This window comes from Colias eurytheme, chromosome 14 (genome assembly GCF_061535395.1).
Source record: "Colias eurytheme isolate Ceu_HAF_F1 chromosome 14, ilColEury1 Martin Lab GWU primary, whole genome shotgun sequence".
NCBI classification, from domain to species: domain Eukaryota; kingdom Metazoa; phylum Arthropoda; class Insecta; order Lepidoptera; family Pieridae; genus Colias; species Colias eurytheme.
The window spans coordinates 6,909,404-7,031,299 of NC_142993.1; the positions used below are offsets into that span (position 1 = coordinate 6,909,404).

Here is a 121,896-nt window from a genome sequence, read left to right on the forward strand (position 1 = left end):
TATTGAAATATACGTATAAAATAAAAATAGCAAAATTGTTGAACTAATATTTCATTTATGTCCATCGCGTTTTATTCATCGATATAAATAAATTGTAATATAAAAAGATGATTTATTACTTTATAACCATACCAAATAAAGAATCTATTTTTAGTAAACCAATAGATTTATAAGTGAAGGCAGAATCTAAATATTGTACAATCGACGCGCCGGACGCCAAAATTAGTATCTAATATTTAATTAATCTCTTTGTATTTAGCAAATAATAGTTACCAAATAGCAATATTAATTTGATAATTCCTTTACCAATCTATTTATCAAGTCTATTTTTTACAGAGCACATCAATACTTAGGAATAAATGGATACACAATATGGATACTTTTCATAAAGATCTATGAATGAAAAATCTAATCATAAATTTAAAATTCAAAGTAATAAAGTATAGGAAATGGAGTATTAGTTACCAGGTAATAAATTAAACATTTATGGCAATATTAAACAACAATAAAAACGCAATAAACGAGTGATCTTCAAATGCCATAAAATGTTTAGAAATCTCTCTAATGTTTTCTACTGAATTTATTACAGGTGAAGGCAAGGAAAGGCATATCCCATACTTACGCATCCTATTATGTACTCCAGTGGCTAATTAAATCGAGGAAAAATCAGACGCAGAAGCTAAAATTATATCCAGAATTTGACTAAACATAAAAGCATTATTTTGTAAGTGATCGCAATCGTACTGAATTATGATATAAAAAAAACCGTTAAGTAAAAAATATAATATAAACTTTCAAAGTACGTATTTTTTAAAGAAACAAAAGCAAATCAAAACGAACATTTTACCACATAGATTATCCGTTACAATTGCATCATCTCCCATGGTGTTAATATAGAAAGCACCTCACCAATAAAACAATATAAAATCGTATTGTCAATAATTTATTCAGAACAAGCTCCGAACGAATATCGTCTACGGAGAAAGGTATTTATTGAATTACAGGGAAACTGGCAATAAAGCAACAAAATTAATGAATTCAATATTTTCGTGTCTAATCAATAATATCACACCTCTACATAGTTTTAAATTGCTTTATTCAAAGCTAATCAGTATAACTTTCGAATAAATCCCGTAGCTCGGTAATGGCTTAACATTTATACGATTAGAATTACAGCTTTTTATTCAATTTGGTTCTACGTGAGAATTTAGGAAGTATGGTGCATAAATCGCGAAGCCGAATATTAATAAATCATAGAATTATTTTTATATATATGTCTCAAAGCCAGTGCTTTTGTAAACATACAAATTCATCAAAAATACAGAATACATTTAAACTATTATCTTCATAGTAATATATTAAAATTTGTATTAACTCTATAAGTTAAAATTTGCTCTTTTATAAAGTTGTAATGCACAGTATTTATTATATATGAACATAGCTGTATCCCTCCAGCTATTACATATTATTAAGAACTTAACAACAGGCATCGTTGTCTTCGGCTATAAAAATTGTACAGCAACGGAAATATGTAAAAATCAATAGTAGAAAAATACATGTGATTTCATATATTCATGTTGATTCCGAGCTGGTATAACCTCTATGGGAAGCCAGGTGGGCGTCGATAATCTCGTGATTACTACGTATTATCATCCCAACGTAACATATTTTTATAAAATACAATTCATACATAACTTTGTTCACACATTTGTTAGCTATTCAATGGTTATCTTGTGAATTATTCGTATAGATTTCAGACTAATCTCGTACTTATCCCGCCTGAGTTTATCTCCCATATTAATATAAAACTTGTGAAATTAACAATAATCCGTCGTAACATCAATCTTATCCAAATAAATATAAAATGAAAATTTGACGTATAAAAGTGTAATTTTATAGCAAGTATTAACTTCGAAGATATTACTTGAATGTTAAACTATTAATGTAAAAGTGGCGATAAAATCGTTCTATAAATTACGAATGATCGATGCCTCTACAAATGTTTAAAGTCTAATTTATCACCTATAAAAATTTACCATTCAATTTACATAACCATATTTTCAGTAAATAAACATGTGTTATTGAAGACATTTGTAGGTGTGTGACTTGCTTTCTATTGATATGATTTTAGTGCTACGAATGATTTTTTAACATTAACATTAACCATTTAAATTGTTTCGTTTGATTACTCTAAAACTGCGAATAAAATTTCAAAGATAGGTCTCAAATATGTGTTTCTTTCATTCCATTCGTACTAAAAAAAAGTCTCAATTAAGACATAGGTATAAGAAACTGAGTCAAGTCAAATACCAAGCAATCATTTATATGGAAAGAATTTCTCACCAAACATTATGAAATAAAGTTTTCGGATCCAGTTGTATCATGTTATAGTGTGTAAAATTATCTTTATATTATGTAATAAAAGTCACTACAATTTTTCAATATTTAACTGGGTTTTGTGTATACAAACACTCGTTATCATAACATTTATTTTTAATGTTTTTACATCATTGCAATGTTTGTAGAACATGATACCACACTTGTTACATACTCAACTGATCTTGTCAAATACTTGCTTGCTTTACAATAATTATATTTATGGGTCTATTTATCTTCCACAATAGAGATTTTCAAAATGTCGAACTTCTTTAAGGTTAATAACAAAAAGACGAAGGTTTCAAGGCGAGTGGATGCGCCGGCGCACCGAGTCATCGCTCCTTCAAGTGTTGACACTCGATTGTTTATTCTCCTCGACCAAGCCACATAACAGTTGCACAGACTAATTACATACAAATAAAACGTCTTTCAACCTGCCATCTCGAATACTGTAGTGTATATTTAACCTTATCAGGTATGAAGTGACCATGGCCTTCGATTCGCTTTATTTACTGTCTTCAATGAAAAAACAGCATAGAATTGACAGGTGCGTACTGTTATGATTTTTTCAATTAAAATTATAGTACATATTTTTACTGGTAGAGCTATACAATGATTGCGTTCATTATAAAAAGCAAAACATAACTGCCCTTTCTCAGATTTATCATCATAATAGGCACAGGCAGTCTAAGTGGTAGACTATTCCCTAATAATAATTTAATCTACGTATAAACTCTTTCTCTTTTAGAAGATAATATAACAAAGCATATCTATACCTAGTACATAAATAGGTATATTCAGTGAAGATTTACAATTAAACACAAACCTTTACTTCGTAGCAATCCTATCACAGCTTAACCGACATACCAGTAACACCGTATTCAAAGCACATACAATAACAATTCTATCAGAAGCTCAAAACTAAAAACAAATGTAACTAAATTTACGATTACGACATAGCTCATAGTCCGAGATGAAGTCTGTTTATCTAACTCTCGAGATATTATATTCATACATGCGCGAACAGCTTTAAAAGTAGCAAACACTCAAGCCCCAATTTGCGTCGTAGATTATTCGTTTAATAGAGTTATGGATAATAATTAGGTAAATAATAATGCAGCCATCCGTGTGTATGAGGGCTCATCAAACTTCTCTCTAGTCGTATTAAATTTCAGTCCTATAGATTGAGAGGATACATAATGCTAATATGCACTTGTGCTTTTTACGTACCTACTTCAGGTTCAGTACCTAGTACAGGTACAGTTGGTAAAGGTTACTAAAGATAGGTAACTAAAGTCAAAGAATGCGTGTGAGTCTAAGGCGCGGGTCAAACACAAGCGGCGCGGGCGCGGGCGTGCCATAAGCGCACCTCTTGAATCTGTTTTGCACCACGTCCTTCTTATACATTTTGTATGAAAGAATTTTGGAAAGGCGACGAAGCGGCACGCCACGGTTGCGCCGCGGGCGTACCGCAGGCGCGCTTCCCCCATCGCATCCAAATAGAGGTCAATTCACGGTCATACACAATCAAAAACAAATCGGGTGGTAGGAGACGGTAGCCTGTCAGTCAAAAATGTGTTCTCTCTGTGTGGAATTATATAGAGCTGCTATTACATACCCTTCTTCGTTTTGTTTTTAAAGGTGAATTGAATTAATCGATGAAATGATTTACACAGGTGATGGCAGTAGGGAAAGTGGAAATGAAGAAGAGCATAATGAAAGTTCCCATGTATTTACAATGTCAGAAATAAAGATAATCCTGATTTTGATTGTGTTTTTTATTTATTTGTAATTGTAATAATATTGTGGAATGATCAGTACTGTAAATACTTTTGAACTGAGATTTTAATGATAAGATTTATATGGTTTAAATGTAAACCTGTGTTTGAAAACCATATTTTATCTATACTAATATTATAAAGAGGAAAGGTTTGTATGTATGTATGTATGTATGTATGTATGGTTTTCACGCATAAACTAGGTACTGGACCGATTTTGATGAAATTTGGCACAGATAATCTTTAGACCCTGAGAAAGAACATAGGCTACCTTTTATTGCGAAATATGTACCACGGGCGAAGCCGGGGTGGACCGCTAGTACAATATAAATTTTGTGTTATTTTAACCTTCTTTTCTTCCATCATTACACCAGTACTACTTTAAAATTACTTTAAAAGTACTATAAAATTTTCCAAGTAAATTCCAACATTTCCAACAAAGATATATTTGCAATCGTGGGGTTATCCTCGCTATTTACTTAAAAGGAATTATCAAAACAAAATCGTTACTTTCAAATTAATGTTAATCTCTTTTAGCACAAAAAACATAATTTTACTAAATTATGCATGAAGAAAATGCATTTAAGTAACCACTCTATAAGTATAAATATCATTTTCGGACGCCAACAGCGCGCCCGATCCGCGCCGGCAGCGCGCCCGAGGCGCGCCGGCAGCGCGCCCGCGGCGCGCCGGCAGTGCGCCCGCGGTGCGCCCGATGCGCGCCGCGCCGCTTGTATATGTCCCGCGCCTAAACCTGACACCAAGTGTGTATTTCCTTAGGTGGAGCAAAGTATAACAACACAACTATGCATACGAATGGAGCCTTTATCTGAAACAGTGATTAAATACGCTGACAAGCATTAAGACATCCTAACATAAAGAGCCGTATTACCGTCATGCAACATTCGCAAGCGCCACACATTTTATCAGCAAATAATTATAACACACGCCGTAATCCCCCATAACGTCGCAATATTGCGCCGCCCACGAATCAACTCGATTTCTATGTCGGCAAATAACATAATGTTTACTGCATCCAACACATTTCCTTACAAATTGTTATCGGAAATAAGCGTTCAGAGTGAAGCTGTTTCACTAGAAACCCTTATCTCACGAGGAATGTCGAGTACGGTCGCTGGTTTAGATCTAGCGCTAATGCTGTGGACTTCGGAACATTCGCAGTTTTCCTGTTAGCGCTGTGGACAAGTACGTTTTGCATAGACAACACGGATTTCTAAACACGAATAATCTCCCACCCATAAATATAAAGAATTACCAATATAAGATTATTTAGTAGACAAATTTATATGATTCGAAGAAAATTACTTAAATAGGGACGAATACACTTACAAAAGGGGTGCCCTATGTATGAAAATGAAATTATAATTAATAATCGTAGTATAATTCTACAAATTAATTCTCGAACTATTCCAAAACATTTTAATAGCATTTTAAAATAACAATTTACCACTATTTTCTACTTCAATTCTAACAAGTAAACTAAAATAAATATTTTATGATTTATTAATATTCTGCTTAGTCGAAACTTTTCGTAGTCTCACAGCGGTACGATTGTTATAAGCAAATAGTGCTGTATTTAAAAACAAGTTAGTCCGCCCAAGAGCGCTTCTGATTCGCGAGTCATGCACTTACTGTCCAGGATGTGCTAAATGTGTTGTGTTTCATTCATAATTATGTACGTACTTGATTTTATCACATGAAGAAAAAACATTTTCAAGGTTACACACCTCTTCATTGTCATAATATTTCAGTGATGACGAGGCGACATAACTACCAAAGAATATTAAAGTACCTTTTCCGAATATACGTAATTAAAAAGCAGGAAATTAAATTGGTCAGTGAACAAAACATTTGCCAAACATTAATATATACTGAAATTTCCATACAGGACTTTCATTTTATAAGTACATATTGCATGGAGTTAAATTGTTTACAATAATAATTAAAACATTTCCGATACTTTTCACACATTCACTCCGGAAAGAGGAAGTTAAAATATCAACCAATTTTCCTTTAGTTATAATAATTTTTAATCATTTCAGTACTCTTAAGACAACCTTAAAGAGACTTTCATATATTATAGTTAATTAAATTCCCGTGTTAAAACATTGATAAAACAGACGCAAGTGAAAACGACGGTAAAAATAAAGCTTACATGTCTTCTGTAGAGATACGTTTAACCAGATTAGAGTGAAATTACAAGCCGATGTTCGTGTCAATGCCAAAATTGGTCACAGTGTAATTTACCTCTTTAAATTAATGTATTAAAACAAAGCTTGCTATTAAGCTTCGAGTTTCGACAATTTACAGTTTTAAAACGAAAGTTTGTGGCGAAGGCACACATTATTTTTAATAAATAACTGGCGGTCCGCCCCGGCTTCGCCCGTGGTAACTACATGTTTAAACTATCCTATCTCTTAAGTTGGATCGAACTGCACATGGTGTGCGAATTTTATTATAATCGGTTAAGTGGTTTAGGAATCCATTGAGGACAAACATTGTGACACGAGATTTATATATATTATTAAGATTATTGTCAGGATAAGAAAATACGTCAATGAAAAGCTATAAACATAAAACAGAATTTGGAATATCTCGAGCTTAAATACATAACAGCTTTTGGTGTTATAATAACCACAGCAGTGTAAACATAAAATTAGTTAAATGGCTCTGATAATAATAACAAATGTACAGATATTTACTTTACAGAAAACTTCATACTCCTGAGGTCGCAGATTACTTTGGCAGAAGTTAAATGGCCTCAAGTGACAAGTTTACAGAAATTTGGTGCAAAGTTCATAACCTAAGGTTAATCGTGTGTTAACCTTCCTAGTACGTTTACCTCTGTCCTCGGAGTAAAGGCCGCTGAGTCGAAAGGCTATAGAAATTAGTTTATCAAAAGGATACCATTTCAAACAATTTTCTATTCTTGTATGTTATTGCTCCTTGAGTAAACGAAATCTAATAACTTTGCAAATATGTATATAATAAATGGTGGAATAAGAATTGATACAATTTGATATTATTTTACTACGAAATTAGTGCTTCTCTAACCTGAAAAATAACTAAATACAATAGAAAATTTAATATTTTTGGTTTTACGGCATTTTCTATTCTTTATAAATTTATATTTACATTAGAAAAGTACTTCATTTCTATCTAATATCTAGATATAAAGTTTCCAGCTTCACGAACATCGATTATTACTTGTAATTCATTATTAAATCGGTAAACTTATTTTCTTTCTTGAGCCGAAGTTGAAAAAATTTAAAATTATAGGTGTTTTATAAATAAAGCATTATTAAAATAAGTCTAGTTGAATAAATAAATGTTCGAGATTTGATCTTGTAGGTTATGACTTTCTTAATATAACGTACTAGCGGTCCGCCCCGGTTTCGCCCGTGGTACATGTTTACGTTTTCTCTACATAAGAACCATCCTCGTACTTCAAGGAATATAATAAAAAAAGAATTATCGAAATCGGTTCAGCCGTTCTCGAGTTATGCGCTTACCAACACATTTTGCGATTCATTTTTATATATAAGATTATTTTCGTATTAACGTACAAAGTCACAGGACTAACTGATTGATTGATGTATGTTCCCCTTGACAGACATTGCATTTCACGTGTTCTTATCAGTACTTATGATTAAGAAAGAAGTTATGCGCCATCAAGACTATGTGGAGAGGCTCGCAAGTGCAATAAAATATCTTAGATACAGATTACAGCTGATAACGATCACGTGAGCAATTATTTTGCTTACGCCGAAGGATTATGATACTGAAATCTTTTCAAAGGATATATGGTTGATAATTAATCGAACATTTCGTTGATTTAATTACGTATTATTTTCCAAAATATTGTTAAGATTGTAAACACAAGCACGGTTGTGCTAGACCTTCTTCGTAGTATCGTTCTACTAAAGAACCTACGGTTTAGTAATCTTTTGATACTTAACTCATTCATCATCGTAAGATTTTTGTTGCTAATAATAAAAAAAAATAAAAAACATCAGATTAAAAACTCACATATTGAATCATACAACCTAGATATTAGAAAATAATTAATGAATATTGTATTTTATTACTTACCCAAAGTATACACAAGCTTGAAGTATCCAAATCTAAAAATCAAATCAAAAGTAGCAAGTAATAAACATCCATAATGACATCTACCATTGATTCCCAACAATCAATAAAGCTTGGATTATAAAATCAATAGCCAATAAAATGAAACACACAAAGAATATATTTTATGACAACGATAGAACAAATATCATCTAAGGTGAATGTAAGGCGCCAATACAGTAACATGAGACTTTGTAGGTCCAAGCATACGACTGGACAGTTATTGCCTTAAACACATTCAATTACTTTTAATAAAGGATCTTTAAAGTATTGTTCGATATTATTAAATAAGAAGAAAACCAATCTTTTCAATAAAAACGATAGACCTATTTCCAAACCTGAGAAATCAGAAGGAAACAGATCATTTATAGGAATACTAGATTTCCGCCCGCGGCTTCGCCCGCGTTTTCAAAGGAAAACCCGCATAGTTCCCGTTCCCGTGGGATTTCCGGGATAAAACCTATCCTATGTGTTAATCCAAGTTACCCTCTATATGTGTGCTAAATTTCATTGTAATCGGTTCAGTAGTTTTTACGTGAAAGAGTAACAAACATCCATACATCCATACAAACTTTCACATTTATAATATTAATAGGATTACTACTTATTTTATTCAACACAAATTAAATTAACTCAATGTGAATCTAATTTGTCTTCTAATCGTCTACATATTATTTCATTCACTATTCTTGTGAGAACTCGTATTTTGACAGATTTATTGCTAATTCCATTTAAGTATAGGGAATCAACTAAACCACAATTATTATGGTTTAGTTAATTAGAGTATCACAAAATTCCTAAACACATTCGTTTCAATTCAATTCTATCGTTCATAGTCCATCGATATTCATCACGCCCCATAAAGTGTCAAAAGTGCAGAATGACCAAACGTTCTCCCCTAAATAAATAGGAAACGAATAAATTCACAGTGAAATTGCTCGATTTCCGCACAAAGCAGACGACTCAATTCGTCACAGAATCGATAAATCCTTCCCTGATTGTACATTAATAGTCCGATTCGGACACGAAGTCGTAATGACCCGTAATGGACTACAATAAGAACTAAAATGCCACGTACTTTATCGAAAAGCGCATCCAAGTAATGCTATTGTAATAAATATAATAAGTTAAACACCTAAATACGAGAAAGGGACGTGTTGTGGTCGAATAATCTTATAAAAGAGATTCAGCAATAATGGCGTATAATTGTCACCGCCAGATTCCAGCATCTGCTTCTATTTGGTTCAAAAGGAATATTTTTGACACGTGTCCGCAAGTACAATAGCAATAAATTGTATTAGTCTCGATTATTGATACAATAGGTGTCAAATGGACTATAATTCACATATTATATTGCCGTGATACGAAACGAATCACCAAATACCGTACCGATATCTTTTTCGAACATTTATCGATAAGTTTTCATCGATAATGCAATAGTGACGTCCTAAATTCCCATCTTCATTGCGTAGATATGTTGACGTAAGACAAGATTTTGTTGATAAACGCAAATACGTGATCATTAACATAAATTAAACAAACATTCAAGTTAAGTGTTCAACATTTACACAAAACAACCGTGTGTTTGTGATATTTATTGATGGAATCAAGTGAACGCCCACGCTAGTAAAACACAATTATAAAATTAGGCATTCCATTAATATGGCTGGTCAAAGCACCTACTTATGACCTTCTTCTTGACACCTTGTTTACTATAAAAATATACCGTGGAATGTCACTTTAAAAGCTCTATTCGCTTAAAAATAAGTAAATAGTCATTTACCGATATCCTTTAAGCTACGATACGAAATATACTTTAATAAAATGCACAATATTCAAGGACCAAAACAGATAGATACTGTAGTTAGACTAGCGACACGTCTAGTAATCTTATTCGTAATATATCAGTATATAAAAACATTAAAACACATCACATGTATGTCACACCTGTGAGCCAAAAATAGGCAGACTCAGATAGGCTGCAAAGAATGGACGGAAGTACAACAGTTATCATCAATAATGCATTTTGTAACAATCCTAAGAAATTCTAGCCTACCTTATTACCTGTAGTAGGTACAAGTAACAATAACCTACTTTACATACCGTTTAATTTCTTCCTTAATAAAGATATAGAATAAACCTTTATCTAAATTCTTGTAAATAGGTATATCTCTTAATAAATTCCCTTCTAATATGGTGTCATGATAAAATCTGATTACGATATAATGGTAAGTGTTCTACAGTTAGGTAGTTTACTTTACAAAGCTTGACTACTTAATTCCTTTCCTAGTATATGGTAGTTAAATATCTTTATAACCATATTATTTTAATATAAAAGTATTTATCGCAAGTGCCGGGGAGAGTTGGGATTTTAGTATTGATTTACATGTGCATTTTAAAGAACGTTAATCACAGGGACTTCACCTATAAATAAAAATCATACCCATAAACAATAAGGAAAAGTTAAACAGTCATTACATATCTTATTTTGTAACGTTTTGTATTGTGAGCGAATAGCCATTACAACAACAATCGACCATCTAAACAGTAAAATAAATTTATTTGCACAGCGATTATAACTTCCATAAAATAGTTTAAACATTTGACACACACAATGCTAAGGTTATTTATTACTTGTATTCTAAGAAGTGTAATTCAAGGTGATTTTTCAACGGATTGTATATGATCTAATGAATTATTAGCGTCTTTGTTTGTAGGAATGGTACCTAATTGTGGCAAAAAATACGACACATTGTAATTGGGAACGAAAATAAATATGTTCCCAGACAGCGTGCCGCTCGTTGTAGGTAATGTTTTATTTAGCGAGCCTTGGAGCTACGAAACGTTGTTTATAATAATTATTGATAGACTTTCTGAATGTGCTCTAGTTTGTTTTTTTTTTAATGCGATATAAGTGACCATTAAAAAAATACTAGCTCTTTTATTGGATTGTGATAAAACATGATGAGATTTTAAATCCTTTTGAAAATTTAAAAATGTTAAGACAAAAAAGATTGAAATAAATGTACCTACAGCTTAATACAATTTATAGACTACATAGATTCCCATATCATAATTTAAACCATAATATCGTGTCCTTTCATTTACACATAACATCGATAATATGACATACATTCAAAGAAAGATACGAAATATAAACTCATAAATTCTATGCACACACATTACAGAAATACACATAAACAACTACATCTACAAACATCATTGAGATCTATTTTGCACTTATATTATCATAACCACTATGTACAGATACAACCAGTAGGGAAACTTCATACCACACGTTCGAAATGGCTCACGCACGCTAGCCAAGCGAGCGTGTTTACGAGAATCGTAAAGGTATTCTTATATCTGTCAATTGTGATAATAGTGGGCTTTTGTGCGTGAACCATTTCGAAAGTGTTCTATGAAGTTTTCCTATTGGTTGTTTCTGTATATTGTGTCATAACCTTGAATATCTTTGTCCTTGCATTCATTGCAAATCATATTCGTAGCTCATCCATAAGTCGCAGCTCCGTGGTTCTTTAAATCAAGGTTAGAAATTGATAAAGGAAACCAGATCACAAGCAAAAAATATAATATGCTATCATTATATGTATTGCCGGCTCAAAGCAAAGCCGTATTTAAATGTAGAGCAAAAAGTGTATGATTGTACTAGATCAGTTATTTCCTTCTTCCTAAAACTGTGATTGCTAATTTGTAACCATTAGTGCTTGTTAGTTAAGAATATAATAGAAAATCATAGAACATTGTATTATAGGATGATATATAATATTTTGGGATCAACAAATAATATGATATACCTACAACGATATGTTATTTTTATACACGGTTTAAAGCGGGATATTATAAATACTGTCACTACCATTAATAGGGATATTCACTTTGGCACATTCATAGATAACTAGCAGTCCGCCCCGGCTTCGCCCGTGGTACATGTTTACGTTTTCTCTACATAAGAACCATCCTCGTACTTCAAGGAATATTATAAAAAAATAATTAATGATATCGGTTCAGCCGTTCTCGAGTTTTGCGCTTACCAACACAATTGGCGATTCATTTTGTATATAATAATTGATAAATCACTAAGATATAGGCACATTTTTACATCGTGATTTTTAAATTGAACCTTGGTCTTGCAATTTATAGATAAACTTGACTTTAGAATTGATACAGATGAAATAAACAAAATGTTAAATGGTTGAAAGTTTGAAGTATTTTATCAAATTACGCCTATTAGTGAAAAGGCTATAAATATATCACCTAAAAGATATAAAGTGAAAATGTATAGTTGATATTATGTGACATCGCCCACCCAACTGAGATATAAGTGTCTTATAGATAATATTATCTTTATACAAATCTGTACTAATCACGACAGTTTACTTTAGACGTGTATTTGTATGGGACAATTAATTTTGAGTTACTACCTGCATTTATTAGAAATTTTTACGAAAAATATTTTAGACAAAACGATTTTATATATATTATATTTTATTTTCAACGTGTTATTATTTTTACGAATGTAGCGAGAATATAGTACGATATAGTTGACTACATAGATGGTTTGGACAGAGGCAGTGAATAGTATTTGCATTAAATTATGAGTTAGCTACATTGCAACTATTGCTGGTGAAATATACTATTTGCATTTGTCGTGTACCGCGCGCTCTACATAAACAAAATAATTTTCAGTCTACGAATCAATATAACGCTTTTTATGTACAATGTATCCTTCACATTACGTCTAATTTTGCGTACTTGTAATTTCAAACTAGGTTCGTAGGTATTCTACAAATCATTTGAATTATAGTTGAGCCAATTTAATAGGCAACATTTGACGTCTATCAATTTTATCTTCATAGGGTGGTAACCTGCTTAAAAACATCGATTAAAGCGAATTAATCGATACGGACTTGAAACATTTGTCAATCGTCATCGAACTTGAAACACATGTCAATAATTAATGATGCTTTTTATTTCCAAGTAATCTATGCATTCGATTCTAGATGTCAGATTTCGATTTTTAGAGTAACGTCTCTGGTATTTAAAAAGAAAAAAGGTTTATTGACACAAAATTGTAGCGACGTCAGTTCTTTAAATAAGAAAATGTTTATTATGTTTAGAATGGTTTATCAGTAAAATCAAATCCTAAAATTAGTTGCATCGGTCATTATTATTATAAATATGTAATCGTAATTGAAAAAAGTTAAGCAAATGTGCAGTTACAACAAAACGAAATATCATGTTATTCTATGTCGTCGTTACTAGGTTACGTTGTTGAATTTTGTTGAACTGTCAAATGTTGCCTATTAAAATGGCTCTACTATAAATGTTGAACTTCATTGCCATGTAATACTACCTACTTCTCACTAGTACCTCAAACTTTCCAGTAAAAAATGTTGAACTTCATGGCCATGTAACACCAGTAACTACCTCAAAGTACACATAAACACGAAGTATAATTCGTTAGCTTCGTGGTTCTTCTACCATATTCAACTTCAAATATATAAAAATATTTATGGTACACGACGAGTTTCAGGTCTACCCTGGCTTTTACATAGTTTTAATTAGAATAAGTACATACAACAAGTCATGTACAGATAGAAATAAAATTGATTGATTGGTGACATCAAAATTTAACGCCGCGTCGACTTGAGATCCATCACACGAAACTGGTATTTTGAAAGTATTTCATCAGATCTATCTACAGAAGCTTAATAGAATAAACATCTATATTAAGAAATACTTTTCGGACGTCACAAAATAAATATAAAAAATAAATCAACAAGTTGCATAACTAAAAGAGAAAAACAAACCAAATTTATATATGTAGGTACTTTAACTACATATTTTGAACTATTGTAAAAGATAATTATTTAAAAGATATTCGAGGCATGCAGTTGGTTTCTTAATAAAATTATCATTAATCTATTAATGATCACGAGATAGTGTTTCAAATCAATGAATACGTAATAAGTTTCGATAAAAATATTTAATCGTTACTTTTTAATCACCGCACGTAAGCAAGCAATTAGCTTTCTCTGTAAAATTTCGTTGGGAACATTTTTCCAATGTGATATTAATAATGTAATTTATTAGTTGATAAAACATATTTCGAAGGCAGAACAAACAATTTTTATTCATCTATACATCTATACAAATATTATAAAGAGGAAAGGTTTGATTTTTTGTTTGTTTGTTTATTTGTATGAATTGAATAGGCTCCGAAACTACTTGGCAGATTTGAAAAATTCTTTCACTGTTGGAAAGCTACATCATTTCTGAGTGACATAGGCTAGGTTTTATCCCGGAAATCCCACGGGAACGGGAACTATGCGGGTTTTTTTTTTGAAAACGCGGGCGAAGCCGCAGGCGGAAAGCTAGTTAAAGATAAAGAAAGAGATTCAGATTTTATTAAAAAAAATACCAATTGACATTTAAGTATTCCGTTTACGGTTACAAACAGTCCATAAGGCGTTTTACTTTTTTGTTCTCAAGCAATTCATCATCGATCACTTCCAACCGATAATTACTTACCATTTTATCATTAATAGCTACAATAAATAATCCATTGGATTATCCAGGATTAAACGATAAGAAATGAAATGGAAATCTCAGATAATCCTCTCCAAGATATATCATTAGCGCATTGCATATAAGTGTGGAGAATTAATAAAAATAATTGATTGTAAACCACTGCATTTATATTTGAAATTCCCAAGCACCTGTCCAACGCAGCAACGAATGAAATTAATTACCGCTCGTCGATTTTATTACGAACAGAATTCCTTCTACAGCGTCTCGTTTAGTCCGGAACAAAAACAATTTGCACGTAGCCATGATACTTATGTCCAGGTTCGGAATACTGTAAGAAAATTATTAGAAGCCCTAAATGTCACGGACAAAAATCGCTACTATTTAGCTGATAGACAGCAATTTTTTCAGCATTCAATGACACGTACGAGGTACGTAGAGTCCAGATTTTTTCTACCAGATTGTTTGTTCCAGACCGGACTTGTACAATTATATGAGAAGTAACATATGAAATCACAAACTTATTCATTGCCAATAAAACATTTTATTTTATTTTTACGTTGACGATTTTATCATTCTGAAACTTTCGCTCTGAACAATATATTTTATGTTAAGCATTCGTTTCATAACGAACAGTTTTATTAAGCAAGGATTTTCCTGAACTGGGCCCTCATCATAACCAACTCGTTTTTAAATTCCCAAGTATCGCAATCTCAAAGAATACAGGATCAAAAGCCGGGCCTCACTTCACCAAAGCCGCCCCTGCGCCCAGGTGTCGAGACACCTCGCTCAATTAATGGGGCGCATGATTCGATTTTGACGATTTTTATCACTCTGTTTTCATCCGTTCCCGCTCAGGTTGAAATGTTTTGTACGGAAGTGAACCGAGACGTAAACATCCAGATTCTAGACTGTGTTTACGCGTCTGCAATGTTGTTATTGCAGGATACCGAACTTTAGACATAACTTTTAACTTTATACGCTATCTGAATGTTTTTATTTTTCATAGTAAAGCAATTTTCGGTTAGTGCTATTGGATATATTTTATTGCACAAATGCGGAATATTTTGTTCGCTAGTTGCATCACTGTGAAACTTGTTGGAAGATCTAAGATAAAAGCTCGTTTAGTTTAGATAGCATAATATTATGTATAAGATTGTAGATTTTCTTAGAAAACCTTATAAAAGAAAAAAAATTTTTTTTCATTTAAAGTAATGAAGCTTGCTACCTCATGCAGAAACTCATTACTTCCAGGAATGACTAAATAGTTTTCCTTCACAACGAGATTAAATTTGCATGCACAATTTATTGAAGATAAGTTAATTGATCAACACAAAATGGGTTACGTGAATTTTATGTGGTATAAATTAATTTGCTCAATGTATTGAAATTGTTTATACCTTAACGGCACTAATAAATGTTAAAATATAACAATATAACAAAAATTCCGAACTTTAAATTTATAAATATAATATCTATACATTTTTACTTTCAGGGCGATGCGGTTATGCTCCGTAAACCGTAATTAATATGTTCATTCGAAGAAATAACACATATTAAAAAAAAAGAATAGAGCTTTTATCAAGTCTGCCTGAAGCAAGACAGACTGCGGTAAATACTGAAAAAAAATGTGAATATATTAGCGGGAAATCGGTTTCACGTGCACCTATTAATAGATGTTTCACATCAAAAATAATATATTTGATTCAGATCGAAAGTGAACTTATGAATGAAAACACTCCAATTACGTCACAAGTTGGCCAGTCGCCATATTATCTGAAAGACGTGGGCAGAATGTTCCCGTAAGGTCAGAGGTCAAGCAAATACGAAAAATATTTAAAATACGAGAAAACTCTATTCTACAAATCGAGGTTGCAACGCTGTCTACGATCTGTAAGCCAGTTCAAACCTTTGAAAGAGCAATATAAAGTCTCTGCTGTAGTCGCCTGTGTTTCATCCCAGTCTTCCAAAGTTACAAAAACATTACTCACCATATAGACAATAACTATACAAAAAAAAACATACAACAATAAATCATACACCGTTGACTGCTCCTTTTCAATCGGAACTAAAATTAGAGAAGCCACGGCAAGAGCCTAGTTTCCTCGACGTAAATAAGTAACTACGTAAAGACATGAATGGAGGCTGGCTGCGAGCCAAAATCTATCAAGATGGAGCGGGGTTTGTCTCCACAAAGTAAAGCTTGCGGTGACTCATCTATTGTGCAATTCTGGAATTTTCTAAATGTGTGAAGATAAAAACTTTTAAGACGGTTGCTTTCCAATGGATAGATATCGTGTGCAATTAAGAATCTTGTATTTTCTGTAAATACAAGCACTTAGCAACTTAGACAATAATATTTTATTACATAATTTAAATTTTAAATACTGTGCATGTTTTTAAAGAACGGATTAAAATGCCTTCACCTAACTGGAAAATCTGCAGTCATTTTACTCCGCTATTAAAATAGTTGGCGATCAGTTATCTGAAAAACAAATTATGAAATATGCAGTTGTTATAATATTAAAAGTAGTAATACGGATCGTATTGTTTTATTAATTAATTTAATACAATTATATACTTATATCCATTACAAACTGTTGCATATATGTATTTTTTCTGCACATGTACATACAATGCCGGCGCCAGACTCGTACAAGTCTAGTTCAAATCTAATTAACAAAGTTCATTGCGCATATTACTAGTATACTGAACATGTTATGGCTATAACTGCACATAATTCACATATACACGCATAAAATGTAAAAATTATAATGATTGAAAATGCAAATGTGCATTAATTACTTAATTAAATACACGATGGCCTTTGAACCGATGCAATTGAAGAGATACGGCCTACATTTGTTGTTTTGTAATATAATACTTTGACTTTTTAATTTGCGGTTCTTTATGTATAACGTTTTGAGATAAGTTTCATAACATTTACACACTAGGCACGTTCATGGTATACTAAGTAAATAGGTGATATTTTTTTAAATTTACTCTTGGTTGAAAAAGGCATTAAAAATCTAAGCATCCAAAAACAAACTTATCATCAACAAAATCTAGAGAAAATTTGTCAAAATTCTATCAAATAGGTATCTAAAAATCGATGAAGAATTTTGTGTGTAAATGGAAGAACATGGTTCTTATTGATTGCATGATAATAATATTATTATACATACTATAATAAACAAAAATGATTCCTCACAATTTTCCTTAGACAATTTTACGTAGATATTTTATTACTGCAGATAAATGACAAATACTGCAATTATAAAACAGTAAACACTTTATTACACGATAAAATGCATTCCGTGTAATAACGCAAGTAACACATGTTACGAGTAAGTAATATTTATAATTTATTGAAAAACATGACTTGTAGTTTTGATTCTTAGATCCTGTATAAATATTGTAAAATTATTACACAATGATAATTTAGAAACTTTGCTAAGTGATAACGTCATATATAGATAATAGAAAATTAATCCACTAATAAACAATATTTAATGATTTATATGTCAGAAGTGAAACGTACAACATAAAATAAGCTATGTTTAGATGGTATGGGATGTCGACGGGAGTTTAAAAACATAATTAAGAAAATATTTTACGTGTAACGCGTGCCATTCTATCGTAATCTATTTTATGCAATTTCTTCAGCGTAATTTTTCTCAAATCACATTTTTTATACATATATCATTTAAAAATATACATGCATAATTTTGATAATAACAACTATGTACTTAAAATAGTTAACAAAAAATAGGCTGTGAGAAATGAGTGTATAGTATGACGTCAATTAATTATATTGATAGGCAAATAGGCACACAAAACAATCTTATCACACCCTTAAGCTCTGAAATAAACACATGTATATTATCCCAAATGACCCCATAACCGCGTAAAAGATATTAGGAAGGAATCGCGGCGCCTGTACGCCCCCGCTCGAGATTTCAGTAGTTAAAGGAAATATTCATCGCCCACGCAGAACGTGGGTTTTATGAAGCTTTTAGGAATTTTTTGGCAATGATATACCGTCAAATCGGTCGTAATCTATCATAATTGTATCAAGTGTCAGCAAAATTAGTTTGGTTTCGTCAGTAGGATCCAGATTCCACCAGCGTCATGTATAAAACATTAGTTATATCCTAACTAATAATATACATGCGAAAGTGTATTTTTCTTTCACATCGCAATGCCAATTTTGTGGTATGATTTTTAAGTTTGGAGATATATAAGGAATGTTACCGCGGTGAAACATCTGATTCTCGTGGGAAATTCCTTTGACCACGCCGGTGAAGCTTTGGATAACAGTAAGTCGTTTATTTTATAAATGAATATGGTACAAAACAATGTACACTAACTGCATTACAAAATTGTCCGATATTATAAACCACAATTCAAACTTTTAGTACTATTTTTGCATTTAATTTGGGTTAAGCGATAATTTGATAATTCACCAACCATGTGTTTACAAAACCACACACAACAATTGCTAATACAATAACACGTTTATCTAAAACTGTCCTGTTTAGTAATCCACAAATAATCCAGACTTGTAACACGGAAAACTATTTTTAGATCCGCCCACAGCCCTAAAATATAGCTCAGGAGGGATGGCCGTCAATGGAGTCTGGAGACCAGCCATGTCGACGCCTTGCTATTTGCGTCACTAATGTATTATTCAGGCTTATTAGCACACGTTTCGTCCATTCAGTATTTAGATTCGTTACGAGAGAATGCGTTTAGATTTTATTCAATTACTCTATCTATTTTTGTAGAGTACCTATCGCAGATAAATACAAAGGAATTTGAATTTATTTATTAAAGTGAAACTTCTTTAGGCGCGTTGAGAGTAAAATTTCATGGCAATACCGTCACGTCATGGAGGACGATTTTGGTAACTTTAAATCAGCTTTGGGGTCAAACCTGTTAATTACTTGTTATGGAATAAATAAATCAAATCTTGCCAAAGAAGTTTCATTTCTGAAACATGTGCTCTGCTCACAGGCTTTTTTATTTGAATACGTATTGTTTCTTCGACTTAATTCAGTTTCTTTTTTCAATCACATTTACAGCAAAAGCTTTCGTCATACCTTACTCACCTAAATTACCTTATACATTCGTCTGAAACCTGTGTTCTAGTAATACAAACAAATGTAAGAACTAAATCAAACGCTAATATATCATAGAAACTATCTACATATCTAAACCACTACCAGGAAGAGCAATTTATTAGCCTGTAAATGGGGCAGATAAACAAAACACTCATTTGTATATTCATTTCTTGCTTTCTTAAAGATATTTATTACAAAGGACCACGAAGGCTTTATTATGTTTCTTGGGGAAAACAGTATGTATTCTAATCGTATACCAAATAAATTAATATAAATTTTGCTTGTTATGTAAGTAAAACTACTACTATTTACTAGCTAACTAATTACTAGCTGCAACCCATACCTTTTCTTGTGTGAGACTTAGAGAAGTGCTACGCGAATAAAATCCATATGTATAATGTATATCGAGACTGTACTCTAATATTGTGCAAAATTTAATACAAAACTTGTCAGCTGCTTTTTTTTATTTTTGTTTAGTGAATAACAATTTATCAACATGAAATTAGTAAACAACAAATTATATAATATTATGTCCTTCTGAAATGGAAGAAGTAAACAATTTTAATCTGTACTGAAGGCTGAACTTTAAAAGTAACCTTAGATGTAATTTATATCAATGTTAAACTCATAATTCTGTTATGATAAGTGTCAAATTAAAATAATTTATTAAATTATTTTTGTAAGTTTACAATATGTAGGTATTTTTTTTTTTCACTAAACATTAATAACTTCATATTTCAAATACGATCGTCATTTAAGGTAGATACAGTACCTATACACACCAAAAGTATGACGTTAAATACCTACATTTTACAAAAAATCGTTCACATTATTAAAAATAGTGTAAATATAACGGTACAACACAATATAAACATGTCCTTCCAAAGTGGTATTTGAAAGCACAGCTTCAATGAATAGATTTGGGACAAATATAATCCTTTAGGCAAGAGATTTTGCACGCAAATTTTAACAAGGGCCAATATGAATACAATAATTGGATGAGAAGAAGTTTTTGAAAGGGAGGTAATCTTGTTTTCTTTCAAATGTCAGTAACACGTGCGCTCTTTGTTGACTGAAAAAATAATATTTCGTTTAAAAGCTTTTCAATAATGATACTTTAATATCATTAAACATAATAGAAAACTGGAAATTGTTACATGTATAAAAATATTATTATTTTATTGTTATCTTAATATATATAAATCTCGTGCCACAATGTTTGTCCTCAATGGACTCCTAAACCACTTAACCGATTATAATAAAATTCGCACACCATGTGTAGTTCGGTCCAACTTGAGAGATAGGATAGTTTAAACATGTAGGTACCACGGGCGAAGCCGGGGCGGACCGCTAATATTATAGTATAAATATAGTAATTCGATACTTCTTTCATGAATGTAATGGTCTTCTAAATTCTCATTCTCAGAACACTATGCAGGTAACCCTTTTTTCGGTAACTATAAAGTATTTGACAAGGTGCGAAAAGTTGTAAATTTTTTTTTCTGCAAACATCATAGATTTAAATTGCAGGTAAATCGTGTGCCACTCTACGGTAGTTTCTATATTAATTTGAAAAAATAAGCAACATTCTATAATTGTAACATATACGTATATATAAGGAATATAGTTATTTAAATAAAATAAAGTGTATTTACTCTTTCAATTTAGGAAACAAGGGTAACATTGATACCTACTAAAATTTTCTTCTATTCTACTATTTTCTGCAATAAATGCGCAGCCACAGCTATCACAGAAAATGTGCGCAGCTAAGAGTGGTGTCAATTCACTCATGTTATATAATTGTTGTTGAAACATTTTGTACATGCTAATTAACATATTATAATACGATAGTGCAATTAACAAGTAGGTAATATAACGCAGATCAAAGTTGCATATTAAATATATTATAGAAAGAACTTCTATAAAGTACAGTAATAATTGTTCAGAAATTTGTAAATTAATTATTTATGTATTTTAGTAAGCTAGAGCAGGCTCCAAGGAGATGTTCGTTTGCAAAAATAGCGGACCTAAATCTGACTTCTGATATATATTGTATAGATCCCAGACATCCTATAGACAGATGTTGCCAACCAGTTTTGTGGTCCCCCTCCCCCCATCCCGGTAATTAAATATGGCATACAAAGAAAAGAATAAAAATTTCCAAAACATGCCGTGTGGGGTATCAAATGAAAGAGCTTATTGAGTAGATCACGAATATATAGCATTCTATAACATTTCTTACACTTTCTCTAAGATTTTTTAGAAAATTTACGAAAATGCTTCATTTTTGAGTTAACTTTAAACCACTATAGATTGAAAACTCATGAATATATTTTTTAAATTATTATTTTAAATAATTAACAATAGTCCATTGTTGACGATTCAATAGTTCGTACAGTGAAATAGTTGCATGGGGGAGTGGGGGGAGCATTCAAAGATGGCGAGTATATTTTCAAGTTTATGCCAGAAATAAAGGCCTAATACAAAAATATCGGTGTCAGGGCTTAGAATAATTATCTCTGCACTGTCGTTGTGTTTGACAGAATGAAAAATATGGCAGAACATTCTTGAATCAGCCTCTGTGTGATTTCAAATCGGTAACTTCAGTGAAAGTTGCGCCTTGCAATTTAAAACATTTTGTGGGGTCATCAAATCCACCACATATATTACGAACTATTGAATCATAAACAATGGACTATTGTTAATTATTTAAAATAATAATTTAAAAAATATATTCATGAGTTTTCAATCTATAGTGGTTTAAAGTTAACTCAAAAATGAAGCATTTTCGTAAATTTTCTAAAAAATCTTAGAGAAAGTGTAAGAAATGTTATAGTATGCTATATATTCGTGATCTACTCAATAAGTTCTTTCATTTGATACCCCACACGGCATGTTTTGGAAAGTTTTATTTTTTTCTTTGTATGCCATATTTAATTACCGTTGTGGGGAGAGGGGGACCACAAAACTGGTTGGCAACATCTGTCTATAGGATGTCTGGGATCTATACAATATATATCAGAAGTCAGATTTAGGTCCGCTATTTTTGCAAACGAAACTCCACTGAGAGTCCGGTCTAAGCTGTTCGCCCCAGCGCGTAGACGATGTTTTTGTGACATTTTAAAATTATAAGATGTTGATATGAAAATGGAGACAAATTAAACGAACCTAAAATTAATTAAAATTTAGCCGACAACACAAACCACCTCGACTTTACCTATAAATTTAAAAAAATTAAAGTAAAACATATATAACAGGGCGACACATTCCAACAGCATCTCAATTATTCAGTGAAATCACTTTTTAAAAAGCAATCATTGTAGTTAGTAGTGTTTAAATGCTCAATATTTGATGCTAAACCAGTCTTATTTACCGGGCATTGAACCCACTTTCTTCTGATTACAACCGTCAAATAAAAGTAGGAATTGTTCACTTATCATACAAAAATATTTTTATAAAACCCAGGATGATTTTATTTTGTCACTAGCGGTCCGCCCCGGCTTCGCCCGTGGTACATGTTTACGTTTTCTCTACATAAGAACCATCCTCGTACTTCAAGGAATATAATAAAAAAAGAATTATCGAAATCGGTTCAGCCGTTCCGAAGTTATGCGCTTACCAACACATTTTGCGATTCATTTTTATATATAAAAGAAGATTATGAAATGATTGATAACTTTGTTGAACGATATCTGTCAACGGCTCGGCTATCGATACAGAATCAGTCTCGTCAATTTTATTATTATGATTTATTCCCCTTACATAAAATACCTATCATTGTTTATTCCTAAAATAATTGATACATTTATGCTCAAAATATGCTTGCGAAAAAGATCATAATATAATTTTATTGTTATTGGTGTGTGTGAAAATTAATAAAATTTTATGTTACGAGTAAAATGTCATCGCTTAGCTTCTGTTAAATGTCTTGTGCTTTAAGAATGAATTATGGATATTATATGGATATTCTTTTTGTGAATGTTAAATGAACGTAAAAATCTTACTTTAATATCGTCACATATTGTATTACATATATTTTTATATACTGTAAGTATTTTCAACATCCAATATCATAAACTGAACCCAAAACTTATGTAGAAAATAAAGCGTGTCTCTTACACGAAGAAAACTGCGAGCACATTTTGTACAAACTGGAAAACAAAAATGTCGAATACTTTAAAAACATTCAATTCAATTCGTATACCAAGGAAATAGTTCAAGTATAAATTTAGATATAATCTTGTTTTCAAACAGTAATATAAAGTGCATCCACCGAAATACAGTAACAGTTCGAGTCGACAAAACTTATAGAACAAAACACATTAAATTCTCAGATGCTTTATAGTTTAGCTGCGTAATCTATACTAATATTATAAAGCTGAAGTGTTTGTTTGTTTGTTTGAACGCGCTAATCTCGGGAACTACTGGTCCGATTTGAAAAATTCTTTCGGTGTTAGATAGCTCATTTATCGAGGAAGTCTATAGGCTATATACCATCACGCTACGACCAACAGGAGAGGAGCCACGGGGGTGAAACCGCGCGGAGCGGCTAGTAACGTAATAAATAGATTAGCTTTATGGATGATTCAAAAATCTAATCACGTTAAGAAAAAATCTGTAGATACTTATATTATGTAAGTATTTCCTGAATTTAAAATAGCCTATCTAAGAAGTATCAATCTTTGAAACTCCATACTGAACCGATTATTATTATAGTGCAAATTGCAATAGAAACAATATTCAGTTTTATAACGTTATTCTAAAGATTCATATTATGGTGTTTATAATATTTATTTGAAAAATACATTGGTGTGGATAGGATAGTGATACAGGAGCAAACATATAAATTCGTATTGATGCAAAAGTTGATGCAACTGCCAACTGCCAACATTTAAGGCAATCCTGTGTAGTAAATTATTTTCACTTCTTACAAAAATTACTGAATTTTTGCGTGAGATACGAAGTAAAGCTAATAAAATATCAAGTTATACAATGTCATAACTGCAGCTAAACCTACAGCGTTGTTCTTCGTAGTATGAGAATTGTAAATTATACAAAACAATAAAATATCACATTCTTGAACATGTATTTTAAGAAACATGTTGCTAATCGTATTTTGTATGCACAATCACGGAGTTATGACTCGTGGCGGTACTATGACGCTTTAAGGCGCTACGAAAAGAAAATAATTTGTTACTTACCTACATTTTTAACATGTAAAAGATACAACATCAAACTTGTTAGTAAGAAGTTGAAAGGAGTGGTATTGTAATTATACCTAACTGATTATGTAGATGGCATAGAATAACATAATTTTCCTTTGCTCCTGATGTGAGATGTCCTGTATTCGAGCCCTTTCGGTTGATCATGGTGTAGTAAAGCACAGGATCGTCTATTTTCTTGTAAAGTTAATCGACTATTGAAGGAATGTGACATACATCTATCTCATATCATAAAAAGCACCCCTAGTAGCATGTTACACAATTTAAGAAATTTACAACAGCAAAGCTACATTTTAGCGGCTCTCACTTCTGTAGCTTTCGGAGTAGGTCGAGATGGGCCTGGAGTGAATCCCTCTATGTCATTTACATGCATTATTCCATCGACGTCGTTAAATATTACCGCGTTCACTCAAAATAGCGAAACGCTGTAAAATTCGCATTTGTAAGTGCGCACGTTTCAGCTTTGGCGGTAAGCTGCCGACACGGGGCGTAATATGTATGCACATTCCATACAATGTTCTTGGGTATAACTTTTTTCTTAGTTAGGTTAAAGATTAAAATTTTTATTACACAAATAATACAAATCGTCTAGTTAATTTTTACTTTATTATAATATGGAGCTGAAAAGCTATAATTATGGGGTCTACCTATAATAATGAATTTATATCTTATCAATCATATACATAGCATAAAAATTGCATCAAGCAATCTGCACTTGAAAAATTAAATGTACTAAACTAACCTGACTAAAATTACTATCGAAAGAATAAAGGAATAAGAAACAACAATTAATAGATACGAATTTAAATTATGGTTCCATTTATCTTGTGCAATATTAATCCAATACAAAATTTGGCAAATACAAAACCGCTTAAATAGCATATAGACATGAGTCATCAGGGTAAGTAAATTCATAACCACAAAACAAAGTTGATATGGGCAATAAAGCCTGCGAATACGTATACGAGTAACATATGAAATACAATGAGCAATGAATTGCTTCGTATCAAATAAAACACCACATTTTGACTCTTAAATCTTGCAGGATTATATGCTTTTTGTTTTGTATATTAAATTAACACGACCGAATTACGGAGGATCGTATATCATGATAAATGAGAAAATGATTTGTACCACCCCGTATAACATTAAATTAATAATATTTTTATCAATTTAAATAGTTGACATTTCAAAATTCGGAAAGAAACAAAATATTGAATTACATGAATAATGCCAAGTATTTAAGTACCTATACCTACTTAGATATATATAATTAGTTTCTTTTTAACATAATGGAAAATAATTCAATTTGAATAATGTGCAATTTAAATCAATTGGCAATATTATGTAATTTATAATAATTAAAAGATACCTAATAAATAATATTTTATGCAGTAAATGAAATACACAATTATGGACATTTGAATCGTAGTGTAAATTATAAATGTGTCAAGAAAATAAATGAATTAAGAAATAAAAATCAATTAATAAACTTTTCACTATACATTTATGAAAATTAATGATGTTTTGTAGTGACAAGATCGTTAGTAGAGTTATTTTTATAAATAAAAAGAAAACAATTGTATGCAATCTATAAGAGACTTGTTCAAACTGAAGTGTTAATATTATAATGTCAGATTTAAAGAAACCTACTTTAATTATTTACTACAACCATATGACAATACTAAAAACACAACTAAAAATCTGACTAAAAGTTTACATGTAATCCAGACAAATTCAAAATGTACCAGTCGAAAACTGTCTGCGACACGCGATATTCGCGAAATGTGCGAATGGCATATGAAATATGATTGTCGGGCGTCTCGGTAAGCAATTTGGGGTTCCGTACCCTGCGAACGCAATTGGAAACGTTGCCAGAATTGTCATCTTTACGCTCGCTGGCCCGCCAATATCAACCATGTATTGCGTTCAACTTTTTAATTACAATATGTTCTACTGTCTGGCTTGATGAGTTGTGGGTATTCATTTCTGAATCATTTAACGCTCAAGCCTTTTTTTGGTAATCATTTTCTATTGCTTATGCTGGTAACTTTTAATGCATTAGCTAATTTTTAAATAGTAATAATAAAATAATAATAAAAACACTTTATTGTACACACAGATGAAGTTGACAGAAGGACAATAAAAATCAGCACAGAGGTTAAGGTACAGTAGGCGGTCTTATCGCTCATGAGCGATTTCTACCAGACAACCAAAAAGCAAAGGAGAGCTGCGAAGTAGGAGAGTAGGCGTGGTACAATAGTGAAAGTTACAGTAAGACGTAACATGTACAAATATTGCACAAAGATAAAATAAAATTGTAAAAATACTTAAAAAACGGAAAATATTAGGATAATATAATACACATATATGGTGAATAGATAAATATATATACATATAAATATACAATATAAATACAATACATATAATATATACACATATACTTACATATTATATAATGTTACATACTGACCAATAGTATGTCCTTGTTGAAGTTTTTAGATATTATACTTGCATCTGATTTGGTTAAAATAGATATGTTGAAACTTTTGAAAATATTTATTATAAAGTGGTAAAGTAGTTTATAGTTTATGTCCATAAAAGTTACAACGATCCTTTTCTTATAGATAATTCCACTATCATATAAAATTGCAAGAAATTTCATTTAAATAAAAACAAAAAAACTAAAAAAAGATAAAACATTTATTTCCTCAATCTCCATCCACAAAAAGCCAATACTCCAACATTAGTGTAGACTGTAGTCCATCAAAATAATGTTCGTGCACCGACTGCTGCCGCTGCCTTTCATCGCGAAGCTAAGCATTGTAACGTCGTACATATTCCATGGCTAGTATCCAAATGCATTGCAATAAGAACATTGAGATTGCCCTAAACAGTCGTTGCCACTATTGTGTCCAATATATTCGAATGGTCGATTTAATTTCAACAGCTTCGCAACAAATCGGAAAATATTGCCTGATTCCACTCTAATATAAACGCTTGAAAGCAATGTGGATTTGGGCCAAATATTGAAGTATATTAGGGCTCCCAAGATTTAGTTTGGACTTAGGATTACATTCTTGTGTGTTGTAAGTATTATTTTTAAATAATAGGTATCTAGATATAGAGCAATTAGTGCTCTAGGTATATGAATTTTAATCTCTTAATATTATATATTATAACTTCTCTAAAAGCAATCGTTGTACATGCTACCTCTGAACATCCTAGGACTTAGACTATTATAGATAGATTCTACGTAACATTTCACAGTACCTAGGTACGAGTTTCAGAATCAACACGTCGAGAGGTGCATCAACAGTTCAATCTACCTGAGTCGTTCAGCGTGAGAGCATCATGATAAACGACAGGATAGCTCAAATTTACGCGCGTCTGATGTTCCGCCATCCAATTCTGAATACGGCTCGTAAACTTGCGGTCATGTGCACGTAACCGATCGACTTTGATTTGAAAACACCGCAAACCATATAGCTATAGAGTTTCACTAACACAGCTCAAGCGAAACCCAGCCCTATCATCCAGGCAATAGAATTGGTTTTGCATTACAGCACATAGGTCCTTAATTATATTGGAGCTGCCGTGAGAACCGTGAAAAACACTTTAGCTTCTAACAAACAGCACAAACAATATGAAATTAATTAATTACTGACACTAAGTGACTTTCATGGCCTGAAAAGAAAATAAGATGCAGTAGCTACGTTAGAAATTATTCATTCTATGGAAACAAAGTACGGTAGCAATATAAGCTATAAGCTATATAAGCCTATAAAGTGAAGTCCCATGTCCCCTAATAGTGGGGTAAGGGGCAGATGCATTATACATCTGTTTCACTGATCGATTTTCTTTAGGGACAAGTAGGTGATCGGCCTTCTGTGTCCTGCCAGACCAAGACTTTTTTTTTCTTCGTCTTCACCGGGAATCGAACCCGGGACCTTCAAGCGGTCGGTCTCAACTGCTTGAAGCGGTCCGTGTACGGCCGCCCTTAATTATACATTTTGAGCTTTGAAATTTTCTATATTCTAGGGCAGAATAAGTTATAGTCGATAGTATTTAGTGTTCACACTTAATTTCCGTTTTGGATTTCTCTACTTTACACAAGTAACAGATTTACGTATAAAAGTTATCCATAACAGCTTTTTTTTTTTAAATATGAACAAATATTTAAAATTTATCAAACAAACCATAAAACAAACGTACACTGATCTCCAATAAACAAGTTATTACAGCCAAGAATGTAAATTGAAGCTTTGTATAGAAAGCGAGAACTTTCCCAATGCCTATAAAATCAGTACAATATTTTTATTTGTGTCAATAACACCTTAATATGAAAATTCCGTAAAGCAAGAATAACGACCCATTAATGAATCAAAGAATATACGTCGATCGACGATATATTACCACTTAATTACCAATAGATTATACTTATCATAGAAAAGAAAATGCTTTATTTCACTCGTCGGAATTTGTATTTACAAGTATATTAAGAAGATTAAGAGGATCGTTTCGATTCCACTATCAATAGTATCGCCTCGTGTTTACAAACTTGTGTTGCTTTGAGATTTAAATTAGGAATTCGTGGTTTATCGAAACAAAAACACGCTTCAAATGGTCATGGCATTTGTAAATATACAGAGGATGGGTGATATTAATTTTATGTCGGAGAAATAACTTAGATATCTAGAAGGAGTTTTGAAAGTGGCTGAAAATATAAGTTTTCATACTCCAGATAAGTATCCTGATTAGATAGGTAAGTTTTTTACACTAACGATGAAAAAATAAAATATTTTAACAAATAAATTGCTTTCGTAATTCCTTAATTGATAGGTATAAATAATTTTATAACATTTATATACTCGTAACAAGATAAAATAAAAAAGAACCTAAATTAAGGATCATACGTAGTTAACAAAGGCATGTCATTTTTTACCCACACACCTTATGATCAAACGATCAAATTTTAATAAATCGCTTCCTGCCCTATCGATATTATTTCAAATAGATAACTTCGTAAAGGACTATAAACTAGTTAGCTATGAAACTCGCCTCGGAATCTTATCAAAGTATCGGCTTATATTACAATCTAATGCGTTATACGAATCATTTGCATATCACTCACTATGAGATAATATATAAACAAATGCGTTTATAAGAATTTACTACAATCTATATGCCTACGCAATTTAATAATAACATAATAATGCACTTGTATAGGTAGGTACTTTATTAAGAATATCTATGAAGATAGTAAAAGTATTTAAGATTATAGAATACTTTAAAATACGTAAGTATGTTAATATTTTTCGGCTTTAAATAAATATTTTGGAGAAAATTCGGCTATTAATACATGACGTCACTTTCCATCAAATAAAATTGAAAAATGAAAAATCAACAAAAATCAAGATCGAATTGATTGGAGGAACAAACATTGGTCTGTTTATAATAATGTTCTATAATAACAAGCTGAAGACAACGCAAAATAAAACGAGCTGCAACCAATCGATAAACAATAAAATAATGTTGTACATCCGCATTCTCGCGCTTCTAATCAAATATACAATAATTTATAAAGTTATTCTGCTTTATAAGCTGATATAAAACTATACTGCAAACGCTTTAGGTCACTAAATTCTCTTTTAACTTGAGAAACGTGCCATAAAAACGTCTTAATTAATTGTTCAAGTAATCTATCCTATTTGTACGACTACTTTATTAAAGGCGGTCGAAAACAATTTTAGTGTGCCATAAAGTTTATGACGAGTGAACATATCAGACGTTTATAAGCTTGTCCATATAATTAATAAATGCGCAAAGGAAATATTATGTTAATTCTTAATTTATTAACGGAAATTCTGGTCATATGGTACTCTTAATTTTATAACATGACTAAAGTTGATTTTGAAATTTATAAAATTGATCTTAATTTTTTACACGTTTATATTGTCAGGCTAAAAAAAATTACCTACTTACTTACCACGTTTCATAAAAAAGACGTAGATATAATTTCTACTTCTCTTTCTTACATTGCTACATTGGAATATAGGGAAGTATGTATTATTTAGTATTGCTTTTTACATAATATTTACTGAACCAATTTGGCTAATATTTGTTATCAATTATCATAATATATTTTCCCAGGAATGACATGTAAGTATGTATATACCTACCGTAAATAATACTAGTTACTTTTAACTCAATAAAGCAAAGCCACAGACTAACGTTATATAACTTTACAAACTAAAATTAAATACTCTCGTTTGTTCGGTGATTAATAGTTTTATCGAAACCTTTGTTAACAATTATAATTTATTTGAAATTATATCGATTGTAGCGATACACGATATCTTCGATCTTAAATATACGGTCCACTTCCACGAACTATGTGCCACTGGGTTACTGGGATCTATATTTATTTTTTATCTGTTACGGTCAATGTAATGAAATGGTCAATTAATAAAACTATCATACTAAGGCTGTTTATACGCTTAGTTGTAGGCATTGATAGTAATTGTAAAACTTTATATAACTGTAGTAGGTATGTGGAAAATGAATAAAACTACATATTTGTATTCTATAGTATTTATTTATTGATCCATAATTCAAGTAGTAGGTACAAAAATCATCGATTCCAAAGTTCATTCGACTAAACCTTTATTTCGTGTCTTAAGAAGTACTAGAACTTAGAAGTATTAGAGCTGGCGTGGCGGTAGAAGTATCGTGTTGAGTATTGAGTATCCTTGCTGGAACCTGGATCTGCAACACAATCGCTATGAACAATAGAAACCAGAGGGGTAACAATGATGTCTCATATAGCAGTATTTTTTCTATTGTGGGAAAGTGGTGGTGAGAGACTAATATATGTAATTATAAAGCTGAAGAGTTTGTTTGTATGAAAGCGCTAATCCCAGGAACTACTGGTCCGATTTGAAATATTCTTTCGGTGTTAGATAGCCATCGAGGAAGGCTATAAGCTATATATCATCACGCTAAGACCAACAGGAGCGGAGCCCCGCGAGTGAATCCTCGGAGCGCAGCTAGTAGTAGGTACCTACACTAGCTAACTATACTATAGCGGTCACTTTACCACACTGGGAAATTGGGAATAATGGCTTTAAGACATCATGGTATATGGTTGGTTCTCATAATCTACTACATTGGCTTCGTAACCATACCTCAGAGATTATGATATGGACGCAAGTTTACATAGAATGTGTATGAATACTACCTACTTAGTTATATATTACCATTCATTGTAATATCATTCGAACTTAGTAAATTGATATATTACTGCCGATATAACAATACAAATAATGTTGAAAGATATAAACATATAAGCTAAAAGCCACATCATCAAATTATCGTAATACTAGATTTCCGCCCGCGGCTTCGCCCGCGTTTTCAAAGGAAAACCCGCATAGTTCCCGTTCCCGTGGGATTTCCGGGATAAAACCTATCCTATGTGTTAATCCAAGTTACCCTCTATATGTGTGCTAAATTTCATTGTAATCGGTTCAGTAGTTTTTACGTGAAAGAGTAACAAACATCCATACATCCATACATCCATACATCCATACATCCATACATCCTTACAAACTTTCGCCTTTATAATATTAATAGGATATCGGTCAAAAAGAATACAAATGTATATTAAAATTTCCTAAACTAATATTAATTAGACTCTTCAAGGATCGCTGGCAACTGTGACGTTCGTAACGCCGATAACAATCAACGCGGCGCCCGAAGCGTCACCAACTGCCACCAAACTGAACGAGGACATTAAAAACGGTCAAGTAATAGACATAAATTAAATAGCCATACACGTCACTCAAGGATACGAAGCCTCAAGTCAGGTAGTTAAGATCCGAAACAAAAATAGCAGATAACGCAAGTGAGATGTTTATTTTTATGTGATCCTAACAAATGTCACTAATTTACATTTTTCGATGGTAGTTAATATGACAGTCCGTTAAGATATCATTATATGCATATATTGAAGGTTATCTTTTAATTTCTCAAAGAAGAATATAAATATAGGTATGTATATTAGTTTTTTTATAAGATGCACTTTTCTCTTCTTCTTAATATTGATTGTATCCTTACACCGAAGTCGATGATGATCTTCATGCAATGATACAAGGTAGGTACAAATATTCGCACGTTGCATAGTGATTAAAAATCAAGATCATATATTTTGAACTTATGCAAACTATTGTAACATTTTTCTTAAATCCGTTATTTATTAAAACTAGTGGTCCGCCCCGGCTTCGCCCATGGTACATATTTAGTATCCTATGTCCTTCTCCTGGCTCTAAACCACCTCCCTGCCAATTTTCAGCTAAATCGGTTCAGCCGTTCTTGAATTATAAGTGGAGTAATAAACACGACTTTATTTTATATATAGATAATACACTCATCAAAATTCAATCATCATGATTATAAAATTAAGTCCAAAACTTCAATGTAAAACATAAATGGAAACAAAAATTAAAATCAGTTACAGCTGTCTTATTAATATTCAGTTTTACATCGCGTTCCGTTCATTGTTCGTGCGCACAAACTTTCTTGACGTCAAGTTTTCATCTTAAATTACTCGGAGGGGTCGTACCACACGCGAATATATTGCAATTCATTACAAGACGAACGCTAGAAACCGATACACAATACACAGTTGTTGCATGTAAATTACTCGACGTACTCATAATCTCGCCAGAAGCCAAACAATAGAGCAATAAAAGCGACTAGCATTGACTCGGGAAAGCTACCAGGTATCGACAACAAATAAATCAGACGAGCACTATACTTGCACTGAAAATATATCGAGAAGTCCCGAGCGTTACAAAGTAAACAGCACCAGCACATAAGTCAGTTTTCAACATAAAATACGTTCCGTAGAAGTGGGACACGGTGAGCTACGTTCATATCTGTCGCATCTCTACTTTGATTTATTTTCAAAAAGCGACAAACTTGTAGCAAATTCCCTTTATTTATCGTGTTAGTGCGACGAGACATTTATGGATTTGGGAAAACAACTGCGCACTAAATTTAGGAGAAACTATAGTTTTATTAAGTTGTTTTCTATAAGCGGTAAACTTGCAACTTGTGCGCTATTTGAAGTATTATGGAGGTAAAGTTTACAATAACGCGTAGTTACACTTAAATCTGAAACTCAAAAGAAACCATTTGTTTCACCAAAATACCTTCACGCGGTGTTTCGTAAGCACAATCTCAAGAGCATCAAGGCAGGCAGTGAAAATCCGCTCTCATTGCGCATTTTAACAACTATACCATTCTTAATAAAAAGGCCCTTTAGATTCTATCAAATTATACCGTTTAAGTTGTAATTTAACTATTGTTAAACGTTAATACATCATTACGCCTTTATTCAATCATTTTAAACAATTGGTTGCATTTTCCTTACCTGTATAGTTTCAGAAAATTCTTAGCACTATACCTTATATTTTACGTTACAGCTTGCACAATTAGTTCCTTAACAACATTCTGATTTCTATTTAATACTGAAATAGATCATTTAAATCATCCCCACACTGCACCCTGCGCCGTAATCATCGCCTGTCGGCTGCGTCATTCGTAAATCGTAATCGTAACATCTCGATGCGATGGTATCAATCACGTACCACTCTACGTGATCCCACCAATTTTACCATAATTAGATCCGTTCTCATGACTTACTGCATTTTTGTAACTGCTATTATATGTGGAGTAAAGGTTTTGTTAATTGTAATGATGAAATCGGGTTGCACAATGTTGTTTACTAGATTAGATACAAAAAAATTGTTGACAAACAAAGCACATTGGCTGGAACACGCGAGCTCGAATCCCATCCTTGTCGTCAATAATTAAGGTTTGAATGATGATTCAATGCAAAAAATACATATCATCACTACATAGTATAAAACAAAGTCGCTTTCTCTGTCCCTATTTCCCTATGTCCCTTTGTATGCTTATATCTTTAAAATAAAACTACTTTTTTTTTAATAGATAGAGCGATTCAAGAGGAAGGTTTTAGTATATAATTTATTAGGTTATAGACAAAGCGGGCGAAGCCGCGGGCGATAAGCTAGTTTAGCCTAATTAGTTATTAGTATCAGTGGATATTGTTACGATTTAATTCATTTCAATAAAAGCTGGTCAAAATCTAAGGTCAGAGTAGCTGTGAGCAGTCTTTATAAATGTTTGTTGGAGCTGCAGAAAGTTTATACGTATTGTATACATTTTTTTATCCTTATTTAAAAGTGTTAATTTATTACCCGAGTGAGGAGAAAGAAGGAGGGTAATTTTTTTAGAGTGTATGTGTATTTCTTTGTCCCGCTCTACAGCCAGAAACGCTAGATGAATGACTAGATGACCTATGAGATCTTTAATCATGTAGGTAACAGAGGTAGTGCCTGAAGGCTAAATATTAGACTCTGGTTGTTCAATTTAGTGATGAAAGTGATACAAGGAAAGAAGTCGTAGGTCTTAGAAGAGATAGCATTATTTAAAGAAATAAACAATAAATAATGGATGCCTTCAATTTTGCCTTCGCTTTCATAACATCATATTACATTGCATTGTAAAGGTCAAAAATTATAATTTAAAATTTTATATTCAAGTTATTAAAGTATAAAACATTTTAAATTTACTATCTTAACTCCAGAGCAATAAAAGCAAAATTAGAAATAAAATGGTTTTGTTTTCCGAAAAGAAAAAATAAAATAAATATGTCGAGACCCAAATTTTATTCCTTTTAAACTAAAAAAAGACATTGCCACATCAGGCGCACTTTGAACAGAAATTTTAATCTAAGTGTGTAATAATATCTAAAATTATATGTACTAAATTTAAAATAATAATGGCCGGTTTCACAACTTGATGATATGTTTTGTTTAGCCTATCTGTTAGTTTAAATGACAAATAATATATTAAAACAAATGTCAAAAAATGTTAACAAGGCATTATCAGTAAGCAGTGAAACCGCTCATAACAGTCCAGGATCCTTCGCCCATTTTTGCAAGTGTATAATCACGCTAATTTTCCGCTTAAAAGCTTTATTTTGACGAGACGCCCAATAATTTCCTGTACGAAACTCTCGATTGTGGTAGCTAACAGAGGTAACAAGGATAAAATGTTTTGATTTGATGGTTCTCAAATATTTATTACACAATTTGTAGGACAATATGTCTGTTGAATTATATAAATATTAACTAAGTGAAAACAAAAAAATCTGCTGGTTAGTTACATTTATGATGACCTCGTTATCGATACACATTGGAAAGGGGGGACTCTTTGATCAAACAATAGATTTTGTAGGACAAATATTTTTTCGAATAATTTAGATAATTATCTTGAGATTGAACAAAAAAAAGATTCAGTTAGTAATAAATATTTGAGAACCATCAAATCAAAACATTTTATCCTTGTTACCTCTGTTAGCTACCACAATCGAGAGTTCCGTACAAGAAATTATTGGGCGGTCCATAAAAATAAAGCTACTCACGAAAAATTAGCTTGATACTAATCACTTGCAAAAATGGGCGATGGATGGAACTAGAAGACCAATACTTGCCAAAAAGCACTGACAATATAAAACTATTTACATATTATAACTAAGAAATTAACACATCTTAAAGAAAACCTAATGGCTTCGAGCAGCTTCGAGTCACTCAATAATTTACAAATAATGAGAGTCTCTATTTTAATTATTATCTACACATTCACACGTGAAAATACTGGAATATTGTTGATAATGACGCAAAAAAACCTGTAAGTATTTATGTGGAACTTAAAACTGTAAATAGGTACTAATATTAAAAAGCTGAAGAGTTTGTTTGTTTATTTTTTTTGTTTGTTTGAATGCGCTAATCTCAGTAACGATTTGAAAAATTATTTCGGTTTGAGATAGCCCATTTATCGAGAAAAGCTAGCTATTTTGTAGGCTATATTATGCGGGTAAAACCGCGGGGCAGTTACAAATACTATATAACTATCTCATTAAATCTACCTACCTACTTACTACATATTTATTAATTTCCAGGTCTTTATACAATACCAAATATCTCCTCTAACAACAGAATGTTATCTACTTAGATGCTAAAAAATATTATTTCAAGTGACGCTTCTGAACGTTATCTATATATAGAAAAATACATTAAAAATAATGTAATTTAATAAATATTAGTTGTATTTAAGGTTCATCTTATTTTCGTTCTAAGATACATATATTATGACATTAATAATAAAAAATTATATGTTTAAAAAACTAAATCCATACTAATATTATAAATGCGAAAGTAACTCTGTCTGTCTGTCTGTTACTCAATCACGACTAAACTACTGAACCAATTTGCATGAAATTTGGTAAGGAGATATTTTGATACCCGAGAAAGGACATAGGCTACCTTTTATTGCGAAATATGTACCACGGGCGAAGCCGGGGCGGACCGGACCGGCGGGCGGTATTTATATAAAAGTAACTAAAATTGAATTTATGTCATGACGTGAAAATAAAGTACTCGGCCGTTCTCCATGCCGCGGCCGTCTCGGGCAGCGGAGTTCACGGCTTTTAAAAAAAACTTAAAAATGACAGGACAGAATTACTAAAATAGTGTTTAAGAATAATGTAAACTCTAATATCTCGTTCATAGTAGTAAGTAGTAGTTCAAGTTAAAATAAATAACTTATAAGTACCTATTAATAAAGCTAGTCTTTATTTTTACAGACACCAGAAGAAAGGCGCAAGAAAAGAGAAGACTTTTATTGCTTTTGCATTTTGTTAAAATTTATACTAAAGTGAAAAGGAAATATTTAGATACATATTTACTAAATCACAAAACAACATTCAGAAATGGCTCGTATTCTATTTCATGCAGAATGTATCCGCACAACCTTTGACATTGTAATAAACACAAGCCATTGTCAGTAATCATATCTGAAATCATATGAATCTGTACTTGAGGCGCTATCCTTCCTATTTCTGTAATATTTATCTTTGTCGTTTTTTAATCTTTTACCACCGTACCTTCTATCGCTATACTTTATTGTACGACCCTCGAATTCTTCATACGAACCTCTCCAATTATAGTCGAGATGATCGTTCCTCCTTTTATTATGACCATTGTGAGTATCTCTTGTCAAAATGGGATCTGTATGGGATTCGCGGATCGGTTTTATAATAGTCGTTTGGTTTATCTCAGAGTTAGGCGATTTAGGCTGCTTCGTTCCTAGAAGATCTGCTATGTAAACTTTCCTCTCTATTTTGTAACCACGTGCCGTTTCAAATTCTGTAAAAAAATGTTGTTTAAAACAAGTAATAACAGTTTATTATTCAGTAAATACATATTTAACTGCGAACACCGATATTTTGATTATACATTTTATCCAGGATTATTAAAGTATTTTCTTCTAGATAATCAACTGGGGTTAAGCATCTATTCTATACACATTTTAAAGTCTCTATAAGACTATAATGCATCATTATATTAAACAAACGAAATTGTGTTACTTAATTTTATCTAAAATAGAAAACATTACAGTCAAATAAATTCTTGTAAACAAAATCACATTAATATTTAAAAAAAATAAAAAAAAATAGGGGCACTTTTTACTTACACACACTAATTTTTACTATAAGTTGCATATTATGCTATAAGACTTAAACTTAAATTATTTTCCTTTTAAAATGAACGGAAACCTAATATTGTATAATAAGTGCATACTGTCGATAGCGCTGGCAGCGGGCCACCGCAGTCGATCGCGCAGGTATCGACACACCATGTACCCCGTTCGGTTCAAGCCGTGCGTGCAGTGAACACCTACCAAGGAATCTGTAACAAAGAATCTATTAGCTCCATATTTTTATAGGCAGATAGGACAGATAGATATGAAAGTCTGCTACAATTTTGCAGAATGGTGATTCGTCTATATCTTGACTATATAAACTTTTTAAATCTCGTTTTACGCTAAATCTTGCCAGATAGAAACTTTTTAAATCTCGTTTTACGCTTAGATGCATTGACCAATTAAAATTTATACGTACAAGCATGATACAAATTAAAGTTCATAAATCATCTAATTAATTAATCACCAAATATATTCCCTATTAAAAGCTATTTCCTCAACAACAAAAAAATTAAAGGTCCAGAATTTCCCAATCATATCACGCTACAGCTTTACGGAGTCTGTCAAACCATACATAAATAAGTGTAAATACGATATCGAATATCGTTCACGATTTCATACCAATAGAATATGGACTACGTTGATATCCACTACGACGTTTATCATCTGGATGATCGCGTGACAGCCAGCGCCTTTAATTTATAGCCTCTGTAGATCGTGTTAAACACTGCAGTTTTCTTTTTTTGCGTAAACATACACGCCTACAGCGCACCTATCTTATTGTGTGAGATTGAGAGCAATGGTAATTCAATTAATCGTTACATTTTTATACCATAGATTATAGATTTGTTGTCAATGACGGTTATAATTGTAATTATTTGCACTGAAATAACGCGAAGAGTTTGGACACTAATCTTAAATCTCAAAATTTCTAACAAAACTATTGAACTACAAATTAAAAACGCAATTCGCTCTACTCTAGCTCCATCTAAACTTCAATCAATAAATCACTAAGAAAAATACAGCGCGTCATCGTGTTTACTTCAAAATACTGCAAGCAGCGGGGTCGTTGACTGCTCGCACCCCTCGCACCCCCGGTGGGGTTAGCGGCGGAACTCGCGGCCCGTGGTTTGACACTTCCTCAGGAAGACCTTTGAAGTGTCGCAAGATGCTACCCTACGCCTGGAGTCGAATTTACACTTTTTTGAGGGGGAGGCGATGTAATTATATACACGTTAATATATAGAGGAAAAGCTGATTTACAAAAAACTCAAAATCGAAAAAAAAAATAAAAGGAACAGCTCCAAACATTTGCAGAAGGCTAATTAGTATACCTAAAGTAAACATACATATTAATAAATTCTTCTTAGTGACATTCTCACAGAACTTATTCATGAGCAGTCTCGGTACTTACTGTCTCTAAACGTATAGACTATACTCTCTATCGTATCTATCTATCTATTAACTATCGTAAATTTCAACAAAAAAACGTTTCTAATCTCTTCCCACGAAGAGAAAAGCAAATTTGATGCATTACACATGCAAATATGCGACGTCTCGAGCCGACGAACAACATTTGCGTATACTAAAATCTATCAAGAGGGCTTTCAACGGGAACTTAATTAACGACTGACACGGATTTGAATTAAAGAAACAAACAATAAACGATAATTGCGACCGCCAAAGCGATTATGTCGTTAGCGAACGCTTGGCGGAGATGTGACTGGGTTTCGCGACGGCCAAATGTCGACGATGCGGATTTTGAAATATCACAGCACTAACTTTCTTCTCTGTTAATTATAACGATGTTGTTTTTAATTACTACTAAATTTTTATAAGATTTTTTGTTCAGGTACTATTAGCGATATACTGCTTATTTAAGCTATTATGGGTGCCATCGTTCATAATATTTTTGCATTTTATGATGTTCCAAATAAATAATTTGAATTGATTTAGTAAATAAAGTATTACATTGAAAATTTAAACTGAACATTCAACTTCAAACAATACCACTCTATGTAGTAGCTATTAAAATGAGTATAAGATTTATGTATGAAATAGCTTCAATTCAGCATCAGACAATATTACGATCGGTAATGCAATTCCAGAAAATTCCAGCTAATAAAATTGTAACCGGTTTTAATTTGAGAAACAAAAGAGTCATTTTAACAAAATCATAAATAATTTTCAAAGTCATACAAAGAAACATTCCACCTCTCAGCCATTGAATAAAGTCACACAATAAACATAAAACCAGTAACCGAGAGCAAACAATCGAACGAACATAGAAGCATTAAAAGGGGGCGTTACATAATTTTAATAATGTATTATTATATTATTGTGATCATGTGATGTATCTCATTATTACATCAGACACTATAGACTTAATAAACCCATAGACTGTTCGTCTTTTTCCAGAATTAATTCACTTATTATAAAACAGGGGGTAAATCCTCCTGTGACATTTTAGATATTGTGTCGATTTTGTCACAGAAACATACTGTTTATCTATTTATAAAATTTAACATTTTCATTACTTAGATTCTTGTATTACGAAAATTCACAACCATACTGAATTATCCATTTCTCAAGCAGTAGGTATGCATAATTTTTCCGTAACTGAGTCACTCGGTGCACAGTGCATTGCATGCGGATCGATTGTCGACAATCGGTATATTGTAATCGAGACAACTCGATATCGATACTGGTGTAGCACCCACGCCCGACCTCCTTACATGATAAGCGGCTTATTAGGATTTTACCACACGCATCTCCTATTGTATAATATCGATATTCGAACCCAATATGAGTTAATTGCGTCTCGATTCAATTATGTAAATCGTCGCGTTGATTAACCGCGAACAAATAAAAACCGACTCACTAATAAAATTAGAGTTTGGATAATTAATGCGCAGTATTATCGATTAATTTGGAAATAATTTAGAGAAACGAGTCCGATACCCGTCCGGCTCGCTGTCGTTGCTTCACTCCGCTTGGCGCCACGCGTGGGCGTTGCTCAGATGGTGACTGATTAGGTATTTAGATAGATAACCGTTGCAATACACGTTTTATCGCTTGAATTTTATGATCCATCGATGATAGTACTTTAATTTTATGTAATCGAAAGTCGCATTCTTTTGAGAGTGCCCACAATTATTATGAAAAATAATTACCTCTCCGGATCTCCCAGAGAGTCAATTTAATTACTTACATTAAGTTCTACGATTGCATAATCATTTTGTTGACATTTTTTTATTAAATGAAAAGTTCACTTCTTATCATTAGACTGTTTATTATTTGAAACCTTAAACCGTTTTCATATAAGTCCTTGGCGCTTTTAGTTTCTAATATCTTATAACAGCCAATCTTAGGAATCTTCGCGTTGGAAATTACATATTTTTTACTAAATTTCAAAACGCTTTATCAGATAGAGCTGTATATTGCAATCATATTTTATAGACAATGAAATGTCACGCAATAAAAAATAAAATAAAGAGACAATAACTCAGCCAAAGCATCAAAAATATGTGTTGTAAGAAAATAAACTATATTGATTAATAATGTAAGCCTTGTTAAGTAGCAAGTCATCTGTCCATAACGGTACCAAAGTTCATTTATCATTGTTGCAATGCCAAGATGTGACAAGTTATGCCAGCGGCGTCAAATATTTTTAGATCTCGGATATTTTATTTGATTTTATTACATTCGCATAGAAACGTCCGACTAGAATTCGGTAATGTGATATAGAATGAGAAGATTTGTAAATGGATACAAATATTGAATTTGTCTCGGAGCTGAATATGAATTCGATTATTGGACGTATCGGTTGTCAGTGGGACCACCCCGGGCGGCATCAAACGGTAGCAAGTGAAACATTCCTAACGCGTGCGATATCGCTTTATTCAGACACGCGGTTGATTCTCAGCACGATAGCGCTTGAAATACCTATGAATATTTGCGCGCTCGGTTCAACTATAGAAGGACATTTTATGTATAAACACTACACGGCTCGATCTTTTTATTAAAGAATCCCAACCCGTTATTTTCTTCATCGCAAGATAAACGAGCTCAACGCAGACCGCCCGGTAAAAGTAATATAGCCGACAGTAATTTTAATTAGGCTGAACAACAACAATTGTATCTTATTAATTAAATAGATTAACTCGGCCTCTATTAGGCTCGCGCTAACCATTTAAAACCTTCGTATTATACACATCTCACTCAATCTACTTAGCGACACCGATAACCGGTCATTACCGACTGAGACGCCGACGGCATATGCTCACAATTAATTGAAACTACCCACGTAATCTAATAAAAGCTAGTTTCGGTCGAGACAAACACGAGTGACCATACGTAATTATAATCTAATGAACATTCCGAATATTGAGTTCGGCACCGTGAGAAGTTCGACGATAACTACGATTTGTGTCACTGTAATTAAATGTGTAGCTGCCGATAAACTCGGACGTGCGGACCGAATCTACTAGTTTTGATTGCTATGACGTATTGACAAACCAATCGGACTGGCCCCTAATGGGCCTTTCGTCGCTCGCCGATACAGGCGTAACAAATAAAAGCTGTGGCTCATTGCTAATTAAACACGTTACACGTTCGTCAATTAAATCAGAACGATCTTAAATTGATGCCGTATATTATTTCCAACTTATCGATAAGCTTTGATTTATTTTGGAAGGTGTTACGAAAGAATAATCTCTAATTAAAGATATAAAAATAAATAGATGCGTATTATTTATTTCAATTATTCATGAAAGCAAATTCTTAAAAACTTTCAGGATTCAACTTTGTCAGGATTCGAGATTATATTGAGATTGTTACTCCTCATTCTAGGAATAAGAATGCGTTTGGGACATTCAAAATAAAAAGAAATCTAGTAATTAAATCTGAGTGGCAAACTTTAACCAATTTAATCTCAAAGACCACTGAGCAAACAAAGTTTGTTTCACAAACGGTACTTCTTTTCGTAATATAAACACAATAAAAGATTATTGCGGGTTCGTGTTTTCGATTCAACAGTAAACAGATTTACATTAGAAAATGCGTTAAGAAAGGTGTCAATAGAATAGCGATTAGTGACAATAGAGAGGCCGCGCAATAGCACTCTTTATGGTGGTCTTGTAAAGCAATACAATTAGGCAATGGGCATGCATTAACACCTTAGCGTGACGACCAACCCACGTACACCGATGTACTACATTATACTATTATTATACTGCTGAGCCTACGTAGTTTGCTATCGAAATTGCATGCAGAGATATAGGCAAGCTTTTACAAATTCAAATTGGTAAAATGATGTTGTAAAGTTATTTTTCACTATTGACTTATTTTAATGTAAATTAAATTCATGTTTACATGCAAGACAACACATTTAATAATTGAAAGATTATTTATCTTAAAAAATGTTTTTACCCACATTCTTATCGCTACACAGTCCAAAGCAAAACAATGCCAGTCAGTAACTTAACGAACTAATGCAATATAGACGAAAAATATTTACATAAAGTACAAATAAAACTTACCGTCATCTTTTTCCAGAAACACATCAACAGCGTCCATGAATCTGAAAGGAACGGCAAATTAATACACGTGAATGTGGTTTTTTATACGTTTACATTGTTTCTTCGCACAATGTCACACTTAAACTTGAAGGAATGCAAAAATACATACATCTAGAGAATCGTAAAACACGAAGCCTCTATTATTAGTCGGGTATGATCAACAAAAGAAGTTTGCTGTTTAATTTTATGGCATTCCGACACATAATTCCAACATACATACTAATATAGTTAAAAGCCAATAAAACTAAGTTACGGTGTAAAACGATACGTAACAAAGTTATTTCGGATCGTGAGGTTTAATTAAATTTTACAAGAATGTTAGACAGCAGTCGCACAATGAAATATTATCATATATCGATCGCAGCGTGTCGCCATGTTTTAATCGATTTTTTTACACCTAAAACCGCATGATCTGTGGGCGACCCCTAAATTACAAGGCATTTCTGCCGGTTGCATTTCAGATTCTTTGATGAAATATTATGTTTGTTTTCAACATTATAAATGTCTTTTAACATTTTAGAAAGGGGGCGCCGATGACGCGAACTTTTATAGAATATTCTGGAAGGGTGGTTTAACGAAACCCGTTTGAATGTTAACAATTTGAAAGCCTTGCATAAACACCGTGCTGATTGCGAATTGTCATGTAAAATTTATGTATATTCGCGTAAAGGATGTAAAGTTATCACACCTAGTCATTTAGCTGATTCAGATTGCAAATTGTTCAAACAACGCTTAAATACACAATGATGAAGCTTTTAGCGGGTTATAAACTGAATAAATCCGCTCGCAAACAAAAAACGTTAATTAGAAACGATTTTTATGAAGAAGGAAAATATAATACAAAATTCTGTGAATACCTGACTGAGAATGGCTATAAGTGGTCAAACAAAACATCATCAACAAACAATTCCAAAGAATATATTCTTTACTCCAATAAGATTTACAAAATGAAACTATCCGCGACGTGTGGCGCCAAAGAGTAAACATTTTAACTATGCATAAAGTCACGTTTCAATTAATTCACAGAATATTTTACAAGGATTCGGATAAATCACCTTCGTAAATATTGACGTATTTGTTTTTTTGTTTAAAGCAATATTTCATCTAATAAATAAAATACTGCGAAAATAAGCTTGAGTACTTGTTACATTAAGAACATTTTATGAGTTGTCTGATTAAATATTCAATTGAATTTATTTCTACAATTTGTCTTGTATTATTTGTACTTGTAATAGAAACTAATATAACGTCGGCGGAGTACCCAGCAACAGACCCGAGTCGCCTCAAGCTTTTATTATTTTCGAAATTTCATTACAATAAATGTATTTAAATAATCCTTATTATACAACTTTTATAATTACAAGGGTTCGACATGGGTTCAATTCTAATTAAGTTCCATAGTACACATTAATTCCATCGGTGCCGTTAATCGATCTATTCGATTTTACGACCCAAGGAATTACATTTTGTCACGAAATTTAACATTAAAAATCAGGAGTCGGGAACGACATGCTCCAAGTTTTTAACGAGTTAGCCTTCGATGTTATAGTAGAAAAACTTATGAAATATGGAATTCACAGGAATGATTTAGTTCCACTCGCTAGATCGACTCGAAGATTGGACGAATTTAATATCAAACTTTGTATTAAACTTTCTAAGCGCTTCCTGGTCAACACGGACGTCATTATTTAAAAAACTGTCAGAATTGTGTATTTTATTGCTCGGTTGGGCAGATCGGAGCAACGTGAATTACATGCTTTCTTATTTAATATCAGTTGCGTCTTACGTGTGTAAGATAATTTATATCTAGCGGCGTTATCTGTGCCGAAGATCGCTCCCGAGTTATAATCCGGATATTTTTCATGCGGCACCGCCGCGACCGCGCCGGTGTGTGGCGTTCTCGGTCAATTTATGTGCTAGCCATCGCTGCAATTATTGTCACTGTTATTGGTTTAAGAGACGAAGCTGCCGCGGCTCCGCGAAACGTGTATCCTTGCGCAAAGAATTATTGATGCCTCCGTTTGATGCTTATCAGTACTCGTAACTAATCCGTAACCTATAACTTCTCATCGATTCTCGTACAGGTGTAACACATACCATTTTTAACACGCGATTTAAGTTACAATACATTTTATGAACGGAGCTCAGTAAAATTCCATACGAAACGAGTACGATAGTTAATAAAACACTTATTGTAATAAAATTGAAAATTAACATGGCCATTATTAAACTATGATGACGTGATTAAACGTAAATGACTATAATAAACAATGTTACAACTGTTGTAAAGCGAGCAAAATGTTGCGATGATAAATAAATAAATTCTTTATTTGACAACAAAAAATATACATGTACATGCAATTATAGGATAACTTACATATAAGTAAAACATAAATCGTAGCTGTAGGTACAATTAATTGCAATATTTGAACAATGTCTCCTATGCTAGGAAATGTCCTGTGTTACAGGAGACATTTTATCCGTCCGTTGATACAAGATATATACCTGAATATTATAACAATTCTATACTATGCAAGTATCACTTTAGCCGAAAATTTGATGACTTTAAAGAATAAACTCTTTGCAAAAAATATATATATATATATATATATATATGAGAGAAATTTAACTAAAAATCTAAAAGAATTTAAAAGAAAGGATATACGTATTGAGTGTGTGTGTGTGTGTGTGGGTGTGCGTGTGTGTGAAAGAGTGTGTATGTGAGTGTGTGTGTGTTTTCTAGTTTGTAGTTTGGATTAAATAATATAATGATCTAACAAGTGTTCACATTCATCATAATTTAGCTCTAGAAGGTAATTAGTTAGGTTGGACTTACATTGTAATGTGTTCATGTTGTGTATATTAAGTGTCTTATGTAATTTATTATATAGATGTGCACTTAGGTAGTCGTAATGTCTTTTTGCAAGCTTAGTATTTGTATATATGACTGGACATATCGGCGGGGGTCGCCTCTTATCTGAGAGTTTACTTTTAGTTGCGGGAAGGCTTTTATGCTTCTTCATCATTGCCCGGAGTATATACATTTTGCGCACAGTAAGTACCTTAAAATCAGTGTATACTTGTTTCGTTGGATATCTGAAGGGTTTGTTGAGAAGAGTTTTAATCACTGCTCTTTGAGCTCGTTCGGCTTGTATAATATTGTTTTTCGGAGCACCTCCCCAAGCGGTGATGCAGTAACCAATAATTGATTCGCATAATGCGGTGTACACTATTTTAAGAACGTCTTTATTAGCAGGGATTCGTAATTTTTTAAAAACAAAGATTAACTTCCTTATTCGTGAAGAGATAGCGTTAAGGTGCTGTTTCCAGGAAAGGCAAGAGTCTATCCAGACACCGAGATATTTAACTGTGTCGGCCCTATCTATAGATAGACAATTGCAGGTATTTACTCTATCGCACGAGTGAGCTAAAATTTTGAAAGAGGGTTCAGGTGGAATGGCAGATATTTTACTGGCAAAGGTAATAAATTTAGATTTTTGAACATTTAGACTCAGGAAGTTTGAAGAAAGCCAATTTTGAACAACACTTAAAGCACCTTCTGCTCCTTTCTTTGCCTCATCCCAGTCACGGCCACTCACTAAAAGGACAGTATCATCAGCATATGCTATGATACGTGTAGAAGGATAAGCAAGTTGGCAAAGTTCGTTAACATATATTTGAAAGAGGAGTGGAGATAGTAAACTACCTTGGGGTAAGCCAAATTCCAAAGATTCTTCAGTGCTGATGTGACTACCAATCTTAACGGATTGAGTTCGATTCGAGAGGAAATCTTCAAGTAGTTTGTAAGCCGTTCCCCGGATACCAATTCGCTCGAGCTTTTTTAGTAGGATAGGGATAGAGACAGTATCAAAAGCTTTGGACAAGTCGAGGAATATGCCAATACACTTTAGTTTGTTGTCTATATTTTTAACTAAAAATTCTAGAAGTGCAGCGACTGCATTTTCTGTTGACATGCCTTTTCGAAAACCAAACTGATTGTCAGCGATGATTTTATATTTCTCAAGGTAGCTATTCATGTTCTTGTATATTATTCTTTCTAAAATTTTGGAGATAGCTGGCAGTACTGAAATTGGTCTGTAATTATTTATACTATCTCTATCCCCAGCCTTGTAAACCGGATGTACGATAGCCTTTTTGAGAGCTGTAGGAAAAAAAGCTGTAGGAAAAAATAGAACTTTATTGATGATCGTTGAATTTTACTAATTAATTAAAAGTTTATTAAGAGCGCATGTATTGCACGCCTCATAAGCGAAGCGTTGAGGTGGGTACTACTGTCACTTCGCGCAAAACATCTGATTTTTCAAACTTAAAATGTCTTTATGTATCATACATTGCACTTGTAAGATAATACATACACACACATATTAAGAAAAAACACTATTTTTAACGTTCATGATATTTTTGATGTCATTTTTGTTATTTAAACTAGTTAAAAAACAGTTTAAAAAAGTTCTGTCTTGGACGTCCGTGTGTCTGTATGTGCGGATCCTTTTTCTTGTTAACACGATAGCGACCGAAATACTTTACTAATCGAGTCTTTTTTTTTCTCTTACGCTTGAGTATGCTCAGGAATAGAACCCTTTCATTTTTCAGGGTCTGATTCGATGTGGTTTAATTGTTATTAAATAAACAAAAATAATAATTAATAAATATTTATTAAAAAAAAATTATGAGGCGTGCACTTTTGGATTTTCCAAATTATTTTCGAATTTGTACGAAATGGAACAAGCAAATAGGACCCAAAACCTGAGAAATTGGACAACAAGGCATCCATCATAGTACAAACAACATGTCGGTACAATACACGCTAAGAAAGTGGTCGAAAGCGAGATAATGGGCGACACTTCGATACAACGTCAGATAAGGATTCAGGTGGTTCCCATGCGATCCAGCACACACTATGGGTCGCATCGAAATTGTCTCATGAGTCAAAGGTTAAAACGTGGAAATTGTTCGGAGAGAAATCCTGCTGATACTTAAAACAATCCTAACCAAAACCGTCCACAATCGAATAAGTCATTAAAATTGTGAAAGCATAAAACATGTAAAATGAAGATATTATCGCATGCGAAGGATCATGAGCCCATCAAAAGTGTTTTTACGATTCGACATAAACGCATTGGCGTTTTAATGTTCTGTATAGATGGTATGTAATTTACGCTCTCGGAGCGATGTTTATGGCGTGCGAAGTATAGGGCGGCCAGTGGCTAACTGCCGATGGATATTAGTCCGTTTATCCTTTGATGTGCTTATTAGAAACGACGCGGTTAGATAAATCATCTATCAGTATTATTGAAAATTATAAGTTAGTCATTGTTTGATGAAGCTTTACTTCCGTCTACTTTATTCTTAAATAGTGCGATAGGTACAGTTCCGTTTCTTTAAATTTCAAGTCCATTTAATCCATCCATCCATAAGCTCTCATTAAGAAAACCAGAAACTATATTTTCATTGAGTTTGATAACAAATTCTTAACGAACCAATCGAAAGCCATTAACCAGAGCTATATTGCAAATGAAGTGTGCGAGTTATAGCCGTCATTGGTAGGCGCCTCTGTGAGCCTTCAGGGTACAAACTGTCATAGCGGCTGTGATTTACATGGGATGAAGGCATATCTATACAGGTTGAGTTAACCGTCACATTCATTTGTATAGGCTTCAAGGAAAAGTATTTTTTAATGAAATTATTTGTATGTGTTTTTTTTTTATTTTATTTAAAAGTGTTTATTATTAGCTACAAAATATTTTCTTTCACATATTTTATTTCTCTGTCTTAATAACACAAATATGCACACCAATAATTCATTCAATTTAATCATTTCAGTAAATATTAAACAAATCATGCATACGTATTTAAGAAAACTAAATTCCTCAACAATTCTAACCAGATAGACCAACAAAAACTAGTAACTATGACATTTCCTACGGATACGCAGAATTCCGAATGGGGCATGAGATTGTTGGAAGAGCGAAAACAAAAGGAATTTGCATACATACCGCTCATATATAACAATAAACAACATGATAACAACACAATATATAGTAAGCAGTTCTCGTATTATACAAAAGTCAGATCAAAACTCGTTCCATTTTCCGTATACTTTTGCTATTCGCTACGCTACTCGTCACTCAAATACATCTAAGGAAACTCCGCGAAATCACTATTCAAGATGATGAACTTACCGAACAACATTTTTATCCTAAATTCATATGACGTAAAGAAAACACGATGTAACGCAAACAACAGGAAAATAAAGTGCTGCGATAAAGCGCGGTCGCTTGCACTGTAATCCAGTAAAAGAATTTTGTAACTTGAGTTTCGGTTAATTTTATATGTCCACAGGGCACTAGAGGGAATACTTATTAGATTTTACCAAAACTTATAAAACCTGTAGAACTTCCATTGATTATGCATACGGAAATCATAGTTATTGTCGTGCGTAGTCTTCGTTTGTACATGTGATTTTATATCTTCCAGTACAAAAAGATTTACATATATGTGTAGCTGACATATACCCACATTAATTTTGACTATGACAATTCGTTATGTATTTTTTGCAAATCTGATACAAACTTATAGTAGCCATTATTTCAACGTAATTTATTACGCGCACTTATAGCTGATGTCCTCTAAACAAATCCCGATATGCAGTGAATCATAAAGTCCTCAACAATTGCGATCAAACAGATTTCTAAGAACTGCTCATTTCCGAGTCACCGTTGTCTTGGTACAGCCATAATAGGGAACATAACATATGCCGCTTCAAATGAAATAATATTACTTTATTTATAATACTGGTCGTAATAAAACCACAAACTATTTCTGAATTCCAATTATGCAGCGGTTTGCATCATATGCTTGACCTATTAAATGTCGTGATGTAATACACTTCGTTAATTTTCCGAATAACTGCATTATGAGGTATCTTGCAATATTTTGTTAATAATATAAATCACATATAGGAACTTTCAATAGGTCAATAATATAAAAGGTAATTCAATTCCAGAATGGATGGTAAATGGAAAATATATTTTAATTTCCAATTACATTTAATTCCAGTAAAAAAGAGTTTAATTTCAGGATAAAAATTTAAAGATAAAAAAGTTCCTATCATATGTTGCTACGTAGACGACTTAAGTTTCTCATGTACTCCTTTTTACCATCTCTTCCAAATAGATGTGATTGTTGACAAAAAAAAGTGCCGCATAAACAGCTGAGAGATAAATAAAACACTATTATACAATATCGCAAACCATAAGACTTTAAGTAACAAACCGCAACCATGTCATCGTTTCACAGTGTCTCATCAGTTTCTAATCGTAAGACGTGCTAATTAATTGCTGGCATCAATCGAAAATGGCGCCAATGACACATAAGTCATGGTGTTTTGATATTTACCCCGGCATTGTTTGACTCAGTGGCATGAATAAGTGTGAACTGTTCTTCTAATTAATAAATTTATGATGGGTAATCGACACCTCTTATTTGATTTAAACCTGTTGGCAAAGTTAAAAGCACATTATAAACTTTTGCATTATTGTCTCTTAATGTTATTTGAAGATCGTGTTAACGATTCATTGTGTAAAATAGGGTTCTTAGGAATTTTGTGCAATAAATTACTACGATAGGAAATGTAGAGTAAATATTGAAAGGTTTCAACACGTCAAAATACACGATTGAACCAACCCATCGAAAAAAATCTTAGTAAACTTACCATTAACATTTTAATATCTGTACCGAAAACAATTTATGCCAGACAATTACATGAAACATCTATTTAAATCGACCCAAATCCATTGAAGTTCAGATTGCATAAGTAAATTTAATTAACTTCGAACGGTTATACTCATTTCACAAGTACACAACCCGACATGTAAAACGTACAATAAAGGGAGCTTAGAGCATAATAATACTTATTTGTCCAATGTCTCAATTACACAGACTTGTGTGGCCTCCGATGATTATACAGCACTATAGCAGCAATGTAATAGAAACTATAATATTGTCGATATTTAGATCGGTTATTACTCCGAATGAAACGCTATAACCACTGGTAATGGGCACGTTAGAAATAATAGACTACAAGCCCGCATAGGACAAAAATATGTGTCAAATGAACCACCAGGGGACATATCTAGAACGAAAGAAGAGCAAAAAATAATAAGATTCATCACTATGCCGTCACTTGTAAGCTGTCCAACTGAGTGCAGATGAGAATTGAAAAGTACAGGTAGACTCGGTAAATTTTGGTCATATATTTTTGTACGGCATTCTTAACCATCGATAGATCCATTAAAAATAATAAGAAACCGCTCAGTGCCGTACAAAAATGGTGGTCCACCAAGTCGGAATTTTTATTTAATTTCCGAGAGTTACCGGGGGTAAATTTGGTCATTTGACCATGTACGGCATCTGTGTCATACTATTGCTATACTGCTTTTAATCCATTATTCCGCAACGCCGTACAAAAATCATGGGGACAAGGGGAAAAAATCGAGAGTTGCAATCCCCTCTCTTTCCCCACTCCAGGGGGTCATTTGACTAAGTACGGCTTCGGTTCCAAAACATTATCTAGCACTCAAAAGTACTATTAAAAGCAATGCCGTCAAAAAATAATTGTTCTTTTAAATGTATACCAATAATCATCTTAATTTCATCGAATTCTTGATATAAAGAGCTGTAAGGTCATTTGACCCTGTACGGGAACTTTTTTTTTAACATGATATTGTAAAATTCAATTGTTGTATAGTATTGCCGTTCAAAAGAAACCGTTCTAAAAAAAGTTATAGAGAAATGCAAAACCAGAAATTTTGTTAAAGTTTAAACATCGTAGATTAATGAAATATAATAGTTTTCTACACTTTATTCGTTGTTTTAAATAGTATTAACATAGATAAATTAGGAAAAAACGATGCCGTACATTTTTGTGCAGACCACATCTTTTAGGCTGATGAAAGCGACGAAAGCTACAATTTTAAGGGTGCTTTATGGCCATTTGATACAGTACGGCATTAACATATTTTTACCCAACTACGGCAAAGCAAAAGGAGGGTTATGGTTGTTTACAGGTCATGTATGTATGTTCATCTATTCCCTCGTAACTTCTAAACTACTTATCAGAATTCGACAAATGACATATCATTAGAAGCGTCTGAATTGTTCACTGGATAACCAGCGACCAGCTAGCTAAAGGCTATATGGGGTTTCACAAAATCTAATGTGGCGCCCTCTAGCGGACAAAACATACAGAGTAAAAAAATAAAGTTAAGATAAATATGCAGTGTTTGGTATCATTTGAAAGCGCTTTACTTGTACATTTTGAATATGTATATATTACTAGCATTTGCTTGTGACTTTACCTGTATTCATTGACTGATTGCATATAATTCACATCTTTTCGTTCATAGTTTTTTTATTAGTTCATCAATTTAACGGAGTCCATTCCACCTGACTCCGACTTTCCAAGGTGATAATTAACCACCTCGAGCTTCTTAATATTAATGTATATTTATATTTTATTATAAAAATATAAAGCAAACATTTCGTTATATGGATTTTTTTCTTTTTCAGATTTTTCCCCTTTGAACCAACGAAAATGTACGGCACATGAAAAAATATTATCTATGCATAAAATACTTTAAAAATAAATTTATTTCGTGTTGTGTCAAATGACCCCCTGGAGTGGGGAAAGAGAGGGGATTACAACTCTCGATTTTTTCCCCTTGTCCCCATAATTTTTGTACGGCGTTGCGTAATAATGGATTAAAAGCAGTATAGCAATAGTATGACACAGATGCCGTACATGGTCAAATGACCAAATTTACCCCCGGTAACTCTCGGAAATTAAATAAAAATTCCGACTTGGTGGACCACCATTTTTGTACGGCACTGAGCGGTTTCTTATTATTTTTAATGGATCTATCGATGGTTAAGAATGCCGTACAAAAATATATGACCAAAATTTACCGAGTCTACCTGTACTTTTCAATTCTCATCTGCACTCAGTTGGACAGCTTACAAGTGACGGCATAGTGATGAATCTTATTATTTTTTGCTCTGCTATCGTTCTAGATATGTCCCCTGGTGGTTCATTTGACCCATATTTTTGTCCTATGCGGGCTTGTAGTCTATAACATTATGACAGACATTATAGAAAGCCGACAATTTGTTTCTTCTGTCGTTACGGCGTTATTCAATGTAACTGACGAGAGTCGTCATTGTGGAAATTGTTTCATGACTTGTTTATATTAATCGTCCTGTTTGTGAAAGACTTCGTTAATATTATTTGTAAGATATTATAATATGCTACGAATTAATTATTGATTCAATATATTTTGTACTAGATTTCCGCCCGCGGCTTCGCCCGCGTTTGCAAAGGAAAACCCGCATAGTTCCCGTTCCCGTGGCATTTCCGGGATAAAAACTATCCTATGTGTTAATCCAAGTTACCCTCTATATGTGTGCTAAATTTCATTGTAATCGGTTCAGTAGTTTTTACGTGAAAGAGTAACAAACATCCATACATCCATACATCCTTACAAACTTTCGCCTTTATAATATACTAGACTAGATTTCCGCCCGCGGCTTCGCCCGCGTTTGCAAAGGAAAACCCGCATAGTTCCCGTTCCCGTGGGATTTCCGGGATAAAAACTATCCTATGTGTTAATCCAAGTTACCCTCTATATGTGTGCTAAATTTCATTGTAATCGGTTCAGTAGCTTTTACGTGAAAGAGTAACAAACATCCATACATCCATACATCCATACATCCATACATCCATACATCCTTACAAACTTTCGCCTTTATAATATATATTAGATATTAGATATTAGATATTAGATTAGATTAGATTAGATATTAGATATTAGATTGCCGTTGAACGAAGAATGCTGAAAATATGTAGTAACAATTTAAAATGCAAGAAATATTAGAACTAAATACTATAGGATTCATAATTTATAAATCGCTTCGCAATTATAATAAAAGTTTGTAAATGTTACACTTTCACTCCAACGCACTATCCCGAAAATTAATGTAGTATTTGGTTTTAATAGCTACAGAACTGTATTGTATTTCAAAAATAACGACATACTAATATTTTATTCACTACAATGTTGAATATTTTACATGATTCGTAACATTCGCATAACGTTTAACAGTCAGCTTTGTGACTTTCAGTTAAGTCTAAAGCTTACAAGTTTTTCCATAACAATAACCCTTAATAGCTAGAAAGTCGTAGTGAAAATTAACGATACAATAAATTTCAGAAGTTTCCACAAACTTGAACATTTATTTGTCGAAGATTTTTCAAAAACATTTCCTGGTATGAATGTTTGTTTAATTTGTTTAATCAATTTGATAGTCTAATAGGAGACAGATGTTTATGTTTTATGATTAATGATAGCCAATGCCACTGGTTTTTTTTTTATTATTATATTAATCTGCTTTAAATTAATTACAATTTTTAACCTTCCCGGTCTACGCGAGATCAATAAATAATCTTAAAAGAGTTTTGGCGCTAAAAGATAAGCTATCAAGTATTATCAGATATTTTCAAGCAAATAATTTAAAATGTTTAAATATATGGCGTCATTAACAGTTTCTAGTAGCAATTAGGGCGTTCGGTTCAAAGTCAAACAAAACAATATAATGGTTTTCCCGACAAGAACCTGAGCGAACCAGCTAAAAATACAAAATGACCTAACACGATGTCAAATTGTCTCGCACCGAAACTCTCGATCGAGCGCTAATAGATTCACAAACATAAAAAAATCGATGAAACAAGCTTAAATACGGATTTAGCGTGTGCACATGGAATAAAATCCAATATTTAAACACTGAACGGATCAATTTTAAGTGTTACAAAAGTTTTTATACCTACAATTCCATAACACGACAGTATTGAAAGCGCATAAAAATACGACGTAATAAGTATTCATTAGTGACATGTAAATAACAGGGCGCGGAGTCACGGCGTAATCCTTCGTATCTGGGACCATAAAAATCTATTAATCTGACAATCCTTACTTCAACGGTGGTCACAATTTATTGTCGGGGTGATCGTGTGTACACGGGCAGGTTTGTAATGACGACACGGTTGTGGACAGTCGACATGGAAAACAAGTAAAAATATGGCCGTGATAAATGAACGAGCGAGGGAGGCACGCGAGCATCATTACGCGCGCGGCCGATCGGCTGCACAGTGCACTGCGAGAGGTCACGAGGGTCCCGTGATGCCTTTATCCGTGTTTCGACGATCTAGTTCAATCATCACATAACGAGCTACTCGATGTAAATCAACTATCATGAGACTACAATGATGGGCTGAAGATATCATCGCTAATTGTCCCAGAGGAACAGAAGTAGGATCCGAATGCATATCAGTAGATATTATACAGTTATTTGTTTCGATATTAATTAACACTATCCTACGAGCAAATAATAACCCCTGAAGAATTTCCGAGTCATCCCACTTGATCATCTAAAACGTTAACTTTAATATTTTGTACAATATTAATGTACGCTTTAAATAAAAAATCAAAACTGTCACCAAACACTCGATATATAGTAGCTATACGGGGGGCGCATTTGTCTATCCTTAACTGACAAACAGATGCAAGGTTCTCGGGCGCGATAACAGGAATAAACTATCTGAGAAATGCCGATGGTTATTTATGGCGAGTCAGCCGACGACGTAGCGCAGCCTCTAACAAAAGACTAGACAAATGACCGAGATAATCTTATGTTAAGGCTTTTAGTTACGGAATTGATATCTCTTTTGTGTGCCCTATCGCCGTATCCGTACATTACAAAATTGATATTATTAATGTGTCGATACACAGCAAAATCGTCACATCGTATGAAATATCGTTCTCGTTGTGGCGACGACATCTGTAAAGATGACACACTTGAGCGGTGACAATTACCATTCAAATTCCGAATGGCATGCTCGCATGGTGGCGCGTGGGCGGTGGATGTCTTATAAACACAACGCTAGTTTAGACCGGCTTCAATTGAATTCGAGGAGGTACGGGTCGGTGCCGCGGCGCTAGCACCGCGCCGGCCTCGGGCGCGCCGTCGCCCACGCACCCCCGAAGATTTATAACATTACCCATATTCGACCTACGAATGGCGCCAATTCGACGCTTCAAATTAAAACTCGCCGCGAATGCAAAAAGATGTCGAGTTACTGCTTTGATGGATAGCTGCGCGGTTTCTGATTTACGCGGCACTTTATCGTAATGTCGCGTCTTTCCTGAGGCGCATGTCGTATCGACATCGATATCAATCGAGTTCGCTTCGTCCGAGGAATAACATTTTCTATCGCCTTATTTACGTATGCAAATTTAGCACCGAAGCGTCACATACATTAAAAGTACATCAAAAAAGGTACAATGGAAAAATGAATATGAGAAAGTGGTTAATACTTCAAGCTGTCAGAATGTACGTACTCGGTCACTTTGTGCTCGGGCGGTATAACGCGACCCTCCATTAAAATTTTCTTGTGCAGAACACCCGCCGACTGCAATTCCTGCAACAAAACGAGCAATCTTGATTTCTAGGTAAATTTAAGTGGACAATACTCGTGGAATACGTATGAGTTATGAATTATTATTTATCCGCCCCATATAAAAGGAATGTCTTAATGACTACAGAAAGAACAATTACGATATACACTTTTTAGTTAATTTGACAGTTGGTCTATTAAACTAAGTTGACAGCTGCAATCGACACAGGGATCGACGTGTCAGGCGTAGCGCAATCTGACACATTGTCAGCGTAGCATGAACTTGAGCACGCGCACACGTCTTAAGACTTAATCTTGATTATAATTATATGTACCATAATATAATTTGATTGCAAGTTCATCCAAACAGATGTTGACTAACGTTTAATTTAATAAGAAAATGTAAAATAATGTCAAAACTTCATCTGTAGTATAAAAATGTAATAAAAAGCGGCTATAAAAATATAATAAGTACAATATTTTAGTTGCATAATTACAGGCCTATTCTGGAACGATGATAATATTGTAAGAAATATGATAAAACCCGGATTGAATTTCAAATAAATACATGTCAATCGGACAAGCCCGAACAAAGCATCGTAGTGGAAAATGTGTCTTCGATCGTAAAACCAAACATAATTTTATTGCTTCCACGTATTCTAGTACCCGACGCGCGTCTTATAGGCATCCTTACAACTAACAGTCGTAATTCCGACCTGAGAATTTTGCCTTACACGTGCTAGGAGTTTCTGTTAATACTTTTCATTATCACTAACAAGTCCATAGGAATGCGTATTATAGAATTTGAATGGCGGTACGTGAATGTGTGTAATTATTCACCGCCGTTTACAAACAATTGCGCTCGCCGGGCCCGAGCTAATAGAAAATAAATCAAATATTAAAACGTATGACTCTCTAAGAATTGACAAAAGACAATAAACAATACACAAAAACTGTACATATTTATCGTCCGATCTTGCTACCAGACAATATGTACTTAAACATTTGCATATTTTCACAACATTCGGTTGCTAGTTGCTATGTATAGAGGGAAATTTACCTGCGGGTCGTAATACCGTTGCGTGTTTGTTAAATCTATTACAGCACCTAATTTTGGTATTTTCTCTAAAAGCGTCTTGATATCCCATCTGAAAAATATTCACTTGATAAACAGTCATATACCTAGGGTCTCCCAGGACAGTGTCAAGCGGTGGCTTAGAGGTAGATTAGCCCTTGGCCTACCCGAATCACTAAAAAGATCATAACTTTCAAACTACGAATATATGCATAGCATAGATATGATTCTGATAACCTAAAGCGTGCTCTACCTCTGGGCCACCGCTTAAGCATGACCGTCTTTTCTGGGACACCCTGTATATCAATAGCAGTGGTAATTATGGATTCTCTGAACTGGATTCACTGAAATACTTACATTTCATTGTTTTTCGATTGCCATCTCTGTAACAAATAAAAATAATAAGTTAATAATAAAATGAAAATTGAAACAATCATATTGTTGTTAAATCAATAAGATAAATATGAACTAGAGGTACAAAATATTATATCAAATTATAGGTATGTACATAAATAATAGATAGTATTGGCATAGGAATTTAAAAATAAGGAAACCGCCCTGATAATATCTCATTATTGACATTTGTTAGCTATTACAAATCGTCACCGAAACTCGGAGTACCAAACATTCAACGTAATAGTAATTACTGGTCAGAGATTCTGGTGCATTAGCACATGTCCCCATGGCTACAGACAATGACGCTTTGAAGAATGCCGCACGTAGGCGACAGTCCCCTGATAAGAGCACTGATCAATCATCGACTAGCCCTACCTCACCGGTGTCGATGACCCCAGACTAGCCCACCTGATGAGACCGAATCGAGTTTTGGACGGGATATCTAATTTTTTACGTTAAACTCAATTAATAAACTCCCCGTAACGTTTTACGCGATACCAACACGAAAATCAATCGAAATATTCCGAGAAATGCAGTTTTTATTTGAACACGCGCGTTATTATTTCAAAACTATAATCTCCCTAAAACGCATCACATAAATAACGAAACCCATTTCGTTCGCACCGCAGGCAAAATATTTCTGGTTGAAATTTTCAATTTGCCCGAAATGCTCCAAAAATGAAATGTCAGCCACCTTAATAATAGGTGGTTAGAGAAGAAATAATTTATCGACCGTGTTGACACGATGGCGAAGATTGTGGCAAAAATATTGTGATACTTCACTCACTATAGACAGGAATGAACAGGGAGGCGTATACAATAAGTAATTTTCAATTAACATTCGCTGGTGGTCTTTATAAATTAAAAAGTAATGATATTAAATACATATCCACTTCGCTTGGTTCAACAGACTACGGCTCACTTTTAATAATGTAATCTTTCTTTAATTAACAATTATGACGATTAATAAAATTGTGACACGTGAAAGCTATATTATATGTTAAAGTATGACTACGAGTATTCTTTATTGTCGTCAATAATTCATGTTTTTAATTATTTTAAGCATTACTTAATTTTATCATAATGTCGTGATGCTAATATGCATTATATTGACCGTATACACTACTGACGTACAGCACGTATTAATTCGAATAAAGAAATATGTGCCACAAAAATAATGAACAATCAACAAAAACGAAAGAATAAAACCATAAATCGTAATCTATCCTAACCGAAATGTAATAACGTATCGATAATTAAATAGCAAAGCAATAAAACTGAACCAATACGAAATAATAAATCGACTCCATTACCATTAATGAACATTGTAATTCAACAAATCAGAACAGAATAATATCAGTTCGTTATTATAAGTACTTATCTGGTACTTACAATTATTACTACAATCAATATCAAACAAACAAGTATTTAACTTGAATTAAACCAAGCTTTATAACCTTTAACCTACAATTTAAGAGATTAACCGCTGCGTCAGGGGTTTAAAAACCCACAGCTATATTTTACTCTTCATCGAGTGAGCTTTTACAAATTATGTGCTTCGGAAAGGTATTGTTAATTATATTATTATTTATATTTTATTCTAGAACAAAACATATCAGATTCATCTATAACATTGATTATTGCCATGATGTATCGTCAATAATACTGTCATTTAAAAGAGAGCACTAATTGCGCTACTTTGCTCTACCTACTTATTTTGTGTACCATTATATTTTCTATAATAAACGCAATATTTTTTTCTATATAATTATTTATGCTTCTGTTACTATATCTTACTTAACTTAAACTCATATTTTTATTTCAGAAATTATAGAAACGTGCGAAAATTTTCATAAAATCATTTTTAACGGTTAGATAAGCTTGCGCTTAACAATTACTTGGGCTTTACGTTAGTTTTTTACACCCTTAAAATACTTTCGTCTAATTTACTTGAACTAATTAAATATTCATTTAGCATGACCGTTCTAAATGAGGCCTGACAACATTTATATGCTCTTAAATATAAATTTAACGATTATCTGCCGATATAATGCGACAAGACATTATTTAAACACGTCAGTATGGGCAATAAAGGTAAGTTTATCATTTTTACGACATCGCCAATTATACAATTGCAAACACGAGTGAGGGAGGAGTCCCACCTGTGGAGATGTTAACGGTGATATATTGATTATTATAGCTTGTTGAAATTTTGATTTAAAATTTTCTTATTTACTTTTTAAAAATACGTAATATCACAGCTAGTTACAGTGCTATGAAAATAAACACTACTTGTAACAGAATACGGATTGAGGCATACAATTGTAGCAACTCAATACAAACGATATAACTTAATTCGTGGGGTATCGGTAAACATTGTACAAAATTGATACATTTAGGTGAGTCAATGTTAGACTGTTGTATTGAATTTCAATGAAAGTGTGTTCTGGAGACATTCAGATTGAGAGGTTGGAATTTATGATCAAAACATTCACTGGTTTGATACATTTTATTCTCCGTCTTAAGTGGTTATTGATCAAATCGTGCTATTCATTGAAAATGTTGAATATATATAAAATAACGACAGAAGTATTGAACTAAACTTCGAGTTACCTCAACTTAACAGTTAACGACTTAAATGGACAGATAGATCGTATCTTCTGTGAATAAATTGAAATATTATGCAAACGCAATTGCCACACTAAGTGAAAATTAATAGAAACAAACATTTCGTAAAAAATCAATAAACGAGAAGCATTTTGTTGTCTTTCCCTAAAAGATTCAAGGCGAGCGACAAACACCTAGAGCGGCGCCACTGTCTGCCGATGATTTATGTTCAGCTAGCGAAATGCAACATCATTGTTCACAACGGCAACTTTTATAACTTTATACCGTTCGCTATAGTTTAAAACGGATTTTATTAAATTACTCTCTAATAGTATGACTAGACAGATAGATAATACTAGCCATATTGATTCCAGACTGTATGGTAAGTCTTTAATCTGTTCATACCAGTTACGGCTACATCGTTAAGCAAATAAATTTCCCAATAGATATAATTTTCCGGGTCAATTCTTGCCAAAGAAAGCTTTGTGATACGCACGCTGCAAGAAGTTAGCATACAGTATGATAACTGACCCCTTTTTTGCAATTGTATCAACACACATCTGGGATCTAATTTATATCACTCTCTATTTTTAATTCTCTACTTCGCTTTGTACATTCTCCACAATCAACCGATCCGTTATGTCGTTTATTCCAATGGTAATGATGGCATAATTGACAGAGGGCAACTATTGTTCCTATTGTTTTCTATTGATATTAGCCTTTTGTCGCCTTGTAATGGACGAACTCTTGTCATTGTTTCGTTGATCGTTACCCATTCGTTTACTCTCGACACCGATGCAACTGGCACGGTAGATTAAGAAAAGGTGGAGCGATGTCTCCAAAGAATTTAACCTTTAGTTAACAACCTCGTGAATGTGTAGCAGATGATCGTACAAGCTGATGATAATAAGGCGTACTGCATTTTGGGTGGTAATTTATGTTAGTACAATATGAGAGTGACATACATTAAGCAATGAATACAAACAAAAGTATATTGAGATTAAATATTTCTACCGACGTCTAGACGTACATATTTACACTACCTATACTACTTTAGTTTTATTCAATTATTATTTACCATCACCGTTATTCACCCTAGCTGCCCAATTTAGACAGAACTAACCATTAGATTCTAACCAATTCTTTACCAGTGCCCAAAATGATCCCAATTTAGAAAATCATTGTAAGCAAGACATAAAACGTAACACATTGTTATTGTGTAACGACTTAATAGTTGGTGTCAAAAATAATTGATATGTGGCCAGCTTTCATGTATGCGGGCTTTGACACTTAAGCTTACGAATCATATTTTACTGATCCAGGATCAATTACTGCTATACGGGCGGGCGCCAAGCCGCAAGAAATTAATATTCTTTATTTCATCTTTAACTTTGTATTAAATTCCTCGTGTTGAATTAAGATTTGCAGTTTTTGAAGTAGGTAATAGGTAGGTATGAAGTAGGTTCTAATAAGTACATAATAACATTTAAAGGTGTCTCGGATTGGTCAAGTTTTCAAATAATAAAATTATATTTATTTTACTTATCAGCTAACCTATAATGTAACCAGAATATTACTTTCAGGTGTTAAAACGCTCATAAGTCATAAGAAACACCTCGATAAACATCAACAGCTCTCCATCGAACTCGCCACATAAACAAGCAAAAGGAATGACCCGTTAAATCGGATTCCTTATTCGATTCACCCGATTAATCGAACAAACCCCGGTGGATCGAATATCGGAGGCATTTATCGCGCCTAATTGCGACCACCGCCGAATTTCGGATCCGAAACGAGTTGGGTGGTGTAATGATGATACCCCTTTTAAACGGGCCAAAGCCCGCACCTAAACAACAACAGCGACTTACAAGACGAATGATGATTAAAAAAATTAAGTAAGTGAAATACAAAATAACCATTAACGATAAAGTAAAAATGCCACCGAAACTGTGTGTGTTTACTCGTATTTCACATCGTAAACCTGACTAAACTTCGCAAAAAATACTTGAGAATCAAGTCGTAAAAATAATTCAAGATAATTCGATACTTCTGGTCCCTTAACATGACATTACTTGGCGTGTGTTACGAAATTTTAATTTAATTGTCTTATTTAAACATTCGTGACGTGCGTGCTTAAATCTCAGTAAGAAAGCATTTATGACAATTAAGCTTATTTGGACACTTCAACATGAAGGGATAAGACGTAATTTATTTCAACTTTCAATGTTTGATTCATCATTTTGACATTTACATATAATATAATTCAACAATTACAATACTTTCTTGTTTTATATCTTTCGAGTAGCCCACGACGAGAACGGAGTGAAACAATGTCAAACTTAAATCAGACAACAAAAAATTCAGCGAGGAGCCTGATTATATTTATGATAAACGATGAATACGGAGTATTTTCACTGACGTATTCGCAGTTAATAACCACCAAACATCGCACTTGACAACTTGAAGACGTACGCGAAACTTAAAAACACCCACATTTCAGCAACATTCTCTCCATCATATTAAAATAAAATCAACGTCAGACGTGACGGCAAAAGAATAATAACACGTTTTTAACTTTCGCCAGAATTTAAGGAGATATAATTATTGCAACACATAGGTATAGATCTTCGGGATGAGATTTTTAAAAAGACTTTAAGCAGATGAAGTCATTAATGCAGGGCTGATTTGCATAATTTCTATAAAGCATAATTTTGCAGTTCTGCAGTCAAAACAAGACGGTCAAGAAAGCTGATTACACGGTGCTCCCACGATCTCATGGCCTGGCTCGCGAGGTACGAAACTTGGCGCGTACGTGTCAAAAGATGTAATTATGAAGAAATCCAATCAACCGCGCCGCGAACCGGCGCAAGCGTCGACGTTGATTGAGCGATAAATTTATTGAAGATAAATCACCTTATCGCGACAAATCAGTAGCTGATATAGCCTTAATTCCAGAGCGGAAAGAACAAGGGCCGACAGCCACCTTCATTAAGAGCACTAATGAATATCTTTTTATAACGGGGCGGTTGAAGGGATTGAATGCTCATATCTTAACTGCGAGCTGAGCTTCAATACAGGTGGTGTCAATAAAAATACAATGAATAATCAGACGCAAAGAAAGTTGGCGCCGTGTCTTTTTATGTCAGACCATTTTGGATTAAGGATATTACGAATGTGCGTATCGCATGTCGCAAGACATAAGTATTTCAGTTTCTGTGAAAACCCCGAACGTATTTTTAAATTATTGAATACAATAACAACTAGAAGTTATACCGGAAATAACTTTGTGGGAGATAAAAAGCATACGAGACATTTCGTGGAGAAATATGACACATAATACGAAGTTTTCAAGACTGGAGATACCGCGAGCGTGGCCGATAAATTGTACGTACGAGTTTGATATTTCTTGTTGTCAATGAAGCATTACCCACTTAAATGCATCAGACAAAGGAGATTTAATAGCTTTTGTAAATATGAAAATATGAATATTAACAGATGAATCTCCACGACTTCAGCAATACAATACGTTTTGTACATGTTCAATATGTGATAAGACAATAATTCGGCCTCGCAGGCGTATTGATGGCGCCACTTAATCATGATATGGATATTTAAAAAATACATTTTATAAACTTGTAGAGAGAAATGGCAACATACCTATGTACTATTATTAAAAATACTCACACGAATTATATACAAGCCTACAAATCACCTCATTTTACTTTGTACGTTATTAATGCTGGCCCGCGGCGTATAGCACTAAACAGTCTGACTAATTAGATGCACTAGGCAACAAAGAGATACGTACGATCTAAACTCATGAGGAAAGTGAATAAACATGCGAATATTACCTCTATGATCTACGTAATAAGGACGAATTAGGAGATGTTAAGATTTGGTCAAGTGTGTTCAGTGAGACGTGCGATGGCGGCTTATGATAGGCCGCCCACGCGCAAGCGCCGCGAATTCGTGAGAAATACTGCGCCGGCGCCGGCCAACTACATTATGTCACATAGTAAGAACGCTTTCAGGACAACAAATCACTTAGTGAATTAACAATGCTTATAAAAAGCTTTAAAACCTTTACATGGAAACAGTTTTAGAGTCAACCCACATATTATATTATTGTATAAGGGGATTATCCGAAACGCTATATTATATCCATAAATCAATGTTCTCGTTAGAAATCACTGCTCCTAGGGATATATAGCAGCTTTTAGAAACTGAACATGTAATAAAGTGGAAATTGAAGTTACAAAAGTACGAATTGTATCCAACCAGAAACAAAAATTTTACACTAACACCAAAAATTGTGTCTGCTACCTAAAGCTTTTCGTAGAATGGAGTGAAAGGCCTAATTCCCTACTGCATCCCTGCTGCTAATGCGGCTCTATATTTACTACTAAATATACGGAATGTGTGAACCTGAAGTTACTAGCTTATTACATAGGTATTAACCGATAATATTCCAATAAAACAATTTTGTTTTGTTTAAATATTACATTATTATTTTGAACATTGTGATTTGTGTCTATGTGAGCAAAAGGCTCTACACGAAACAAAATATCGTAGTTTTACTCTATACAATAAATTTCCAAGACCCTGAGAATGGTATTGTATATTGTTATTGAAATCGCCGGGAGCGAATCATTTTCATATGTCTACACTACAAGGTTTCATTCAAGTACACAAATAATTTATTTAGTATTTATCCCTATGCATTTTTAATATTTGAAAGGAATACATATTTTTATTTAATTTTGGTAGAATAAAAAAATGGGTTTATTTGTAATTAAAATAAAGTTGAAATATAGTCGAATAATAATCATAATCTAGTACCTACTGTTTTAAAGTTCAAATCAAACTAATAAATAACTATGAAATACCACACGTCAAATTGGATACCATAAAAGCCAGAATGATAGCAAAAATAGTTGGCAACTATTTAATATTTAACACTTGGTGAAATAAAATGGCAAATGATTTCACACCGAGTTGCAGACACATACTTGTGTCTAATTAATCTTATTGATATTGGTAGTTTATATGTTGAATATTTTTCGATGGCTCAATTTAGTTTATATATCATATACCTATGTAATGTCTCGTTATTATTTTTATTTTGATCTTTTTACAAAATAATAGCAATACAAACAAGCAAATGTTCAATTAATATACGTTAGTTTTATAAAAATGCATCCAATGAGAGTTCTTTACGAATTCCTATTGCTTATTGTCCTCCTTGTTTATTGTCTACGCCCGCGTTGTCTAAAACTTAATAAATGATCAGAAAAGATGAGAGCTTTAGCTATATTTAATAATGAAAACATAATGAAAATGAAAAAACAGACAGACGCGACGTATAGTATTTTGTATTTAGTGACAAAAAGCAACCGAAAATATTTGTATCAACTTCACACGCATCTAAATGACTGAAGTTGATCTGAGTGGCTTATTCTTAAAATTACGTCACAAAATGCGCATTGTCTTTCGTCTTTTAAAAAATGCATTGTTTTTCAGTTTATATATTTAACAGCTATATAAACTAACATCACACGTATATATTAAAAAGCAATATCTTAAATCCAGGTGCACATACAAAATCAACACGACGCGTTGCGAAACGCGCATTCGACGCAGGGGCGTGGCGGCACACCTCTCTATTAATGCTCAGCCTCTCGCAGGTGCATTAGTTTCACATCTCTATATGTTAACGGAAATGTTTAATTGTATGTGCAATTTCTGGTCATTAATAGTGATCGAATTCCGTTTGAAAGTGACTCGAGTAGTAGAGTGTGCTCGCGCAGGCTTCACTAGGAATTTATGCGATCCGATGCGATGAAAACTAACTTAACATTAATTGATACTGATTGTACTAAATACTAAGAAGTTATCATTTTTTTATAATTTTCATTAAAAATATCGTTCACGAAATATTTGAGCGCGCCACGACGTTCCCTTCTCTACATTTACAGTAGGCGTTGCTGAGGTGCGGAAGGGAAGGTCAGAAACAGAAAAAACTTATATGTTTATATTTGATAATAACTTATTATCAAAATTAATAACTTATTTCTTATTATTAATAAGAAAGAACCATCTATACTATACTAATCGGTTCGGCGGAGGCCGGAGCGGCGCGGGCGTGTTTCAGCTAGCTTACCTACTCGGCAAAGCGCAGTTAGTGTTACAATAGATAATAATATAAACTATAAATTTCCCAAGTTCTTATCTGTTTAAGTATTAACTGGTACCGGTAGTATGTAACATAATTTTCGAATGTAAATAAAATACTGTTATATGAAAACACTGCTACGATTTATGTGGAAAAATTACAATTATTTAGTTTATTCAAAAGTGTGGCTTTCAATCTTTCATGTAACTGTTTATATTTTGTTTACACGTTAAAAGTCACGGGTCGACCGGAAATACAATATTTTATTGTAAAACATTACAACACGGTCATTACAGCAGATTCGATTAGTCGTAGCTGTGTATCTACGTCAAACAAGCAATTACAAACTTTCATTCGTAATATTATTCCAATAGGAAGATATAATAAAGAAATTAAGATTGTTAACAGATAAAAGCTTAAATTATCGCCGATGAATTAACTAATCAACAAGCTGTGTACGCGTGTAAATTGAATTATAAGATAACAAGTGAGGCAGAACCTTCGCGGGATTCACACAGCACTCTGACCTTCTGTGGATGCGGAACGGTCGCATAATAAAGATAACATTACACGGCCCAATGTGTCAAATGCAAGTTAAACGTATAAAACACTAGTACATTAGGTTATGCAAATGTGACATGAATAGTTTCCGGAGAAATCTCTTTTTGTGCCCAACAATGTGGGATATAAAAAACGTATCTACGAATGCTTAACAGTTCATTAGCCTTATTTTGGCTACAAAGTATAAAGCGACTATTACCACGAGTTATACAGGTAGCTATGATTTACGAGTCGACGATAATAATTTCGTAGCCGACTGAATATGCAACGAATAAAGCAATAAAACGAAAAACCAATCAATTATAGAATGCATACCTTCATTATGTATTCGTTAATTAATTAATTATGTGGCGACGATATTGAATCAAACGCGAAGGTCGAAAATAAGCTGACAAAGTGAGTGGATTTGTATGAAGGAAAATCTTACTTTTAGCCGCTTTAAGCGAATTATACATAAAACAGCTTTACGACGTTGCTTTGATAAAATTTGTGTAGTCTATAAATTAAGCGGATAATAAAATATTAAAGGAGCAATTTATTCTGATTGTCCGCAAGACTTCAACCTTGCCACGATCGTAAAATAGGATTAAAGCGTATCTAAATTATGTGAAATCCTAGCCCAGTGATGTTTAATAAATCGTTCGCTATCAAATTTTAAGTATTCATAGATTTTTTTATTGCTATTTTAATAAATTAACTTTATGTCGTGATTAAGTAACAATAAAGTGTACGATCACAAATTAAAGAAGTCGGATTCGTATAAATCGTCGTATGAATATTCAGCGTTGTGATAAAACGAAAAGTATAAACAATGATTAAGAGTCGAGCGAACTTTCATATGCGGCTAGTTCGCTTCCACGCTAGAACTAGGTACATCCACGGTACATAAATCAAAACTATATTCAAATGAAATATCTTAATTTGCATCGCTTGGAGCTAACGAGTGACACTAACGACGCGCCACACAAAACAACAAAATTGAACTATCAATTTTTCTGTCCAAAAAGCGCCATTAAGAAACCTATAACAACGTTATTAAATACATTTATTTCAACCTGTGAGCATTAATATTCAATCATGATGTATTTTCGCTAATTTATTATTTAAATACCGCTAGCGCCAACGCGGTCATAATTAAATGGATACATGGTTGATTTAGTTTAGAATTGTGGTTTATATTTTTTTGTTGACGCTATAAAACCATCCATAAAATTTTGATTGGTATTCAATTTATTGTCACACAATTTTCATGTTATTATGGAATGTATAATACTTAACGAGTTATTTTACCGTTTATTTAATGCCAATTGTGTTGTTGGTTGAAGCTATTTCAAAGACAAGACACAAGTTATGAAATATGTATTATATATAATTACGAGCAATTAAGTATTCTGAAATTCTATTAATAATGTTAGTTAGTGTTTAAATTATAAGCGTATATTACTCAATCATGCAAAAATAGCTGATTGGATCGTGTATTAGGCACAGGGCAAGATTATATTTTGATTAGCACATAGCTATTTTTCCGAACCGCCCGCGCCGCGAGTAAAACAACGGGCTTCAGATAGTATAAAATAAACAACATAATTATTAATTAGAAAACTACTAGCGTGCACGTTAATATATTATCAATTACCTAACTTTGTATCCCATCATCCAAATGATCCAAACAAAAATCTCTAATGACGTCAATAAGATTAGCCTCTCAACAAAAACCATGTTAGCTGTAAACATTAAAAAAACGTAAGCATACTAATACCACAGACTAATAATAATATACTACGCTAATACCGTTTAAAACGAAACATTAATTGATCGCTTGTTTATTAAACAGGAATGTAATAAAATAACGACTATGTGTTGGCTCTTAATCAATGGTATATCTTATTTAGGGTCTAATGAGCGGCATACATCAAAATAGGTAATAATGACACATGAGCATTTATCACCCTGCCTTACCACGAGTTATGCCTAACGATTAGGGAATTCGTGTTGACATAATAGCCGGCCGAATAGAGTTGAATGCTGCCATTTCTCATTGGATATAGGTTAAATGCTTTATAGACAATTACAAGTACAGAATCAAATTATTTTGTGGTATAAATCTGAACTCGGTAGGATTTATTGAAATGGTGTAAATCTATACTAATATTATAAAGAGGAAAGGTTTGTATGTATTTATGTACATATGTATGTATGTATGTATGTATGTATGTATGGTTTTCACGCATAAACTACTGGACCGATTTTGATGAAATTTGGCACAGATAATCTTTAGACCCTGAGAAAGAACATAGGCTACCTTTTATTGCGAAATATGTACCACGGGCGAAGCCGGGGCGGACCGCTAGTTAGAGAATAACTTTTAATTTTAATACGTGCATTTATTCAAACAACAGACAAAAGAATTTACTGTCTGTATTTGCAATTACGAATTTTCTGCGTGTCTCAACAATAAAATTATAATTTAGGATTTAAAGATAAATTTAATTCTTCGTACATTTTATCTCTGTTGTTCAATTGTGTCTGCTAACGCTATACCATTTAAAATTAATAATAAACAAAACCCAGTGAGAGTAATGTAAACTTACATAATTATCTGGACCAACACACAAGTTCTACAAACACGCGGACCGACGCGACGCTGCACATATTGTACATTTAATGGTACGCATTTAAAAGCAAACGACTCTTATTAAACACATTATGATGCAATATTAAGCGCGAACACACAACTGTCATGATTAAACAGCCGGAACGTGGGAACACGAAGCAGACTCACAGTACGCAAAGAACTATGAACAAAAGCTGCAAAAAGCTCTCGACTTAACCGCGCCATACATTACACAAACGCTTATTAAACAAAAAGATTAATACATCAAACTGTACAGGAGTAATAAAACTTTATACTCTACGAGCGCAATACTACGATAGTACATTTCTAATGCCATAACACGAACGCACTAAAATAAGACGAGAATCGTCTGACAATAGTTGCGTGCGTTTTATGAAAATATCAATAGTGTTCAACGTAGTTTAGTACGCTATTAATGCACCGTGCGCTTGCAGACAAATTCAATTGACAGCCTCCGCCATAGCCCCGGGGTGTCCCTCGCTTATCGCCGCTCTATCTATTTACGCCGTTATGGGATATAAAGTTAAGCTACGTTATTGCACAGGACGAAGGATGTTCCAATCTTTATGATCCGATTTTACTGTCATCATAGAAACACTTGTCTTAATCAGCTTGGCTATAGATTTTACAGGAGCTAAGTGGCTGTTCTACAGAAGCTACACGTTGAAACTAGTGCATTATTAATACTCCGACGCATTCAGATAGAAATTAACAGATCGAATCATCAACCCGTAATAAATAACCTACCTACGTCACGTTCAAAGGGCAATGCTCTGAAGAAAATGGCATTTTGACTATTGCGCTCAACGATGTCACATGTGAGTTCCAAATCCAAGATGCGTCTCGGTGTTATCACAAAATATGATAGATCGTCGGTTGGTGCGCGACGCTCTCCCACGCGACACAGTCGTGATTAATTATAATTCGAATTTTATTCAAAGTGAACAGCGGACAAACTACGATACAATCAATAAACGGTTCCGTACCGGCGACGGTACAAGTATGATACCACAATTTACAGCTGATAGTGCACATGAAGACGTCACTGGCGAAGTGAATAACGCTCGAGAACAATAGTAGCAACATTTCTGTAGCGATAAGCTTCGTTGTAAACACTGCGGTAATCTAGTTTATCATAATTTAATGGTTCTAAAAAGCAAACGATACGGAGTGACCGCTTAATGCAGTTTTATTTTCAAAGTCGTCTTTGTTTGTTTCGAAACAAAAATAAACATGTATGGTTGTTGTTATACCGATATTGTTTAAAGCTGGAGGTCTTATAAAAATAGTTAAAGCGGTGCTATAAAATGGTGAAAAAGAAAGGAATTAAGATTTGAATATGACTAAATTATGATAATTTTACTTACAACATACTCAAATAAACCCCCCTTTTAACAAACATTTCTACAAACTACAGATAAACACATTTCAAACAAAATAATCGACCATTAATCTTCCTTTAACAGTACCTAAGCGCACATCTAGTCACCATCGTGTGAAAGTCCACACTATTAGCCGAGAACATTACAAGTTTCCATTTCCTCGGACGGCTACAAGCACACAATACTAAAGGCTCTTCGGGTCGTGTCACATCCTTATAACTGCATAAATCATACGGACGAGCTCAAGCGCCACAATGATACGAACCAACTAGAATAATAAATAACGCACCAGTTCTCTTTCAAAGAGCGACCGGGGAGCAATAAGTCGTGGACGGGTCAGAGGTGAAGTGAATAAAAAACGGCCGACAATTAAATAGCGTTCTTGAAGGTTAATGAGCACAATAAATATGTTGTCGGCACCACAGCTGCGGACAAACAAATGTGTAGCCGTCACACGTGAGGAGGGTTCGCTTGAGGCAGGGCTGACTGGCAACTCTATTGTGGAGACGTGATGCTCATCCAGATTTTGGCTATTATCACATCACGTATTAGATGCTCCAGCTAGTTCACTGAGCTGTCCTCGTGACTGTACTATTATTTCACAATAAAAATGCAATTAATCATACTAATCTCTACGTCTTTAATAAGATGACGATTCTGAAAATAATTTTTGACTTTTAGAATCGCATATTAATTATCTCTGAATTATTAAAAATAATTTATGTCAAGTAAATATTTGTTTCGGATCGCTTACAAACAAATATCTTTCAGTAATAATATTTTTCAATACAGCACTCCAACCCTAGGGTTATGTGTGATAAATGAGGTAAGGTATTATCCATATCTTGAGTGCAAAGAAATAATTTTAATGGTTTTGAAAGCAATGAATTCATACATAAATATCATGACATGTTCGACGAAATATGTTAAATGCTACAAAGGAGCAAATTAAGTTATCTTCGAAATGCACGTACTTATGTGAGAAAAAATCGTTTCTTATACAGTTTTATTTATTTCATGCAAAATATAATCTTCTATAGTCTATACTATGCTAAAAAATAATTGTTTATAAAAATTTAAAACTATAAACCTAAACAATCAGTAATTCAACATAGTCAACATTCTATGGAAAAGAACTGTATCAAAAGTATTTGTAAGTAACGACGATCATCCATGTCCCAAAAAGCTACAATAATTTCACGGTAATAAGCAAATCACCCCAAAACTGTAGCTGGAGTACGTTAACACACGACTGCACCCGACGGCGTCGTACCTGCATTTGATTTATAACAAGGGGACAGCTCAGCGGTGTGAATTCATCTAGCAAATTCCAGGGTACTCACACTTCCAACCAATTTACGAGACCTCCGGAATTCATTTCACAGACCTACTTTCCGTTTGTGCTGGGGTAAAATGCAAAGACTGGATCTTGGTCGATATAAAAATCCCAGCGGGATCCGCTCTTTGCTGGCGCCTCGACACCGACCTGCGTGCTCATGGCCTATTATCAGCAGCGACCTTTACACCTTTTTTTTCATCTTTTCACAATTTCTATAAATGGACCGTGACTTTACTATTTAAAGAACGCCGTGGACGGCACGATACGAATTGCTCAATACATCATCGATATATTTTCCAACAATATTTTCTACACGATTACGATGAGTGTTTTCAACATCATAGCTTAACCGGTTTTTAATAATAACGAGGAAGTCTGCATTGATAATTTAATTAGCATGTGCATTGCGGCGACCGTCTTTAAATACACGAAAAGATGCATTACCGTGGGTCATCATTGTATCTCCGTTGTGTTTCACAAAGTTCAGCTAAATAAGCTGTGTGAATTAGGTAAAGGCTTTTTGGTGTTGCGTGGTTGTACTTATTTTATCCTTATGTCTGTACGATTAGAGATCATTTTGGTTTTACAAAATTGATAACGTAAATTTGTTGGAAAACAGAAAATAAACAGGGACGTATTAACTGGTACCGGAAAGTAGACAAACGTGGGTGTTCTTAACCAGTCATTTAAGGTAATTGTCAGAAAATGAATAGAATCACGTTTAAATCGATTGGAATGATTAAACTGTTTAAGATATAAAGCGGAATTGATGGAAAGTTAATTTATTTTGAACATTTATAATATAGAATGTATAAAAAGGTGAAAGTATATGAATATTTCTGTCAGCGATATTTCACTGTAGCAAAATACCTTTCTTCACTTTTCGCACCTACACGTGAAAATGAATAATAAACATATTTACACATCCCACGAAAATCTTGCTTCTGGCTAGTGCCTGTGCTAGTGCAGCAATTGTCACAGTTATTATTTCTTTATAAATATTTTAATTTTATTCAATAAAACTTAGGTACTATTTGTAGTGAGAAATAAACGACAACATCGCGAAATATCTAGAAAAATTTTCAATTTTAACATTTATTTGCCTATGTAAGTAATTTTCAAGACCCTATTTTCACTAGTAATTTAAAAGAGTTAATCAGGAGAATCAATCAACTGATTTTTATATAAACTTATTCAAAAACAATAAGGCCAGTTGCCATTGAGATATTATTTTAGATATGCTCCAGATAATCAAAACTTTAATGAAATTGTCATTTATACTTAAATGTTCCTCATACATATCCCATTAAAATGGAAACATTGAAATGATCCTAGCCTCGTTGCGCACACACTCCTCTCCGCGCTGGTTATCGGAAACGCCGCCCTCTGTTTTAGAAGACGTCAGCAAACAATGCCGAGTCGACAAACAAATGTAAATGACCGAAATGTGAACGTCATGTTTGGCATTCCCATAAAACAACGTTAACACGTCATTATAAGGTAATGATGGCTGATTACAGGTGGGGGTAAGATGCACAGATGATTGCCCGCCGTCTGTGTGGTCTTGTGGTAAACAAACACTCTTCGATTGGACCCACGTGCCCTGCGCTTAATGCTCTTTTTACATTTACAGACCTTTCGTTATGAAAGGATCTTAAAGTTGCAGTGTAATTAAAATAAATTTATGGTATGGTGGCGGTGGATTAATTCGCTGTCGCTTTGCTGTGTCGATTTGTTGTATTGGTATAACTTAACGCATAGTTCGTTAATGGTTTAACACATTTGTTTTATCTGCTTAACCTTCGTGAGAGGAATAATTACATTTAAGCCAGGTACATTTTGTTTATGACTTCATGAGCTTCAAGATATCGTCTGATTTATATAATACTAGGTTTCCGCCCGCGGCTTCGCCCGCGCAGTCAAAGAAAAACCCGCATAGTTCCCGTTCCCGTGGGATTTCCGGGAATACGTCATTTTCCCGGGATAAAAAGTAGCCTATGTCCTCGGGTATCAAAATATCTCCATACCAAATTTCATGAAAATTGGTTCAGTAGTTTAGGCGTGATTGAGTAACAGACAGACAGACAGAGTTACTTTCGCATTTATAATATTAGTATGTAATATTTTATATTTCAATTATCTTATCAAAACTGACTTTTAAAAGAAATTGATAGATTTAATTATTTTCAATAAGACTTAAGAATTCGAATGGGACAAGTACCGCAATAACAGTTAAAATACATCTTTATACACTTCTATCCCATAGTTAAGAGTTCTATAACATTTATCTTGATTAATTAAAGGACTACAAACTACCAACTAAATATAAACAAAACAAAACACAGCCATAAAATAAATTCCAGTTTACTTCCAAGATTCATTCACCAACCGTCACGGCCGTTACAAACATTTACACCCATTCAGTAAATCATCTAAAACAAAAAGTTAAAAAACGTCCCGAAAAGTCAGATGGTATCGTAGGCCAAAATAACATATCGGACCCTTATCACTATCACTCGATCTACGTTATTGATACGGGTCTTGTTTAGATGCTATGAGGCATCGTCTCCACATTTTATAGGACCGACTCCCGTTTAAACATTTTAAATTATGACAGTGAATATAAAAGTATATTTCACCCCTAACTGCATTTGACTCAGGATCAGAAAAAAAACTATATAATAAATATCTTTAGTTCGTGCTAATTAATCTTATCACCTTTAATTTTTCTTTTTAATTTATAGCCGGAAATTACCGTTAAATAAAAAGAACACAACAAAGCGCACTACCATAATATAGATGAAAGATGGGACATAGTGCAAAACGTACTCTGTAGTTCTGTACCGACGTATAATTTTAGCATCTGGAGAAATGGTACATTTACCTCTTGGTGGTCCCACAATGGCACAATAACAACAATAGTTTATATGCCAGCTGTACAATCGCGACAATAGCCTGTTATAGTAATAGACCGGGAGATACTGACACAAAATTTCGAGTCATTTGTAACAGGATGGCGGTTCTACAGGGTTCTTAGTACGCAATGACAAAAAGAAAAATGATGGTGTGAACGCTGGTACCGGCGGCTTAGTCGCGTGGGCGTTAGTCGAACTCATCAGAAAATAGCGAAAGTCAAACGATTTGTAACAGTATGGCACTTATTTTTCCTGTAAGTTTGAGGATCAACGAATATAAATACAAAATTTCAAAGATCTAGGTGTTGGAAATCTTCACTTATATAAATTAATAATAAATTTATTTTTCAAGTATGACAGCACTTTTTCCCCCTACTAGAAGTATGGCAAATATATTAATGGTCACATTTTATCAAATACTCCCCAAAAAGCCAAATGCAATACTGGTACAAAAAGATAGGCGAAATAAAAAAATTTTGCAGATTTTCGGCGGTATGGCGACCATTTGGAATCGTCCGAAAAGTATGGCATGGCGATTTTCGTAAATGGCTGCACGACGATGGTTACCTGTGCAAAAGTTAGCTTGGTACAAATGGTTGAATAATTGTTTTTTTTAAATCAACACATTCGCGTCGGTATGGCGGGCTGTAAGTCATACCGGAAAAGTATGGCATGACACTACCGCCTACTTCTTTTTTATGGGCTATCGGTAAATTCTAAAATTTTTGTGTTACAAATCGTTTGACTTTCGCTATTTTTCCGACGAGTTCGACTAACGCCCACGCGACTAACCCACCGGTACCAGCGTTCACACCATCATTTTTCTTTTTGTCATTGCGTACTAAGACCCCTGTAGAACCGCCATCCTGTTACAAATGACTCGAAATTTTGTGTCAGTATCTCCCGGTCTATAATCTCAATAATAATTGGAAACGCGTGCGACCAACTACCATCACTGATTGATAGAGGCATAAACCACCCACGAGCCGCGCATCATTCGCACTCTAACTTTAATAATGAAAGTTTATATTTAAAGCTTCGGTGGTCCCATGCAACGTGTATGCAAGGACGATAAAAAATTAAAATGAATTGGGTTAATAGCAACAATAATTGCGCGATGCAATGCACGGTAAGCCACCATTTACTTAAACGATATTACAAAAATTAAAAGCGCTGTATCGTGTTATTAACTTTCATGTTTTATAATTATTCATATTGTTATTAGAATAAAAGAATTATTAATATTGTCAATTATATGTTACATATTGTAATTGTAAAACGAAATAAATCAACATCTAACTATGTCAATAATAATGGTGTACATGCGTGGATCTCACTCGGTTACTCATTGGTTATCAATACATATAATAAAATTCTAGAAAAGTGGTGTCTGTACACTGAAAATATGTAAAAAAAAAATAGCAGGGGTTATTACTAAATCGATCCCAAACCCAAAACTGTTGTTAAAAAAATTTTTGTCTGTTTGTCTGTTTGTCTGTATGTTTGAACACGCTAATCTCAGAAACGGCTTATCCGATTTAGATGCGGTTTTCACTAATATATTGTGGTAAGCTTCATTTAACATTTAGTGTTTATTTCATGTCAATCGGTTCATAAATAAAAAAGTTATGACCATTTAAGTAATCACAGCGAACATTTGCTGAGGCATTCTAATACATGAATTACTTTATTACGTAAAATTATACGCTAAAGTTATTCCTTGACATGTCCAGATGATCATATCGAAAGTCCCCAAGCGTGGGGGGGGGGGTGGTTATGCTGAGGGGGTAGTAGGGGGGGTCAATGGACCTTTATTTAGATTTTTGCTCATAAGTCTAAAACCTGCACAAATATGTAGCATTATGGTTACTTCTAGGTAAATTTTCTATATAAAAGGTCTTTGAAATTATGTCGTAGGTATTATTTTTAACCCCCGACGCAAAAAGAGGGGTGTTATGTCCGCTATGTGTGTATTGCGTGTCTGTCTGTGCCACCGTAGCTCGCTAACGGGTAATACAAATTAGATGCGTTTTTTTGTTACATTAGTTGTTTATTATATTATATAGGGGTAAGTGGGAATGAAAAAAACGAATGTTAGTTGTTAATGTAGGTTATACCCAAATGATATATCAAATGAAAATAGACGACATGTCAGAAACAATTAGTCAAATTTTATCAAAATCGGTTCATCCATTTATTTGATATAGGGGTAAAAGTGGGAATAAATAAATGAATTTTATCAAATATACTCAAGTGACGTATCTAATGAAAGACATGACGTGTAAAGTACAATAAGACATATTTTATCAAAATTGGTTCATCCATTTATTGGATATAGGTATAAAAGTGGGAATAAAAGTTGTCAAATAATATACCCAAGTGGCATATCAAATGAAAGGGCATGACCTGACGTGAGAAGTATGATGAGGCATATTTAATCAAAATCGGTTCATCCATTTATTGATTTATAGCGGTAAAAGTGGGAATGAATAATCGAATGTGGTCAAATAATATAATCAAGCGGCATATCAAATGACGTGTGAATTACAATTAGTCATGTTTTATCAAAATTGGTTAATCTGTTTATTACATATAGGGCACCTTAGGGGTGATAGTGGGGATAAATAATCCAAATGGAGTACCAAACGAAAGGATATGACATGTACATAATATATAGGTATGATTAGACAATAGACATGGTTTAGATCAAAATCGGTTCTGCCATTTACTAGGGGTGAAAGGGAAAAGTTGAACGTCTGTGAAAGTAGAAGGAATATGGGAGCGGGAGAATAACCACATCCTGGAAATTTTGAACTCTTCTGTACCTAAGTTTTATACCTAGCTCAGTTTAGTAATAAATTTTACTAACAGTTCTTTTGTGTTATTATTTATTTTATTTCTTAACTTTATAATAATGTGTAAGTAAGTATTTATAATTTAGTTATATATGATAGTACGTGTTTCAAGACGTGTTTACTCAATAATTGTGTGTTAAGTAGTAACTACTATGCAGTCACTATTCCACGCGGACGAAGTCGCGGGCACAGCTAGTGCTCAATAAATTTTAATAAGTATAATTGGATGACGACAGAATCAAACATTCTCAATAATATTGATTTAAGAGCCGTGTAACAATTCATGACTATAATAATAGAGAAAGTTAGAAACGGTAACTGCCGACGGTCCAAATCTATTGAACACAATAATAAATTCTTGACAAATCGCAGAATATTTTGAATATTGTACTATAAAGGCTTTGTTATATTATGAAACGAACAATTGCCATTTAAGCATTTCATTATTAACGATCTCTTTATTAATCACAAGCTAATAATCGTATTTTAATTTCCTGATGACGATTACGGTTAACCCTCTTTAACTCTTGAAGATTGACGACAGACTTAAAACTTCGAAACACAAAAGCTTATAAATGAGCGAACGCAGACGGGGCGTTGTCATCACGATTATCATGTCCAGAAATTGATGGTGACATCACCTCAACAATACCATAATAAAAATGCCATAATACAACTAACGAAAATGAATGATGACAGCATTACACCAACTATTTGACGCAATCACGGGGTACGAACTCCGGCCGATGCTTCACTGTTTACACGTGGAATTATCACAACCAAAATGCATGGATCATAAAAACAAAATGAACTTAAAAGCCACTTAAACACTAAACAAACAGAAATGGGCGAAGATCAATATCACACCCACCGATTCTGTCAACGCAATTAATACAACTATTATGGTCCAAACTCCGTTTTAGCATATTGGTACTAATAACCAATTAATAAGCACTATACATAATAGAGTTGCTCAATTTTAAACGAAAGATAATAAGAATTGTTATTCTTTGTAGATACATTTATTTCCGTAGTGTTCTATTGAGGTTTTCAATTTCTCCTCTAGTACCGAAAAAAGTTACAATGAAAATGATTATAAAATGATTAGAAATAGGTCACTAATTTTCCGCACACCAAAACCAGATATGAACAGACAAGCAAGGTTATTGTCTCAGTGGCATCGCTTTGATCGTTTTCTTTGGCGATTAAGGGCATCTTTACACCCTAATGAATATTCAAAGGCATGCAGGGGGAATCGATACACGTAGGTACTCTGAAAGCGGCAGACGTGTGACTAGATTCGGTTCGAATTTTTACGAGCTTGTAACATTATATCATTACAAGCCGATAAGCGATAAGTGCAATGTATTAGGGCTTGTGCTGTTGGCCCAATAAAGTGAGGACGATATCGTGCCACACTACTTACCGCCCAATATTCCCAAGCGTGTCATTTGCTTTTATGACTTTTTTATTCGGTTTGATAGCTGAAGAAATGCAACACCCGACCAGAATCAAATTTCTATGATAATACTCGTGTAACATTAACATAATACAGACAATAACAAGATAAAAAGTAAAACAACTAAAACCCAACTACGACAAAAAACGACGCTGAAAAAGTATAAAACAAAAGTTAAATTGATGAACTAATAAAGAAGCTATGAACGAAAAGATGAGAATTATATGCAATCAGCCCATGAATACAGGTAAAGTCACAAGCAAATGCTAGTAATATATATATATTCAAAATGTGCAAGTAAAAAGCTTTCAAATGATACCAAACACGGCATATTTATCTTAACTTTATTTTTTTACTCTGTATGTTTTGTCCGCTAGAGGGCGCCACATTAGATTTTGTGAAACCCCATATAGCCTATAACCAGCGGACAATTAAGACGCTTCTAATGATATGTCATTTGTCGAATTCTGATAAGTAGTTTAGAAGTTACGAGGGAACAGATGAACATACATACATACATACATACATATATACATACATACATACATACATACATACATACATACATACACTCGGCAGAGGTGTACTGCTACGTGGCGCGTCCCCAGGTTGCGGATAGGGGAATGCCCGAGGCTCGCATTATGCGACACAGGGTAGGGGTGAAATAAAATAGCCCCCGCGGACAAAACACAACCCGATGTCAGTGGTCTAGCGTGCCCAGGACTGGAAGGCGACAGGGTATTGTCGTCGCTAGCGCTCCCCCCTGAGGGTACCAGGTCCCACCTCAGGCGTAATTAAGTGGCCTTACTCCGGCAACCGGGGCTCTGCCGGAGCGGACTGTTTATTCCCTAGGTTCTCGTGGGAACAAGATGGAGTCAATTTCAAAAAAAATAAAAATAAAACGATGGAAGAGGAGGATTTAAAGAAGGCATTAGAGCGACATGAACAAACAATCGTTGCTCTAGCAGAATTTATAAAAGGGAAAATGAATGTCCACGGTGAAATCCGTAAATATGTAGCCACACTAGGTAGCTCTTTCAAGAGGGTTGTTGAAAAATTAGAAGTGCAACAACCGCCAACTTCTGTCACAGAAGTTCAAACCTCGCCGTCGCTTTTCAGAACATATTCTGAAACAACAGCCAAGGATACCGAGGTGGAAGAGGTCAGCAAAGCAACAACTCCCCAAAGTAGGAGAGTGCGCAAGGTGAAAAGAAAGGAGCGAACTTCACCAGAGGAGACGACAAGACTACAGAAAAAAATTCGAAGAAAGGAGACATCTCTGTCACTTGTGGATCAAAAAACGGAATCCGAAATAGAATGGACAGAGGTAAAGAAGAAGAAGTGCAAAATGAAGAAACCAATGAAGCGAGAAAGACCTAATGCGCTCATTATTCGCCCAAAGGAGAAGGAACAATATGCCGATATCCTGAAACGAGTAAAGCGGGATCCATCAGCAAACCAAATGAGTGAGTGCGTCGATAAGATCCGCAGGACCACCTCTGGGGATATGCTCCTTATCTTGAGCAGAAAGGACAAAGATAAAGCTCCACAGCTGAAAAAGGCCATTTCCGAGCTCCTCGGACAAGACGCGACAGTCATAAGCAAAGTCCCGGAAGAAGATGTGGAAATCAAAGATCTCGAGGAGTCAACAACAAAACAGGAGATCCTCGAAGCACTCCTAAAAGTAGTGGGTCAAGCCGATGTCGATAATATCACACTCGACAACATTAAAAACATGCGTAAAGCTTACGGAGGCACTATTACGGCATCGGTAAGACTTCATTCAAGGGTGGCCAAACAAATCTTAGAAAATGGCAAAATTAAAATAGGATGGGTCAACTGTCGAATCAGAAGATATATAGGTGGCGCTAGTGCCATACGTAACATCAGCTCTCAAGTTTTTTACAGTTTAAAATTATTAATAGTACAAAAGTTAATAAAAAAGTGTGTTCAAATTAACAAGTAATCAGTAAATAAGTGCGATTAATGTTATCTTCGTCAACAACCTGCGATTTACGTGGAAATACGGAATTCAAAACCATCACATACAACGACCGTTACGTCAAATTTGGAACAAAGAAAGTTGGAGACAGAAACTATATATTTTAAAGTTTAAACCTAACAAGTAGTAAGTAAAGTATCGGAAACAAAACGTAAGTAAAATAAAACGTAAGTAAAACACAATTATTAGAGATATTAACGTATAAAATTGACATTAAATGTCATTAAACAAAGAACAGCTGACCAACAATTAAATTATAAAGTAACACATTAACGTTTTGAATATACATTGTACAACTTTATTTGAAATTGAAAATGGATAATATTACTATCCGAAAGAAAACACTCCCTAAACAAAGGTCTGAATCAAATTTACAAGAAATATTAAATGATTCTTTCTTAAGTTTATCCAGCTCAAGTTACACAGATTTATCTACAAAGACTACCCAACATATATCTACTCCAAATACTTCAATAGTGTTTAATGAGAATCAAGAAATAAACAAATTACAAACCGAATTAATATCCGCACAAGAATCTATCTATAACCTAACAAAACAATGTTATAATCTTAGACAGACCTTACACGAAAGTGAGAAAAAAGTGCAGAATTTGATTAGTCTAATATTTAAAACTAAATCAGATAAAAAATTTACAAGAACAACATTGAACAAAACGCCTATAAAACAGACAATAACAAATATAAGTTTTAAAACACCACGGCACTCACCTTTAAAATACTACAATGAAAATATATTTATTCACAACACTTATCCTAAAATCAAACAGAAAACATTTAGTAACTTACAAAAAAAACACAATTCTCAAAACTTTACTACAGATATGGGTTTGGACAAAAATACTTTGAACTACAACATTACTAAGCCACTAATAATAAACAAAGAATGTGACGGTACCGACAAAAATAAAATTACTAATTGTCAACAAACCATAACAGATGTCAGCACAAAGGTAATAAAACGTAAAATTATAATTATGGGTGATGAACGCGTTAGAAATTTGTCTATAAATATGCTGGAAAAACGAAAAAATAAGTGGAATGACTCTTATGAAATATTTGGCTTGTCAAAACCGCATGCTTCTTCTAGCGAAATATTAAACAGTTGTGAAAGTTTTATAAAATCTATGAATCATGAAGATATATTAATATTGGGCTTAGGTTCCAACGACAAAAATCCATATCAACTTATTTCAGGTTTACTAGACTTAATGGGTAAATTAAAAAATAACAAAGTATTTATTCTAAATGTTAGATATAACCGTTACCTAAATGAAAAATTATTAAACGCACAAATAAAGCTATTTTTAAGAGGCTTTAAAAATTGTTCATATATTGATATTGACGAAGATTACAAATATTATAATTCAAGAATTAATTATATTGAAAATTTAATAAATAAAATAAACATAGAAATTGACAGCATCGAATACTCGAATACATTTTTAAATACAAAAAAGATCTTAGAAAGGCTTTCTTCGTCAAAAAAATGCAGTTTGTTAAAAAACAATGGAAATAAATCAATTCAAGTAAAAAAAGGTACAATTCCATATTATTTTAAAAATACAATAAATAAAAACACTTTAAAACTGAACAGTGAGGATACATCAAATAGTAATATATTACCGAACAATAAAAACTTTTCATCGAATCCAAATTTTTTTCGTCCCTAAATCCAGTTATTTGACAATATTACATCAAAACATAGCCGGAGCCATAAATAAGTCAGAAGAGCTGTACTTGGCAATATCTCAATTAAGTAAGTCCCACATTATTGACATTATATGCTTATGTGAAACATTTATTAGAAAAGGAAATGAACAGCTACTCAAATTACCAGGATATAAGTTGATATCATCGTTTTCTCGCAAACAAAAAAGAGGTGGAACATGCATTCTGGTCAAAGAGGACATTTCATGTACTAATCTAGACTTTATAAAGGATCTCGGTTGTAATTTATTCTTTGAGTGTTGTGGTATAGAGTTAAAACATTTAAATACAGTGATAATTTGTGTTTATAGAATTCCAAGTCAAAGTATAGATATTTTTATTGAAAAACTTCAACTTACACTGCAAAAATTTGCAACTAAAAATAAAAAAATAATAATATGCGGTGATTGGAATATTGATATTATTAAAAAAACTAAGTTTTCAGATGAACTCAATACTTTACTTCAGAACTATAATATTGAATGTTTAATAAAAACACCTACCAGGAAAAATTCATGCATAGATCATATAGCGACAAATATAAAAAGAGGCGTAACCGCAGAAGTACTTCATCTTGGTTTATCAGACCACGAAACTGCACAGATATTAAAAGTAAATATGACTAAGCCCAAATTAAATGTGTCCTGGTTTGAAACAAAAAGAGATTACAGTAAGCACAATATACGTAAATTTTGTGAGTGCATGGCATCATTGAGTTTCTCTGAAATACATGAATTCAATAACTTAAATGAATGCTTTAATACTTTTTATGAATTATTCCAACTGTTTTACAATCTCTGTTTCCCATTTATTAGGATTAAGAGAAACACAGGAAAACCTTACATTAATTGGATAACCAAAGGATTGAAGAAATGTTGTGTACGAAAGCGACTACTATATTTAAAAAGTATATATTACAGGAAAACATTTATAAATAGTTGGGGTTATTATATAAAATACAAAAATATTCTAAAAAGGTGCATTCTTAAGTCAAAGCAAATTCAATGTGAAAAAATTATTAAATTATCAAAAAATAAAAATAAGGCTTTATGGCACATGATATCTAATAATATTAATGACGAAAACAATATTAAAGAAATAGAAGAGATTGTAGTCAATAATAATGTATACAACTCAATGAATGATATATGTGAACAATTTAATAACTTTTTTATTAACATAACAAATCAAACGAATTTTAAATATGATGCAACTCAAATAAAAACGACATTGACTACGGAAAAATGTAATACTATATTCTTGACACCAACAAGCAGTGACGAAATTCTAAAAGTAATAAAATCCCTAAATAACACGAATTCCGTAGGAACAGACGGTATCAGTACAAAAATATTAAAGGCTTCCAGTGTACATATTTGCAAACCGTTATCCTTTCTTGTCAATTTATCTATGGAGCAAGGAACTTTTCCTAATGTTCTAAAAACATCAGTTATAAAACCGTTATATAAAAAAGATGATCCAAAAGATATTAAAAACTACAGACCGATAGCACTAATTCCAGTTTTATCTAAGATATTTGAAAAGGTAATTTTAGAAAGATTTCAAAATTATGTTGATAAAAACAAGATATTATGTCGGGAACAGTTTGGATTTAGAAAAAATAGTTCTACTTCTTTAGCATGCTTCGACATGATGAAAGAAATTATTCAAGCCTTTATTGAAAAAAAACCAGCAGCCACCATATTCTTAGATATGAGCAAAGCATTTGATTTTGTAGACCATCAATTACTCTTGTTTAAGTTGGAGAAATATGGGATAAGAGGAATTGCTAAAGAATGGGTAGCAAGTTACTTAAATGATAGATATCAGTATGTGGAGATTCATAAAATAATAAATCAAACACGAAATTCATATAGGTCAGAGAAAAAAGTTAATAAATCAGGTGTACCACAAGGAAGTGTGCTCGGCCCATTTTTATTCCTCTTATATATTAACGATTTACCGAGATCAGTGAAACACAAAACAGTTTTATTCGCAGACGACACTACCCTTATTGTTAAATGCACGGATAAAAATACATATGAGAGAGATATAAATACAGCATTACATAATATAGTAAAATGGTTACAAAATAATAATCTGAAAATAAACTTAGTAAAAACAAAAATAATTCAATATTATACAAAGAATTGCACCAAAATTAATCTAGATATAAAATGTAATGATCAAGTAATCGAACAGGTAAAACACCATAAATTCTTAGGTGTTCTGGTAGACGAAGGTCTAAAATGGGATAGTCATATTGAATATATTTGTGATAGGATAAATCGTTTCGTTTATGTATTACGTCGCCTAAGAGATACTGTATCTATGAATGCTGCAATAAATGCCTACCATGCATATATATCGTCGATACTATCTTACGGAATAATTCTTTGGGGACAGTCTTGCGAAGTGCGGAAAGTATTTGTGGCACAAAAGAAATGTATCCGAGCCCTGTGCGGATTACATCAAAGGGACAGTTGCAAACCAATGTTCGGTAAATTACGTATCCTTACACTGACCTGCATATATATAAGAGAAGTATGTTTATTTGTTAAATACCACCCAGAATATTTTAAAAAGAAAGGAGAAGTAAATTCGCATATGTTAACGAGGTATCAAAATAAACTGCACTTTCCAACATGTAGAATAAATCAAGCAAAAAATAGTGTGATATTTATGACTATTACAATATATAATAAAATACCGGATAACTTTAAGGATCTCCCAGTAAATATATTTAAGAAGAAACTGACGAAATGGTTAATGGAGAAACAATTTTATGATATTCAAGAACTTATTACATTGCGGAATCTGTGACAAGGAAGAATTAGTGACGTTTAACAATAGTGATTAGTGACGCGAAGAATTTGTGTAGTGTTGGTGTAGTGTAATTTAACTTATTTCCATTTAAATATTTGCACACCCAGAAAATGGGTAGAATGTATTAGCGCGTTAACATTGTAATAACAGCTTTTTTGTAACTACATTCTTGTAAATAAATGAAATTTGAATTTGAATTTGAATTTGAATTTGAAGCACCAAAAAACCTATTAAGTGCTACCGGTGCTGGAATTATGGACACCTCGCACATAATTGCAACAGCAAGGTAGACAAATCAAAGTGCTGCATAAAGTGTGGAGAGACTGGTCACAAAATTGCCGAGTGCACCAGAGACGCCAAATGCGTGCTGTGCCTAGAGCACGGGTCAATAGAGAATATTGCACATGTCGCCGGATCAAACAGATGTCCCGTCCTCAGACAGGCACTCCAGACGGTTAAAAAGGCGGAGCCATGCTCAAGGTAATGCAAATCAATCTTAACCACTGTGAGGCTGCTCATGACCTTCTTATGCAGACAACACGTGAGCTAAAACTGGACGTGGTAATCATCTCTGAGCCTTATAAGCACCTGAGCAGTGGGATATGGCTCACTGACAAAAATGGGAAGGTCGCCCTATGGGCCTGTGGTAAAAGCCCCTTAGAAACCAACAACAACAAGATCGCTAAGGGCTTTGTGAAGGCTAGGATCGGGGGAGTATACTTTTACAGCTGTTACGCCGCACCCAGTTTGTCAATAGAGGAATTCAACGATCTCCTAGACAGCATTGTGGATGATGTGAAAAATAACTTCCCAGTGGCGATAGCGGGTGATTTCAACGCCTGGGCGATTGACTGGGGTAGCAAAACCACGAATGCTAGGGGAAGGGCACTGATAGAGGCAATGTCTGCAATAGATGTGGTCTTGTTGAACAAGGGGAACGAACCTACATTTAGTAGAGGTGAAGCAAGCTCGATTGTTGATGTCACATTTGTAAGCAGCGTTCTCGCAAAAGAAAATACCTCTTGGCATGTCTCCGAAGTCTATACTGCGAGCGATCATCGAGCCTTATATTGGGAGGTATCGAGTGGGCAAGTGAAATCCAGACCAGTGAGGCAAAAATCAAATAGAAATGGTTGGAAGGTCAGTATTTTCGACCCCGAACTCTTCCATGTAACCATGGACGATCGACCAACTCAAGCACGGCATGCGTCGGATAAGGCTCGGGAGATTATGAGGAGAATAACAACTGCTTGTGATGCAACCATGCCTCGAAGACGAACAGGGAATCTGCCACCGGTTTACTGGTGGAATGACAATATTGCCGAGCTAAGGAGAAAGTGCATCCGTGCTCGACGACTCTCCCAGAGATGCAGAAAAACACCTCACTTTCAGCAACTCTACAAGAAGTATAAGGAAGCTCGCTTAGTGTTAAATAAAGCAATCAAAGAGAGCAAAAGAAACTCTTGGACCAAATGTTAGAAGAGGTAGAAAGTGATCCCTGGGGTAGACCGTACAAAGTGGTCATGAAAAAACTAAAATATAACCGAACTCCACCACCTACAAATCCAACCTTCCTGAAGAAAATAGTCACGGTGCTATTCCCGCAACAATCAAAGCTAAAATATAAAAAAAAATATGATAAGAACTTCATAATACCACCTGTCACACACAAGGAACTTATTGACGCCTGCGGTAGAATTGGAAACACCAAAGCTCCTGGATTGGATGGCATTCCTAATGTAGCCTTGAAACAAGCAGTAAAATCCGTACCAGGAATCTTTTTGGAAACCTTCGACGCCTGCCTCAAAGAAGGGATCTTTCCCAAAATTTGGAAATGACAAAGGTTGGTACTGCTCCCGAAAGGCAATAAGCCCCTCGACGAACCATCATCCTACCGTCCTCTATGTATGATAGATACAACTGGAAAAATACTAGAAAGAATAGTTCATAACAGAATTGAAGAAGTGGTCGAACCGCTACTGTCGAACTTCCAATACGGTTTCCGGAAAGGCAAATCCACTCTAGATGCCATCGGACTTGTCATGGACATTGCCAAACAAGCGATTTCCGGTGCTAGATGGAAAGGAGGTTCCAAGAAGTACTGCCTTGTTGCCACCTTAGATATAAAGAACGCTTTCAATTCAGCAAGATGGGATGTTATAATGACAGCGCTCTCAAACTTGGAAGTTCCAGACTATCTTCAGGACATAGTAGCCAGCTACTTTAAAGACAGGGTCCTCATATATGACGCTGAAGGTGGACCTAAGGAATACAGTGTAACCGGAGGAGTACCGCAAGGTTCAGTACTGGGTCCCCTTCTATGGAATATCATGTACGACGGGCTACTCAAATGTAAAGTGCCTAGTGAAACACAACTCATTGCATTCGCCGATGACCTGGCAGTGGTGGTAGTAGCCAAATACTTGGAGGAAGTAAACTGGGTTTTTGATAGGACTTTTCAAGTTATTCAAGAGTGGATGAACTCAGTTGGATTGGAGTTAGCAAAACACAAAACTGAGGCCGTACTCATCACCAGTAGGAAACTGCCAGAAACAATGTCACTCACAGTCGGTAACTATGAGATAACAACGCAGCCATACGTACGCTACCTTGGGATAATGCTCGATTCACGGCTAAGCTTCAACCAACATGCTGAGCATATAGCAACCAAAGCAGCGGTGGTAGCAACAACATTAGCCCGACTCATGCCCAATATTGGAGGTCCCAAACAACATAGAAGAAGACTGCTATCATCTGTGTCAACGTCCGTACTCCTGTATGGTGCTCCACTCTGGTCTGACGTGCTGCAAAAGCAACAACCCAAACGACAAGTCGCATCGACGTACAGGGTTGGCGCATTACGCATTGCCAGCGCATTTCGTACCGTGTCCGTGGAGGCATCATGCGTGATCTCAGGATTACTTCCAATTGAAGTCCTAGCAGAAGAACGGAAGAACTTATACATTCGCAAGAAATCCAGCACAACACTCACAATGGCTGAGTTGAAAAGGGATGAAAGACGAAGGAGTGTCGAAAGGTGGCAACGTATATGGGATGCCTCCACTAAAGGAAGATGGACTCACCGCCTCATTCCGCAAATTAAACCCTGGGTCAACCGAAATCATGGCGACGTCAATTATTACCTGACCCAAATGCTTTCTGGCCACGGTTGTTACCGAGAATACCTGCACCGGTTCAAACACGAAGACTCTCCAGACTGCACAACATGCAGCGGACAGGACGAAAACGCCGAACATGTATTCTTCGCATGTCCAGATTACCAGGAAGCTCGGCAGACCTGGAAAAGTATAGTAGGAGCAGAAGTTTGTCCTGAAACGCTAGTAGCAGCGATGCTCTCATCAAAACAAGCATGGGAAGCAACAAGCAACTTCGCAACAGAGGTATTAAAAGACCTACGAAGCAAGGAGCAGATGCGAAAAGCTGTGGCGTAAGACCTAAATAAGGAGAAGAAAAGCAGCAATGCTATACGTCCCCCCCCGTGAAGTAAAGCCTAACGGCCATCCCGCGGGGATATGGGGCTGGAGAAAGAGGGTTGTTTTAGTCGGTATGGATCATGACACCATGATCGAGACCGACATACCAGGTCGCAGATCATGACCTGAGATACTTAACAGTATTTTTTCCCTCTATAATAAAAAAAAAAAAAACATACATACATACATAGCCTGTCAAAATTATAACCCTCCTTTTGCTTTGCCGTAGTCGGGTAAAAACAATCGCAACCACCATGGAACAAGCTTGAAATATTTTAATTAAGCTTGATGTAGTTTTAAATATTTTTCTAGTGGGAACTACAAGTATCCCTTTCTATTCCTATATTATGTATTATTATTGGGAATTGCCATTTGGCAATGGTAACGATCATAGAGTGTATTCAAACAATTGACAGATAACAAAATAAATTACTTTCAAATATTGTCAAATATTGGTTTATGTGCTTTAAGTAATCTACAATGTACCTACATATTTCGTAACGCGTATAACCTAAGCTCTAAATCATAAAATATACTCGTAATTGGATACATCCTTAAATAATAATTTTGAATTCAAATACATAAACAATTCTGATAATTTTCCAACGCTTATGGACACACATAAACAACACGCGAACACACGAACGAGCGTCCAATTGTCCATACCTATAAATAAAAGATAAAGAGAGGCAGCTTCATATGTCACTAAGTTAGCTTTAAACAGGCCAAAACAAATAAAAATGAAGGGGACAATAAGAAACGTCCAAGCTTTATAACTTTATAAGAGAGCTTCGTGTGCGCGCATAATGAAAACAAGCGATCAATGTCGTTACACCAATTGTGTGAGACGCTAGACAGATGATATCGTCTAAATACATTGCGAAAGAAAATATTGTTATTATCAAAGAATTATTTAGCTGATTGACACCGTCTGTGTGCCTGTGAGATCGCTTAAGTCGATGAAAGTCAAAACACTCGTAAATAACGTATATTCATTGTGGCGCCTTCGCAATTTTAAAAGTGCCTTTGAACGATGCTTCATAAATTGAAACCCATTCGAAGTACAAAGGTTATCAATTTCGAATCTAGTTTTTAATTAAAATTGTAGTTATGTTATTTACTGCTAAACGAAACATCACATCAACATAATCTTAATGCAATTCAATTAATAAAATCATTAATAACTTGCTACGGCAATGTATTGTTCTTTTGACCAGACGACTTAAGGAAACCTAACCCTTACTAATAAATAACAATAAAAATCTTACATAGCTATAAGTTATATCAAATTACACCTACCGATTGCCATTACGGTAATATCCCTTTATAACTCAAACTAAACAAAACATCAAAATTTATGATCGGATCCCGTTGTATAAGGGAACGGAATGAAAGCGCCGCGGATGCCGAATAAAGGGATATTTCTTTGGAAAAAAAATGAAAAGACTTAGAGATAAAAAGTCTTCTATTCATAGAACGCAGTATGACGCACAGATGCTTTATCAAATATGAGATTAGCCTCTGAGCCGGGCTCTTCCCTTTATAAGGGAACAAATATTTTGACACGTCGGTAAGCAAATAGACACCATTGGTAATAACGGGATTAAGGTCACGTTTGGGCAATGGGCACCACATAAGCACAGTGTAGACCAAAATATTGACAGAAATCGATGTAAGTTTGGCTCCCAAGAAGCAACTCTTTTATTGATATCTATATATACAGTGGTGGACGTTTAATTAGAAACAGGTAACACGATGAAGTAGTCATCAAGTTTATTTAACATTTGTGTATTAAAGTATTAGAGATTAAGCATTATTTCATATGTAATAGAACACCCGTTTATCTAGTTTTATAATAAATTGCTTAATTTTAATCAAACGCTAGCTTAAATTAATAAAATCAAACAACTTTAGGTGAAGTCTGATTTCCGCGTATTTTCAGTCTGGACAACAAATTAGAAACAGCATGTTTCGAGTGTTCTAAAGTCAAAACCTATTAAAATGCCGTCAATATTTTTTTCATCTATAAATATTTGCACCGTTTTTTAAACATTCTATCTAAAAGTTTCTGAAAATTAATTTACTTTGCAGCAAAAATGGGTAAAAGTAAGATTCGTGACCCATCAACAAGAAAAATAATTTTAAGTTTACATTTTGAGTTTTGACAAAAACTGGAGTTACAGGAAAATTGCAAATCATTTAGAGTGTTCGATAAAAAGATATTCAATGTTACAGTCTATTTCAATAAGCATGGTAGTTCTGATCAAGTGTCTAGAAAAGCTGGACCATGAAAAATCACTGCTCGCGAGGATAGGCAAATGATTCTTTTGGCAAAAATGGATCCATTTAAAAGCTCAAATTCTATTATAAAATTAGTTTTTTCCGAAGATGAACCACGCCATGTGTCGATGAGATCGGTTTTCGGGTGGTAAGTCGAGGCAATTGTTTGTGAGAGACGCCAGGAAAGTACAGCTTCTTATTAGGCAGGGAACGACGATTTGCATTTACTAAGAAATATTGTTTGAGAACAGTCCGCCAGTGAAAAAGTTTTATTTTGGGACGAAAGAAATTAATTTAATCAATTCTGATGGCAAAAGATACGCGCGTCGTCCAGTTAACCATACCTTAGATAATAAATTAAAAACAGTAAAGCAAGGCGGAGGAAACATTATAGTATGGGGTTGTTTTTAGATTGTTATAATCTTTATAGACAACAACGGCTTTACAACGTCGTGGCTCAGATTGTAAGAGATTTTCACACGTTTGCAAAAACATATTTCCTAATAGAATTGGAACCTTTAAATGGATCTATCTTTGCGAAAAGAATAATTTACCTATCCTCGCGAGCAGTAGTTTTTCATGGTCAAGCTTTTCTAGGCACTTAATCAGAAGTACCATGCTCTTTGAAATAAACTATAGCATTGAATATCTTTTTATCGAACACTCTAAATGATTTGCAATTTTCCTGTAACTCCAGTTTTTGTCAAAATGTAAACTTAAAATTATTTTTCTTGTTGATGGGTCACGAATCTTACTTTTACACATTTTTGCTGCAAAGTAAATTAATTTTTAGAAACTTTTAGATAGAATGTTTAAAAAATCGTGCAAATATTTATAGATGAAAAAAATATTGACGGCATTTTAATAGGTTTTGACTTTAGAACCCTCGAAACATGCTGTTTCTAATTTGTTGTCCAGACTGAAAATACGCGGAAATCAGACTTCACCTAAAGTTGTTTGATTTTATTAATTTAAGCTAACGTTTGATTAAAATTAAGCAATTTATTATAAAACTAGATAAACGGGTGTTCTATTACATATGAAATAATGCTTAATCTCTAATACTTTAATACACAAATGTTAAATAAACTTGATGACTACTTCATCGTGTTACCTGTTTCTAATTAAACGTCCACCACTGTATATGTATATAAAACTCAAAGGTGACTGATATAGTGATCTATCAACGCACAGCCCAAACCACTGGACGTATCGGGCTGAAACTTGGCATGCAGGTAGATGTTAGGACGTAGGCATCCGCTAAGAAAGGATTTCCCGAAATTCTTGCGGTAACGGGGGAAAACGGGGATGCACGTACAAAGTCGTGGGCGGAAGCTAGTTGTCAATAAATATCGCACACCATAAATATTTTTATTTTTTATTTCGCCATACAATAGTATAAAACGAACGGGAAGAGTGAAGACGGAGCACTTTATTGTTAATTTATTGTTTAACTTTATTGTTTTAAATAGATTGTTGATATTAATTAGATTGTTGATATTAATTAGATTGTTAAATTATTACATGATCATGTCAAACATTTTCCAACTTATCTTCTCTAAATACCGATATGTGATAAAAAATCAATTCTTTGCCTTGTTTATACTCGATCGTAACTTAATTTACAGTGTCGGTTTCTACATTGAATAGCGTGTAAAATAGAGCCAAAGACGTATGATATTAAACAATATGAACTAATTCGCCCAACCAAAGGCATTCTTGGGCTGTCTCTAATATTGAGGGAGAAGCCGCAATCCGACCTGAATTTTGCACGTATTTCAATGAACGATATCGACTTCTATACAACTGCTCAATTATCGAGTCCTTTTAATATTATACCTCTCATGACATGCTCTTACCCAAAACAAATTCTTAAGGAAAAACCACATGAAATCGAGGTTAGATATAAGTAAGTAATTTGTACAGTCAGAAGCATAAATATATATTAAACTATTTGCAGATTAGCAAAAATATCTGTCACACGAACGAGTTCAATAATATCTGTCTGCCCGTATACAGCAAAAATATCTGACACTAGCGGTCCGCCCCGGCTACGCCCGTGGTACATATTTCGCAATAAAAGGTAGCCTATGTCCTTTCTCGGGTATCAAAATATCTCCATACCAAATTTCATGCAAATTGGTTCAGTAGTTTAGGCGTGATTGAGTAACAGACAGACAGACAGAGTTACTTTCGCATTTATAATATTAGTATGGATTAGTAGGCAGCATAATAAAGTGGCATCAAAATTATTTGCCTCCTAGGTGACGTCACATATTTATGCTGTGAGAGGTTATCACAATTATTTGCTGTACATTTTCGTCACATAATTTTGATGCCACTTTATTATGTTGCCTACTAATCACTAATGTCAGATATTTTTGCTGTATACGGGCAGCCGGCAGACAGATATTATTGAATTTGTTCTAGTGACACATTTTTGCACATCGCCCCCTAGGCATATATTATTGCTCGTGACTGTACATATTTCGGGTATAAAATGCATTTTTTGTGTATCTTAATTTTTTGTACGATAAGATCACCGTACTTTTTTAAAACTTTGAACAAGACTGGATATTTTTGTATGGATTATGATATTGTAACTGTATGTAACATCTAATCTTAGTCGTTCTTAATACGGTAATAAAGAGATAAAGAAAATTCAAGTTGCCTAAGATAATATTATAATAAACAAAAAAGATCAGATAGAACTTTACAAAAGCATGTTTTTGAACGCGTACAATTTTTTTGAATCGCATGTTAGAAAATGATAAAATAAAAATAGAAAAAGTTACACAATATTATTTTATAATCAAATATTTACAAAAACATCCAAAGTTGTCTGCAAGTAAATAATTCGTAAAGGTGCCACAACCTATTTGTCCGCTAAGGAAATCTTGAAGCCCACGATTCGATCGAATGCAAGCAAATCAAACAATTGATATTATAGCAATGCAAATGCTATGCAGAACAAATTAACACTGATCGGAGCGATGTTTGTCGTCTAACTGTAGTGCTCAAGTGTGCGACGGCCTCACAGTTAGATAAATAAGTATTGTGCGACGTAAGTACTTCTTCACCAATAATGCATTTCATTGTCGGTTCCCTTTTGTGGCGCAGGTGCAAATTCCACTAATTCAAGAATAGCCGGCCACTATTAGTCGCTGATAGATATTCAATGTTTTCACATGCTCTCTAATAGATGCATAGACGTAACGTTGTTACAGTTATCCTTGCGCATTTCCACGTTATATATATTTCGAATAACTATACCGTTTTTCGGTTCGGATATTAACACCCTGTGATTGCGATAGCAAATAGTTACTAATATGCTAGATGAAAACTTTACCTTACGAGACTATTACGTACAGATGGTGCTTCCAAAAAATCTATTAAACCTTTGAACATACCGTGTAGGATAACGTAAATAAAACTAGAAAATAAAAAGAAAAAAAATGTGCCCAAATGTTGTAGCAAAACTTAATTTTACAGGCCTGCAACGATTACAGTTTAAATAATAAAATTTGATTGCGCGCCATCTATGTAGCGTTCAATGAACCACGCATTGTTCGAATAAATAATTCTACGAGGGATAGTAGATGGCGGTAATATAAAAAAATCTACAAATGTATCTAATAATTAGTACATATTAGTAAAATTTTATAAATACCAATGTTTACTAACGAAATTAATCTTAGATATATATAAAAATGAATCGCAAAATGTGTTGGTAAGCGCATAACTCGAGAACGGCTGAACCGATTGCGATAATTCTTTTTTTATTATATTCCTTGAAGTACGAGAATGATTCTTATTTATGTAGAGAAAACGTAAACATGTACCAGGGGCGAAGCCGGGGCGGACCGCTAGTTAGGTATATATTTATGTTGAGACTAAATTTAGTCCAAATCCATTCAGTGGTTTAGGCTGTTTCCACACAATGATTTTTCAATGCGCAGATTTTATTCTTGCATCACACCCCAGACACTCCATACTAAATTATCGTTTTGACAGTCACACTGTAGGGAGTGCAAATGTGTGTGTTAACGCTTATTAATTGTGACTAGCGTAAAAAAATTTGTGTTTTTCTGATGAAATACATCCGTAAACAGCACAATTATATCTAACCATTTTCTACGAAAAACGATAACCACAAATCCAAAATAATAAAATTACTTTAAGTCAATTTGATTAATGTTGTCAATCTTCGTTGCGTATCGTCCTTCCGGAAAAATGCGAGCCATCCAATAGCCTGATCGTGCGGGGTGAGGTGTTTAATTTTGGTGGGAGGCAGAGAGTGTCCGTTCTGTAGCGTTTAGCTACTATTATGTATTCTGTGCTTGCATATTAAATTCCACAATCAAAATTGTGCACACTGAATTAATATTTCGTACATTTTTACACATTGTTATTTAAGTATTTAATATTTATTTATTACCAATATCATAGTAAACTATGAAATAAATTTGTTTCTATCCCGGGTCAACCCAGGCAGAGTTTGGACGAGCGGCTTTAAAAATCTAAGTAATCATTACAAATTACAACTCATAAAGACATCATAATATTATTACAAGTGTGTATGGATGGTACCTACCTATATATTTATAGGTTTGTAATATTCAACATTGCTAAAGTTACTAAGATCATCTTATATACTTATGAAAAATCTAACTATGTATAAGTATGTATTTTACCCCTGTTGAAAATACATATAATTTTGTGTTCAGTTAATAAAAGGAAAAAAACAAACTGTTACACAAGCCAAGATATCTCAATTTATAGACTAATTATTGTAATATAGTCATATTATATTCTCTAATATTTATTTTTCTACATACCCGGTGGAGTGGAACCTTGAAACAAATAATCCGAGTGCCTTCTATAACTTTACCAAATGCTTTATAGGGTATCCATCTGAAATATGGTTTAAATCAGAACCAAACAGTAGTAATACAAAAAATACAAAAGTATAAATAAAACACGAAAAACCTACCTATCAGGAATTTTAGGAGCCATTTTAAAGTATAGAAGATAAAGATTAAAGACTAAAGTTAAACTATTTACTATACTGAATGTAAAATTAATATTTTTTATTTTATTTAAATGACTATTTTGTAAATATAAACTATAACCTCAAAACGCAATTTGTCATTTTAAATTTTAATTCGTGACGTTTATTATTTTGTTTATGGGAAGCACAGATTAAGTAATAAATATCCTCAAAAATGATCTTCAAATTAGAGCTAGCGCGCACGAGCAACTTTGTGTCCGCAACTATTTTGTCTCCGAAACTATTTTGTCTCTCCACCCATGGGCTAGTATGAAAGTGCGCGCACGTAGCGACGCAACTCTCCATACAATTGATGGGAGAGACAAAATAGTTGCGGAGACAATGTTGCTCGTGCGCGCTAGCTCTTATGGCTGGTTCACACTTTGATTAGTGCGAGTGCAGGTGATTAGTGCGAGTGCAGGTGTGTAGTGCGAGTAGTGTCCAATTCAACTGCGAGTGCAGGTGATTAGTGCGAGTGCAGGACAATGGTGAAATTCGCGACGCTACACACTACGCTAAACACTAAACACTAAACACTCCTGTCCAGACGTGTTTAGGCAGGCACATTGCGAGTGAGGGGGAAGGGAGGGCGCGCGGGACGTGGCTACTCGCAGTCCACTCGCAAAAAAATAGAACACGCTTCTATTCACTTTACTACACAGCCTACTAAACACTCGCACTAAACAGTCGCTGTCCACACGTAGTACTACTCATCACCTGCACTCGCACTAATCAAAGTGTGAACCAGCCATTAGGGAATTTGCAGGATTTTTTTTTTAATTTTTTTTTATCCGCTATGTAGTCTACTACAGCATTTTGACAAGGTTTTGACCACAGTTTTCACGTTATCCGATCCAATATCAGTGTTGGACGCCGATCCGATAAATAATATGCAGTAATTAATTTTAAACTTTTAACAACAATTTTAATATTGTTGTTAGTCTATACATATAATAAATCTGTAGAAGGGTCAATTCTGTACATTGAAAATATTGAAAAAATAAATAGCAGGGGGTGTTACTGGATCGATACCAAACCCAAATATGTGATTAAAAAAATTTTTGTCTGTCTGTCTGTCTGTCTGTCTGTCTGTCTGTATGTGAAGACATCACGTGAAAACTAACGGTTCGATTTCGATGAAACTTGGTATAATTATACCTTATTATCCTGGGCGTAAAATAGGATACTTTTTATCCTGAAAAAATACGAAGAAAAAAAATAATCTTAATTTTTCAGTTTTATCCATAGACGTTGTTCTGTAGAACAGCGAACACACGTTGGGTATTATTATAGGCCTAGCCGTATTTGAGTCCAATAGATATTTATAAGATGGTATTGTCAGAGTTACTCAAAATGGAGAAATAAACCATCCACGCGAAGACCGACATCCGCGCGGACGGAGTCGCGGGCGGAAGCTAGTTTTTAAATAAATTAATGGTAGAGGACTCTTGGTAAAGTTTATTTCACGAATGAAATCTCGCGGACAATCAAACAGAATAAGTAAACCGAAATAAACTAGAATCTATACTTGACACTTGACAGGTGGTTGACACTTGACAGTCCATTCAGATCTACGATTCAGATACATAAATTTTTATTTAAATTTTCGACTTTACGCCAAATAATTAATATTGTTTTGTTTGCGATGAATACTATTCATTACTTATGCTGGAACTTGGCTGTAACCAAACATCTAAAGCTCTAAATTTAAATTAACATATATATTTTGTATGATGTTTGTATTACACACAAAACATTATCAAGGCACAAAATAATTTTAAAAATTTTAGGCAACACGTCTAATGGTTACCATAGAAACAAAATGAAAAGAAAAGTTTGTTTGGTCGAAGCTTATGAATCGGATAAAGCTATATTTGAAGAACAAGTAATACGACGATTTAAAGAAAACATGTACAAAAATACAGTGTGGTACAGATCTTTATTAAATGCAGAGAAAACGTGTTTAAAAGAAGATAAAGTAAGAAAAATTCACTATAAATTTGATGATGACAAAGAAATGGTTGAAGAATATAATGTGGATACTAAAGTGCTACTCCGAAGAGCATGGAAGTCTAAAGGAAAACTAGGTAGTGAAGGGAAATGGGATGTTGAGATAGGAGATCCTATACCAGATGCAGTGCAGCCTATAGATTCTGCTGAAATTGTTGAAAGCAAAGACCAGGTATGTCAAACCAACTGTTGATACCTTATTTTGTTTAATATTAATATGAGTTATTAGTATCATAACAAGATATTCATAGACTTATGATATTCTGTAGATAGGAATAAAACATATTTATTTTATCAAACTCGTACATAACTTTTATAATTTCCTTTTTTCATTTTATTATTAGACTAGATTTCCGCCCGCGGCTTCGCCCGCGTTTGCAAAGGAAAACCCGCATAGTTCCCGTTCCCATGGGATTTCCGGGATAAAAACCTATGTGTAAATCCAAGTTACCCTCTATATGTGTGCTAAATTTCATTGTAATCGGTTCAGTCGTTTTCACGTGAAAGAGTAACAAACATCCATACAAACTTTCGCCTTTATAATAGTATTAAGATATTAGATGTATCATATCACTGTTGTTTATTTTTATTCTGAAGGAATTTATAATGTAACATTAATGGCTTGGATCTCTATGTTTCACTTTCATCAAATAATCGCTTGAGTATTTTGTTCGTCTTCAACATGATTCTTATTTTTGTTTCAGCCAGTTGTTACTAGGCGCAATACTAGAGTTAATTTGGAATGGAGAATAAGAAACTTGTCATATCCAATAGAAACATATGGGTTAAAAGCAAACAATGATGAGAAATGTATCGTTGTCAGTACAACAAATAAGAAATACTATAAGAAGTTATTTATTCCTGAACTTACAAGACTCGGTTTAAATGTTGAACAAGCCAACATACAATCTTCCCATAAGTATAATACTCTCATTGTAATGGTAAGATTTATATTTTAACCTCTCAACCACCGAGCAGCCAGATCCGACCGTGACACAATAGATTTTCTATTGTGTCTGTGATTCCGGGGCCTGATGGATTTATATCTGTATTTTAATGAAGCTTCCAAAATCGATGGAAGCTTTTTTTTGTGTTATTACAGTTTATTAAGCATAGTATGTAATGTATACCAGTTATCAAAAAATAAACTTACTAACAGTAATCTGACTTATATTTTAAGATTTAACAGAGCAATAAAATTTTACTATTATAAAACTAGACTAGATCACTAATCATTATTAAATTTAAATTTACAGTACAAGAAGCCCCAACAACTATTAGATATGGAAAAAGAATGGTATGAAGAGCTGAATAATGTTAAATCAGTAAAGGATATTCCAAGTGATTGCAAAACTCAATAAAATTATTGATATTTACAAGAAATAAATTGTTTATTGTTCTTTGGACAAATGAGTGGTATTTGTAAGTTGTGTGCAATATTAAGGATGTCAATGCAGACTATTATAGAAATAAAATAAGTTTTAACAGTATATATTTTTTATTTTATACTTATACATTATAGGTTCACAAAGAATTGTTGTTAAATTACTTTAGTTATTGCAAATATGCAATATTTGCTGTAGAAATTCCGTAACTTTCAAACGTGTGTTTGGGTAGATTGATTTACATATAAAATAACATACAGCAAAAGGTAAAATTAAATATTCAGAGAGGATAAGTGACAGAGTTCAAATTCTTCACAGACATGTAACAGGTACATAATTTAAATTCCTCAATGAGTCAAAAGATTAAATAAATCATTGATTCTATCAAAAGGGGAATTCAATATCTTAAACCTACTATTTATGTAAAATATAACTTAATCACTATCATCCATAATTAACGCTTTTGCTTGTTCCTTGAGCTCTTCTTCATTTTCTTCTTTGTCTAACAGTCCTCTTGATTTCAAATATTCCCCATATTGTAATGGTATGCCCATAAATGTTTTCACTTTGGCCCTCAGTTGTTTCCATGTATATTGGTTATAGTTCTTTTTATCTTTTACCATTGCTTTATAATCATGGCCATATTTATCTAGTAAATAAGTAATAAATTCAACTTGTCCTTTTGGTAGCCTGAAAATTGTAAAATAAATAAAATTATAACATTTTCTTCAATACAAATTGAGCTTTTAACAATTTTATTAGATGTATAGATTTATAGCAATAATATATTTACACCCAGTGCCTGTAAAGTTATTGAAATACAAAACACATTTTATGGTGATCAAACCTAGGTACTGCAATTCAGCCAAATGTCATTTTATGAATACTCTTTATATACTTACATGAATCTCCTTTCTCTAGGGGCAGTAGCTTCTTCTTCTAATTTTTTGGCAACAACCTTTTTGCGAGATTTTTTAGCAACTACTTTTTCTACATCTGGAGCTTCTGGATTAACAATTTTCTTGGCTACTTTTAATTGCTCTTCTTTGAAACTGGGTATTTTTATAACTTTGTTAGGATCGTTCGCCAGACCCATATCTCGTAAGTTACGGGATGCGGATTTACTATGATTCCAGGCCTCCTTAAGTGCTTTACTAAAAAAATATTAATCATATTATAAACTGCGGAAACAAATACATATTATTATAATTCGTTATGTAAGTTAAAACCACGTGTTTTACAAACCATTTAATCGTCCCAGTACTTTTTTGTTTCAAATGCATTCTTTTACGGTTAAGTTTATGAAGATATTTCTTCTTCTTATGTTGCTTTTTTATCTTCATATTTTAAGTTATTTAGTTCTTTAAAGAAAATAATATAAATTTACGATTTGTAAACAAGATATTTTGTGCGTTTTGACCACAGAGCAAGTTAAAAGTTTTGACTTTTGACGTAATTGTAAATTGACGTAAATGTTGCCACTTACCGCTGCTGCCAGTACAGAGTAATTATTATATTGTTGCCAGATGTGCATATATATTTTTTTCTCAATTATGATAATGTGTAAAGACTACAGTGTCAAGAAGAAAGATACCTGGTGCATATTTATGATTTTTTCACTCTTTGCACCGCTTTTCATTATTAACGAAGATTTGGCTTTGTAGAAGTATTTTAAAATTTTCTTGAATGGCAATAATAATTAATAACGTCATATGTGAGACGTGAGAACTGACGTTGTCACTTGTCACTTTATTCGTGTTCGAAATCCGACAAATTGTTGAAATAACACAGAACATAACCTGTAAATACTAAATTTAAAACACATTGCTGTTCATTTAAAAGTATAGACATGTTTTCTTAAATAGTTAGAAGAGTCATTACTAAAATCATTATATTTTTGTTCGTACGATAAAATAGTGTTATCTTTTATTACTTAACAATGCATAAAACAGGTGCAACTCGCCACAAAAAGTTTCTAAAGGCAGAAAAGTCGAAAACAAAATTGAAAGGCAAGAAAGACAAAGAATTGCCCAAAGGAACAAATGTTACTAAAACCAATTTTAAAGTTAAAAAGATAGTAATCAAAGAGCAATTGAAAAAACATGCTCAAACAGAGGCTCTGTCTACTAGAAAACTTAACGTCAAAGAACTATTATCCAGACTCAATCATTTCAATGCACAGTCTCGTACTGATGCACTTGATGGCCTGAAGGAGATCATAAGTTCAAACACAGAGATTCTTGAGCAAAGTCTTGGCCCTGTTATTCAGGGTGTTAGTGCTCTAATATTAAATGTGGAAAAAAATGTAAGTTACAGAACAATGTTAATTTACCATATTCTTTAAAATATGATGACATTATTTTGTTCCCCTTCATTTCTTACACATAAAATACATGGTAATTTTATGTTACAGGTGCGGCAAGCTGCATTAAAAGTTCTTCATTTAGTATTATCAAATATACAAACTGAAAAGATTGAACCATTTTTTGATATCATGTCAACATACTTGCGAAGTGCCATGACTCATATTGATAACAGAATTCAAGAGGACTCGCTTCTATTTTTAGATATACTGTTAGCATGTGCTCCAGAAAAAGGAGCAGAAGATTTTCACAAAATAATACCAAATTTTTTGGACATGATTTCAAAACTACGTACAGATGCCAAACCAGGAAGAACATTAACTGTTAATCTCAACAGTCAAATAACCAGTGTCAAATGGAGGGTTAAAGTTCTAGACAGATTGAAAGGCTTTTTACACAAATTTGCAGATTACAACAAAGTTTCACTTATTGAAAAGTCAGATGACACAAAGAAAAAAAGTTTTAACATGGATGGCCCTAATCACTATCCTTTATTTAATCCAGTTTATATATCAATTTGTCACCTATCTTGTTTCTCTACAAAGAGTTCAGACATGCTGCAAATAGATGAAGTCCATAAATTCAGAGAGTATATTGAGACGTTGATGCCTTTACTATTTGAAACATGGATAGAAGCTAGTCCCAATGCACAATCTGGGAACCGCATGGAAACTGTTGTAACTGAGGATGCTGCTTTATTACTGAGACATATACTAGAAGTGATATCCACTATATGGGACCTTGTCAAATTCTATCACCAAAGAACACCCAGTTCCAATATAGAACAACTGTTTTGCCAGAAGTATAAATCACTTTTTAGTCAAAATATATGCAGTTCATTTCCATATGTGACAAATGTTAGAACAAGGCAGGCTAAAAGCAGTGAAAATAGTATGGAAGATGTAATATCTGATCCCAAATTGAGTATAGAAAACCTACAAATCTGCTACTTGTATATCATGTTGAATCCTCGTATCCATATTGCACAAGATAGCAAACTTATAAATACAGTTGTTGGCTACATAGAAAGAGTGCTTGATTACAAGTTAAATCAAAATGTAAATAAGATTGTTTTCAAAATCTTGCAATCAATGTTTTCAAAAGAAATAACTGGTTGGACTAGAACTACTGTAGTTATGGATTCACTGTTTAAAAAAATCATTGAAGTATATTTTAATAAAACAGAAAGTGATGATATCCACCAACAAATATTCACTTTGCTGTGTCAAATAGCTATGAATGATAAACTAGTGCATTTCCACTCGAATCCTTTATTTGAAAAATGGTTGAAAAACTTGCCCAATATTCTCCTTGGAGAATCTCTTACATTACAAACTGTGGACATAATTCACAAATTTGCAGTTAGCAAAAATGCACTTTTTAATTCTGTATTGAAGCCAAAGCTTCTGAACATCATTACAAACTTACCAAAAATAATGATAAGTGATTGTGTAAATAATAATGATTATCATAAGTTATTATCTCTATTTTACTGGATAAAATCTTGGGATACAGATTCATTAAATTTATTAGAGAATCAACTACTCAATCATGAATATAGAAGTGATCATGGCAAATTTATCTTTGATACTTTGAGATTGAAGAGTGGTGGTATTTTATAATGTTATATTTTATAAATAAAACTATTATACATATTTTTCATAATTTTATTTCCATTAAAACGCAAATATTAATTTAGACAGTGCGCGCACGAGCAACTTTGTCTCCGCAACTATTTTGTCTCTCCCACCTATGGGCTAGTATGAAAGTGCGCGCACGTAGCGACGCCACTCCCGATACAAATTGATGGGAGAGACAAAATAGTTGCGGAGACAAAGTTGCTCGTGCGCGCTCGCTCTTATTCATAATCTGCATAGACGAAATAATTTGATTACAGTTACATTGTATTAGTTAGGTGCATACAACACTTGAAGCAATAAGCCTCTCAACATGCTCAACACCTTAATCTGTGGCTAGTATGAATTTGAAGAAAGTTGTAGCTATTGTGATTTATAACTTTAAATGAAACATCAATACATTTTTGATAAATTTAAACTGGACATAATTTTTATATTAACATAATGATGTCATGGATGACTCTTTATACATGGGCATTTTGTGCTATCATAATTCAATTAAACAAAATCAATTACAACTAATCTTATGAAGGAACATTTTCAAGTCCTTAGAAATTAACATAACACAGCATAAACAATTTTGATTACCACACTCCTTTTATATTTCTACAATGTATTAAAAATATTCCTTTATATTTTTATGAATAATACTGCCTTGGCAATTCTTTTCACATGTTCATAAACTTATAACGATCAAAATCAAAAGATGCATACCACCTGCACCATTATTACAAATTATTTGTCTTTACATTTGCTGAATGAACAAAAAAGATAGAGGACACAGGATTCTTTTATAATATAAATTGGAAGCAATCTAAATAATTTTACCTATGCAATTGCAACTACATATTATAAAGGATACATACAATACTTAAATAATATTCGACACCACAGCTTTGGAAACATTAAAAATGATAATAATCATTCATTAAATTATGTATATAAATTATCTTGTAAATTGATTGTGTACAAGCTCTTTGGACTTGCATATATCCTTCGGTACAAAGGAATAAGACTAGGTCATAATTTAAATATTCTTCTAACAGTCTACGATTTAAATATTATGACGTAATATAACATATTGAAGTTTCAGTTTACTTAAAATTTGGCAAATTTTGGCTAAAATATATACATATTACCAATGAAAGAGCAAATTAAATATTAATCCTCCCCTTTTATAGCTCACAACAGAGGGGTGATATGTTTATTATGAGTATAATTTTTGCGTAGCGAATTTGCTATTGCAAATATAATATAGTTAATATTTATACATATATATTTGGTTAAAACATTTTTGAGAACTTCATCTCATAAACAGAAACATTTCTTAATTCACTATGTGCATTTTATGCTTAAAAGATTGGTAACTTCTGTATATTTGTGACCTCACATTGCACGAAACGATTTGAAACAAAACATGCAAAAATCAACATAGTTAATGATTCAATCTATTAAATTTAAAGCAGCAAGACTATCTTCATGTAATAATATACTGATATATATGTAATACTTTTTGAATGTGTTTATTGTGTTTTCCTTTTACTAGATTTTTTTGCGCGAGGTATTGTAGCAGAGGCCGACAGCACTGCCTGTAAATAAAAAAAAATATTTTAAAATAATAAGAAGCGAAAGCGATACTTCAACATTCAAATCCATACTATATATCAGTCTATTCTTTATTTTAGGAACATCGGGGATTGTTATATGTTATTTAAAATATATTACATATATGATTTCATTCAAAGGAAGATAAGCATATTACATAAACACACACACAGATAAATTAACTAATAGCCACATTGTGCTAATTGTTATAGATAAAAATACACAACAAATACACACATAATATCAATTTATTTAATAAATATTATTATGAAATTTAGTAAATAGGATAAATTTAAATGAGGATTCTATGCAGCAAATAAAAGTACCTAAACATAATTTTAATATTTATCTTTTACAGAGAGAGATACACATCTGCCATAGCAAAGCAAAGCAAAGACATGACATGAACATTACATTCAAAGCTTTCAATATTTTTAAATAATTATACAGTATTATCCATAAAAATGTCTTGCGCTCTTTCCATTTGCGTACCAAAAAATATCAAATTATGTATGATATATAAAGTTTTTAAAATAAATCCGTACACTACGCCAGATGCATATCGCTCTATGAACAAATAATAAATAAAACACAATGCTTAACTCCATGCAAAACTCACAAAACTAAAAGTGAACATACTGCTCTGCCTGTGCCCGCTATAAAACCTAAATTGGAACGTTAGGAGGATTCTATACATCGGTGCTTTTTGAGGCGGTTTCAATTTCATCATGTAAAGGAACAAATTTGTACTCCGGATGACTTTCCAATTTCGCATCAATAATCTTTTGTAATTCATCACTCTTTTCCAAGATATCCTGCGTTATATTTTCTTTTCCAGCATCTTTATTACTTATTTTACTATCGTCGTCGGGTGTGTTTATTTGAGGTATTTCTAAAGATTTATCATTTGCAAGATTCGTTACATCCAAGGTACTTTGAAATTCATCAAAGGCTTTTTCTGAAGATCGTCTACTTTCATTTGCGGAAGAAATAGATATGTCAGATTTAGATTTCTCATCACCTTTGTTCCAAAAAGCTAATTTACTTGGAAAGTGCAATAATTTGCCTAATACCATATTGCTTCCAATTGGTAATCGAACAGGCGATTTCGATTTAGCCCGTCCTGGTTTAACATCTATAGTTAGATTGTCCTTTGAGATTTCTTGACTAGGAACATCACAGACTTCATCATTAATTATTGTAGCTTCATTATCGTGTGCGATTCGAGTTGGTTCAGTTGAATCTAATTCACTTGTAGAAAGTGCCGCGACATCACTTACTTTAGGAGGTGATGGAGCTTTACTCTTTCCATATTTGCCTTTAACAGTTTTTTTGACAGATTTAGGCGTTGGCTCAGGTGTACCGTAGGAAGCTTCATCATCACTCTCGGCTGAATAGTTGTCATTTTCTGAAGAACTTGTGCTTACAGTATCAAGAAATTCTTCTGACATATCTGTTTCATGCTTTTCTTTGCATTCATTCTCTAGATTTGATTGTAATAGTTTTTCATCCGACACAGGAATTTTATCATTGGAACTATTTATTGTTTGAGAAGCTAAAGGAATGTTAGATTGATCGTCTTTTCGCACATTTATAATGTCTTTATCAGTGTCCTTTACATTTTGATCATTTCTTTCCTTTAAATGGCTAAAAATTGAATCAAATTTCTCAGTTACATTTGTGGGATTGCCTAAAACTTGAATAATTTTAATTTGATCTCCTACATATTGGTAAATGAACGGCGGGACAGTATGGGATAGGTATAAAGGAGAGGATATAGAAAGGAGTGGGGGCATCGTATTATCAAACGAATCATCCTCCTGAAGCTCCTCGATGATCACTTCGTTATCCTTTAAATAAAAAGTAATAACTCTAAATCTAATATTAAATAATACATTCAACATAGGATAATATAAAGAATACATAAACTAATAAATGCAATAACAGACTCATTAAGCATTATAATTATATAGTTTTCTTTTTTATATTACATAATATATAACTAGTATATATAATAAATCGCATGCATTTAAATAAATAAGCGGGATATCTTTCAATTTTTTAGGCCAATAAACACATTTTTCGGTACTGGATATATATTTTTATACCGTTATTCCATCCTTTATTCATATACCATTACATTCTTTAACCAGCACCAATCCTACCCTGACATTCTCTTTTAGATATATTAGTATTAGAAAATTGTATTTCTCAAATACATATATTATATTAAATTCTGAGCTTCTTTTATTTTTATTGTTCTATACATATCACTATTATATGTTATTACATCACCAATTTACCAAATAATAAGTATAACATTAAAAAAAAGTATTGAAGGAAAACATCTCCATTTCCAGTTAAGGGAAAACTACAAGTAAATAATATTTTAAAACAAACCAAAGTGAATGTTATAACTTTAAAATGTTAATTTTGTATGACGACATGTTAACTTCATTTATATATAAAATTAACAATATAATATTATGGCAGTCAGTGTATTATGTATATCATATGACATTAATATACTATTTTATAATTTATAGACATCTACATTTTTAAGCCCTACTTTTTAACATATAGAAAAACATTACATGGCTATTTATGAGTTATTTTTTTATCTCGGACCTAATATAGCATGACACTATATTATGTTCGAGACCTTTTGTATGCTATAGTCATTTTCAAGAACGAACTAATAATAGTTTTGGTTAAAAATAGTTTATTTAACGTATATGGGGAAGGCATTTCAGATACCCGCAAATATTTTGTAGGTAAGTTATCACACAAAGTCACATTTATCGAACCATTATCATCTGAATCAAACAAATCATTATATAACGTAACGAAAAAAAAAACAATTATTATTTCCATCAAAACCACACATTAATGAATGTAAATATTTTTCGAAACGCTTCGATCAAAGCATTTCAGTTCACAATAATTTAGCCCAATCACTAGCGGCGTATGAAAACTTCATAAATAGGCATGACGACAGTATCCATAAATGATCGAATTAGTGTTTTTAAGGGAAAATGTATAATAAATAAATTAAAAATAGTGACTTAGAAATATTAAAAACATTAAGATTAATGAGATTATCAATAAAATAAAACATTGAAATTCTGCAGTCGGCCATATTGACTGAAACACGCGTGACGTCACGTCTATGTAAACAACTTCGCGTCAGGTGTATTTTGTTGTTATGAATATGTTAAGAATACGCATTTTTATTTATTTTCTATTTTTTCACGTATGCTTTATCGACTCAGAACAGAAATATAATTGCGAATTCACGAATATGTGGTTCGGGTTTCTCTGCGTCAAATTTATACAATCATTATTCCTTTCATATTATTTTCTCGCTTTAAACAATTACTAACACTTTTTTTGGGTACTATTTTTATGTAGATTCACATTGCAATACTGCACACCACTTATAAACTTTGAAATTAGATTCTATAACACTTAATAATTAAATATTATTACGTATTTACGTAAGAGTGACGTCACGCCTACGCCATGACACCTGTGAGCTGTTTTGGCACAGTTAATAAATATTTATTGAAAAATGGCTTTTATCTTCGTTAAATTTAAGTATATTAGCGAAATATAGGGTTTTTCTTGTTTAATAAACATATACACACATTATGGAAGAGGTTTTGAAAATCTTTCGTCATGCCTATTATAACACACTAACAACTCCCAAATACCAATTATCAATTAATTGTTAACCCCGGACAAAACAAAACACGTAATAGACTACAAGCCCGCATAGGACAAAAATATGGGTCAAATGAACCACCAGCGGACATATCTAGAACGATAGCAGAGCAAAAAATAATAAGATTCATCACTATGCCGTCACTTGTAAGCTGTCCAACTGAGTGCAGATGAGAATTGAAAAGTACAGGTAGACTCGGTAAATTTTGGTCATATATTTTTGTACGGCATTCTTAACCATCGATAGATCTATTAAAAATAATAAGAAACCGCTCAGTGCCGTACAAAAATAGTGGTCCACCAAGTCGGAATTTTTATTTAATTTCCGAGAGTTACCGGGGGTAAATTTGGTCATTTGACCATGTACGGCATCTGTGTCATACTATTGCTATACTGCTTTTAATCCATTATTCCGCAACGCCGTACAAAAATCATGGGGACAAGGGGAAAAAATCGAGAGTTGCAATCCCCTCTCTTTCCCCACTCCAGGGGGTCATTTGACTAAGTACGGCTTCGGTTCCAAAACATTATCTAGCACTCAAAAGTACTATTAAAAGCAATGCCGTCAAAAAATAATTGTTCTTTCAAATGTATACCAATAATCATCTTAATTTCTTCGAATTCTTGATATAAAGAGCTGTAAGGTCATTTGACCCTGTACGGGAACTTTTTTTTTAACATGATATTGTAAAATTCAATTGTTGTATAGTATTGCCGTTCAAAAGAAACCGTTCTAAAAAAAGTTATAGAGAAATGCAAAACCAGAAATTTTGTTAAAGTTTAAACATCGTAGATTAATGAAATATAATAGTTTTCTACACTTTATTCGTTGTTTTAAATAGTATTAACATAGATAAATTAGGAAAAAACGATGCCGTACATTTTTGTGCAGACCACATCTTTTAGGCTGATGAAAGCGACGAAAGCTACAATTTTAAGGGTGCTTTATGGCCATTTGATACAGTACGGCATTAACATATTTTTACCTAACTACGGCAAAGCAAAAGGAGGGTTATGGTTGTTTACAGGTCATGTATGTATGTTCATCTATTCCCTCGTAACTTCTAAACTACTTATCAGAATTCAACAAATGACATATCATTAGAAGCGTCTGAATTGTTCACTGGATAACCAGCGACCAGCTAGCTAAAGGCTATATGGGGTTTCACAAAATCTAATGTGGCGCCCTCTAGCGGACAAAACATACAGAGTAAAAAAATAAAGTTAAGATAAATATGCAGTGTTTGGTATCATTTGAAAGCGCTTTACTTGTACATTTTGAATATGTATATATTACTAGCATTTGCTTGTGACTTTACCTGTATTCATGGGCTGATTGCATATAATTCACATCTTTTCGTTCATAGCTTTTTTTATTAGTTCACCAATTTAACGGAGTCCATTCCACCTGACTCCGACTTTCCAAGGTGATAATTAACCACCTCGAGCTTCTTAATATTAATGTATATTTATATTTTATTATCAAAATATAAAGCAAACATTTCGTTATATGGATTTTTTTCTTTTTCAGATTTTTCCCCTTTGAACCAACGAAAATGTACGGCACATGAAAAAATATTATCTATGCATAAAATACTTTAAAAATAAATTTATTTCGTGTTGTGTCAAATGACCCCCTGGAGTGGGGAAAGAGAGGGGATTACAACTCTCGATTTTTTCCCCTTGTCCCCATGATTTTTGTACGGCGTTGCGGAATAATGGATTAAAAGCAGTATAGCAATAGTATGACACAGATGCCGTACATGGTCAAATGACCAAATTTACCCCCGGTAACTCTCGGAAATTAAATAAAAAATTCCGACTTGGTGGACCACCATTTTTGTACGGCACTGAGCGGTTTCTTATTATTTTTAATAGATCTATCGATGGTTAAGAATGCCGTACAAAAATATATGACCAAAATTTACCGAGTCTACCTGTACTTTTCAATTCTCATCTGCACTCAGTTGGACAGCTTACAAGTGACGGCATAGTGATGAATCTTATTATTTTTTGCTCTGCTATCGTTCTAGATATGTCCCCTGGTGGTTCATTTGACCCATATTTTTGTCCTATGCGGGCTTGTAGTCTATAACTATTATCTAACAATAAATGCAATCAGCACGCAAACCTGCGCGCCTACGGATCTTTGGTGCGCGCGCTTTAGCGAGATACAACGACTAGTTAAAATGTTGTTTTGTATTTTATCCCTATGAAAAAAATTTATTTTCACCCGAATTAATTCCCACCTTCCAAATTATAAAGAACATTTAGTAAAAAACACCGAAAATACTTGAAACAAATGTTGCGAGTACGCGTTGTGCGAGCTCGTGATCTCGCCGCGTTAACTGCGCGCCGCTGTATCCGAAATAAAGGAACTATCCCTCTCCCCATAAAAAAAACACAACATTTATGACAAAAACACGGATATTGTCGCAACAAACAACGCAATCAGCACACCTCAGCTGCCTGCGGTCGTTTGATAGTAGTCACAGTGGTGCGCGTGGTGCGAGCACGTGATCTTGCCGCGGCTCCGACGGACGCAGTGCGGGTTAGCGAGGCGGAGTTCTCCGCGCTAGAGTAGCCGGAGCTTATGTCCTCCGTGGATTTTATGTGGCTGGAATTGTAAATATTTTGTTAATCTAAATATATATAAATCTCGTGTTTATGTTTGTCCTCAATGGACTCCTAAATCACTTAACCGATTATAATAAAATTCGCACACCATGTGCAGTTCGATCCAACTTGAGAGATAGGATAGTTTAAACATGTAGGTACCACGGGCGAAGCCGGGGCGGACCACTAGTATGAATATAGAATATGGTTTCGATGGCTGTTTAAATAGGATAGGAGGAATAATTAATTTTGTAATACATGGGTAAGCTAGATAGGTATTGATATAGGATTGAAATAACAGTAAGAATAACTACCAAAAATCACGATTTGAACAACTAATATAAATATTGCTGCGTAAAAATATATTGCTGTAATTAACATACATTGTACCTATATTAAATTTTATTTTATTTTAATATGATTTGCTTGATCTTAAGTTCTATAGAACAGAAAGCTACATAACTTTGTATTTAAGTACATAGGTATGAGAGCTACCTGAAATCAGGTTCATCCATACGAGGTCTAGGGCCGCGCACGTCCACATCGACCTCTGGGAAATACAGCGGCTGACGGCTGTTCGACTCAGACGCACTTCTTCGAGTAGCGTATGCACTGCAAATTCAAAAGAAATCTTATCAAATTATAGGTCTTTCAAATCAATTTGTTTCATAATAATCTATTCCACTTAATTTTTTCTGTTTGTTTTAATTAATTATATTAGAACCTATTTAAATTGACAAACTGCTTATTTCACTGTACAACTAACACTTAATTTGTTTCACAAATCTGTACAAATAATACATAATTTGCTTGACTTCGTTACTTGGACAGGATAACTATAAAGCTTTCCAAAAAGCGGTCTATCCCAGCGAAACTAGATCTCACTATTTTAAACAAACAGCTCTATACGCCTCTATTTTATATTTTGAATAAGAAGTGGCAATAAAAATCTATTATTCAAATCCAGTTCAACTATTACCTAATATGCTCGTAACTTAGCGTCAGGAAGTACATATTTCATTTTACACAAATCCTCTATATACATCAAATCACTAAGCCGGACAGTATCTGACTTTTGTATCTTTTTTTAAATATTGTTTACCTTTTAACAGCGCGTCTAATAAGCCTAGGTTCAGACAGCACATCGTCCGCCTCATCAGTAGCGAGTTCCTCTCGAGGCTCACATTCAGTTAAATCTGATAGACTGTAACTCTTGCGCAATTGTTGTACTAGACCACCACCGCCCTGGAAAATATTACAACTTAGCTTTTTTTTACAGTAGTAATTCGTTTGACAGTGCTTTGAAAATGCTTTGAAGGTAGGCGGAAGTTTACTGACGATAGAAGTTTATAAAAATGTTTACTCCATATTAAAAAAAATACTTTTAATATCATCAAAATAACTATATTTTTTGGTTGTTTTTGAATTCATTAATGGTAAAAAACAAACACTTTTCTCAATTTACATGATATTGATGAATTTTTTACATGATATTGTTGTGTTTATGTGAATATTTTAGAAAAAAAAGAGCTTAGCCAAAAAATAAAAAAGGATATACTCACTTGTTATATATTGCGTTATACAAGCTTCGTGTTGTAAAGCGCATGCAATCGTGTTACCTAAGCATTGAATAGCTAATCTAAATTGCTATTTAAAATAAAAATCAACTTATTATGACTATCGTTTATTTTAAATGATATAAAAACAATTACACTAAGTCAGTCATACGGCATACTTTACAACTAATAACACACGTATTTTAAAACGTCCCTAACATGCGAATTTAACCTATAGGACAATATTTCGTCACACATAGCATAGGACATTAAAATATAATTTATTGTAAAGAGCATATCTTTTTAACCTAATACATCTATTATTACATGTCTGGTAAAGTACATAAAGCATAACTATTTGGTCGGCATTAGTGAGCTAATATGGTGTAGTGAAAGGCAATAAACGAAATAGTAAGCGAAAAAATCAGAAAGAAAATCAACGGAAAAATAGGAAACGAATAAAGATTCATTCTAATCGATAAGATCATCACAGATTAATAAAAATTACATATACACATAAACAACACAGTCAAGAGATCTCATTTTTAACAATTTAAACTAATCCACTGTATTTTCTTTGAGTAAATTACGAGGAGCGTTTATTAGAGTTAATGTTAACACGAATTTTGTTAATGGCTGTGTTCAAATGAGATTTCAGTCGACCAATATTTCATTGCTTTCTTTCTCGACGGCTGCTTGGCTCCTGGTCCTGCGGCCTCGAGACCTGCTCCGAGGTTTTTTCTCCTTTTCCTTGGCAGTTTTCCGTTTTCGCACTACATTGCCGCGACTCCTGGCCGCTGATGCTGGGTCATAGTCAGGATCATTTCCATCACCATCCCCAGTGACGTCATTTGGCACATCATTATCTAATTCGACTATCTCCACGATACCAGGCATATTGTCGCTAGCGCGTTGGAATTCCAAGTCTTCATACGTGTCGCGATAGCCGTCTACTTCATCGTGACTGCGTATAGCACGTCTATCTTGTTCGGGATTCGGCAGATTCAAGTTCTATATGAACGATGGGATAGGAAATGTACGGGTGGGTGGGGGAAATTAAAAAAGCGTGTTAATAAAATTAAAAAAAGTACAAAATTAAAATTAAACTAGGCGGTGTGGCGTGGATGAACTAAAATTTTTGTGGCAATACGGGCATGCTTAGTGATAAGGCAAGGTGTGTCGTGTAAGGTTTTCTTTTGCTCGTTTTCTCTAGTTTCTTTATTCCTTGAAAAATGTAAGTATTTCATTGTTTAAGACAAGAGAGTGCTTGTATAAAAGAAAATTTAGAATTGATTCAATTTGAAGCACTAGCAATATGTGCAAAAATGTGAAATATATGCTCTCTAGCGCGAGCTCTAGTGCATGTGTAAATTTTGTTCTAAATTGTTCAATTTTTAACACGCAACCATGACTAAACATGCCACATATATCAAAAAAAAATAAAAAAGAACACTGGATTAACTAATTACACTTCATTAAGTACACTCGCTAAGTGTTATACCATAATCCTCGCGTGAACTTAAATAAAAACCGTTTTATTTCTGAGAAAACAAATTACTTTTCAAATGTACATTAACAGTTTTTATTCAAGTCAATATTATACAAAGCATGCGATTAAAGATTTTATTGTGTTGACAATAAGATCGAAACTCACTTTGATAGCTGTTTGCATAATAACGGTGGTGGCATAGTTGACTCCTTTAGTGCCGAGATTTAGCACTGTATGGTAACCCTGGTCTTTGGCTTTTGCTATGTATTCATCTATCTCCTGTAATATAAATAAATGATTTCAAATATAACTTCTTATTTATTTTCTATAGATCAATACATGGTTAGCGAATTTCGACTTTATCGCGAAATTATTGGGTTCAAACTTCAAAGTTATATATAAATTGACATTATTGTAGATGAAATATTTATAATAACTCAAATATTTGTTAATAATGTAGACCGTATATTAACTGTTAAGGTCTACGAACTATTTGTGCCTTATCTCTTTGTAATACTGCTGGTTGCGAAGGCCTTTTTGAATATTCATGAGGACCTTCGTCGTGTCAAGATCAAAAACAATGCTCGTGAATATAGTATGTATTATTATAGAATAATTTAAATGTCACTGGGTATCGTTATAGTTTAACATTCAATAATTCCTGAACTAAATCTAACAAAAACCCATTTTACATAATCCTACCTGACCTTTTCTTATGGTTTTACAGTCTCTGTCTTTTCTATATCATTAATAGGAACAACAACATGCAATACAAAACGACATAGAGGAATAGATTCATTATTAATATATTCTCAAATTGAAGATCATTAGAGGTTTGCTGCATAAATAAGACGCGTTCTTCGCTTTAAGTGGAAGCAAGAATGCGTGTCACCTTATGGTATGCAACAAATGCATATATGGAGTACACTTCCGCGACATTTTATCACGGAATGTTTTGGCTTTTTTATGCTGAGTCTTCAACAAGCAAATAGGCTAAAGATATTTTGACATGAGACTGTTTGATTCACCTGTATAATAATGCCTATATAAAGACTATATAAAAATATTTCTGTGTGCTCGATATTTGGAATACCTTTCCAAATTTATACGGATTAATAAAAAGAAAAAGGTTTTCTTGTCTATTAGGTTTTATAAAACATTAATTTATCCTAACTTCCATACAAAACTGCCACCTCCAAAATCCACATTCACATCCTTTGTAGTTGCATCGTAGCATAGCATCTCTATACCTATCACCAAAACACATCGCAGGAAATGCCATAAAAGGATTTCCTCCTCACCTGCTCCCTCCGACAAAGCGCTGGGTGCACAAACTTGCGGTACAATATCGAGGATCCCTTCGTGGCGGGCGACAGGAGCCACAGCACTAGGACAATCTTCACCTCGTAGTAGAACGGGAACCATGATAGGAACACGTCCGTGAACGTCTCCGTGCATGTGAACAGGGCGAATACGATCCAGTACATCATCCATTTTACCTGGAATTTGAGTATGTGGCTATTAGAATTCAATTTGAAATTGTGTAGAGATCGTCGGAAGAGAATTAATACTTAGGAATTGAAAATAGTGTTTTATATAATGATTGTAACTGTCTATTTACCTTTAAAATCTTACCTATTTCGATTTTTAATGAGCATTAATGACCTAATATAAGTATACATAGAGACAGAGAAAATAAATAATATTTTTTCTAGAGTTTTGAAAAATATACTTTGATTGTATTAAATATTTGTCTGGCTTAGTTTAAGGCAAAACTGATGAGTCACTGTCTGAGAATAGCAGAACTCTCACTTTCTGCTCACAACATTTTTTTATGAATCAATAACACATTAACACAGCCGATAAAATAATCTTTAGTCAGTTATATTGGTGACGAAAGTGTTAGCGAGAAATGAGTTATGTACCGAGTCTGAACTGACCCAGTGAAGGGAAGGAAACCATCACCGCACTGACACGTAAATAGATCGGCCTTATTCAGATTGCATGGTGTATGTGAGCAAGATGGTTTAAGTTCGGGATTCTTGCCGCAATGTAATAGGGGTTAGTCATATAAGCCTAATGAAATTTGATACGTTTAAGTCGGTTATAATGTATTTAAAAATAATTAAATAATTGCATTCACTGATTGTAAATAAATATAAAAAAAAAACTTATATTTTAGATACATGCATGAATTCATATAAAAACCTTAAATTAGACGTATTGTTCTCAAGTTATTTTTACTTCCTATAATTCTTTTATTCCATTGAAAAGTTACATTTGGGGTTGCATTTTTTAGAGGACGCAATTTTATTTTTTTGATGTGTAGGGGGGTTCAGTGTGAAGCTATCACCAAGTTTGTGGGGTCGCCACCCTTGTCCCACGGCCGCCATCTTGAAAATAGCGGTTGATATGGTTTTTACGATATATCTCTTTAACTATTTATTTGATAAAAAAATTGTTAACATTGTTTGTTGCAAATTAAATTCTCTACAACTTTGGTCCAGTAACTTTTTGTCGTAGAACTATAAATAAAAAAGTTATAAGCGAAAATGTTCAGAAATTAGAGATATTTATATTTTTCAATAAAACTTTTTTTTATCATTTTATGAAGAAATGATATCAGACCATTATTGTAGATTGTTTTTTGAGGAACAACTTTTATATACAACATTTTTTCATTAAGTAAATAGCTAAGATTTTACAGCGCTCCGAAGTGAGTACTATTTTTCAGTACTCTTAACTATACAGTATACATATATTATGTGTGTACTAATAATAATTTGTCATCAGTAATTGTTTTTAATATTTTTAATAATTAATAATTAATTTTGCAATATTATTAATAATTAATTATTGACTGAACTGACTTGAAGTCTGGAAGCGCGTTTTTTTTACGTCGAAAAGCAGGGCTGAAATGTTCTGCAGTGTGCTTCCATTGTTCTGGAGTCTGGGAAAAGAGCCAATAGCCATTATATGTATAGTTAGGAGTACTGAAAAATAGTACTCACTTCAGAGCGCTGTAAAACCTTAGCTATTGACGTAATGAAAAAATGTTGTATGGAAAAATTTGTTCCTCGAAAAACAATCTACAAAAATGGTCTGATATCATTTCTTCGTAAAATGATAAAAAAAAGTTTTATTGAAAAATATAAAAAGCTCTAATTTCTGAACGTTTTCGCTTATAACTTTTTTATTTATAGTTCTACGACAAAAAGTTACTGGACAAAAGTTGTAGAAAATTTAATTTGCAACAAATAATGCTAACAATTTTTTTTATCAGATAAATAGTTTAAGAGATATATCGTAAAAACCATTTCAACCGCTATTTTCAAGATGGCGGCCGTGGGACAAGGGTGGCAACCCCACAAACTTGGTTTTAGCTACTCACTGACCCCCCCTACACATCAAAAACATAAAATTGCGTCCTCTAAAAACTGCAAGGTTAGGCCTAAAAAATGTAACATTTCAATGGAGTATTTTAAAAATGAACAATGATAATTAATTACTTTTTAATGCACAAAGAAACAAATTTCAATCGGTGCACGCTATACCTACTAATTACTACCGATTTCGAGAGGAGGTAAAGGACACAGAAGAATTGAAGCGTTTCGGCAAGTTGCGCACACGCAGCAAGGCCAGAGGTGGTTGTTTTGAAAGCGTTTAGTGCAACTATTGTGCATAGATTTTATAGCGTACTTTATTTCTACTCAATCGACCTACGATTCTAATAATATTATACGTAAAATTAACTGTTTTAAGACCAATACATATGATATACTATTGTTATTAATAATACTTTGGACTCTATCTATGCATTATGTACAATAATATGTGTCATACTCACGTATTCTTTTAAATTCTTCGTTCGTACAGCTTTATATGATGCGTATGCCGGGTAGAGCGTCCCAAATACCAATCTGCAAAAGGGATAGATCAGCAGATAAGATATCATCCTCGGAGCCACTAGTCCAGTCGCAACGGACAATACACCAAAGTTTGCGAACGTTACACTAGGCACGCATTGCTGCAATGCAATTCCTAGGTTCGATAGGAACTTATTCAGCACTTGTCCTTTCGTGTACACGAGAGGCAAGTCATAGTATCCATAAACGTCAGCATTTGGTTCGTATTTCACGAGCTGTTTTTCTGAAGCGTTTGCAGCGGAGGCGCGAGCGTATCGAGCCTCTAGTTTGGTGACAATGTGACGGACACTAGACACTCCAAGACTGAGCGTCGGTAAACCAGGGTTGTCGTCACGGTAACGCGCGCGGCTCGCTTCCATGGATACGCGTTTTACAACGAATAATTTCGAGCGCTTTGTTGTCCGAATGCGTTCGACTCAAATCATCTTGTTCATATAAGTAGTATGTAGATGTGCACCGGCTGAATGCTTTATTAAGACTGGGAGATGAGAATCACTTGAAGAATTGCGTGCTTATAGATCAATAATAATAATTTAGGTCATAATTCATTGACTTGGTACAAACTACCATTAAGAATTTTTATTATTTTCAACAAAGATAAATATTTTAATAAAAGCTTCAACCAAAAGTTTCTATTAGAAAGGAGCATGAGTAAGACAAACGTGGGCGATGATTGATGCAAGGATGTTTTATAAGCCCAATAAAACGAATACCTTGAATTATTTGCTTGTTTAGCCCAAATATGTGTGTTTTATATAAGCAATTTTATAGTTACGTTAACTTTGCTTCCTGAAAAAAGGAATGTTCTACATAACATTATGTTTTCGTTATGTTTATGTATTCCAAATTAATTTATGTTTCTTAAATAATT

At 33.5% G+C, this 121,896-nt stretch overlaps 5 protein-coding genes across 6 annotated transcripts; 2 read left to right on the forward strand and 3 right to left on the reverse strand.

The window, feature by feature from the left end:
• Positions 1 to 31,792: 31,792 nt before the first annotated feature.
• LOC149902965 (RNA/RNP complex-1-interacting phosphatase) lies at positions 31,793 to 98,791 on the reverse strand. Of its 2 annotated transcripts, XM_090109173.1 has the most exons (9): positions 98,659 to 98,791; positions 98,504 to 98,579; positions 59,372 to 59,397; positions 59,000 to 59,087; positions 57,884 to 57,963; positions 44,373 to 44,413; positions 38,931 to 39,038; positions 38,283 to 38,495; positions 31,793 to 31,968 (listed from the first exon to the last, which is right to left on the reverse strand). In XM_090109173.1, exons 1-9 carry the CDS (start codon positions 98,679 to 98,681, stop codon positions 31,889 to 31,891), a joined length of 735 nt encoding a protein of 244 aa, XP_089965299.1. In that variant the 5' UTR covers positions 98,682 to 98,791; the 3' UTR covers positions 31,793 to 31,888. The 2 variants fall into 2 exon arrangements, with proteins under 2 accessions (XP_089965299.1, XP_089965298.1); XM_090109172.1 differs by lacking the exon at positions 31,793 to 31,968 and having other exon boundaries at positions 38,034 to 38,495; positions 98,659 to 98,783.
• Positions 98,792 to 100,280: 1,489 nt separating this feature from the next.
• On the forward strand, positions 100,281 to 102,215 carry LOC149902966 (protein DPCD). Its single transcript, XM_090109496.1, has 4 exons — positions 100,281 to 100,396; positions 100,506 to 100,897; positions 101,430 to 101,666; positions 101,982 to 102,215. The coding sequence occupies exons 1-4, from the start codon at positions 100,381 to 100,383 to the stop codon at positions 102,084 to 102,086; spliced, it is 750 nt and encodes a 249-aa protein (XP_089965622.1). The 5' UTR covers positions 100,281 to 100,380; the 3' UTR covers positions 102,087 to 102,215.
• Positions 102,216 to 102,266: 51 nt separating this feature from the next.
• LOC149902967 (nucleolar protein 16) lies at positions 102,267 to 103,557 on the reverse strand. The gene is made up of 3 exons (XM_090109497.1): positions 103,356 to 103,557; positions 103,013 to 103,264; positions 102,267 to 102,800 (listed from the first exon to the last, which is right to left on the reverse strand). The coding sequence occupies exons 1-3, from the start codon at positions 103,451 to 103,453 to the stop codon at positions 102,545 to 102,547; spliced, it is 606 nt and encodes a 201-aa protein (XP_089965623.1). The 5' UTR covers positions 103,454 to 103,557; the 3' UTR covers positions 102,267 to 102,544.
• A 320-nt stretch (positions 103,558 to 103,877) lies between these two features.
• Positions 103,878 to 106,116, forward strand: LOC149902968 (testis-expressed protein 10 homolog). Its single transcript, XM_090109607.1, has 2 exons — positions 103,878 to 104,415; positions 104,524 to 106,116. Exons 1-2 carry the CDS (start codon positions 104,050 to 104,052, stop codon positions 106,093 to 106,095), a joined length of 1,938 nt encoding a protein of 645 aa, XP_089965733.1. The 5' UTR covers positions 103,878 to 104,049; the 3' UTR covers positions 106,096 to 106,116.
• A 1,726-nt stretch (positions 106,117 to 107,842) lies between these two features.
• Positions 107,843 to 121,464, reverse strand: LOC149902969 (uncharacterized). Its single transcript, XM_090109758.1, has 7 exons — positions 120,947 to 121,464; positions 118,401 to 118,598; positions 117,265 to 117,378; positions 115,157 to 115,299; positions 114,550 to 114,666; positions 113,899 to 114,055; positions 107,843 to 109,565 (listed from the first exon to the last, which is right to left on the reverse strand). Exons 1-7 carry the CDS (start codon positions 121,382 to 121,384, stop codon positions 108,405 to 108,407), a joined length of 2,328 nt encoding a protein of 775 aa, XP_089965884.1. The 5' UTR covers positions 121,385 to 121,464; the 3' UTR covers positions 107,843 to 108,404.
• Positions 121,465 to 121,896: the final 432 nt, after the last annotated feature.

Coding starts and splice junctions, on each gene's coding strand:
- LOC149902965 (XM_090109172.1), bottom strand. CDS start 98,681: ATGGCTCCTAAAATTCCTGATAG. Junction 57,964..58,999: donor AACGGTATTACGACCCGCAG/GTAAATTTCCCT, acceptor GTTTTGTTGCAG/GAATTGCAGTCGGCGGGTGT. Junction 38,496..38,930: donor CGCTGCCAGCGCTATCGACA/GTATGCACTTAT, acceptor ATTTTTTTACAG/AATTTGAAACGGCACGTGGT.
- LOC149902966 (XM_090109496.1), top strand. Junction 100,898..101,429: donor TTGTTGAAAGCAAAGACCAG/GTATGTCAAACC, acceptor TTTTTGTTTCAG/CCAGTTGTTACTAGGCGCAA. Junction 101,667..101,981: donor ATAATACTCTCATTGTAATG/GTAAGATTTATA, acceptor TTAAATTTACAG/TACAAGAAGCCCCAACAACT.
- LOC149902967 (XM_090109497.1), bottom strand. CDS start 103,453: ATGAAGATAAAAAAGCAACATAAGAAGAAGAAATATCTTCATAAACTT. Junction 103,265..103,355: donor AGTACTGGGACGATTAAATG/GTTTGTAAAACA, acceptor ATATTTTTTTAG/TAAAGCACTTAAGGAGGCCT. Junction 102,801..103,012: donor CCTAGAGAAAGGAGATTCAT/GTAAGTATATAA, acceptor TACAATTTTCAG/GCTACCAAAAGGACAAGTTG.
- LOC149902968 (XM_090109607.1), top strand. CDS start 104,050: ATGCATAAAACAGGTGCAACTCGCCACAAAAAGTTTCTAAAGGCAGAA. Junction 104,416..104,523: donor TATTAAATGTGGAAAAAAAT/GTAAGTTACAGA, acceptor TTTATGTTACAG/GTGCGGCAAGCTGCATTAAA.
- LOC149902969 (XM_090109758.1), bottom strand. CDS start 121,384: ATGGAAGCGAGCCGCGCGCGTTACCGTGACGACAACCCTGGTTTACCG. Junction 114,056..114,549: donor ATGGATGAACCTGATTTCAG/GTAGCTCTCATA, acceptor TTACAATTCCAG/CCACATAAAATCCACGGAGG. Junction 109,566..113,898: donor AACGACCGCAGGCAGCTGAG/GTGTGCTGATTG, acceptor TTTTATTTAAAG/GATAACGAAGTGATCATCGA.